Source organism: Saccopteryx bilineata, chromosome 4 (genome assembly GCF_036850765.1).
Source record: "Saccopteryx bilineata isolate mSacBil1 chromosome 4, mSacBil1_pri_phased_curated, whole genome shotgun sequence".
Taxonomy (NCBI): domain Eukaryota; kingdom Metazoa; phylum Chordata; class Mammalia; order Chiroptera; family Emballonuridae; genus Saccopteryx; species Saccopteryx bilineata.
In genome coordinates this window covers 90069381-90206156 of record NC_089493.1, presented here as the reverse complement: position 1 = coordinate 90206156, position 136776 = coordinate 90069381, and the positions used below count along the sequence as shown (strand labels likewise).

General features: G+C 41.4%; 2 protein-coding genes and 1 non-coding gene across 3 annotated transcripts; all 3 read right to left on the bottom strand.

Annotated features, from left to right (window-relative positions):
- Nucleotides 1-34645: 34645 nt before the first annotated feature.
- On the bottom strand, nt 34646-37316 carry LOC136334688 (olfactory receptor 11H4). Its single transcript, XM_066275220.1, has 2 exons — nt 37301-37316; nt 34646-35601 (listed from the first exon to the last, which is right to left on the bottom strand). Exon 2 carries the CDS (start codon nt 35588-35590, stop codon nt 34646-34648), a length of 945 nt encoding a protein of 314 aa, XP_066131317.1. The 5' UTR covers nt 35591-35601; nt 37301-37316.
- A 21765-nt stretch (nt 37317-59081) lies between these two features.
- LOC136334687 (olfactory receptor 11H7-like) lies at nt 59082-67190 on the bottom strand. Its single transcript, XM_066275219.1, has 2 exons — nt 67109-67190; nt 59082-60036 (listed from the first exon to the last, which is right to left on the bottom strand). The coding sequence occupies exon 2, from the start codon at nt 60024-60026 to the stop codon at nt 59082-59084; it is 945 nt and encodes a 314-aa protein (XP_066131316.1). The 5' UTR covers nt 60027-60036; nt 67109-67190.
- A 31407-nt stretch (nt 67191-98597) lies between these two features.
- Nucleotides 98598-98800, bottom strand: LOC136337041 (small nucleolar RNA SNORA73 family). Its single transcript, XR_010731757.1, has one exon. It is a non-coding gene; the product is annotated as a small nucleolar RNA SNORA73 family (small nucleolar RNA).
- Nucleotides 98801-136776: the final 37976 nt, after the last annotated feature.

Below are 136776 nucleotides of genomic sequence, written 5' to 3'. Positions count from 1 at the left end.
TTAAGTGACTGGAAGCAATATACATGCCCTTCCTCTGACTGTTTTTGGATGTTGGTAGATTTCACTAATGCATCCTGTTTTATGCCTTGGGAGAGTTCCTGTCTTAGCCTTGGATGTGCAACTTTGTATCAAGGTCCTTGATTTGCATATGGCTATATAATAAAGCGAACTGGGGCTATGGGGCACTCGGATACTGCCAGGCATTTTGAAGAGTCCTCCCTGTCCCATCATTTTTGTTTTGGTAAGTGTGTTTCCTTAATTCCGCACCGTTATTAGGAGCCGCGCTGGTCTGCGGCTCCCAATCCCTGAATTAGAAACTCTCTAAGGAGGAGTTCATCAATCTTTTTGCTTAACAAACCCTCCTGGTGATTTCTGATGCACACTAATATATAAGAACCATTGTTTCAGAATGTTGGCATAAGTATAGAATTGCAGGGTATAGAGTATCACATGCTCAACCTTTTTAAGAAATGCCAAATATTTCCAAATGCTTCCAATTTATGTCTCTATTATCTGTGAGTGAGTCTTCCCAATGCTACCATCATCTTCTGTTTGGTGTTTTCTTACTTTTAAGGGATTGCAAATAAAGGAGGTTAGAACGATACCTCCTGTGACCTTTGTGACATTCGAATAAAAGCCATCAAATACATTAATGGGCTTGGGAAAATAACTTAAAGGGAACTGGTCCAGTAAGTACAGCTCATTCCTGGAATAGATGAGACCAGACTCCCAGGATGAATAAGACAGATGAGTCCTAGAGATAGGGAAGTCGTTAGACTCCCAGGATGACTAGGAGCTGATGAGTCCTTGAGATAAGGAAGTCGTAAAAACTCCTAAGATAGTTAATGTGACCACATCCTAGGGGATAGATAGGGACATTTCCAGCTGGGGGCTTTCAACTGTATGACTGGTTACTAAGGCACATGACTAAAAATTTAATTTGGAGAAGCCAATTGCTAAACGCCAAATCCGCTTCTGTATGAACTGCTTGCTTGCTACGCTATAAAAACCCCTAGACTGTAGGCGCTAGGTGTGGCTCTTATTACTACCACTTGAGTCCACCCCTGCGCAGGTTTTATTTTCCTTTGTTTTGTTCTCTAATTCTTTTGGCCATAAAGATTTGTCTTAAACTCTCCAAGCGTCTCCAGTGTCTGTTTTACCCGGCGAGTGCTACATTTTATGGGGGCTCGTCCGGGATTGCCCATTACGGGTATCTTGACTGGGGACAGGCGGAACAGCTGTTTGAGCTGGTGAGTATTTTGTTGTAGAATTTCTTGGTTTTGTATTCTGGCTCCGGAGCACTTACAGTCTGTGGTGGCAGACAGGACGCTGTCAGTGACCCGCCCAGACACTCGGGCCAAAGGGCAGGATGCTGCCAGCCGAGGTTTCTGTTTCTGTCTGGAATCGATCGATCGTTTCAAAGTAGTGAGCTCACTCGCGCTGCGCCGCGCTGCTGTCTGGTTGTCTGTTTAGCCTGAATGACTGTGTGGGAAATTTTGTGTATTGCCCTCCTGGGATTTGCTGCACTGTTGTGTTTGGTGTTAATTTGTTTGCCAGTACAGTGTGATCAGCGCTCATCTATTTGGATTACCCTGCTTATAGGGTGGGGAATCCTGTGTGTTGTCTTTGTAGGACTAGAAGCATACCTGGCTGAGAAGAACAAGCACCGCGAGATGGGACAGCAAGAATCTACTCTTAAATCCCCTCTTGATTGCATTTTAAGTAACTTCTCTGATTTTCAGAAGAGAGCTCAGGGTTATGGGGGACCTCCACCCGATCGAGAAACTCTCCGGACCCTAAGCCAAGTGGAGTGGCCATCTCTTAAGGTTGGATGGCCATGTGAAGGAACCTTTGATCTGCCCATAGTTTTTGCAGTAAGAGCCATTATATATCAGGTGCCTCACCCAGACCAATATGTGTATATAAATGTTTGGATAAATATAGCTACAGACAAACCTGGGTACATTAAGAGGTGCATAAAAGCAAATCAAAAGGTTAAGAGAGCTATTTGTGTGAGCGCTGCGGACATTAAGCCTCGCCCTCCCTCCGCTCCACCTGCCTCTGAAAAAGAGCCTCCCAAATCGTATCCGGTCCTTTCTGATGTTACTGAGGATATAATAGACCCTGTAAATTATCCTCCTCCTTATCAGAAGCCCAGGGAGCCAGATTCAACTGTGCCCGAGAATGTCCAGAGTCCTCCCCACACCCGGGGGGGAACCCCTTATGCTCAACCTTCCTTTGCTGGAGGTGCGCCAATGTTACCTCTTAGGGAGGTGCTGCCCCCACTAGATGAGGGACCACATGCACCATCCCGAATGATTTATATTCCTTTTTCTACTAGTGACCTATATAATTGGAAACATCAGACCCCGTCATTTTCAGAGAAACCTCAGGGGTTAATTTCTTTGCTTGAGACTGTTTTCAGGACCCATCAACCAACTTGGGATGATTGTCAGCAGCTTTTGCACACTTTGTTCACAACGGAAGAAAGAACCCGCATCAGCCAAGAAGCTGAAAAAGTATTTAGGGAAGAGGGGGGCACTGAAAGGGAACTAGAGAGGACGCTCCCCAGGAGCCCCCCAGTTGGGATCCAAACAATGACAGGGATAGGGAATCGCTTACCCAATATCGCCAGGCTCTATTAAGGGGAATAAGGGCAGCTGCTAAGAAACCAACCAACTTTAGTAAGGGAGGTGAGGTAACTCAGGGGAAGGATGAGTCCCCTGCTGCATATTTAGAGCGGCTAATGGAGGCCTACCGGGTTTATACCCCTATTGATCTTGAGGCAGAGGAAAATCGGAGGCTAATAAACATAACCTTCGTCATTCAGGCAGCCCCAGACATTAGAAAGAAGCTCCAGAAATTAGAAGGATTTGAGGGAAAGAATAGGAGTAAATTATTAGAAATAGCACAGAGAGTCTGTGTCAATCGTGATGACCCTGAGTTAGGGAGAGCAGCCGTAAAACTACTTTTGGCACAGCAATCAAAAGGACCAAAATGGAAACAGCAGCCCTTTAAGGGAAAGAAGGGAACTTTCCCACAGAAGCAACTAGATAAAGCAGGAAATATTTGCCTTTGAGTAGAATGATCCTGAGAATGGACTTTCAGGCCAATACACTTGGACCAGGCTCCCCCAGGGTTTTAAGAATTCACCAACCATATTTAATGAGGCTTTGTGCAAAGACTTACAGGAGTTTCGAGCCAGCCACTCTTCAATTGTGCTGCTGCAGTATGTGGACGATCTCCTTATCGCAGCCCCAAACCAGGAGAGTTGCCGAGAAGCTACACTGGAACTACTCCAAGAACTGCAACGGATGGGCTATCGAATATCTGCTAAGAAGGCTCAAATTGTCACCCAAACCGTGAGTTACTTAGGGTATGACTTGAGGGGGGAACAACGTGGCTTGTCTAGCCAAAGAATTCAGACTATATTACAGATTCCTGAGCCTGTAAGTAAGAGGCAAGTACAAGAATTTTTTAGGTGCTGTGGGATATTGCAGACTTTGGATACTGGGATTTGCAGAGCTGGCCAAACCTTTGCATGAGTTAACACGGGGAAAAGAGGAACAATTTGTATGGACAAAGGAGGCACGAGAGTCTTTTCGAAAACTTAAGGAGGCCCTAGTTGCAGCCCCGGCATTAACCCTGCCAGACTTGTCTAAGTCTTTTCAACTATTTGTGACTGAGAAAAAGGGCATTGCTCTAGGGGTCCTCTGTCAAGAACTGGGACCTTGGAAGAGACCAATAGCCTATCTGTCCAGAAGACTAGATCCCGTGTCATCAGGATGGCCCAATTGTTTGAGAGCACTTGCTGCTACCTCCATCCTTGTTAAGGAGGCCAGTAAACTGACTCTGGGTCAAGACATTCAGGTCATTGGAGAGCACTATTTAGAACAAGTGCTGCGGGCTCCACCGGATAGGTGGATCTCGAACGCCCGACTAACACAGTATCAGGCACAGTTGCTGAACCCCCCCGCAATACAATTTTTGAAAACAACGGCCTTGAATCCTGCTACATTGCTCCCGTTGCCAGACTCATCGGTGATCCATGACTGTAGACAAGTATTAGATACCATTACAGGAGCCAGACCAGATCTACGGGATCAGGCCTATGAGAAGGCAGATTTAATCCTGTTCACAGATGGAAGTAGCTATGTTCGGGATGGGCAAAGGTATGCTGGAACTGCAGTAACCACTCAAGATACTGTGTTATGGAAAAAGGCACTGCCTAAAGGCACATCTGCACAACGGGCTGAGCTTATCGGACTCACACAGGCCCTTAGAATTGCTGAAGGGAAAAGTGCCAACATCTATACAGACAGTAGATATGCCTTTGCCACTGCCCATGTACATGGCGCCATCTACCGGGAGCGTGGGTTGTTGACTACTGCAGGAAAAGAAATTAAAAATAAAAATGAAATTGTGGCTTTATTAGAAGCCATTTAGTTGCCTAAAAAGGTGGCAATAATACATTGCAAAGGACATCAAAAGGGGGATTCCCCTATAGTAAAAGGAAACCACTTTGCTGATCGAGCGGCACGGAATGCAGCAGAAGAGGAGGAACACGTTAACCAACTGCTACTCATCCCACCCCCTACTTTGCAAATAGAACCGAGGTATGAGCCAAAAGAAGAAGAGAAAGGTGAGCAACTAGGGGGTAAGAAAAGTAAACAGGGATGGGTAGAATTACCAGACAACAGAATATACCTACCACAAGGAGTGTTAAGACAAATAATTCAAGAAATACATAGCAGCTCCCACTTAGGACAACAAAAACTAGAACATCTAGTAAGAAAATATTATGAGGGAGCAGAAATCAGAGATATCATACACTCTGTTGTGTCTAGGTGTCAGGCCTGTGCCAAAGTAAATGCTGTCAATAAGAAATTACCTCCTCTCATCAGGCACCGAGGAAAAGCTCCTGGAGAGCTGTGGGAAGTAGACTTTACCGAAATGACTCCAGGGAAATTAGGCTACAAATATTTGCTTGTTCTAATAGACACCTTTACTGGATGGACTGAGGCTTTTCCTACAAAAGGAGAGACTGCTTCAACAGTTTGTAAAATACTTTTAAGAGAAATCATTCCACGATATGGCATTCCCATTGCTGTAGGGTCAGATAATGGACCTGCTTTTGTGTCCAAAATATCACAGGAATTGGCAAAAAGATTAGGAATCAATTGGAAATTACACTGCATTTATCGGCCTCAAAGTTCAGGGCAAGTCGAGAGGATGAATAGGACCCTTAAAGAGACTATAATCAAGTTAAGAGAGGAGACTGGCGAAAATTGGGTAGAGCTACTCCCTTTTGCATTATATAGGGTTCAAAATACACCTTATACAGGAAAATGGACTCCTTATGAGTTAATGTATGGGCAACCAACTCCTTTGGTTCCACAAATAACAAGGGAAGAAATTGAGGGTTCTAATCAAAGTTTTCTAAAGTCCTTACAGGCATTACAACTGATACGTGCAGAAGTACGGGCGCTTAGAGACCAGCAGAAGGACCAGCTCAAAGGACTTCCACTGCCAACTCCACTGGAGCCAGGACAATGGGTATGGATTCTTAACCACCGTCGCGGGAACCTTGACGCTCGGTGGCAAGGACCATTCCAGGTACTGTTCAGCATGCCCACGGCTGTGAGGATAGCTGAAAAACCTTACTGGATTCATCTATCACATGTAAAGTTAGCTCAAGAACCGAGCTTGAAGGAAGCCAAATGGAGAGTCGAAGCGGATCCCCACAATCTAGATTTAGCAAACTGGGGAAAAGCTTCTTATCAGTTGCCAAGCCATGCATTACGGATTCATACTCCCCATAGCATTATTGTACCCAATGATACTTGTGTTCTTTTTGTTAATTGTAGTAAAAATTGTAATGTCATGATGAAGTACGATTATTATCAGAAGCTGAAGGATATGCCATAATTTTAAGTGTTGTAGGGAATCTAGTATGGGGTGCTTACAATCATAGACAAATCCAGCATTTAGCTTGTAACTTAGCTAAAAGCATCAACGAAATGTCTCAAGCATTGACTCTTTTAAATAATGAACAGCAGCAATTACGTCAAGCTATTTTAGATAATCGGGCAGCTGTTGATTATCTATTATTATTTCACCACCAGGGTTGTGAAAAAGTAAAAGGAATGTGTTGTTTTAATTGAACTGATAACAGCAATGAAATCCAGGATAAAATAGATAAGATAAAACAATTAGCAGAGCATATTCAGCAAAATAATGACAATTTAGATTGGTTCACCTCTATATTCAAACTGTCACCTTGGCTAACTACATTGATAACTACACTAGCAGGACCATTGTTAATACTGTTGTAGGCCCTCACTATTGGACCCGTAATCCTTAACAAGTTATTTGCTTTTATAAGAATCTCCGTTATAGTTAAGGATTTAACTAGGACAAAGAAGAGGAGGAAATGTGACATTCGAATAAAAGCCATCAAATACATTAATGGGCTTGGGAAAATAACTTAAAGGGAACTGGTCCAGTAAGTACAGCTCATTCCCGGAATAGATGAGACCAGACTCCCAGGATGAATAAGACAGATGAGTCCTAGAGATAGGGAAGTCGTTAGACTCCCAGGATGACTAGGAGCTGATGAGTCCTTGAGATAAGGAAGTCGTAAAAACTCCTAAGATAGTTAATGTGACCACATCCTAGGGGATAGATAGGGACATTTCCAGCTGGGGGCTTTCAACTGTATGACTGGTTACTAAGGCACATGACTAAAAATTTAATTTGGAGAAGCCAATTGCTAAACGCCAAATCCGCTTCTGTATGAACTGCTTGCTTGCTACGCTATAAAAACCCCTAGACTGTAGGCGCTCGGTGTGGCTCTTATTACTACCACTTGAGTCCACCCCTGCGCAGGTTTTATTTTCCTTTGTTTTGTTCTCTAATTCTTTTGGCCATAAAGATTTGTCTTAAACTCTCCAAGCGTCTCCAGTGTCTGTTTTACCCGGCGAGTGCTACAACCTTAATCTGCATTTCTCTCACTATTAATGGGCTTAAGCGACTCTTTATTTATTATATTTACAAGCCACTGCTACTTTCTTATGGTAAAAATGACTGCCCACTCTGTATTAGAATTCAAATTGATTTGTAGGATTTACTTATATCTTTTGTGTTACTCTTTTGCCATTTTATGTGCTACAAACATCTAATAGTTTTTAACTTGTCTTACTACTCTCTAAACTAGATCTTTTGTTGAACAGAGCTCTTAATTTCAGTGTTACTGAATTTGAAATGTTTTATTTATGGTTAGTGCTATTTTTATTTTAAGAAGTCTTTCTCTATCCTGAAGTCATAAAGACATTTCCCCTCTAGTATTATGATTTTTTAATCATTTTGTTCTTTTCTTAAATTTCTTTTTTATTTTTTTTAACTTTTTTCTTCTTTTTCCAAGTGAGAGGAGGGGAGATAGACCTCTGCATCCAACCCCACCGGGATCTACCCATCAACCCCTGACTGGGACCAATGCTCTGCCCATCTTGGGTGGTGCTTGCAACCAAGCTATTTTTAGCGCCTGAGGTGTAGGCTCCATGGAGCCATCCTCAGCACCCTGGCTGTGGGACCATTTGAACCATGGCTGCAGGAGGGGAAGAAAAAGAGAAGGGGTAAGGGATGGGGTAGAGAAGCAGATGGTTGCTCCTCCTGTGTGCCCTGGCCAGGAGTTGAACCCAGTACATCCACATGCTGGGTTGATGCTCTACCACTGAGCCAACCAGCCAGGGCCATTTTGTTCTTTCATTATGACTTTTCTTTATGTTACAGTATAGATAAAAATTCTTTTCTTAATGAATAATTAATTGACCCAGCACCTTTTATTAAAATAGCCATTCTTTAATCACTGATCTTTAAAGCCCAATGTGTCTTAGACCATCTTTTCATATCTGTGTAGAGCTGTTTCTGAGTTCTCTATTCTTATCTACTCTGGTCTGTTTATTTCTATGCTAATACCACATTGTCTTAGCGTTTTATAAAAAGTCAGCATCTGACCAGAGAAGTTCTTTCATGTTCCTCACAAGTGACCTATTTAAATTTTAAAATTAGCTTGCAAATATTTATGAAAAACTCCTCTGGGAATTTGATTGGTATTACATTCAATTTATAAGTCAATTTAGGAAGAATGGGCATATTTATAACTTTGAATTTTTATTCATGATTTTCTTTCATTTATTTAGGTTTTTCCTCAGTGTATTTTAATACAATTATATTCTTTTTCAAAAAGTCTTATACACTTTTATTAGATTTATTTACAGATATTTTATAATGTTTGATGCTATTGGAAGTAATACAATATTAAAATTACATTTGATAACTGTACTTGGGTATAAATACAGTTGGTTATTTTATGTATATTTTTATATCTGTGACCTTTTTAGAACTCTCTCATTTTAATAATTTGTTTATTTCTTTGGGTTTTCTGTATACAAAATGACTTGTATCTTCCTTTACAATCTTTTTATGTTTTATTTTGTTTTCTGTACTAGTTAGGACCTCTGCTATGCTGAATACAAGTGATAATTGCAAGTATCCTTTGTCTTGTTCCTTTACTTATTGGAAATATTTTCAATATTTCAATATTAAATAAGATTATTATATGATTTTTACAGACATATACTCTTACATTTCAAGGCTGTTTTGAGTTTTTATTATGAAATGGTATTACATTTTATATAATGCTATTTCTTCTGTATTGATTGAGATGGCAAATGATTTTTCTTCCTTAATTTGATAATGGGGTGAATTAAGTATACTCAAATTTTTAAAAGAAATTATTTATTTATTTATTTTTTTGGAGAAAAATATCAATTTGTGGTTCCACTTATTTGAACATTCATTGGTTTATTCTTATATGTGCTCTGACTGGGGATCAAACCCCCAATCTTAATGTATTGGGAGGCCAGGGTTTCAACTTTCAATTAATAAACCAAACTCGTGTTATTGGTACAAACCTTACTTGGTCAGGATATGTATTTTTATAATACATTGCCTGATTCACTTGTATAATTTTTAGGATTTTGTATCTGTGGGTCATAAGTAATACTAGTTTATGAGTCTGTACTTTTTATTTCTTAATCTATTCTAGTCTTGGTTTGCTATTAAAGTTACACTACCCTTATATAATGAGTAAATAGTATTTTATGTGCTTATTTGAAAAGTTTATATAAAATTATCCTATTTTTTCCTTGGTAGAACTTGCCTATAAAGTCATCAACTCTTGTCATTTCTTATGGAAAGCTTAACTATAAATTTAAATTCTTCAATGTTTATTGGATTGAATTTTGCAAGCTTTCACTTGATTTAGTTTTGATATAGTTTGTATGTTTAGTAATTTATTCATTTAAGTTTTCAAGTTTACTAAATTACTTGTAATATGTTCCTTATTTGTTTATTCTCTGTGGTAGCAGTCATTTTGTTCCCCTTTTCTCTACTGATTATAGTTTATTTGTACCTTAGTTTGTCTCTTAAGTCTTCAAAGAACTTGACTTTGTCCCTTTTGTATATTTTTTTCTGTTTCATTAATTTTTATTTGTTCATTTTAGAGAGGAGAGAGAGAGACTGAGAGAGAGAGAGAGAGAGAGGAGAGACAGAGAGAGGAGAGACAGAGAGAGGGAAGGAGGGAGGAGCTGGAAGCATCAACTCCCATATGTGCCTTGACCAGGCAAGCCCAGGGTTTCGAACCGGCAACCTCAGCATTTCCAGGTCGACGCTTTATCCACTGCGCCACCACAGGTCAGACTGTTTCATTAATTTTTATCCTTAGCTTCATAATATCCTTTTTCTTTTTCTCCTTCCCAGTTGTTGTAAGGACTGACTATTCATGATCTGGGATATAGTTTTATGTCGGGAGCCGATCAACGACTGCTGGTTGACAAAGTCACAGCAGAGAAGACCAACGGCTGCTGGTTGACAAAGTCACCACAGTGAAGACCAATGGCTGCGAGTTGACAAAGTCACCGCAAAGGAAAGGCACAACTTCCTTTGATACTTCCCCCTTTGACCTTTTGAATTAATCTGGCCTTATATCCCCCCTTTTTTGGGTGTGTGCTATTATTTAAGGCACAGGGATAATAGTAACGTGCTTTCCCTGTAGATTCATAGTAATTTCTTTGGAAATGAGACAGAGGGTGTGAGTTCCACAGAAAAGTCTGTAAGCCCCTTGAACTGGGCTCATAAACATAAGAGGCTAGCTATGATATCCCTCGTAAAGGGCTAAATTTTTTTTTTTATATATATTTTAAGCTTGTTTTTATTACTAAAATTTTTTTTTTTTTATAATTTTATTTTTTTAATGGGGTGACATCAATAAATCAGGATACATATATTCAAAGATAACAAGTCCAGGTTATCTTGTCATTCAATTATGTTGCATACCCACCACCCAAAGTCAGATTATCCTCCGTCACCCTCTATCTTGTTCTCTCTGTGCCCCTCCCCCTCCCCCTTTCCCTCCCCCATTCCCCCCTCCCCCCCGTAACCACCACACTCTTATCAATGTCTCTTAGTTTCACTATTATGTCCCACCTACGTATGGAATAATACAGTTCCTGTTTTTTTCTGATTTACTTAGTAAAGGGCTAAATTTGTAGGAGAATTTCTTCTTATTAATCATGTTAGAAAGAATAGATTGTGACTTATGAATAGGTAGGAAACAGTAACTATACACAGAGCACCTTTCAGCCTTCACTTAATTCATCATTTTTCCTCCCTAGCCTTTTCGTGTGATAGAGTAGAGAAACTTTCCTTTCTTCTTGCATACCTGACCTGCAGGTGGTGGAACACTCTGAGAAGAATAAAGTTAGAACTTAACTAGTGTATGAATATAGTATATAAATAGAATTTGACTAGACAATAGAATCTTAGGTAAGGTGTAGTGGAGTGGCCTGTTGCATGGCCTTGGATGGGAGCGCAGCCAGCAAGAAAAGAATGTTTTGTTAAGAGACTTGTTTTGTGACTGAAGGCAGTTGCTGGGCTTTTCTTAGTAAAACATTCTCATGAGATTTTTGTATTTTCCAAGAATAAGGAGAGGAATGTGGTGGGATCCATAGCAGCAATAGCAATTAATGCCTTCTGATATTATGTTGCTACTAAGCTATCTTGCAGGTGCACTCTATGTATCTTTAAGCAAAAGTTACTCTTGATGCTATGCCAATTTCTTAATAAGCAAGCCTTTTGAAGTCTTGTGAGAAAAATTAGGACACTGCATGAACTCAGGGCCATTTGCCTGAGCAAGCAGTGGTCCTTTGCTAGTCCTTGATGATTTCGTCTGCTAATCTCTCTCTCTGCGCCCTTGACTCACAACAACAGTAAGGTAGAGTTATTAATTAGTACTAATCTTTTAGAAGTTTGTACCAATATTGTTATTGCTATTCAAGTTATTGTATAACTGTACTTTGAATGACTTACCACCTGATTTGTAGCTTATAGATATAAATTATTATCTAGAAATCTGTAACCATAGTGAAACTAAAACAATAATGTATTTAAAATACCATGTGATTGTAACTTAGTGTGTGTGCATAAAAAGAAAGCTAGACTAGCATTTGACAGATGCCTGGCAGTAAATGCTAACGAGAGAATAAAGAGAAAATAAAGATTTCAGCTCTCTCACTCGATTCACTGACACCGTCTCTCCCTGTGGGACCCCTGGATTCCCCCCAGGGCTGGACCCCGGCAGTTTTTTATCTGATGCACAACTTGACTTTTTATTATTTTAAATTTATAGTCTTTTATTTGTGATGTGAAGCATTTTTATTTATTTTATTTTTTTATTTTTTATTTTTTTTCATTTTTCTGAAGCTGGAAACAGGGAGAGACAGTCAGACAGACTCCCGCATGCGCCCGACCGGGATCCACCCGGCAGGCCCACCAGGGGCGACGCTCTGCCCACCAGGGGGCGATGCTTTGCCCATCCTGGGCGTCGCCATGTTGCGACCAGAGCCACTCTAGCGCCTGAGGCAGAGGCCACAGAGCCATCCCCAGTGCCCGGGCCATCTTTGCTCCAATGGAGCCTTGGCTGCGGGAAGGGAAGAGAGAGACAGAGAGGAAAGTGCGGCGGAGGGGTGGAGAAGCAAATGGGCGCTTCTCCTGTGTGCCCTGGCCGGGAATCGAACCCGGGTCCTCCGCACGCTAGGCCGACGCTCTACCGCTGAGCCAACCGGCCAGGGCCGATGTGAAGCATTTTTAAATAAAATACTTGTTAGCTACTTATGAATTTTATGTGAGATGTGAAAGAGGGCATCAAGACTGAGGAAACTGACTTAAAAAAATTTAGGGAGACTTGTTTGGACATGATATATCACTCTGCACATTCTATATTATATAACACGTTTTACTATAATATCAATAACTTGATTGTATGGTTTGAACTCTAAGGACAGATACTAATTTATACTCATCTTTCATTTCTAGACATTAGCACACACACCTATGAGTGTCAGACATTGTCTGACTCACTAACAAATGGCTAACTGGCTTGTTAGATAGTGGGTTAGGGAAATAAGATATGTTAGTTTAATGTAGGGGGTCTTGACACCTTGTATGCAGAATAATGATGATTTGGACTGTATTCTGTTTGCTCGAAGAGCCTGTAGAAGAGTGCTTCTGCTCTGGTAGTTGCTCCTCATGTAGGTCAACATGGTTTCTAGCCTTCCAGAGAAACATTGGAAATTGTGCTATTTTTTTATCATAATATGAGGATTGGAGGTTGAATTAGGGGACAAGATGTAATATATCAGTCATGGTTCAATCAGGGGAGCAGAATCTTTATGAGTTATGGGATAAGGGATTTATTATACAAATTAGACTTAATGCAATTATCAGAGGAGCTGAGGGAGTGAAGATCTAGGAGGAAGTACGGAGTCATTAGCCAGTCAATCAGAAACCAAGCATATCCAACCACTGAATGGGACTGCAGAGGGCGAGCTTGTAGGAGCTCTGGGACCCTATGCCCCTGTGTAAACATTTGTGGGTCTGCTGCCAAGTGTCTGGTGGGCCTGCAACCACTGTTGTCAGACAGATGAGCAGTAAAAAAGAGCAGGACAGAGCAGAGGAGAGTAAGGACAAGCTGAAACTTTTTGGCACTTCTGTCACCACCTCTCACCACAATGACCTTAAGATTAATGGCAACTGATTCATTTCCACCTTCCAGGTCTTGTAAAAATCCTTTTTTTGGGCAGCTCTAGACTAGACTCTACAGGGAAGAGGATTATTGGAAATGTAGTTCCAGTAGCAGGTTGACAAAGTAAAAACCCAACACTTTTAGGGACTTTTAGAAGATTACTCCAAGAGTAAAAAAGAAGTTGAGGATTATAACTAGGTTGTACAGGGACAGGAAAAGAGGCCTAATTACAATGATTAGGGGAAGAACTGAAGGGAGAAAAGCTAGAGTGTTGAATCTGATAGGGTAACCATGAACATAGTAAACCCAGGTAAGTACCAAAGCATAAACTTTCTGATCTGTGGATCTGATGAATATAGCGCTAGTGAGGAAGTCAGAATCTTGAGTCCTACTTTCTTTTTCTTTTAAGTCAGAGGAGGGGGATCGAGAGACAGACTCCCGTATGTGCCCTGAGATCCACCTGGCAACCCCCACCTGGGAACCATGCTCAATTACCAAACTAAGTACCAGTTTCCTAAATCTGTATTTTCAGATCTTTTTCCTTAACACTAATAATAAATTAATACCAGTATACTAGGCTGTATGTGCCACAGACTATTTAAACTTAACATGTCTTAAATAGAACTCAGTTATTTCTAGCAACCATCACTGTTGTGCCCATATTAACAGCTATATCAATCAACATGTTTTCAGTTTTCCAAGCCAGAAACCTTGGAATTCACCTCTGACAGTTCTTTATTTTCAGTACCCAGGCTGTCATTGGATATATTGAGCATATCTCCTACATATCTCTTTATTTATTTTCTTTCCATTCATATTGCCTTAGTTTAGTAGTTTAGCATTTCTTGCCTGACTGTTAGAATGTTATTCTTTTTATTTTTTCCTTTCTTCATTATTTTCATTTTTTAATAATAAAGATTGTAATATTAGTATTGTCTAAGTTTATAAGCTAGTAAATAGCAAAGCCAGGATTTGAAATTTGTGTGTGTTGTGTGTGTGTGTGTGTGTGTGACAGAGAGACAGAGAGAGGGACAGACATGAGAGAAATGAGAAACATCAATTCTTCTTTGCAGCACTTTAGTTAATCATTGATTGCTTTCTCATATGTGCCTTGACTGGAAGGCTACAGCAGACCGAGTGACCTCTTGCTCAAGCCAGTGACCTTGGGTCCAAGCTGGTGAGCTTTGCTCAAACCAGATGAGCCTGCGCCCAAGTTGGCGACCTCGGGATTTTGAACCTGTGTCCTCTGCATCCCAGTTTGATGCTCTATCCACTGTGCCACCCCCTGCCCAGGCAGGATTTGAAATCTTAAATGTTACTCTGCTTCAAAGGCTCTGGGAACGTTACTTACTTCTGAAATTCTGTGTTTTCATCTGTAAAATGGAGTTAATAGTACTACTTAGTTTGTAGGATTGTTGTGAGGATTAAATGAACTAACATATATCCTACATGTGGTAAAGGACAAGCAGAGACAACCAGGACAACACTCAATTATGCTCAAATTATTAGAGTTTGGCTCAAGCCAAGCTGGTGACCTCGGGGTCTCGAACCTGGGTCCTCTGCATCCCAGTCCGACGCTCTATCCACTATGCCACCGCCTGGTCAGGTGGACCTCCTCATCTTTGCAGTCTTAGATCCTAGCTTGGTACCAGACACATGTACACTATAAATTTAAATGGAATTAATGAATGAACTTTAAAAGAATATTTATGCTGCTCCCATTGCAGTCCCCTTTTTCAGTCCTCACTAATGACTGCCCTTTGGTGTCAGTATTCTGTTAGCTTTTTATTTACTGATCTACTTACATCTATGATTTGTAGTCATAGAGTGTCAGTGTTGAAAGTGACCTGAGCCTGACCAGGCGGTAGCGCAGTGGATAGAGCGTCGGACTCGGATGCGGAAGACCCAGGTTCGAGACCCCAAGGTTGCTGGCTCGAGCAAGGGGTTGCTCGGTCTGCTGAAGGCCCACGGTCAAGGTACATATGAGAAAGCAATCAATGAACAACTAAGGTGTTGCAATGAAAAACTGATGATTGATGCTTCTCATCTCTCTCCATTCCTGTCTGTCTGTCCCTATCTAAACCTCTCTCTGACTTTCTCTCTCTGTCCCTGTAAAAAAAAAAAAAAAAGAAATCTTATTAAAAAAAAAAAAAGGAAAGTGACCTGAGCCTGACCAGGGGGTGGTGCAGTGGATAGAATGTTGGCTTGGAATGCAGAGGACACAGGTTCAAAACCCTGAGGTTGCTGGCTTTGAGCACGGGCTCATCTGGTTTGATTGTGGGCTCACCAACTTGAGCATAGGGTCACTGGCTTGAGCATGGGATCATAGACATGACCCCATGATTGCTGGCTTGAGCCCAAAGGTCGTTGGCTTGAAGCCCAAGGTCGCTGGCTTGAGCCCAAGATTGCTGGCTTGAGCCCAAGATTGCTGGCTTGAGCAAGGTATCAGTCTCAGCTGGAGCCCCTCCTGCTCCCTCAACCCTCATTACGAATTATTCACAGTTCGGACTTGCAAGGCAAAAGACACACCAGATTTAAATAACTGGGCAGAGGGCTGAGACTCTTAGGCGGAATCAGCCCCTAGAAACTGCGCCACTGCATATTTATTGAGTTCCAAAAGCCACAGCTCAGCAGATAAAACTAGAAAGTTACACAAGCCTTTTCTCCCATTCGTTTCATCACTAACCCTGCACGTCTACTGTTTCTTTCATGAACAGGACACAAGAAGAGTCAGATTCTCAGAGCTTATCAATCATAAAGGACATCTGGTTCTTGGAGGCATTCCTCCAAGAATCCCGTGTACTTGCATTCAAGTAACCCAGGCCAATGTCTCTCCATGGCTAATGTACTCCAAGATCTCTTGTCTCCAAGTAACTCTTGCTCCAGAGTTAACTGCCATTTATATTGGTGCAGGGTCGTCTCCTACTCACTCCCCCTTCTCCGTCAAGGCACATGTGAGAAAGCAATCAAGGAATAATTAAAGTGCTGCAACAAAAAATTGATGCTTCTCATCTTCCTCCTTTCTTGCCTCTCTTGCTTGCTAAAATAAAAATTAAAAAAAAAGTGACCTGAGAGGCAATTTCTTTTAGTACTCTATCAATTTAATTATATATATCCATATTTTATTGATTGATTTTAGAGGGAGAGGAAGTGAGAGAGACAGAGACCTTGATCTGTTCCTGTACGTACCCTGACCAGGGATCAAACCTGTACTTTGTGTATCAGAACAATGCTCTAACCAACTGAGCTATCCAGATAGGGCTAATTTTTTATGTTTTATCTCTAGAGGTATGTAGCTGCATTTCCCATCGTGTCATATATCCTCTGACCTTTCTTTTTGTGGGAGCTTGTCTCTGTTTCAGGCCACGAAATCTGCCTCGAGATCTAGGAAAGGAATATTTTCCCCTTCTGTCAGTGACTTCCATCCTGTTGAGTATTGGGAAACCACAGCCCTGTGGTGCCGCGGACCAGCACAGCTCCAAATAACGGTGCGGAATTAAGGAAACACACTTTGTCAGAACAAAACCGATGGGACCGGGAGGACTCCTCAAACTGCCTGGCAGTATCTGAGTGCCTCACAGCCCCAGTTCGCTTTATTATATGGACCTATGCAAATCAAGGACCCTGATACAAAGTTGCACATCAAAGGCTAAGACAGGAACTCTCCCAAGGCAAAAACAGGATACATTAGTGAAATTTACAAACATCTGAAACAAACAGAGTCAGAGGAAGGGTATGTATATTGCTTCCTGCAACCCAAGGAAGGAAGTGGAGTGGGTGCAAACACAGAGCATCAAAGCCAAATATGGAGATGGAGGGGGGAGAACTTAGCCTTTTGCTAAGCCTTGAATCTATAATGGCTTCCTGCCATTAACAATCCACAACATATCCCCCTTTTCTTTTTAATTTGTGCTGCTGAGATTTGCACTCATCTGATTTTCTAATTTGGAGGCAGATGGAAAAAATACAAAACAAACACAAAATTAGTATAGCCAATGCTAACAGATACCCAAAACAAGTATACCAATACATCACAGTGATCAAAGACTTTAAGCAAACTCTTTAAGCTAATACAACAAGAATCTATAAAAGAGTAATGTCCTTAAAGTGTTCACCAAGTCCAAGTTGGCACCAACACCATTCCAAATCTCTGCAAATGCAACCCAACCCCAGTTCAGTCCATCAAAAACTGTCACAGGAGCAGGAGTCCAAGAAAAGTCCACTTTCAGGAGAAGTCCACATGGCACTGGAATTGCCGTCACACTTCCACACTCTGCAGTTAGCGTCAAAGTCCCAATGACCGCTGCTCCCAGCTGGCAATGACTCAGGTAGACTGGAAAAGCCATCTGCAGCACGCATGAAGACGAAGCTTCCGTTTTCTTTAAACTGGAAAGATGAACCCAGGGGTCCTATACTGGAGCTTTACAGCCATGGAGTGGTGAGGAGAACCTTGGGATACACTAAGCTGGGTGGCAGAGGTAAATTTGTAAATTGGCAAAAAAAGGAAAAAAGGAGCTCTGAATTAGGAGTAGGTCCTAGCCTAAACTATGAGTGGGGCATTGAGGCAGGAGGAATAAAGGAAAGACTATATATTAATCAAAGCAGCAGAAAACAGGACTATCAATACCCACAACAGAGATCTTCGAGGGAAGAATAAAAAACCTGAATATTCAGGCAAGACCTAGTTAAATGACCCTTGTGTAAATGAGACCAGTCTACCGGCTACTTGGAAGAAATACCCCAGGCTCGTCCACAGTGTCGAAGATGAGGCCGATGGCCCTGGGCACCTTTTAGCCTTCAGTGGCAAATCCCAGTATTCTGGGCAAGGTTAGGTCACAGGTGGCTGGAGCAGGGCTGGAAGAGACTGAATCCTCCCTTAGAGGAGTGAGGGGGAAGCCTACCTTCCAGTGTGTCCCTTCTTCCTCACAGCAAAGGCATGTAAGCCTGGCAGGGCTTTGGCTTAAATGACCATCCTTTCCACTATTGAAGCAGGGCCCTGATGAAGTTCCAGTTGGAGCGTTGGAGCCTCTGAGGGCGTATGCCAAGAGCTAGTATTTTACCTGATCTCCTTTGGGCTTTTTCGGCCTCTTGGTACCTTAAAAGCCATGCTCAGAAGATCTCGCTGAGGGGCTTGAGAGTCCCTATCTGCCTATATATCTGGAGCTATTCAGAAAAGAACAAAACAGTGTCATTAGCTGGAATCAAATAAAAGTAAAAAAAGGGTAGTAGTTTGCAGGACAAAAATTTGGGCATCTCTTGTACATCAGCATTCAAGATAAACTGTTTGAAGTAAAAAGCGTAACAGGGTAGACCTGCAGGAGCTCCAGGACATGACTCCCCCCCCCTTTCTTTTTATATTATTTACAATTGAATCACACTTTACAATATTTTGACTTCTATTGCAAGAAATTTTTGACTTTGTTAACTTTTAACAAAAATAGAGTAAAAGCACCTCCAAACAACATTCCCACACTTATCAAAACACCCCCTTAACATTAATTAACAGGCACTTTAGAGAGTACATATCAAAACTGAAAAATCCCATTGTGATCTTCATTATTCTTCTACAGCAAAAAAATCTTTACACCTTTATTATGTAAATCTATGCTGCTTCAAGCCTTTCACTTGCGGCCTGGAGCAGCCTGGCCAAACCAGCAAGTCTTTTGGATTCAAAATGAGCGTGCTCTACTTATTCCAAACAAAATTATATTTATATAGGGAAATGAAATTATTCCCGTTTTGTTTTCAATACTACAGCCGGCACTTCCAAAACTATTATCATCATTACTTTTCATGTAAGGACTTAATTCAGGCCTTATAAACAAAAACATCACGAAATCAAGAGTGAAACCCGGGGTTTTAGAGATTAAACTATGGCCTGCTTGATCTTAAGTAGGGCTACCCTAATAGGAACGTAATAAGGATATATACTAAACAGAGATCTCTCTCGAAAAATCTCAAGACGGCTGTATGAGATTTCTATTCAGCAATACCCAAATCAGGCCCCCCTTTTGCCCTCTTTTCAAGCAATGGATCAGGAAAATAAAATGATCTAAAACATTAAAAAAATTAGATAATAATTGAGAAAGGGAAGAGAGCATAGTAAGTCTTGTGCAATTGCTCTTGTAAAGTGAGTCTCTCATCTAGAATCATGGTGTCTCACCAGTCATTCAGGGATCCACCGAGGAGCTTCAGCAGACCTAGGAAAAACACACACATATCCTCGGCCCCATAAGAGAACAGGGTCTGGCCCTTGCCAGATTCCTGTGAGTGGGTCCCTCCATCGCACTTCAGGGAAGGCTTTCCTTGTAGGGTTCCAGAGTCTCTCTGCTGCTGAATGACCCTGTACATCAGTATTCAAAAATTTAAAGTGAAAAGAGCATGACAAAGAAGATTTGCAGGAGTTTGAGGGTATAATTCCCCTTTTTTAATTTTTTCCAATTGGTTTTTAAGTGTTTGATGTGCACGCTCTACAATGCCTTGACCTTGGGGATTGTAAGGAATTCCCATCCTTAGGTCAAGTCCAAAAGTCTGACAAAATGTAGTAAATGCTTTTCCTATATATGCAGGAGCGTTGTCAGTTTTAATCAGTTTAGGAAGTCCAATAATAGAAAATGCATACAAGCAATGAGCTATAACATGTTTAGCAGCCTCTCCTGTTCTGGCAGAGGCTACTATAAATCCAGAATAAGTATCTACTGTAACGTGGACAAAGGATTGTTTGCCAAATGAAGGTATATGAGTAACATCCATTTGCCAAAGTTGTCCCGGTAGGAGTCCTCGAGGATTAATTCCAAACGAAGGGACAGATTGTAATATAGGGCACCTTGGACAAGATTTAACAATCTGCCGTGCTGCTTCCCGAGAAAGTTGAAACTGTTTACGCAGGGCTGCAGCGTTCTGGTGATGGATAGTATGAGACTGAATTGCTTGATCTGTCATGGTTGCTCCAATAATTTTCTTTTGGGTAGCTTGATCAACAAGGGCATTCCCTTGCGCTAAAGCTCCAGGGAGCATGGAGTGAGCTCGAATATGTCCTATAAAACATGGAGCTGTATGTTGACGTACAAGTCTTTGAAGGAGGAGGAACTGCTGAAATAGTTCCTCATCAGCAGTTGTCCCTAAGACAGCAGTCTCTATAGTGGAAACAACCATAAGTAAATATCTGCTGTCTGTATATAAATTAAAGGAGGAGTATGGCAAATGCTGAAAAGCCATGATAATGGCATGTAATTCTACTCTTTGGGCTGATTTTAAGGTGACTGTTTCAGTATAAAGTTGTCCATTGATTATTAAGCCTGCTATTCCTGAGCTGGTTCTGTCAGTAAAGATTGTAGGTGCTTCAGGAATGGGCTCATTAACAATTGTCTTAGGAAATATAAAGGTAGTAATTAATGAAAATTGAACTATTTTATCAGCTGGGTAGTGAGAATCAATTTGGCCTGTAAAATTTGCAAAAGCGATTTGCCATTTTGTGGAAGTTTCCCAGAGCCATTGTTGTTGATCCTTTGAAAAAGGAACAACAATAGTCTGTGGCTCAAAACCTATAAGCTGCAAGAGTCGCCTACGCCCCTTGATAATCAAGGAGGCAACAAGATCAAAATATGGAGATAAAACTTTCTTAGGAGTAACAGCTAAATGAATCCATTCAATAGGACCTGAAGCTTGCCACAATAGTCCTGTTGGAGCGTAACTTGAGGGACATATTAGTAGGGCAATTGATTCCTCAGGATTTATGCGTTTTAGTTGTGCTTGCTGCAAGGCCTTTTCTACAAGCTTTAAAGCTTGTTGTCCCGCAGGTGTAAGTAGCCGAGGAGAAGCTGGTTCAGCTGAGCCTCTAAGAATATCAAAAAGTGGCTTCAGTTCTCCAGTAGTTAATTTCAAGGAAGGTCTAAGCCAATTAATATCTCCTAACAGTTTCTGGAAATCATTTAAAGTTTGCAAATGATCTGTCCTGATTTCTATTTTCTGTGGGCGAATTTGTTGTCCTTCAATAATTTGTCCTAAATAAGAAAAAGGTAAAGATTGCTGTACCTTTTCAGGAGCTATATAAAGTCCTGATTTTTTCAGAGAATATTCTAGTTGTTGCAAAATGGTCAACACAGTGTCTTTATCTGGATGAGCAATAAGAATATCATCCATATAATGAATTATGTATGCCTTAGGGTGTTGCCTTCATACTGGAGAGATGGCTTGAGCAACATATTTTTGGCACAAGGTAGGACTATTAGCCATACCTTGAGGCAAAACTCTCCACTGGTATCGCTCCATGGGAGCCTGAAAATTAAGTGAAGGAACACTGAATGCAAAACGCTTGCAATCATGAGGGCTTAAAGGAATAGTAAAAAAGCAATCCTTCAAATCAACAACTATAAGGTGATAGTTCCATGGAATGGTAGTAGGAGAAGGAAGTCCTAGCTGGAGAGGACCCATAATTTCCATAGTCTTATTTATTGCTCTCAAATCTTGTAATAGCCTCCAGTCTCCTGATTTCTTTTTAATAACAAATATAGGCGTATTCCATGGACTATTAGATGGTTCAATGTGCCCAAGCTGTAGCTGTTCCTGTACCAATTGAGCAGCTGCCCTAAGTTTCTCCTGAGAAAGGGGCCATTGGTCTACCCATACAGGATTATCTGATTTCCAAGTAATTGGGTCTGCACAGTGCATTATTGGGGTAGCAGGAGCTACCAAGGCCCCTATGCAAAATTTTGATATCCTAATCCATGCCTTCTGGTATTGGGTGCCACTTCTATGGGGGTGAGAATTCCTCGCTGTTCTTTCCCTAGACCCTTAGTGGGCAAAAATCCCTGATCAAGCATTTGAGTGCTAACTAAACTATTAGGACTGACTAGCAATGCCCCCATATTTTTCAAAACATCTCTACCCTACAAATTAACTGGCAATCCAGGGAGCACATAAGGCTGAAAAAATCCAGAATGACCTTCTTTATCTTCCCATTGTAAAAAACTAGAACTTTGTTGAGGGGATTTACTCTGCCCTATACCTTGTAATTCTGTGGCTGCTGCATGAGTGGGCCAGGAAGGAGGCCAATGTAGCTTTGCAATAACAGATACATCAGCCCCAGTATCTAAAAGCCCTTTAAATTTACGCCCTTGTATTGTTAGTTCCATTTCAGGGCGTTCCTGACCTAGTTTTTGAATCCAATAGGCAGTATCAGAGGAACCAAATCTTTGATTCTCTCGGGGTCCCTTTAGCGGGGTTTGGCCTTGTCTTAAAAGAGGTAAAAGGATTAATTGAGCAATTTTCATATCAGGGGAGATAGTGACTATATTCCTCAAAGTGTGAGCCATTATTTTAATTTCCCCTGTATAATCAGAGTCTATCACTCCAGGAAGAACAAAGAATTCCCTCATAGTTAAACTACTTTTGCCTAACAAGATTCCTACTGTGTTACTGGGAAGTGGCCCAAAAATTCCAGTGGGTATGGCTTGAGGTCCCATCTCTGGAGTCAATACGAATTGGGAGGTGGGACTGAGGTCCAGTCCTGTACTGCCTGTTGTTGCCTGGGACAGTTGGGCAATGTTTGGCCTGCTGGAATCTGAATTTGCTGAGGAAACACTGACATTGCCCCTATTGTTTGATGGGGCCGGGGAGGGCCCCATTGTCCATTTCCCTGCCCTGCGGTAGTACATTTAGGCCTCCCCTTATTCTTCCAATGTTTCCCATGTCTACAAAGTGGGCAGAGGTCCGGAGCCTTAAGGGCTGGCTGTCCTTGAGGGAGAGGCCGAGACCAATATCCGGGGAAAGCAGGGCAGTTTTTAGCAAAATGACCCAAACCCCCGCATTGAAAACAGTTTCCACAGGCAAAAGTACTTCCCTGACCTTCCTTCCTTCGCTTGTTCTGTCCTTTATCAAAATTTTGTCCTGGAAATCTTGCCTTATTACCTGTGGTAAAGGCAAGACCTTGCATGTATGAAGGCCCAACATCGGCGCATATTCTAATATAATCCTCTATATCTCCCTTCTTGCGGTGAGGCCGAAGTGCAGCCTGACAAGCAGAATTAGCATTTTCATAGGCTAGTTGTTTTATTAAAACCTTTCCCACATTTTTATCCCCTACTATTCTTTCAACTGCTTGAATTAGCCGTGAGACAAAGTCTTGAAATCGCTCGTCTACACCTTGCCTAATTTTACCAAATTCTTCTGGTTTGGTCCCTGGAATAGGCAGACATTTCCATGCCTGTGTGGCTAGCTGATTAATTATATAATAAATAGTTGGTTGATACTCTAATTGAGTTGCCGTATGGGCATACTGTCCTTCTCCAGTTAACATATCTACAGTAACAGCAACCTCCTCTTGCTGATTTTTCTCATCCAGCTCTATAGCCTTTTCATGAAAGTTTGACTTCCACAACAAATAATCACCCCCAGAGAGACAAGCACGAGCAATCGCCTTCCAGTCATTTGGAGGAAGAGCCTTTGCACTAATGGTATCTAATAAACCAAGTGTAAAAGGAGCAGTAGGCCCATACTGAGCACAAGCAAGTTTAAGCTCTTTCAGAGTTTTAAAAGGTACAGGTTCGTGTTCTCGCACTAGTCTCCCTGTATCATCCTGTCTTTCCACAATAGGAAAACAGGCAAAGCCATCTATTGTTTCCCCTATATTTCGAGCCTGGTCTATAGATTGTTGGAGAGGAGATTTCCCAGATTTTGAGCTATAGACTATGGAATCAGCCTGATAAGGGAACGGAGGAGCAGAGGGTTGAATGTAGGAAGGAGCTGAGGGCAGCGGAGGCCCCGCGGCTAAGGCAGCCATAGCCACGGATTTTTCATCCCCCCTGTCATCCTCAGACTTCAAGTTATCCTCATATTCACATCCCTCTGTTTCCGGCTTACCCTGATACTCTTCAGACAATGATTTGTCTTCATATGGAAACAGTTTTACAAAAAGGTCCCTTATTTTTGACCCTATCTGTCCCATATTCTTTTACTCCCAACTACACTTTCCCCAAAAACTTTCTTTACTCACTGTGCGCACTTCACTTTGGGGAGTTCCGTCACCTTCCTTCAGTTTTAGTTTCCTCATACTCAAGTCGTCTCTTCGGGCACCACTTGCCGTGGACCAGCGCAGCTCCAAATAACGGTGCGGAATTAAGGAAACACACTTTGTCAGAACAAAACCGATGGGACCGGGAGGACTCCTCAAACTGCCTGGCAGTATCTGAGTGCCTCACAGCCCCAGTTCGCTTTATTATATGGACCTATGCAAATCAAGGACCCTGATACAAAGTTGCACATCAAAGGCTAAGACAGGAACTCTCCCAAGGCAAAAACAGGATACATTAGTGAAATTTACAAACATCTGAAACAAACAGAGTCAGAGGAAGGGTATGTATATTGCTTCCTGCAACCCAAGGAAGGAAGTGGAGTGGGTGCAAACACAGAGCATCAAAGCCAAATATGGAGATGGAGGGGGGAGAACTTAGCCTTTTGCTAAGCCTTGAATCTATAATGGCTTCCTGCCATTAACGGTCCACAACACTGTGGTACTGGAGGTTTTGTGCCTTTTTTTTCTAATCCTAACCCTTTATGCTGTAGTGTTAGCTTCATTTTCTATTCTCTTAAAATGTTTGAACAAAAATGCTTTTGTTTTCCATGTGAAGTTTACTAAGATAAATGTATAAAAATCAGAATATGTATAAATCAGAATCACATTTTCAATTTCTCTATTACTTGGTTGGTTTTCAGCACATTTTTTAGCTGTGGCAGATTTGCACAGAGCAAGCAGTCATGGGAAAATTCTCATAAAACGTGCATATGTGGATGGGGATGACGGGATGGAGAATAAGTGGGAAGATACAGGAGAGAGAAAACTGTTCTGGCCTCTTTTCCAACATTATACATTGGGAAGGAGAACTGGATCGTGGTTTTCTGCTTCCTAATTGTAACTTCCTTTTTCATATAATTTCAATAAGTTGTATATACAATTGTGTAAAATCAAAAAGTTACAAAAAAGAACAATGAAAAGAAAGCTTCATTTCCACTCCTGACCCCTTATTCCCTTGTAGTTAGTGTCTACTCCATTTTTTTTCTCCAGAAATATTCTGTATATATACAGTGTGTCTGTAAAGTCATGGTGCACTTTTTTTTTTTTGTATTTTTCTGAAATTGGAAATGGGGAGGCAGTCAGACAGACTCCCGCATGTGCCCGACCGGGATCCACCCAGCATGCCCACCAGGGGGTGATGCTCTGCCCATCTGGGGTGTTGCTCTGCTGCAACCAGAGCTATTCTAGCGCCTGAGGCAGAGGCCATGGAGCCATCCTCAGCGCCCAGGCCAACTTTTTGCTCCAATGGAGCCTTGGCTGTGGGAGGGGAAGAGAGAAACAGAGAGGAAGGAGAGGGGGAGGGGTGGAGAAGCAGATGGGTGCTTCTTCTGTGTGCCCTGGCCGGGAATCGAATCCGGGACTCCTGCACGCCAGGCTGACGCTCTACCACTGAGCCAACCGGCCAGGGCAGTCATGGTGCACTTTTGACTGGTCACAGGAAAGGAACAAAAGATGAGAGAAATGTGAAATCTGCACCAAATAAAAGGAAAACCATCCCAGTTTCTGTAGGATGATGTGGCAGCATGTGCTAATGCACAGATGATGATGTAACATCGTGTATACAGCAGAGCAGCCCATGGCCACGCCAGTCGAGATGTGGACGGTACAGAGGAAAGTTCAGTGTGTTCTGTGGCTCACTAAATTAGAATCCGTGACTAAAGTGCAATGTGAATATCGGCGCGTTTATAACGAAGCACCACCACATAGGAACAACATTATTCAGTGGGATAAGCAATTGAAGGAAACCGGCAGTTTGGCGGAGAAACCCTGTTCTGGTAGGCCATCAGTCAGTGACAAGTCTGTAGAGGCTATACGGTATAGCTACCTAAGGAGCCCTAAAAAATTTGTGTGTGAGCCCACATTGAACTGCACTGAATAGGTATGAAACTGGGAGAGTTTTCCTTTTATGTGGTGCAGATTTCACATTTCTATCGTCTTTTGTTGCTTTCCTATGACCAGTCAAAAGTGCACCATGACTTTACGGACACACTGCATAGTGGCATATCACTAAAAAATAAACAAGTAATACTGCCTATGTGATCTTAAGCATATCTCTTGAACTTTAGCATTAACTTAATTGAAATCCTAGATGGAAATAATACACACCTGACTAAACTCACAGGGATTTTGTGACAACCATTGAAATTGTGCTTGTGAACATTGAAGATCAGCAGATCTTTTACAAGTACAGAATGGAGGGAAGAGTAGTCATGGAAGTAGAATTGTTCTCAAAGGACAATGGGTGATGTGTGATCTGATTTACAAGAGCAATTCTGAATTGGTAGCATTACTGTTGTGTCAGTAGCCTACTGGGTGTGTTTCCCAGCCTACAGGTCCTACCTCTCATGGCTTGTCTTTGGGGTTTTCTAAATGACTAATGAAGAGATACTACTTGCACCTTAATTGTTAGGTGCGTATACACTATGGATAAGAAGTGGAAGCTTGCCAGAATGTGGGACCTCTGTCTCCCTCCCTCACCCTTTTCTTGGCTGCCTCTTAATATTCAGGGGATTGGAATTGGAGCTTGGCTGATGCAACAGTTTGAGTCATGGTCCCTTGGTGCTGTAGGATCCATTCACTTTTAATTGGTAGTTGGTGGAATCGTTTCTCCCTCCCTCATCCTGACTTTGTCTTCTAATTTGATCTCAGGGGCCTCTAACACTTGCTTTAATCAACCAAGGCAGAACTGGCATCTGGGGACTCCAGGTTCTCCCGCTGCAACTCTGCTTCTTCAACTTTCTTTTCTGATCTGTTAAAACAACTTTGCCTTTGGATTAGGCCTGGGGGATAGGGATCCTTCGGGATTCGCTTTAACATGGCCAACTTCCAGGCTTTGCCAACTACTGTTTGGTCTGAAACATTTTGTTCCTGCTAGCAGAGAGGGGTGAAGAAGATATCTGGTCGAGGTGTCCAAAATGGGCCTAGTAAATGTGTAGTTAAAAATCTTATTATTTGAGGAATGTGAGCCTCAATATTTTGGTACGTAGACTGCTTCTCAATTAGCAAAGATCCTTGTGGTAAACTTACCTTGCTTTTATTTGTCACTGCCCAAAGAAGAGTAAACATTAATTGTGCAGCTTTGGCCAATAATCATTATTAGGTTATATTAATGAGATATTCCTTAAATAGACTTTTTTTTCAGAGCAGTTTTAGGTTCACTGCAAAACTGAATGGAAAGTATAAAGAGTTCCTATATACACATTCTGCCTTCACACAAGTACTCCTCCCTTACTGTCAACATCCTGCATCAGTTGTGCATTTGTTACAATCAGCAAACTCACAGTGACACATCATTACCCAAGGTCCATAGTTTACATTAGGGTTCACTTTTGATGTTGTACATTCTGTGGGTTTTGACAAACATAAAAGTTAGAATCCACAATTATACTTTTGTACAGAGTTTTGTCACTGCCCTAAAAATCCTCTGTGCTTCACTTATTAATCCTCCCCTTTTCCTCCAGCCCCTGGCAACTTGACATTTTTATTATTTATTCATTCATTATATTCATCTGTAGATTCTTTTTAAAAAAATTTTATTTTTCAATTACAGTTTACAATCAATATTACATATTTTATGTTAGTTTCAGGTGTACAGCATAGTGGTTAGACAATCATAAACTTTACCAAGTGATTCCTCTGATATTTCAAGTACCTACTTGGCACCATAGTTATTACAATATTATCGATTATATCCCCTATGCTATACTTTATACCCCTGTGCTTATTCTGTAACTTCTGATTTATAGTTCTTAATTCCTTCACATTTTCCACCCAGCCCCTTAACCCCCTTCCTCTGGCTATTATCAGGTCATTCTCTGTATCTATGAGTCTCTTTGTTCTTTTATTTTGTTCTTTAGTTTCCACATATAAGTGAAATCGTATGGTATCTGTCTTTCTCTGACTGACTTATTTCACTGAGCATAATACCCTCTAGGTCCATCTCTGGTGTTGCAAATTAACTACTGATGTTTTTATTGTCTCCATGTTTTTCCTTTTCCAGAAGGTTCTATAGTTGGCATCATATAGTATGTGGTCTTTTCAGGTTGGCTTCTTGGGTCTCATTTTTAAATGACTTTCAGAAATAATTTTTAGTATGATTTTAAAGCTACAATAGAGAGTAAACATACCTCCTTCTAGCATACAAAAGCACACTTGCATGACTTATTTTGGGGCATATGAATACTGCTAAAGGATATTGCCCTGGTACTGTTCAGCCTTGGAGAAGCAATGTGGTATGCTTGATTTGAGTGCCTTCTGAACAGCACTCTTTGGCCAGGCCCTGTCAAGGACAGAAAACACTTGTTTGAGGATTGAATTGTTACCTTTTTACTAAATAAGAAGATAGCCATTAGCCTATAGATAAACTTGCTTACAGGGCTTTGTTTTGGGCCAAGACCAAGACAGAAAAATCTCTGCTTTCTATGTTCACAGAGAACTTCATTCTAGATAAAGCAACCATATATTATTATTATTATTATTATTATTATTACTATGTGATATATAATTGATTTGTTAATTATTACAAATATCCCTCAAAAGATCATGATCTCTTGTAGGTAGGAAATATATCTTTCTAAAATGTGTCCTAACTCTAGCATGGGATCTATTTATAGTACACAATAAATGTTGAATGAATAAACATTATTCTGTTGTTGATTACAATTCTTGGAACATGTGTTTTTTTATTTGCTTAATGTAGATTTAGAAGCTCAGGCTTTCACATTTTTTTCATGTGTTTTACATGTTTATATTGATAGAGAAAGTAAATAAAACAGTTACATGGTCCTTTTTATCTTTGCTCAGAGCAGGATGTTTGTCAAAAAGATTATATCAGAATCGCACAGATGAATGTATCAGTAGATCCAAGGTATTGGGATGTTAGGGCATGGCCCCACTAGGTGGGAGTGTGTATGGTTTACTAGTGTGGTCAGGAAAACTATGCTTTTCTGGAAAGAAGGTATTCCAGTGAGGGCCTAAAGCCTACCAATCTTTTAACCCTGTCTAGCCTTGTATTTCTTTGGGCTCTTTCGTGTCCCTCACATTTCCACTTTGTCTGCCAAGTGGTTCAATAATTGGGAGGGAGGACTATATCCTTTTTCAAAAATTTACTTACCTGTTGCTATAGCCCAATTCATAAGATGACAAGCAAAGAAGAGATCTCTTTCATTTTTTCACTGGTTCTTCCAAGATTCGGTTCCTGATAAAATTTATAAATGTTGATTAAGTACCTACTTTAGTATTAGATATAGCAGTGTAAGAGTTTTAAGATGAATAAGTAATACAGCTAGTTAGTGTTAAGTTTGGACTTAAATCTGGGTCTCCAACTATAGTGCTTTTGACATTTAGACTGAGCTGTTTTGTGGCGTTCTTATGTCAAAGTAAGAAAGTGAAAGAAATTACGTGTTGTTGGGCAGATAGAATATATTATGCTCATTTTGTTAAAGATGGTGCTACCCACGTGGAAGACCATTGCCCAGGTGATAATATTAATTGCCCTTCTTGCTTGGGATGGGCGTGATTATGTTAATATGTGTTGGGGGAGGGCTTTTGTGCCAAAAGATTTTCTTTTTTTTAAATTTTTTTTCTTTTTTTTTATTAGAGACAGAGAGAGGGACAGACAGGGACAGACAGACAGGAACAGAGAGAGATGAGAAGCATCAATCATCAATTTCTCATTGTGGCACCTTAGTTGTTGATTGCTTTCTCATATGTGCCTTGACCATTGGCCTTCAGCAGATTGAGTAACCCCTTGCTCGAGCCAGCGACCTTGGGTCCAAGCTGGTGAGCTTTACTCAAACCAGATGAGCCCGCGCTCAAGCTGGCGACCTCGGGTCTCGAACCAGGGTCCTCCGCATCCCAGTCCGACGCTCTATCCACTGGTCAGGCATGCCAAAAGGTTTTAAAAGGAAGAGAGATCACGTTCTGGGAGAAGAGCGATTACATTCTAGGAGGAGCCCATGCTGTGGGAGAGCAGAGAAAGGCCACGTGGAGGAGGCCAGGAGAAGCAGCCAAGATGGCGGAGTGTTGAAGGAGAAGCCAGTTAATATAGAGTTTGTTCAGGGAGAAGGAAGGAGATGGGAACAGAGGTGAATAAGTCTGGTGAGCTAGAAACCTTAAATTCTAGGAAACTTGGAAAAGTCAGTAGCTTTGTGAGCACTGAATGAGTGGGTTTTGGAGCCCAGTTGTGTTTTTACTTGCCCACCGGGTGCAAGCTAGGATTAAAGCTAATGGCCCACCAGTTCTTGGCTTCATTGTTTCATTACCCACTGTCCAAATCAAATGTGAACCTGCATGGGCCAGGTGGCTGTGATGGTGGCCGTGGCTACTGGCTTTACACGTAGCCATTGAAACCCACAGATGAGATAATGCAGGAAGGACTAAAATTCTAATAGTTAAGATTAGTATGTACAGTGCCCAATTCTCCTTAGATATTTAGATTTAATTTTTAAATGTAGTTTTTAAAATATATTTAATGTTTAGACTTGCCTGTTTTAGAGAAAACTGTATAATTGAAGTTGAAATCACGTTAATCCAGCCTGTCAATCTGTTGGGTATCTGGTTGCTCATATACAAGGACGTAACCAGTGTGACAGTATATCTTAATATTAATTTTCTTCTAAGCATCTAGGAAGAAATAAGCAGCCAAAGTCAAACCTCAAAATGCTAGCAAATGTTATTTAAAAAAATATGAGAAGAACAGCTTATTAAATCAAACAAACACTTCAATTAAGGCAGTGGTTCTCAACCTTTCTAATGCCGTGACCCTGCAATACAGTTCCTCATGTTGTGGTGACTCCAAACCAAAAAATAATTTTGGTGGCTACTTCATAACTGTAATTTTGCTGCAGTTATGATTTGGAATGTAAATACCTGATATGCATTATGTATTTTCTGATGGCTTTAGGCGACCCCGCTGGGGTCACGACCCACAGGTTGAGAACCCACAGGTTAAGAATTGTATAGGTAACTAATTAAGGCATTAGTTACCTATACAAATGTGTATGTATTATTTGGCAACAAAGGTTTGCATGAGCACAGTGAAAATGCAGTAGAATAACAGGATAACTGACAAGTATCCATGGTCTGATTTGAAGGAGGCAGGAAAAAATATGCTGAGAATTTCCTATGTCTCTTTTACTGTGCATTAATTCTTGCATAAATGATTTCATTTAATCCTTTGACATTGTTACGAGATACAAATTATATACTCATTTTACAAAATAAGGCCCTGAGTGTTAATTATCTTTCTCAAGTTGCATAGCAATAGAGGAAGTGAGGTGCTCTCCAGGTTTAAGGAGCAGTCTAAGCAAAAGTGGGGAGATGATAGAGTGGAGTACTAAGTTACTGGCCTGACGAGAGTAGAGAGTTCATATTGGGAAGTGATAAAAAACAAAGTAGGTTTAATAGGGCCATTTAATGAAGGGTGTTGAATGCCAGACAGAAATGTACATACAGTGACTCTTGGGAGCAGAGTGAATGATTGGTGGGAATGTGAGTGCAGATGGGAAATACATCATCTTTTTAAAAATTTTTTTTAGAAAGAAAGAGAGATAAGAGATGAGAAACATCAACTCATATTTATGTCACTTTAGTTCATTGATTGCTTCTTGTATGTACCTTGACTGGGGGGCTCAAGCTGAGCCAGTGACCCCTTGCTGAAACCAGCGACCTTGGCTTCAAGCCAGAGACCTTTGAGATCAAGCCAGTGACTATGATTGTGTCAATGATCCCACATTCAAGCTGGCAACCTCAGAGTTTCAAACCTGGGATCTCCCCAGGTTGATGCTCTATCCACTGTACCACCACTGGTCAGGCCAGGAAATTTATTATCTTTATACACTTCTTAATTGCTTGACTTAGTTACAACAAATACACATTATTTTTGTATGTAAAAGAATTGAGATAAAAGTATTTAACAAACATATTGAGATCTCACTATATATTAAGTATGATACTACTGTTGATTCCTAATCATGCAAAGACTATCAGGAACACATCCATAGTTAGATTAAGATGAGTTTATTGGCTTCTTATAGTGAGGGAGAACATATACCAGAGAAACATGGGGCAACTCAGTAAGAAGATGTTAGAAAAGATTTATTACATGACTTGAGCTTGTGTTAGTTGACTCTGGGGAGAATTAAAAATTTTTATTTATTGATTTTAGAGAGAGAGGAAGGAAGAGAGACAGAGACAAAAACATCAATCTGTTCCTGTGTGTGCCCTGACTGGGGATTGAACCTGCAATCTCTGTGCATTGGGACAAACGATGCTCTAACACAGTGGTCCCCAACCTTTTTTGGGCCATGGACCGGTTTAATGTCAGAAAATATTTTCACGGACGGCCTTCAGGGTGGGATGGATAAATGTGTCACTTGACCGAGACGAGCGTCAGGAGTGAGTCTTAGACGGATGCAAAAGAGGGAATCTGGTCATTTAAAAAAAAATAAAACATCGTTCAGACTTAAACATAAATAAAACGGAAATAATGTAAGTTATTTATTCTTTCTCTGCTGACTGGTACCAAATGGCCCACGAACCGGTACTGGTCTGCTGCCTGGGGGTTGGGGACCACTGCTCTAACCAACAAAGCTATGGCAAGGGAGAAGAATTTAAAGAAGTATAGATTTTCTCTGGATGCTGTCAGAAAGTGGAGGAAAGTTCTATGTTTGAGTATTTTAATTTTTATGTAGGAGGCAGTTGGGCTAAAGCTATATTTGGTAAAGAGCCTAAAGAGGGAGATGTTTGGTCATTTTTTGTGGTTGAGATATTGTTCTTGATTTTATCTTTACTCAGACATGATGATAGAGTGGTCTTGTTTTGTCTTGATCCATCGTGGTCACAGAGTGACCTTGTCTGATGTGAGCATTCTGTGAAATTATTGATGTTCAATAGGATTACACCATGGCCTGGCTGTGCCAGGAGCTGCTGGGCAACACCCAGACCAGGTAATGTCAGGTCGGTTCCCAGCTGCCAGGGCTGTTCTCCTCTCTTTCATGGTTGTGTTGGGGATCTAGAACTGAAAAAGGCAATTCCCTCTCTGGGGAAGTACATGTAAATAAGTAAATTACACTCCAATGTGGTACCTGTAATAATAGAAGTGTTAAAAACAACTTGGACAAATTATTATTTAGCAAGTATTCAAGTTTTCTTTCTTCTTTCTTTTTTATTTTACTGAGAGCAGGGGAGGCAGGGAGACAGACTCTTGCATGTGCCTAGATTGGTATCCACCCAGCAACCCACTAGGGGGTGATGCTCTGCCCATCTGGGGCTGCTGCTCCGTTGCTCAGCAACAGAGCCATTTTAGTGCCTGAGGCAGGCCATGGAGCCATCCTCAGTGCTCAGGGCCAACTTGTTTGAACCAATCAAGCAATGGTTGTGGGAGGGGAAGAAGAGAGAGAGAGAGAGAGAGAGAGAGAGAGAGAGAGAGAGAGAGAGGAAGGAAGGGTGGAGAAGCAGACGGTTGCTTCTCCTGTGTGCCCTGACCAGGAATTGAACCTGGTACAATCACATGCCAGGCAGATGCTCTACCACTGAGCCAAATAGTGAGGGCCCAAGTTTTATTTTAAACTTACCACAAAGGAACTATGTCTCTAAGAAAATTTGTTGAAAGAGTTCCTTTTGGTCAAAAGAATGTTTTTGTTTTTTGATCTTTCTCTCTCTTAATAGAAAGTGTGTTTAGATAAGATTGCTAGACAAGGTATAAGAAAGGAGTGTCTGTTAAAGATTATAGAAAGTTTTCATGGCTAGTTAAAAGTCACTTCACCTTCAATATACATTAAACATGTACCATCATTTTGTATATCAATTATACCTAAATAAAACTGTTTTTAAAAAGTCACCACACCTTCAACCACAGGTATCCTTCACTTTTTGGAAGTTTGTATTATGCCACTGCTTTTATGAAAGACCTACATTAGTACCTGTTTTTGCCAACTAAAAGAAATCCAAAGAATATTTTTACTTTTAAATTAATGCTAATTGCTTCTCCCCTTTATAATATCATACCACCTGAAGAAAGGTTTCATAGGACTGCTCTACTTTTATATAGTCAGGGATACCTACACTTGGTGAAGGTCATTAGACTTGTCCTAAAACTGATGATTCATCTTTCAGGTGAGTCTAGGATCCCTCATATAAGAATCCCACTTTATCATGCCAATAATGATAGCCTTTAAAAAAATTTTACTGCATGTCACAGTCCAATGAATTAAGACTGTTGTAGTCAGTACAGGAATTTAAGCTGGGTAGAGTTCCAGGAAAATATATGTGGTCTTCAATATACATTAAACATGTACCATCTTTTTGTATATCAATTATACTTAAATAAAACTGTTTTATGCAGAGTGAGGACGGAAAGACCATAGAAAGGACTTATACATCTCCACCTTATTATTTACTAGAACTTGGAAGTATAGCACATTTTTGGCTCATGAATTTTGACTAATTCTCATTCTGGACAAGACATTTCTCAGAGCAAGTTTCATGTCCTTATTACGAAGACTATAGACCAGAGGATTAAAGAGAGGAGTCATTACTGAATATACCAGTGTGAGGATTTTCTGCATCAAAGTTGGGATGCCATATTTAGGGCTAACATACATTACAATGACTGTCCCATAGAAAAGAGACACCACAACTAAATGAGAACTACAGGTGGAAAAGGCCTTTCTCCGGCCAGCTGCAGAAGGGACCTGAAAAACAGCTCTGAGCAACAGAGTATAGGATCGAAAAATATACATACTAGTTAAAAAGAGGACAAGGGAGTTCTGAGTATAGAAAAGAAATTTGATAATGGGGGCTGGAGCACAGGACAGAGCCATCAATGGGTCCATGTCACATAAGAAGTGATCAATGATATTGGATGCACAGAAGGGAAGTTGAGACATCAAGAAAATGGGGATTGAGTACCCAAGGAATCCAAGGAGCCAGCATAGAGACACCAGCATTCCATAGAACCTTCCAGTCATGATGGTGGGGTAGTGCAGTGGGTGGCAAATGGCCAGGTACCGATCGTAAGCCATTATTGCCAGGAAGAGACATTCTGTTGTGCCAAGGGAAAAGAAGAAATAGAACTGGAGGAAGCAGCCAGAAAATGAGATGATCTTGGTTTTGGAAAGAATGTTGGCTAGCATGTTGGGAACAGTGGAGGAAGCATACCAGATCTCAAGAAAGGCAAAGTTTCCCAGCAAAAAGTACATGGGGGTGTGCAGCTGTGGGTCCCATCTCACTGCGCAGATAATAGCTCCATTCCCCAGCAAAGTTAAGACATAAATCACCAAAAACAGTGAGAAGAGGAAAATCTGTATCTCCCAGCTACCAGGGAATCCGAGGAGAACAAACTCAGTCACAATGTGTGTTGCTGATCTGTTCATGGATCTTAAATCTACAAAGAAAAAAGATATGAGTGTAAACCTAAGTTGCTTTGCTTCCTACATGTCTCAATGACTTTATTGAGAAGGGAACTTAAACTCTACAGGTAATTATAAGGGATACTTTGAGTCCAGGTGGGAATAAATCCCACCTTATTTTGAATTGACCGTGGTACTAAATCTCAGTATTATTTTGCTAGAATGCAAATGCTGCAAGAATTTTCCACACCAGTGGTATAACCAAACAAATTTGTTTTTTTGCTTTGATCCTTAAGAAGACTTTTCTGATTTTTTCCCTTAGAATTTATTAAGGGTCTTTATGCACAAACATTTACTTTCTCTTATTCAGCTTATATTGTTAAAAAAAAAGCAACAACATATATTTTGAGGACATCTGGTATAATATTGGGTTAAACCTTTGGCAACCAGAGTTAGTTGAATTACACATGAATATAAAACTTACTCCAGGACACTGGCTTTTACTTATTTATTTTCTTACTGTTTATTTTATTGATGTTAGAGAGAGGAAGGGAGAGAGACGAAGAGGCAAGAACATCAATCTGTTCCTGTATGTGCTTTGACTGGGGATCGAACTGGCAACCTCTGCACTTCAGGATGGTGTTCTAACCAACCAAGCTATCTGGCCAGGGTAACACTGGCTTTTAGAATTGTCTAATCAACCAAATTAATTGTCACAGATGTCCTCATACTCAGGACTCAAGGCTGTTCTTAAATTTTTCCTTAAAGATTTTTTTTAAATTACTCTAACAGGTTGAGTGACATCTAAAAATATATACAAAAGACACAGCATATTGAATATCTTTGCTCCAAAGGATAAGAGAGAACATTATTTTTTAATATCTATTTGCAAGTGTTTATCTTCATGTTTTTTACACATACTATGAAAAACAAACTCTTACTAACCATGTTCAGATCTAGGTAAAATAAAGAAAATGATGTTTTTAATACAAAGGTATTGCTCATTTAAAAAATATTATTATTATTTTTTTTAAGATTGGACTGTCCTGAAGAAGACAAAGTAGCCTACCCCCATGGGGCTTTAGAAGTATCAGAACTTACTTTTATTTATTTATTTATTTATTTATTTATTTATTTATTTATTTATTTATTTATTTTTCGAGGAGGAGATAGAGATAGAGAGAGAAGAAGCAAGAGAGAGGGAAAAGAGATGATTTACTTTAGTTCTTCATTGATTGCTTCTCAATATGTGCTTTGACGGGGGGGGGGGCTCAAATCAAGCCAGTGACCCCGTGCAACCTTGGGCTTCTAGCCAGAGACTTTTGGGCTCAAGCTGGTGACCCCACGCTCAAGTTGGCAATTCTGTGCTCAAGCTGGTGAGCCAGGTTTAGGGTCAATGCTCTATTCACTGCACCATCACTGGTTAGGCATGGTTTAGCTCATTTAGTAATTATTTTTATTTTTATTTTATTTTATTTTTTAATTTAATTTTTTTTTTTTTTTGTATTTTTCTGAAGCTGGAAACGGGGAGAGACAGTCAGACAGACTCCCACATGCGCCCGACCGGGATCCACCTGGCACGCCCACGAGGGGCGACGCTCTGCCCACCAGGGAGCGATGCTCTGACCCTCCGGGTGTCGCTCTGCCGCGACCAGAGCCACTCTAGCGCCTGGGGCAGAGGCCAAGGAGCCATCCCCAGCGCCCGGGCCATCTTTGCTCCAATGGAGCCTTGGCTGCGGGAGGGGAAGAGAGAGACAGAGAGGAAGGGGGGGGGATGGGGGTGGAGAAGCAAATGGGCAATTCTCCTATGTGCCCTGGCCGGGAATTGAACCCGGGTCCCCCACACGCCAGGCCGACGCTCTACCGCTGAGTCAACCGGCCAGGGCCTAGTAATTATTTTTAGGTGATAAAAATAAAGGGATCTGATATCAAATGAGGTTTTATAATTTTGTTCTCTGAAAGAAAAAAGAGGACATTTTCAAATGTTTGAACAAACAGGTACTTTTCATCAGTGTTTAATAATTTATATTTAAGAATGGAACAAAAATATACAAATATTTGTGTTTAAACAACAGAGTAACCTTGCAATCAATTAATTAAAAAAAACACATAAAAGCAGCCCAAGTGCCCATCTGCCCATCAATAGATGAGTGAATAAAAAAACTGTGGTAAAAAAAACAAAAACAACAACAACAACAAAAAAACTGTGGTACATTTATTCAATTGGTTACTACTTGGCCATAAAAAAGAGCATCTTACATTTTGCCACAGCATGGATGGACCTGGAAATTATTATGCTAAGTGAAATAAGCCAGACAGACAAATACCACATGATTTCACTTATAAGTGGATTCTAATGAACAAAATAAACTGATGAACAAAATAAAAACAGAGGCATGGATACATGGAAGAGACTGACAGCTGTCAGAGGGCAGGAGGATTAGGGGCTGGATGAAAGAAGGTGAAAGAATTAAGCAATAAAACATATACACACATATACATATACACACACACACAGGTCCACACACAGAGTAACCTGTGTGTATATATACACACAGACATGTATGTGATACAGACACAGCAGCAGTGTGATGATAGCCAGAAGGAAAGGGAGTGGGGATAGGTGGAGGTGGGCGAAGGGGGGAAATGGGGATGGAAAAAGACTTTGGGATGATGGGTACATGATACAATGTATAGATGATGTTTTTCTGAGTTGTACACTTGAAACCTCTATGGTTCTGCAGTCAGCCCAATAGGTTCAATTAAAAGAATCTTAAAACATTCTTATAAAAAAACTCTAAAAACTGAATTGACGTTAACCAAATGATCCAACTTAACATCACCTATCATGAGGGACAGTGACATAATGGACCCTCTGGTGTGATTATCAGTGTAGCTCTCCTGCCGAATATTAACCTGATTCAAACAAGAAAGAATTAGACAAATCCCAACTGAGGAGTGGTCTGCAGAGTTGAAGTGGAATTCGCAGAAATGCCAATGTCAGGAAAGATGAGAAAATCTGGGACCATTAGAATGAAGGAGACAAAGAGACAAGATGCCTGACCAGGCGGTGGTGCAGTGAATAGAGCGTTGGACTGGGATGCAGAAGACCCAGGTTCGAAACCTCAAGGTCGCTGGCTTGAGTGTGGGCTCGTCAGGTTTGAGCAAGTCTCACCAGCTTGAGCTCAATGTTGCTGGCTGGCTTGAGCAAGGGGTCACTCGGTCTGCTGTAGCCCCTCCCCCCCATCAAGGTAGATGTGAGAAAGCAATCAATGAACAACTAAGGTGCCGCAACAAGGAATTGATGCTTCTTATCTCTCTTCTTTCTGTCTGTCTGTCCCTGTCTCTGTCTCTGTCACAAACAAAAAAACAAAAAACAAACAAAAAAAACATGACAAGTAAACATAGTACATGCCCCTTGATTTGATTATTGACTAGGGTGGTGAAGGTGTTGTAAATTAAAAATATTATTAAGAAAATAAAGCATTGATTAAGAGTCTTAAAAAATGGTATATTGAGTTTCTTGTTAAATTCAGATTCTTACCTTCAATTTTGGAGGTCACCGGTCATACTTTGTCAGGAATTTAAGATAAAGAAATTTGAAAGGCAAAGAAGAACAGAGAAAAAAACAGAATAAAACTAGTCCCCTCTTGGTGGTTTCTAAAGAAGCATAAAAAGAGGAGGTTTGAGCATTCAAATTCTAACGTACAGTTTTCCAATTAACATTGAATTCAAAAGACATTTATTTTTAGCACCATCACTGAATAAGGTGCTCAATAAATGATTCCAAGACTGTTATTTATGAAGTATAAGTAAATCTGTTTCCTTGATGTGGGTCAGGAACTATGTCCAGGAAGCAGATTCATGAGAGTTGTACTACCCTTCTCCTTTCTGAAAAATGGACCATGCCTGCCTAATGGGAATAACAGTTCAGAACACTCTCCAATATACACTGACAACTTCAAACTTTATTTTATTTTTTTTCTACCGCCTAACCTGTGAGATTTATTAGCAACATTATTTTTTTTCCTGTATCCTTTGGTAAAAGTATAAATAATGAGATGATAAAAGGGTGAGGAGCTTAATGAAAAAGCCAGAATAATCAATATTCACTTGAACCATGGATAGAATCAACTGACTTCAAGTTTTGCATAACTTCACCCTCCAAAGCTTTCAAAATTACTTGCTGGGAATAGCTAGGAATAGTAGAATGGAAATACCCACCATTTTATGCCATAAGCATATGGTTTCTTATGCATTTCAGATTCATAAATTATCATATGAGCTACAATCCATATGGGAGCTATTTCTTTCATACATTCCTTTCCAATATAAGAAACCAACCAAACAATCAATCAACCAACCAATTCACCAATCTATCCACTTCAAGAACAATAGCTTGATTAAATAGTTTTTTTTCCAAATGTTCCTCACTTGATACACTGTCTTCTCAGGTAGTCTGAGAACCACTTGATTACTCCTGGAAAGTGAGTTTGTTTTCAGAACGATAGTCTCTCTGATAATCAAAATCATAGAATTTGGGGGGAAATGGTGAAGATGATCTATTTTAACTATTCATTTCATAGACAGGTTTTGCAGAGTGTGTGCAACTTTTCACTCAATGAACATTAAGTGTCCTATATTTACATATGAAATGTTTACACTTACTGCAGAGAAACAACAACTAATTAGATTTATCAAGTAAAAGGAACTTCAGTATAGCACAGCAGTGGTTGTAATGTGGACAATTAGTCCTTTTTCTCTTACATACAATGATGGATTTCCTGGTTCAGCTTGGAGAGAAGGATGGGCACGGTGGTGTTAACATAAGGCATCTCCTGCTCATTGGCTTTGATGAGAAAACTCGAGGTGAAGGCACTTATGTAGTTCTTTGGACTTCCTTTATTTCTAGAGGCTCCAGGTATTTGTTTTCTAGGAGTTTGCTCAGACATTTAACATGTGAAGCAGCATTTAATCTATGTTTTCTCTAAAGGATTACTCTAAAACTCCATGTCTCCCAGTGGCTTCTTTAAGGGTCCCTGGAGTGCATTATCTTTCCAACTTTTAGGGCTCTTTTAGTTCCTAGGGGGGGTGGCCAAAGTTAAGAAAACAAAATCCAGGGGAAATGCTGGGTAAATTTTGAGAGGCTTTTTATCACAGAGATTGCATTACATTGAGGAATCACCTTCCGTGGGGATCAGTACAATAAATGAAAATTTCACATTCTAATTCTGAGACTGAAATATGTTTGTGAACATTTCCTCTCTAACTTAAATGAAATGATACAACAGAGAGAAACAGGAAACTATATTCTGTCAATCACTTTAAAATTAAATTCGCTAATTTTTCCTTAGAGTTTTTCACTGTAATGACCATGTGGTTGGTACTAGGTAGGAACTGCTTTGTGTGATCTTATCATGATGTGCAATGACATTAATTGATGTGGAAAGAAATCCAAGATGGCAGAAGCCATTTAATTGCCTTTGCTAGTCAAATTGTTTCCATTCTGATTTCACTTTCAATGAGTGAGGAATTTGAAACCAGTACAATGTGAGAAGAAATTTTTTATCATTGGTCTTTTGTTTTAATTCTAAAAAAATTGGAGTTGCTTCCTAGAGTCTTCTTAAACCACTTTAAAAAAAATATGACTCCTAGTTTTCCCTAGGAGTAAAGTGACAGTCAGGATCAATAAGAAAATCTTCATTGGTGCTTATTAGTCCAGCTTGTAAGTGAACTTGTAATTCAGTGACACTCTATGCTGTTTTCCCATTGGCTTTCTTGTCAAATATTAGTTGACTATATATGGGAGGATTTATTTCTGGGCCCTCAATTCTATTTCATTCATTTATGCATTTATTTTTATACTATGCTAGTACCATATTGTTTTGATGACTGTAGTTTGTAATATAGTTTACAACCAGGAAGTGTAATGCCTCCAGCTTTGTTCTGTCTCAGGATTGGTTTGGCTAGTTGAGGCCTTTTGTGGTTTCATACAAATTTTAAGTTGTTGTTTATATTTCTGTAAAAAATATCATTTGAATCTTGATAAGAATTGCATTGAACCTATTGATGGCTTTGGGTAGTATGAACAGTTTTTGCAATATTAGTTCTGCCAATCCATGAATATAAACTCTTTCCATTTATTAGTGTCTTCTTCAATTTGTTTCATTAAAATCTTATAGTTTCACCTCCTTGGTTAAATTTATTCTTAAGTATTTTATTTTTTTTTAATGCTACTGTGAATGGGTTGTTTTCTTAATTTCTTTTTCAGATATTTTATACTGTATATAAATGCAAATGATTTATGCATATTGATTTTATATCCTGAAACTACTAAATTTGTTGACATTTCTAACAGTTTTTTGGTGACATCTTTAAGATTTCCTATATAAAAGATCATGTCACCTGCAAACAAAGACCATTTATCTTCTCTTTTTCTAATTTGATTCTTTTAATTAATTTTTTTGATTGATTGCTGTGGCTAAGACTTCCAATACTATGCTGAACAGAATGGTGAGTGCTGACACCCTTGTTTTGTTTCTGATCTTAGAGGAAAAGCTTTTGACATTTGAGCATTGAGTATGATTTCAACTATGGGCTTGTTATATTTGGCCTTTATTTTGTTGAGGTATGTTTATTCTAATTCAATTTAAGAGTTACACAGTACATCAAGTAGTATAACATTATTTGAAGTTAGACTCTGATTAAATAAACATTATAAACCCTAGGACAACCATTTAAAATAATAAAAAAGGAGATACAAATAATAAGGCAATAATAGAGAAAAAATGGATTAATAAAAAAATAACCCAAAAGAAGAGAGAAAAAAAGGAAAAAAGAACTGAATAGATAGGAAAATAGGATGCAGTTAACAAAATGGTAGATTTTAATTCAGTCATATAAAAAATTAGATTAAATGGTCTAAAGAAACCAGTTAGAAGACTGAGATTGTAAACACTGCCATTTGCAACAACATGGATAGATCTGAGTGAAATAAGTCAGATGGAAGAAGTCAAGTACCATATAATTTCACTCATATACGAGATATAAAACTGAAAACAACAAATGAACAAATAAACAAAGAAACAAAAACTCATAATACAGATAACAATATGGTGGTTGTCAGAGGAAAAGTGGGGTTTAGGGGTAGCAGTAAAGGATAAAGGGGGTCAAATATAGGTGACAAAAAAAGATTTGACTTTGGGTGGTAAAAAAATAATGTAATATACAAATGATGTATTATAGAATTGTACACTTGAAACCTATAAAAGTTTATTAACCAATGTCACCCCAATAAATTTAATTTAAAAAATTAAAAAGACCAGAAATAAACCCATGCCTGTATGGTCAATTAATATTTGATAAAAGAGGCATAAACATACAATGCGGCAAAAACAGCCTACTCGATAAATAGTGTTGGGACAATTGTACAAATACATGCAAAAACAAGCAAGCAAGCAAACAGAAACTAGACCACCTTTTTATATCAGACACAAGGATAAACTCAAAATGGATTAAAGACTTAAATATTAGGCTTGAAACCATAAGAATCCTAGAAGAAAACATGGGAAGTAAAACCTTGGACATTTCTCATAGCAATATTTTTTCTGCTATATCTCCTTGGGCAAGGAAAATGAAAGAAAAAATAAATTAATGGGACTACCTCTAACTAAAGAGGTTTTACTCGGCAAAAGAAACCATCAACAAAATGAGAAGATAACCCACTGAATGGGAGAACTTATTTGCTGATACATCTGATAAGGGATTAATATCTAAAATTTATAAATAACTTATAAAACTCAACACCAATGAAATTAAAATCACAATTAAGGTAACACCTCACACCTGTCAGAATGGGTATCATCAATAAATCAACAAATAAGTGCTGGCAGGGGTGTGGAGAAATGGAAACCCTGTATACTCTTTGTGGGAATGCAGATTGGTATAGCAACCATGGAAAGCAGTATGGAGTTAGCTCAAAAACTTGAAAATGGAACTGCCTTTTGACCCAACAATCCCACTTCTGGTAATAGACCCTAAGCAGAAGTGGATTTAATAGCGGGCACACTAGGCATGTGCCCTGGGCCCTGACTTCTGAAGGGCCCTGACTTCTGAAGGGCCCTGCAAAACCCCAATTTCACACTTTTTTCTAATGACACCAAGTTTGGTTTCATATGTGTAATTTTATTTTATTTTATTTTATTTATTTATTTATTTTATTTTTTTTTGCATTTTTCTAAAGCTGGAAACAGGGAGAGACAGTCAGACAGACTCCTGCATGCGCCCGACCGGGATCCACCCGGCACGCCCACCAGGGGCGATGCTCTGCCCATCCTGGGTGTTGCCATGTTGCGACCAGAGCCACTCTAGCGCCTGAGGCAGAGGCCACAGAGCCATCCCCAGCGCCCGGGCCATCTTTGCTCCAATGGAGCCTTGGCTGCGGGAGGGGAAGAGAGAGACAGAGAGGAAGGCGCGGCGGAGGGGTGGAGAAGCAAATGGGCGCTTCTCCTGTGTGCCCTGGCCGGAATCGAACCCGGGTCCTCCGCACACTAGGCCAACGCTCTACCGCTGAGCCAACCGGCCAGGGCCCATATGTGTAATTTTAATTATGTACAAGTTTACAATTGGTGGTAAAACCTGATTGTTTATATTTGCTTATTTTTATTATTTCTTTACTATGCTACATACTATACACATACTATGCTGCATAGGCCCCGTGTGGCTGTGCTACCACTATTGCTACCACTCATCAGAGCAATAGAATCGTATTTGTTACTTTGTACTTACAAAGGTTCTCCTGCAGTGCAGACTCACAATATACGCAAATACGCAGGGATGTAAATTAGTTTGTGGATATGTACAGTGGTACCTTGACACACGAGTTTAATTCGTTTCACGGCCGAGCTCGTCACTCAGTTTGCTTGTGTGTCAAATCGAATTTGCCCATTTAAATTAGTAGGAATGCAATTAACCCATTCTGGCTCCCAAAACCACATGAATTTTTTGTTTTATATAGTACTTGTTTCATTTATGATTTAAAAAATAGTTTTCTGTGCATATAAATAAATATTCAGGTAAGTTGAAATTATATTAAAATATAATTAATTTCTATTGTTGAAATTATATTGATAAAATTAATTCCTGTTGTTACATCGGCACCTAGATTTTTATAGTTTGTGAATAATTTTTGAATTTTAATTAATCATTAATTTATTGCATTATAACAAACAATTTCTTCTCTAGTATTCTAATCATTCAGACTATTAAATTTATATTTTTCTTTTCATTGGTAGCTAGAAAAATGAAACGACATCTTTAGGGGCTGAAAAAAGTCCTATTAAAAAAAGATGGGAGCAACTTGACAACCAACAGAAAGGAGCATTGGACAAATTTATAACTGGCCCTGGCCTTTCAGGCCACCATAATTTGAGCAGCAATGAAGATGAAGAACAAGGAGCTTCCGGTCCTGGCCAGTTGGCTCAGTGGTAGAGTGTTGGTCCAGCATGTGGTAATAGTCCCCGTTCGATTCCCAGCCAAGGTACTGTACACAGGAGAAGTGCCCATCTGCTTCTCCCACCCTTCCCCCTCTCCTTTCTTCCTTTCCCGCAGCCAAGGCTCCATTGAAGCAAAGTTGGCCTGGGTACTGAGGATGGCTCCATAGCCTCACCTCAGGCACTAGAATGGTTTCTGTTGCAACCGAGCAATGTCTCAGATGGGCAGAGTATCACCCCTTAGTGGGCATGCTAGGTGGATCCTGGTTGGGCGCATGCGGGATCTGTCTCTCCGTCTCCCTGCTTCTTACTTCAGAAAACTACAAAAATAAGTAAGTAAGTAAGTAAGTAACTAAGTAAGTAAGTAAGTAAGTAAATAAATAAATAAATAAAAAGAACAAGGAGCTTTCCATCAGTCCACAAAAAGAGTTAGTTGAAGTTGAAAACCAAGGTATAGAAGAAAGCAACAATGATGAAAAAGATGAAGAACCAGTCAACAGTAAACCAGGTGAAAAACCAATAGGAAAAAATATAGAAGAAAGTCCATTAAAAAATGTTGAAATGCAAATGGAAAATATTCCATTGCAAGTTACACTAAAAGATACTGCTCTCTGGCCTAATGTTTTATCTAGTAAAATTGTTGAAATTCTAATTTCAAGTAAACCAAAAAATATAGGCGATATAACTATACTTAAATCAGTCTATAAACACTGTGATAGCATTTACTACAGAGGCTGATTTCTCTCTGCACCCTTGACTCACAACAACAAGAAGTCTTTAATCTCCTTGGTTAAATTTACTCTTAGGTACTTTATTTTTTTTTGTTGCAATAGTGAAGGGGATTGTTTTATTAATTTCTCTTTCAGACAATTCATTGTTGGTATATAAAAATACCTCTGATTTCTGAATATTAATTTTATATCCAGCCACCTTGCTGAATTCATTTATCAGGTCCAGTAGTTTTACACTGATACTTTAGGGTTTTCTATGTACAGTATCATATCAGCAAATAATGATAGTTTTACCCTTCTTTTCCAATTTGTATTCCTTTTATTTCTTCTTCTTGTCTGATTGCTGTGGCTAGGACTTCCAGACCATATTGAATAAGAGTCGTAAACAAGGCACCCCTGCCTTGTTTCTGATCTTAAGGGGATTGCTTTTAATTTTTGCCCGTTGAGTATGATGTTGGCTGTAGGTTTGTCATAGATGGCCTTTATCATGTTGAGGTATGTTCCCTGTATTTCCACTTTGCTGAGAGTTGTGATCATAAATGGGTGCTGGATTTTATCAAATGCTTTTTCTGCATCTATTGATATTATCATGTGGTTTTTCTCCTTTTGTTTATGTGATGAATCACATTGATTGATTTGCAAATATTGTACCAGCCTTGCCTCCCCAAAATAAATCCCACTTGATCATGATGTATGATTTTTTTCATGTATTGCTGAATCCGGGTTTGTTAATATTTTGTTGAGAATTTTAGCATCTAAATTCATCAGGAACATTGGCCTATAGTTTTCTTTCTTTGTAGTGTCTTTGCTTGGTTTTGGAATCAGAATAATGCTTGCCTCATAAAAGGAGCTTAGAAATCTTCCCTCCTCTTGAATATTTTGAAATAGCTTGAGAACGATAGGAGTTAGTTCTTCTTTGAATATTTGTTAGAATTTTCCTGTGAAGCCATCTGGTTCAAGGCTTTTGTTCGTTGGCAGTTTTTTGATAATTGTTTCTATTTCATTCATTGTAATTGGTCTGTTTAGAATCTTTGATTCTTCCAGATTGATTTTTGAGAGATTATATATTTCAAGGAGTTTGTCCATTTCATCTAGGTTGCCTAATTTTTTGGCATACAGTTCTTCATAGTATTTTCTTACACTCCTTTGTATTTGTGCTGTGTCAGTTGTTACTTCTCCACTCTCATTTCTAATTTTATTTATTTGAGTCCTCTCTTTTTTTTTTTTGGTGAGTCTGGTTAAATGTTCATCTACCTTGTTTACCTTTCTTTTTTTTTTTTTTTTTTTTTTTTTTACAGAGGCAGAGATAGACAGGGACAGACAGACAGGAACAGAGAGAGATGAGAAGCATCAATCATAAGTTTCTCGTTGCGCGTTGCGACTTCTTAGTTGTTCATTGATTGCTTTCTCACACGTGCCTTGACCGCGGGCCTTCAGCAGACCGAGTAACCCCCTGCTGGAGCCAGCGACCTTGGGTCCAAGCTGGCGAGCTCTTTGCTCAAGCCAGATGAGCCCGCGCGCGACCTCTGGGGTCTCGAACCTGGGTACTTCCGCATCCCAGTCCGACACTCTATCCACTGCGCCACCGCCTGGTCAGGCTTTTTTTTTTTTGTTTACCTTTCAATGAAACCTTGGTTTCATTGATCCTCTGTATTTTGTTTTAGCCTTTACGTCATTTATTTCCACTCTGATCCAATATTTCCTTCCTTCTACTTCTTCTGGGCTTTACTTGCTGTTCTTTTTCTAGTTCTTTTAGATGCAAGGTTAAATTGTTTATTTGAGCTTTTTCTATCCTCTTAAGGTATGCCTATAATGCTATGAACTTCCCTCTCAGGACTGCTTTTGCTGTGTCCCATAAATTTTGAGTTGTTGTATGCTCATTTTCATTTGTTTCAAGGAAATTTTTGATTTCTTCCTTGAGCTCATTCTTAACCCATTCATTATTTAATAACATGCTATTTAATTTCCAAGTGTTTGAGTGTTTTTTAGTTTTTCTATTGTAGTTGATTTCTAGTTTCATGCCATTGTGATCAGAGAAGATGATTGATATTATTTCAATCTTTTAAAATTTATTGAGATTCCTTTTGTGCCCTTACATGTGGTCTATCCTAGAGAATGTACCATGAGCACTTGAAAAGAATGTATATTCTGCTGCTTTAGGGTGAAAGTTTCTGGAGATATCTATTAAATTGAGTTGATCTAGTGTGTCCTTTAAGTCTGCTGTTTCTTTGTTAATTTTCTTTCTTGAGTATCTATTCAGTGATGTTAGTGGGTTATTGAAATCTCCTACTATTATAGTATTGCTGTTGATCTCACCCTTTATATCCATCAAAGTCTGATTTAGATATTTAGGTGCTCCTATATTAGGTACATAGATATTTATAATGATATCTCTTCCTGTTGGATTGCTCCTTTAATCATTATATAGTGACCTTCTTTATCTTTTACTATAGCCTTTGTTTTAAAGTCTATTTTGTCATATGTAAGTATTGCTGCCCCAGCTTTTTTTTTTCATTTCCCTTTGCATAAAACGTTTTTTTCCAACCTTTTACTTTTAGTCTATGTATATCTTTTGTTTTGAGGTGGGTCTCTTGTAAACAGCATATGTATGGGTCCTGTTTTCTTATCCACACAGCTACCTTATGTCTTTTGATTGGAGCATTTAATTTATTTACATTTAAGGTTATTATTGATATGTAGTTGTTTATTGCCATTTTATTCTTTAAATCTACATTTCTCTTTTACTAGATTCCCCCCCCCCCCCTTTGTTCTGTTTACAACAGGCCCCTTAACATTTCTTGCAGCACTGGTTTGGTTGTAATGAATTCCTTTAGTATTTTTTTTTTGTCTGGGAAGCTTTTTATTTCTCCTTCAATTTTAAATGATAACCTTGCTGGATAGAGAAGTCTTGGTTGTAGGCTCTTGTTTTGCATTACTTTCAATATTTCTCGCCACTCCCTTCTGGCCTCTAATGTTTCTGTTGAGAAGTCAGATGTCATCCTTATGGGGGCTTTTCTGTAAGTAATTGACTGCTTTTCTCTTACAGCTTTTAGTATTCTTCTTTATCTCTTAATTTTTGTATTTTTATTATGATGTGTCTTGGTGTGGGCCTCTTTGGGTACATCCTAATGGGACTTTCTGTGCTTCTTAAACTTGTGTGACTTTTTCCTTCATTAATTTAGGGTAGTTTTCAGCTATGATTTTTTTTTTTTTAAATCAGATTCTCTATCTGTTGATCTTTCTCTTCTCCTTCAGGAACTCCTTTGAAGCTGATGTTGTTTCTCTTCATGTTGTCATAGAACTCTCTTAGAGTTTCCTCAGTGTTTTTGAGCCTCTTTTCTTTTTCCTGCTCTGCTTTTATGTTTCTGTTTATCTTGTCTTCTAAATCACTGATTCGATCCTCAGCTTTATCCATTCTGCTTTTAATTCCTTCTAGTGTGGTCTTCATTTCTGATATTGCATTTGTTATTTCTGACTGGTTCTTTTTTTATTATTTCAGTGTCCTATTTTATACTTGCTATCTCTTTATTTAGGTGCTCATTATGCCCATCCAGTGTTGATATAAGATCTTTGAGCATCCTAACAAATATTATTTTAAACTCTGCATTTGGTAATTTGGTTATTTTCATCTCATTCAGATCTTTTTCTGGAAATTTCTCTTGTTGATTTATTTGGGTTGCATTTCTCTGCCTTTCCATTTTGTCTGTGTATAAGAAGGGTGTGCCACAGGAGGCCAATGGGTGTGGCCTTTGTGTTCCCTAGGTATGGCTTGTCTTTAGGCTGACCACTCTCTCCACCGCTGCCTTTGGTGTTTGGGCCAGGTGTTGCTGGTGCTGGCCCACCGCCATGGTCGCTGCAGCTTCTGCCTTGCCTCCACAGGTGGGACTGCATTTGCTGCCCAGGCTGCAAGCCTTGGCCAGCTCCCAACCTCTGCACCACCTCTGTGGGTGGGACTGTGCTTGCGCTCCTGAGCTGCAAGCCCTGGCTGGTCCCAGGCCTCCACCCTGTCCCTGTGGGCAGGACTGCACTCCCATGTCCTGGCTGCAAGTCTTGGCTGCCCCCGGCTTCTGCCCTGTCCCACCCCCATGAGCTGGAGTGTATTCACACACCAGAGCTGCAAACCTCAGCCCTAAGGGCTGGGGCTGTACTCTTGCACCCAGCTGCAAGCGTCAGTTTCCTGGCTTCTGCCTTGCCCCTGCAGGCGGGACTGCAGGTGGGATTGCTCTTGTGTGCTCGACCTGCAGCCACAGGTCAGACTGCTTTCGTGTGCCCTGTCTACAGCTGCAGCCAGACCCCGGCTTTCGCCCTTGCTGATGGGACTGAGCTCCTGTGTCCTGATGTTGCCTGTCCTCTAGCGAGCACTCAGCAGTGTGGGGGTGGTGATGTATTTCTTACCTCAGCACTCAACATTGTATCCCTGATGGCTCCCTGCTTCTAAGAGATTCTTTGCTCTGACTGTAGCAGGAGAGCTTCTGTTTGGCTGGTGACCTGCTTCCCTTTGCTGGTATTTCTGGTTCCAGGAAAAATATTCACTTTAGATTTGAGGAGTGACTCAGCCCAAGGGTTAGGGTGGCTGTGTTTCTTCCTGTGCCTTCTAGATTACATTCTCTTCCTGCTACTCTGGTCCTCTCATCTCTCCCCATCCCCTGGAGCCCCGGGTGAGTGGTTGTGAAAGGGGTTTTCTGCGTGGTCCCTTTAAGACCAATCCTGGGTTTGAAAAATCTGTTTCTTTCTTGCCAACAGTATCCTGGCTTGTTTCACAGCTAAATCCTGTTCATACTATGCCTCTGCTAGGCTCTGGGTCTGTAGGCTGGGACTTTGGTCCTAGGGCTCAGGATTCTCCCTTCTCCGGGAAACTCCCCTCCCACCATATGAGTCCTTCTGGGCTGCCACTCACTCCTGGGAGCTGGGAAGCCCTCTCTGTGTTTCTGCTTTTCTTACCAGTCTCAGTGTGGCTTCTTCAGTGATACTTGGTTATAGATTCCTCTTGGTTTAGCCCAAAGTTGGTTTTTCCAGATGATTGTTCTTAAAATTAATTTGTAATTCACTTTGGTCCTGGGAGGTGAAAGTTGGAATATCTGCCTGCTCCATTGCCATCTTGTCACCCCTCTACCAATTCTTCTTTGAATGTTTGATAGAATTCACTAGTGTAGCCCTCTGGTCCTATACTTTTATTTTTGGGAAGGTTTTTGATAGTTGCTTCTATTTCCTCTCTGCTTATAGGTCTATTTAGGTTTTCCATTTCTTTGTGACTTAGTCTAGGAAGATTGTATAGTTCCAGAAACTTATCCATTTCCTCTAGGTTGTTGAATTTGGTAGCATATAATCTTTCATAGTTTTCTAGTATAATCCTTTGAATATCTATGATGTTTGTGGTAATTTCTCCTCTTCATTTCGGATTTTTTATTTACATGAGTCCTCTTTCTTTCTTTCTTTCTTTCTTTCTTTCTTTCTTCTGAGGCTAGCCAGGGGTTTGTCAGTTTTATTAATCTTTTTAAATAACCAGTTCTTTGTTATATTAATTTTTTTTTGTATTTTTCTGAAACGGGGAGACACAGTCAGACAGACTCCCACATGCGCCCGACCGGGATCCACCCAGCACGCCCACCAGGGGGCGACGCTCTGCCCACCAGGCAGCAATGCTCTGCCCCTCCGGGGCATTGCTCTGTTGCAACCAGAGCCACTCTCGCCTGGGGCAGAGGCCAAGGAGCCATCCCCAGTGCCTGGGCCATCTTTGCTCCAATGGAGCCTCGGCTGCGGGAGGGGAAGAGAGAGACAGAGAGGAAGAAGAGGGGGAGGGGTAGAGAAGCAGATGGGTGCCTCTCCTGTGTGCCCTGGCCAGGAATCGAACCCGGGACTTCCGCATGCCAGGCTGACGCTCTACTACTGAGCCAACCGGCCAGAGCCTGTTATATTAATTTTTTTTTTTTGTATTTTTCTGAAGCTGGAAACGGGGAGAGACAGTCAGACAGACTCCCGCATGTGCCCGACTGGGATCCACCCGGTACGCCCACCAGGGGCGACACTTTGCCCACCGGGGGGCGATGCTCTGCCCCTCCGGGGCGTCGCTCTGCCGCGACCAGAGCCACTCTAGCGCCTGGGACAGAGGCCAAGGAGCCATCCCAGCGCCCAGGCCATCTCTGCTCCAATGGAGCCTTGGCTGCGGGAGGGAAGAGAGAGACAGAGAGGAAGGGGGGGGTGGAGAAGCAAATGGGCGCTTCTCCTATGTGCCCTGGCCGGGAATCGAACCTGGGTCCCCCGCATGCCAGGACGACACTCTACCGCTGAGCCAACCGGCCAGGGCCTGTTATATTAATTTTTATAGTGTTTTTGTTCCATTTCACTTAGTTCAGCTCTAATTTTTACTATTTTCTTTCTTCTGCTGACTTTTGGTTGCCTTGGTTCTTCTTTTTCTAGTTTGTTCAAATGTCGTGTTAGGTTGTTTACTTGGAGTCTCTCTTGTTTCTTGATATAAGCCTGTAATTATATAAAATTCCCTCTTATTACTGCTTTTGCTGTATCCCAAATGTTTTGATGTGTCATGTTGTCAGTCTCATTTGTATGTATATATCTTTTTAGCTATGCTTTATCCTTTTTTTGACTCATTCATTTTTTAGAAGTATATTGTTCTATTTCCACATTTAGGTCAGTTTCCTTCTGTTTTGCAGTTGAATTCTTTTTTTGTTTGTTTGTTTTTTTTGTGTGTGGCAGAGACAGAGAGAGAGAGTCAGAGAAAGGGACAGACAGACAGGAAGGGAGGGAGATGAGAAACATCAATTCTTCATTGTGGTTCCTTAGTTGTTCATTAATTGCTTTCTCATATGTGCCTCGACTGGGGGGCTACAGCAGACCGAGTGACCCCTTGCTCGAGCCAGCGATCTTGGGCTCAGGCTGGTGAGCTTGCTCAAACCTGATGAGCCTGCGCTCAAGCTGGTGACCTCAGGATCTCGAACCTGGGTCTTCCTCATCCCAGTCCGATGCTCTATCCACTGCGCCACCACTTGGTCAGGCTGCAGTTGAATTCTAATTTCAAAGCCTTATGGTTGGAGAATATGCTTGTTATAATTTTAATCTTCTTAAATTTGTTGAGGTTAGTTTTTTGGGCCAACATCTGGTCTATCCTTGAGAATGTTCCATGCACATTGGAAAGGAATGTATAACTTGATGTTCTGGCAGAAAATGTTCTGTAAATTTCTAGTGTGTCCATTTGGACTAGTGTGTCATTTAAGGTCAATATTTCTTTATTGATTTTCTGCTTGGATGATCAGTCTGAACTGTCAATGATATGTCTCAATGCCAACTATGATTGCATTTTTGTCTGTCTCTATTTTTAAATCTGTTAGTAGATGCCATATATATATATATATATATATATGCTTCCTGATTCATTGCATATATATTAAGAAGTCTTGATATAGTGTCTCCTTTATCATTATGAAATGTTCATCTTTGTCTCTTGTTACCTTTGTTGTCTTGAAGTCGGTATTGTCAGATATTAGTATGGCTACACTTGCTTTTCTCTGGGTATTATTTATTTGGAGAATCATTTTTCAACATTTTACTTTGAATCTACTTTTATCCCTGCAGCTTAGATGTGTCTCTTGAAGGCAATATATGGTTGGGTTTGCTTTTTGATCCAATCTGCAACTGTGTGCCTCTTTATTGGTGAGTTCAGTCCATTTACATTTAGGATAATTATTGACATATGATGATTTTCTATAGCTATTTTGTGTTTTGTTTTCTGGTAGATCTGTGTCTCCTTTGGTTCTTTTCCTTTGTGTGTCTGTCAGGTTTGTGTGTGTGTGTGTGTGTGTGTGTGTGTGTGTGTGAGAGAGAGAGAGAGAGAGAGAGAGAGAGAGAGAGATATTCCATACTTCTTTCTTCTATTTCTTCTTTTTTAAAGCTATGTATTTTAGGTTTTTTTCATGTGTGGTTACTGTTAGGTTGTTGAGAAACAAATATTTCATATATCCCAGAATCCTTTGTTTTGTGAGTGTTTCTGTATTCTCCTCTTTGCTACTTCAGACCTTTATCCTCTTCCTTTTTATGTTTGTCACAGATTATCTTTGTTTATATTGTGACCTTGTTGGAACTTTTACTTGTAGTTTTGTTCTTTGTATTCAGTGGAATAACCCCCTTGAGTATTTCCTGCTGTGGGGTTTTCTGGTGATAAATTCCTTCAGTTTTTGTGTGTCTGGAAAGGTTTTTATTTCTATTTCATATTTGAAGGACAACTTTGATGGATATAGTATTCTTGGCTGGTAATTCCTCTCTTTTAGTACTTTGAATATTTGGGTTCACTCTCTTCTGGCTTGTAGAATTTCTGCTGAAAAGTCTGATGATCACCTGGTGGGCCTTTCTTTATATGTTATGTTCTTCTTTTCCCTAGTTGCCTTGAGGATTTTTTTTTGTCATTGATTTTTGACATTTTTATTATGACATTCCTTGGAGAAGGCCTGTTTGGGTTGAAGTAACTCTGTATTCTGTTTGCTTCTTAGATTCAAGGATCTAACTTTTTTTATTGGCTTGGGAAGTACTCATCAACTATTTATTTGAACAGGCTCTCCATTCTCTTCCCCCTCTCCTCTTTTTCTGAAATTACTTTCTCTTACATTGTTTTTTTCTGATGGAGTCAGACAATTCTTGTAAAGTTCTCTCATTTTTTATAATTCTTGAATCTCTCTCTTCCTCCTTCTGTATCATCTCTATCTTTGATGTCACTGATTCTCTCCTTTATCTGGCCTGTTCTATTAGCTAAACTTGCTAGCTCTTTTTTCAATTCATGTATTGAGTTTTTCATCTCTTTGTTTACAGTTTCAATCACTTTGGTGAGGTATTTGCTTTGTTTTCTGAGCTCATTATGTTGTCTATCAGTGTTTTCTTACATCTCATTGAATATTTTCAGAACTTCAATTTTGAATTCTTTATCATTTAACTCCAAGCTTACCATGTGATTGAGATTGCTTTTGGAGATTTTTCATTTTCTTTTTGAACTGTGTCATTCTTGGGTAATCATGGTATTCTCTTTTATTCTGCCTTGATACCATTTTAAAGTGGTATTGTTTAGAAATCAAGCAAAACAACAACAACAACAAGTAAAAGTAAAAATAAATTAAAAAATAAAAAATCAAGGAAGCCCTGGCCAGTTGGCTCAATGGTATAGTGTCAGCTGGGTGTGTGGATGTCCCAGGTTTGATTCCCAGTGAAGGCATACAGATGAAGTGACCCTCTGCTTCTCCACCCCTACCAACCTTCTTTCTTTCTTTCCCTCTCTCTCTCTCTTCCCCTCCTGAAGCCATGGCTTTATTGACTCAAGTGCATTGGCCCCAGGCACTGAGGATGCCTCTGTGGAGCCTCTACCTTAGTTGCTAAAAATAGCTCGGTATGAGCATGGCTCCAGATGGGCAAAACATTGGCCCTAGATGGGGGTTGCTTAGTGGATCCCGGTTGGGATAAATTTTCAAAGAGAAAAATTACAAAAAACAAAAACAAACAAAATAAAAAAGAATTAACAAAAAATTAGATGAAAAAAATTTTGAGGAGATTTCTATCTTTTACACATAGGTGATACTGTATTATAAGATTTAGCTCTGTAAAATCCCAGGCTAAACTCTGATGAGAATCTGCTGTCACAAAGGTGGATGTTGGGCTGCATAGCGGTGATGGGTTTGACTTGTGAGGGCTTTATGGCTTTAGCAGTGGTGATCTCAGGCCTCCAGGTATTTCTCCCTGCATCTGAACAGAGCAAGGGACCAGACATAGAGCAACTTTGTTCTTCAACTGTGGGATATATCTCTGCCACTCTCTGTACCTGTGGAGAGAGGGAGGCAATATCTGGGAGGCAGGGATCCCACTCTTTGTATTTTTATGTCTCTGTCCAAGTGTGGGCTACAAGCTGACCATGGGAACACTGGCAATGACCCCACACTCCAGAGGGCCAGCAGATAAAAGCTCACACAGTCTGCACCTCTCCCTTCTCCCCAGCTACTGTGAGTGCTTCTTATCTTCCACCCCAGTTTCTACCCTTCCCACCTTTAGTTGATTGAGTGTGTGGATCTTTCAGGCAGGACTGGGAGCCCAGCTGGGGTTCCTTCATTGAGTTATAACTGTTTAATTTGTTGAAATTTCAAGGGGAGAGATTAAGGATATCTCTCATGCTGTCATTACTCTGATGTTATCTTCCTTTTTTTTTCAAAAAATATTTTATTTTTTAGCAGTTTTAGGTTTATAACAAAATTGAGAGGAAGGCACAGAGATTTCCAAAATACCATCCTCTCCCAGCGGGCCCCTCCCTCCCATAGCTTTCCTCATTATGGAGGTTACTTACCAGAAGGGTACATTTTTTTTTCAGATCATAATGGTATCACAATTTATTGCCTACATTTACAATTAAACCTTTTGAAAGATCATAATTATATCTATTTTTGGGGGTTTTGTTTTTTTTTTGCATTTTTCTGAAGCTGGAGACAGGGAGGTAGTCAGACAGACTCCCGCATGCGCCCGACCGGGATCCACCTGGCATCCCCACCAGGGGGCGATGCTCTGCCCCTCTGGGGTGTCACTCTGTTGCATCCAGAGCCATTCTAGCACCTGAGGCAGAGGCCACAGAGCCATCCTCAGTGCCCGGGCCATCTTCACTCCAATGGAGCCTTGGCTGCAGGAGGGGAAGAGAGAGACAGAGAGGAAGGAGAGTGGGAGGGGTGGCGAAGCAGATGGGCACTTCTCCTGTGTGCCTTGGCCAGGAATCGAACCCGGGACTTCTGCACGTCAGGCTGACGCTCTACCACTGAGCCAACCGGTCAGGGCCTTATATCTATTTTTAATTTGAAATTATGATAACTTTTCAAGTAACTTTCTTAAAAATAAAAAGTATAATCATAAAGAATATTTCTTTCTTTTTTTTTTTTACAGAGACAGAGAGTCGGAGAGAGGGACATAGAATGGGACAGACAGGACAAGAGAGAGATGAGAAGCATCAATTTTTAAATAATTTTATTTATTTATTTATTCATTTTAGAAAGGAGAGAGAGAGGGAGAGAAGAGAGAGACAGAGAGAGAGAGAAGGGGAAGGAGCAGGAAGCATCAACTCCCATATGTGCCTTGACCAGGCAAGCCCAGGGTTTTGAACCGGCAACCTCAGCATTTCCAGGTCGACGCTTTATCCACTGCGCCACCACAGGTCAGGCGAGAAGCATCAATTTTTTGTTGCAGTTTCTTAGTCTCTTTAGTTGTTCATTGATTGCTTTCTCATACGTGCCTTGACTGGGGGGCTACAGCAGAGTGAGTGAAGCCTTGCTCAAGCCAGTGAACTTGGACTCAAGCCAGTGATTATGGGGTCATGTCTATGATCCCACAGTCAAGCCAGAAACCCTGTGCTCAAGCTGTTGAGCCCACACTCAAACTGGCAACCTCGGGATTTCAAATCTGGGTTTCTATGTCTCAGTAGAATGTTCTACTGTTCTATCTACTACGCCACTGCCTGGTCAGGCTTCATTTCCATTCTTAAAACATTTTTTTTAAAAGCATAGGCTAAAAGGTATTGATTAGGTATTAATTTCAAGAATGGTTTTTGCGTAGGCAAAACTGACAATATTATGAAAAGCACAAAGTGATTTTTCCATACAAATTACAAGCTCCTATAAAGTACAGCAGTGCATTCTTAAGATGTTAAGGCATCTGGGGATAAGAGATGTTATCTTTTTTCTTAGTTTGTGCTTTTTTCTTTGTGCTTTGACCAGGTATCCAAGTGGCAACCTGTGAGCTCTGGGATGACCCTCTAACCAGCCCACCATCCGGCCAGGGTGGGATTACTTTTTACTGTACGAAAAAATTCTTCCCTTCAGGGTAATCAATCACAATGCAAATGCAGCAAACAAGGAAGCAGTGCAGCTGTTTGGCAGCCTCCTCAGACCCAAGTACAGCCCTGCAAGATCCATTGCTCCAGCGCTCCTGTGCCAACACCCACACTCCCCAGCAGAGCTCAAGACATCACTGCGCCCAAGCTGGACTACTGCATTACTTGCACAAGATCGCACCAAGACATTTCCGGTTGCAGAACCAGGTTAAGCTGCATTTGTGTGAGAGCAGATGTACTTCCATGAGAGACACAGATGTGCCTGAAGTGTGAGTAGGACCACCCACATAACTTAGTGTTTCCATTTTTGATATGTAGCTTGAGAACTTTTAACATTTCCTTCTCTCTCTGCCTCTAATGTTGTCCTGAGAGTGATGTGGCAAACCCTGCCTGGGTGGAAAAGCTTGAATATTTGAAAACCTTGTGGAAATGCCCCTGCTCTGGTGGCTCTGTGTCTTTCCCTCATTTATTTGGGGGACAAGGAGCTCCCTAAACTGCAGTTCTTTCATGTGGGCATTGATTGCTTCATTGGCTGAATACTTATGAATTCTTTCATCCCTGATTCTGGTGATTTACCCCATATAGACTCACTTTTGGGGTGATCTTAATTCACCAAGAAGTATTTTTGGGTGGAATCCCTTTCAAGATGGTCCAAATTGAGTATATTCCTTGAGCTCTAACTAGGCCAAAAGCGGGTATTTTATATTTGCTTCAATTCTGGTGAGAATTTAGTTTTCTCCTGTTATAGTCCATTTCTTTTTTCTCTGCTTTCAAGGCCAGCTCTTTTATAGTAGTCACATGATTTTTTCAGGTATGAATCAAGGACAATGCAAGTGTCCTTCAAACTCCAGGGGACATAGTTATGCCTTCTGAGTGACTCGTTTGATGCAATACTCATTTACATTATGGGTATTACAAACTAACAACTCACCAAAGACATTTTTACTCATGGCTTCCCCTTGTACACTGCTGATGAAGATGATGAGCTAAGGATTGTAAAACTGGTTTCATAGGCTCTGACTGTATCCAACAATGATGTGTGGGGGTTTTGCTGAAAATTCAGGTCAAAGGACATTTTATGTGTTAGGTGTCATTTTAACGGAGTGTTAGATAGCCATGTAAGCAGATAAACAATTTGATTTATATGTCCTAACAAAGTTGTGTAGACATATATTGAACATTGAAAAAGTCAAAACCTTTCTGGAAATAAATATTGAGATTTAAAAAAAATATTTTTATCATGTGCGTGGTGGCTATCTTTTCCCATGGAAATACATTTATGAAACTAAAAGCATATCAGAATGATTAAAAACATCATGAATTTTGCTTTGCAGAAAAGAACTGTGATGATTATAAATAAAGCTAAGTCAATTGAGGTAGAAGAAGAGGATTATTCTTCCACTTGCAGAAAGAGAGTCATTGGTTTTCACAAAACCTATTCATGAAGTTTGGATAATTCTCATTCCACAAAGAATCTGATAGAGGGCGAATTTCATGTCCCTGTTGCGTAGGCTGTAGATGAAAGGGTTTAAGACTGGTGTCACTACCGAGTACATCAGTGTGATGATCTTATGCATAACAACTGAGTTGCCAGATGTGGGACTTACATACATCACCATTACAGTTCCATAGAACAGAGAAACCACAATCAAGTGGGATCCACAGGTAGAGAAGGCCTTTTGCCGCCCACCTGAAGAAGGAACCTGAAGCACAGTTTTGAGCACCAAGATGTAAGATCCTAGGGTATACAACATACTGGAAATGATGATAAAAGAGCTCACAGAATGTAGTACATGCTCTATGATGTGTGTAGGGGCACAAGATAATGCCATCAGTGGGTCCATATCGCAGAAAAAGTGATCAATGATGTTGGAGCCACAAAAGGGTAGTTGGGAAAAGAAGAAAATAGGAATTGAATGTACTAGAAAACCAATGAGCCAACAAAGAGACACTAGAATGGCACAGAGCTGTCCAGTCATGAGGGAGAAATAGTGCAATGGATGGCAGATGGCCAAGTACCGATCGTAAGCCATGATACTGAGGAAGAAGCATTCTGTTGTACCCAGGGAAAAGAAGAAGTAAAATTGAATGAAGCAACCAGAGAAGGATATGGTGTTGGTTTTGGAAATAGAATTGATCAGCATGTTGGGGACTGTAGAGGTCACATACCAGATTTCTAGGAAGGAGAAATTGGCCAAGAGCACATACATAGGGGTATGGAGTCTGCTGTTCCACCTCACTGCACAAATGATGGCTATATTCCCAGTCAGAGTTAAGATGTAGATCAACATAATCGTTGAGTAGAAGATGATTTGCATTTTCCAAGGGCCAGGAAAGCCCAACAAGACAAAGTGTGTCACGGTAGATATCTCTGATTTATTCATTGTCCCCAGACTGTGGAGAGAAGACATATAGATAATTCCAAGTCAATTTGCTGCTGAGACAATGGAAACTTTGATTTATGAAAGCAAATGTATTAAATAAATCTTTTTTTAAATTTTATTTATTCATTTTAGAGAGGAGAGAGAAAGGGAGAGAGAGAGACAGAGAGGGAGAGAGAGGGGAGAGAGAGACAGAGAGAGAAGTTGGGGAGGAGCTGGAAGCATCAACTCCCATATGTGCCTTGACCAGGCAAGCCCAGGATTTCGAACCGGCGACCTCAGCATTTCCAGGTTGACGCTTTATCCACTGTGCCACCACAGGTCAGGCGATTATTAAATAAATCTTGAATAAATCTTGCCCTATTCTGAACGAGCTCTTTGATCCTGATTCTTTGTTATTATATAATTTAAGGCTGCTTGAACTATTTTTGTTAGTGAACATCAGTTAAATTTCATCTTATTTTTATATAAGGAAATCTTGGAGTGATATCAGAGGAATGTGGGTATGAGAAATCTCACTTTGGTCTCTTCCCTTGAAGTTTCAACAATTTGAACAGCTATAATTCAACAAAAGATTCCCTGATCAAAACAGAAACATGTCTAAGACATCATGCATTGAAATATCTAAAGGCAGGCAAGTGGGAGAAAACCAAGAAAGCAAGAAGAGATCAAAGAGGCCATGGATACAGCCCTGCAGCTTGAAGCTCACTGTGGGGCTCAGCCTGGAGAAGACAGGAACGAGGAATGGATGGCACTTCCTTCAGCTGGGGGGAGCAAAGAGATTTAGTGAGCATTCCTGCAGAAGTGGGCAGTATGAGCTGCTGATGAGCCCAGTGACCTGGGCAGGGATGAAGCACAGAGGTGCAGCCATGGCTGTCTGGCAATTGGCATTCAGAAAAGAAACAAAGCAATGGATCCTGGCTGCCTTCCCTTAACCTCCAAGAACTTGCCTCCCCTCACTCTTACTGTTGGGTTGCAGAGCACATTGTTTGTAAACTGGAAAACTGGTACTGTAGAAACACTTTTTCCCCAAGTGAAGGTTGCTCTTTGTGACTAATCCCAGGGTGGGGTAAAGGTGCAGGGTGTACACTGTAAAGGTCTGCTGGTTGCCATTGCTGGGAGGGCAAAGCAATAGAAGAGGTGGCCAGGTTCCCCCAGCTCACCTTAACCCCACACATCGAGGCTGAACTGCTGGAAGATTTTGGCTGTGGAGGACAGCACTGGGATTTCACAAATTGGGAGCCCCTTTGCTCACCATGTTCCCCTGTGGGGTTGGTCCCTTGGAATTGGAACAACTGAATCACAGGGGAGGTGCATACCTTACAAGGGAACACAGGCCATTTTCCACCACCACACAGGAATCTGAAAAGCCAGCGATACGTGAGAGATAAAACAAAACAAAAAATCCCTTATGATTCAGTGCCACCTATTGGAAAATAATAGAAAGACTTCTCATCAATCTACTAGAAAAGTACTTACCATGAATAACCAAGGTAAAAAGCTCAGAAAGAAAATAAAAAATCTCTAGAAAACAAACTTAAATATATGAAAATATTTGATTTAAATGACCAAGAATTCAAGATGGCAGTTTTGAAAATACTCAATGAGATTCAAGAAAACTCAGGCAGTTTAATAAACTCAGAAACAAAGCAACCAACAAAATAAGTACTTTACCAAAAAGATTGAAACTTTAAAAAGATCAAAATAAAAATTCTGGAGATAAATAACAATAAAAGAGATCAAGAAGCCCTGGCCGGTTGGCTCAGCGGTAGAGCGTCGGCCTGGCGTGCGGGGGACCCGGGTTCGATTCCCGGCCAGGGCACATAGGAGAATTGCCCATTTGCTTCTCTACCCCCACCCCCTCCTTCCTCTCTGTCTCTCTCTTCCCCTCCTGCAGCCAAGGCTCCATTGGAGCAAAGATGGCCCGGGCGCTGGGGATGGCTCCTTGGCCTCTGCCCCAGGCGCTAGAGTGGCTCTGGTCGCGGCAGAGCGAGGCCCCGGAGGGGCAGAGCATCGCCCCCTGGTGGGCAGAGCATCGCCCCTGGTGGGCGTGCCGGGTGGATCCCGGTCGGGCGCATGCGGGAGTCTATCTGACTGTCTCTCCCCATTTCCAGCTTCAGAAAAAATACAAAAAAAAAAAAAAAAAAAAGAAAAAAAAAAAGAGATCAAGAATGAACTAGTGAGCAGAGGAAATAGAGCTGATCAGATTGAGGAAAGAGTAGTGATTCAAAGATAGAAATCTAGAAATAATGGAAAGGGAAGAAGAGGAGACTTGGACATAAGAAAATGAAAGACTCTGTGAGAACTATATGAGTCCATCATAGAAAGCAATATGAGAATAATAGGCATACCAGAAAGAAGGGAGGGAGAAAGGAATGGAAAGTCTTTTCAATTAATTAGTTTATGAGAACTTCCCAAATCTATAGAAAGAGATAGATCCTCAAATCCAAGAAGCAAACAGAATACCTAATCACCTCAACTCAAAAATGATTTTTCCAAGGCATATTATATTAAAACTGCAAAAAATTAATGACAAAGAAAGAATTCTCAAGGCAGTCCGGGAAAAGAAAAAAGGAACCTACAAAAGAAAGCCCATTAAGTTGTTATTGGTTTGATCTCAGAGCTGCACTGATTAATGACCCCTTACCCTGGCACTGACCAATCAGTGGAGAGCACAACATTGAAAGGACATACCTGGAAATCTTATTCTATTGAGATAATTCACTGGTACCTTTCCCAAAATTTATTCCTAAAAAGGTACCATAAAAATGGAATCAGAATTGACAGTGGGGAGTTGTATTGAGGAATTGATATGCCACTTATATTAGTCTGACTAGCCAAAGAATAAACTAAAATAAGCATGTACTAACAAAGTAACCTAATAAGAGTATTTATATAAAGCTACCCATGTTACATCTTCATAAATGTTAAACCCAGCTTGTCACTCTTATTAACTATGATTTGACATTACTAAGCTAATGATCAAAGTTATGTATTTTGTAGCAAATCAAAGTACATAATCAACCCTGCTAGTTCACTTCACTTCTGGCCAAGTTTTCATTACAGTTGAACAGCCTGTTCCAGGAATAAGAAATAATGATGCTGGCAACAAAACCACAGATGTCTGGATGAAGCAGAGTGAAAGATAACATCAGAATGAAAGAAGGAACTTGAGCAGGAATGGCACATTGCCAGAAATTCCAGTTTCCCTTTTCCCTATGATCCCCCTGTATAATCTTGCCAAGGTATCTAAAATGTTAAGATGGGTTTTGAGGACAAGAGTCCCCCATCTTTTCAAGTAACTGACACTTGAATAAACATTTCCCATATTACACACACACACACACACACACACACACACACCGCCTAAAAAATAAAAGTCCAGGACCAGATGGCTTCATGAATAAATTCCACCAAACATTCAAAGAAGATTTGATACCTGTTCTTCTCAAACTCTTCCAAAAGATTAAATAAGAGGCAATATTTCCTAACACATTTTATGAGGCCAACATAACCCTGATACAAAAACCTGGTAAAGATATCACACAAAAAAGAAAACTACAAACCAATATCTCTGATGAATACAAATGCAAAAATTTTTAACAAAATACTAGCAAATCGAATACAACAATACTTTAAAAATATAATCCATCATGATCAAGTGGGATTCATTCCAGGGGTACAAGGATGGTTTCACATATGCAAATCATCAATGTAATACAATACATTAACAAAAAAGGATAAGAATCATATCATCTTATCAATAGATGCAGAAAAAAACATTTGATAAGACACAACATCCATTTATGATTCAAACACTAGGTATAGAAAGAAAGTATCTCAACATAATATAGGACATATATGGCAAACTCTCAGCTAATATCATTCTTAGCGATGAAAAACAAAGTTTCCTTTAAAATCAGGAACAAACAAGGTTTTCCACTCTCACCACTTATTCAGCATAGTACTGGAAGTACTTGCCAGAACAATTAGGAAAGAGAAAGAAATAATTAAGGCATCTAAATGGGAAATGAAGAAGTAAAAGTGTCAATTTTTGCAGATGATATGATTTTTTATATAGAAACCCTAAAGACTCTATCAAAAACTATTAAAAATGAGAAACAGCCTGACCAGGCAGTGGTGCAGTGGATAGAGCGTTGGACTGGGATGCAGAGGACCCAGGTTCGAGACCTTGAGGTTGCCAGCTTGTGCGCGGGCTCATCTGGTTTGAGCAAAAGCCCACCAGCTTGAACCCAAGGTCGCTGGCTCCAGCAAAGGGTTGCTCGGTCTGCTGAAGGCCTGCGGTCAAGGCACATATAAGAAAGCAATCAGGCCCTGGCCGGTTGGCTCAGTGGTAGAGAGTCGGCCTGGTGTGCAGAAGTCCCGGGTTTGATTCCCAGCCAGGGCATACAGGAGAAGAGCCCATCTGCTTCTCCACCCCTCCCCATTTCCTTCCTCTCTGTCTCTCTCTTCTCCTCCCGCAGCGAGGCTCCATTGGAGCAAAGATGGCTCGGCGCTGGGAATGGCTCCTTGGCCTCTGCCCCAGGCACTAGAGTGGCTCTGGCCGCAACAGAGCGACGCCCCGGAGAGGCAGAGCATCGCCCCCTGGTGGGCGTGCCGGGTGGATCCCGGTCAGGCGCATGCGGGAGTCTGACTGTCTCTCCCCGTTTCCAGCTTCAGAAAAAAAATACAAAAAAAGAAAGCAATCAATGAACAACTAAGGTGTTGCAATGCGCAATGAAAAACTAATGATTGATGCTTCTCATCTCTCTCCGTTCCTGTCTGTCTGTCCCTGTCTATCCCTCTCTCTGACTCACTCTCTGTCTCTCTAAAAAAAAAAAAAAAAAAAAAGAGAAACAAATACAGTCAAGTTGTAGGATACAAAATCAATGTACAAAAATTTACTGTATTCTTATATACTTACAATAAAATTTCAGAAAAAAATGAAGAAAAATTTATTTTGCAATTGCAACAAAAAGAATAAAATACCTAGGAATAAACTTAACAAAGGATGTGAAGGATGCATTTACTAAAAACTACAAAGCATTATCAAAAGAAATTGAAAAAGACACAATAAAATGGGAAGATAATCTGTGTTCATGGATTGGAAGAATCAACATAGTTAAAATGTCCATAATACTCAAAGCAATATACAGATTTAATGCAATATCCATTAAAATGTCAATGACATACATATTTTAAAGAAATAGAACAAAAAATTATCAGATTTGTATGGAACCACAAAAGATCCCAAATAACGAAAGCAATCCTGAGAAAAAAGAATGAAGCTGGAGTAATCTCAATACCTGATTTCAAATTACTTCAGAGCACCAAGTAATAAAAACAGCGTGGTATTGGCAGAAAAACAGACACACAGACCAATAGAACAGAATCGAGAGCCCAGAAATAAAACTACATGTATATGGGCGAATAATTTTTGACAAAAGAGCCAAAAACATGCAATGGAGAAAATGAAAGCCTCTTCAATAAATGGTGCTGGGCCCTGGCCGGATGGCTCAGCGGTAGAGCGTCGGCCTGGCGTGCGGGGGACCAGGGTTCGATTTCCGGCCAGGGCACATAGGAGAAGCGCCCATTTGCTTCTCCACTCCCCCTCCTTCCTCCCTGTCTCTCTCTTCCCCTCCCGCAGCCAAGGCTCCATTGGAGCAAAGATGGCCTGGGCGTTGGGGATGGCTCCTTGGCCTCTGCCCCAGGTGCTAGAGTGGCTCTGGTCGAGGCAGAGCGACGCCCCGGAGGGGCAGAGCATTGCCCCCTGGTGGGCAGAGCATCACCCCTGGTGGGCGTGCCGGGTGGATCCCGGTCGGGCGCATGCGGGAGTCTATCTGACTGTCTCTCCCCGTTTCCAGCTTCAGAAAAAAAAAAAAAAATGGTGCTGGGAAAACAAGGATTAAAACGAAAAAGAAAAAAAAACCCCCAAAAATAAAAAAATAAAAAAGAGTAAATGGTGCTGGGAAAATGAAAATGCCGTATGCAAAAGAATAAAACTAAAGTACAGTTTGTCCTTATGCACAAAAATTAATTCAAAGTGGATCAAAGACCTAAATATAATATCCCAAACAGTAAATTACAGAGAAGAAAATATAGGTAGGATCACTAAATTAATAGTGCATAAAGCGAACTGTGAACCTACTCATCTAGAAGCAAACACAACCTTCCTATTGAGCTGGTTATATCAAAGCAGGTTGTGGTCTTTTGAATAAGAAACCAATAAGAGGAAGAAACTGAAAGATGAGGATAAGTTCTGTGAATTTTAAAAACTGGGTTGGTTATGAAACCTCAACTAACCTGCATTATGATCATTTTGGCGAGATGTAATAAAAAAATGATTCCCTACTGTGGAGACTCTGTGCTTTGAAAACAAGAGATTTCTTTCTTTTTTTTTTAAAAGATTTTATTTATTCATTTTAGAGAGAAGAGAGAGAGAGAGAGAGAGAGAGAGAGAGAGAGGAGAGAAGGGGGGAGGAACAGGAAGCATCAACTCCCATATGTGCCTTGACCAGGCAAGCCCAGGGTTTTGAACTGGCAATCTCAGTGTTCCAGATCAACACTTTATCCACTGCGCCACCATGCAACCAGAGAGTTCTTGTCAAGAAGACAAGAAAGCAGTGATGCAGAGAGTAGCCACTTACCCCTGGGACACCAGCAACAATGACTCGAACTCAGATTCACAGACTTTGACTCAATATCAAAATGCACAAGACTTAACTTGATGCATTTGAGCTGTAGACTACTTGACAGTAAAAAACGAACAAAATACCTCAGAGAAGAACTACTAGTCAGCTAATAGTGGAAGCATGCTAAATGAATTTCACAGATAGTTTTCAACATAATTACAAGAAACGCTTCCTAAAATACTCACCACTAAACCTATGTGAATCTTAGTTCTCATACACATGATTTCATCCTTAATTTTTAAAATTCTGTATCTCCTGAGGGTGTGAATGAGTAATGGAATGGACAAGAGGAGGCCAAAAAAAAAAAAAAATCCTTATTCTCTTCTGGTTTCAGTCCCAGTGGACAGAGCTAGTTTCATACTGCTTTATTCAAAATATCTTTAAAAGTCATACCATTCCTGGTGCCCCAGCCACTTTCTGAGAAGGGGAAGGCCTGTTGATGACTTTAGTATCAATTAGTGCACTTGTATTGGACAGCATGAGTTCCACGGTAATCTAAATACCCTGAGAGATTTTTGTTGTTGTTGTTCCTGAGCTGAAAGAGAAACCAAATTTTTGATACTGAATCTCTTGAACAGACTAAATGAACAAAAGTATAGGGGAACAAACCCACCTGTGATGTATAATAGCAGTCATGCCCACCAGAGAAGATGCCTCCTATCTACCATGAAGCTTTATAGGGTGGCCATGATGATTCTCTTTCACTGTGGAAACCCTGTATGAGAGAGCTTCATGCACGGCTTCTTTTGCTTCTCTTGCATTACAAGATTCTAGTGACCTATTTCAGGGTATGTTGAAATTATGTGCTAGTCCTTATATATATGTCATTTTAGCCTCTGTTGAGAAGTCTCAGATATCTCTTCATGTGATCCTATAACTTTCTATGCTTTCCCTAGGTACCTTCTTACTTTTGTCTGGGGATTTCATTAATGTTTATGATAAGTTGTCCCACAGGGGTTATTAAAAATAATGTGCTACATTCAGTATGGAGGGATGACCTCATCTCCTTAAGTTTGTGTTTCTCAAACAGGATATGTGATTGTGTGACTCCTATTACACAAAAGTCTTAATTAAATGCCTTCCTGAAGGACTGGTTTTACTGAGAGAATTATCTTCAAATATCATACAAATAGGTGTGGATTATGGAGGAGAAACTACAATTCATAATAACTTTCAAGATAAAACTGATTTTCTAAAGAAATATTGTCCCCACATGCCCCATGTTTTTGACCACCATTATCAAACATGCTTTAGTATTGGAACGCTTTGAAATATGCTGTATTTTATCATCTACCACCAGCAGGACTATCTTCCTGGCACACCTAATTTCATTCTCAGTATGACCATAATTAAAAGGGTCTACTCTCATTTTAAGTAGATTATTCTCTCACCTGATGGTTTTTCTGTTTCAGCATGGGATTTGGTCACAAAAAATGGAATTTGTTCTTGAGATAATTCTCTCAAAATAATTTTCTCAGACTTTTCCCTACAGCTTTCTGAGAGACATAAAAATATGTTTAGGGCATTGTCATTCCATATTACAAGTAGTATTGGGGTTGTCACAGTTGATTTGGTGAGAAAGCAGTATGAGTTAAGGTACCTAATTGGGAGAGAATGTATTTAAAATAACATAACAAGATTGATCATTGTGAAGTGCAAGGCGGAAGCAGTGGATCAGCAGGAAAGAAGACTGCATGGAACAGTCTATGCAGTGAAGGCTTTGAATGCCAGGAAGAAATGTTTGTACTTTATCTCAAGATGACAGAGATGTGAAACATACTCTATTTTTGTTGTGAAAGACTCAAACAATAAAAAATAAATTTAAAGATTCTAAAGTCCATTATGGGGTGCTTTGTTTTGCTTGGTGGCCCCTTGACCCACTTTTTTCCCTTTCTTTGAATGTATATATTGAGGTGACACTGGTTAACAAAATCATACAGGTTTCAGGTGCACAATTCTATAAGACATCTCCTGTACATGGTATTGTGCATGTTCACCCCCCCAAGTCAAGTCTCTGCTCACCATTTATTCCCCCTATGCCCTACTCCACCTCCCCAAACCCTAAGAATATTTATTTTTTGAATTTAAAAGATTACATTCTCTCTTGAAGGGTTCTAGGTACACCTGAATTTCCTTCCACAAGCTAGGATTAAACCAGAAAATATACATCACAAGAAAAGATCACACACACACACACACACACACACACACACACACTAACACCATATAATTACTCAGTGAGGTCATGCATGTTTAAAATGTTTTATTGAATATTTATCATCAATAAACTGAACTTGAACTGCCAAAGTACTGTGAAAAATAAATATCTTTCTCTACTTAAATGTGAACCAGAACACAACTTTCTGAAGCCATTCTCTATTTTTGTTATAAATAACTAAGATCAGAAGTGACAAATTCTCCTTCTCTTTCAAAGATGTCTCAGGTTTTGTTAATCCCAGGACTTGCTTTAGGGCATGTATCATTTATGTCTTTGTTTTGGAGACTATAGATAAAGAGATTTTAAGAGGAGAGTTACATGATAATTCTATTCTTAATATTTTGAGAAGCCTCCATACTGTTTTCCAGAGTGGCTATACCAGAATATACAGCTCATGTATCATAGAAATGTATACTTGAAACCTACATAATATTATTGACCAATGCCACCCCAATAAATTACAAAAAAAGAGTGGAGTCACTGATCAGTATACCAAAGTGATGAACTTCTGCATTTTTGCTGGGTGTTGTGAACCAGGTCCAGTCCTGAGTGAGAACAGTGGGAGATTAAGAAATAAAGATAGAGAGAAAAAGGATGGGATTGGCAGGCCTCCTGTAGGCTGATGGCATGCAGGAACAAGGGAAAAACCCCTGACCAGCTTTATTATATGGTGCAGAGAACAAAAGCCATTTGTAAAACAAGGAAATTTCTGATACAAAGTCACATTTCAAAAGTATAAATGGGAATCCTTTTACGAGTGAACCCCCCCACCCCCATGAAAAAGCCAAGGGAGTGGGAAAGAGCTTAGTCTTAAAAGGGTGTGGGGAAGAATTTAGTTTTAAGAGGGTGTGGGGAAGAGCTTAGTTTTAAGAGGGTGTGGGGAAGAGTTTAGTCTTAAAAGGGTGTGGGGAAGAGCTTAGTTTTAGGCTAAGCCCTAGACTGTAAGAACTTTGTCAGTTTACAGCCTGTCTCCCACAGTTCCCCCCTTTTTACTTATTTATTTATTTTTGTATTTTTCTGAAGTGAGAAGAGAGACAGACTCCCATATGCACCCGACTGGATCCATCCAGTATGCCCACTAGGGGGCGATGCTCTGCTCATCTGTAACCAGAGCCATTCTAGTGCTTGAGGCAGAGGCCATGGAGCCATCCTCATTGCCCGGGTTAACTTTGCTCCAATGGAGCCTTGGCTGCGGGAGGAGAAGAGAGAGGTAAAAAAAAGGAGAGGGGGAATGGTGGAGAAGCAGGTGGGTGCTTCTCCTGTGTATCCTTACTGGGAATCGAATCTGGGACACTCACATGCAGGGCCAACAACTCTACCACTGAGCCAACCGGCCTGGGCATTCCCCCCCTTTTTATTTTTCAATTTTAACTCATGTGCTGAGATTTGTATTTGTCTGATTTCCGGGATTCCAATTCAGAGGCAGACTGGAAAAAATACAGAATAAACACAAAATTAATACAGCCAATGCTAACAGATACCAAACGAGTGTCTTAATACGTTGAAGGGATTAAAGACTTTCAGATCATCAAGCAAATTCTTAGCCAATACAGCAGAATCTATAATAGAGTCTTTGCTGTTCTGAATGTCCTGAATATGTTGATGTAATTTCACCAAGTCCATGCTGACGCTATTATTGTTCCATACTTTTTGCAGATGCAGTTTAACCTCATTCCAGTCCCACTGAGAACTGTTATAAGGAGGAGGAGTCACACATATCTAGGAAAAGTCCTCATGGCACTGGAGCTGCTGTCGCACTTTCATACTCTGTAGCTGGGTTCCAAGCCCTATGACCACTGCTTCCAGTGAATTAAGTTTTTGCCTCAAGCTTAATGTCAGTGACTTCTTGATCTCTGGAACTGGGTTGCTTTCTAGAGGTGATGCCAAAATATGATGAGGCTTCATATTTTTTGTTCCTCGCTGGCATTGAAAGAGGACCCGTTGATGACAAAATTGAAACATACCCTCATCCCCAAGTTAGAAATTTGATTGAATTTGGCCACTCAGGGCTAGCCAATATATCCCAGTACCACATGAGAGGCTTAGGCTGTTGCTCAGCTGGTATAAAATACCTCTTGGCTGTAGTAAGTCCTGAGGAGAAAATGTTTAAAAATAAAAATTAAGAGTAAAAAAGTCTTATACAATTGCTCTTGTGGGGTGAGTCTCTCCTCCTGACTCATGGTGTCTCACCAGATGTTCAGAAACCCACTGAGGAGCCTCAGCAGACCTAAGAAAAACACACACATGTCCTCGGCCCCATAGGAGAACAGGGTCTGGCCCTTGCCAGATTCCTGTGAGCGAGTCCTTCCACTGTACTTCAGGGAAGGCTTTCCTTGCCCTGTACATCAGTATTCAAAAAATTTAAAGTAAAAAGAGTGTGATAAAGATTTGCAGAAGTTCAGGGGCATAACTCCCCCCCCCCTTTTTAATTGACCTCTAAGTATTTGATGGGCATGCTCTACAATGCCTTGGCCCTGAGGATTCTAAGGAATACCTGTCCTCAGAGAGATTCCAAAAGACTAACAAAAAGTAATAAATGCTTCTCCTACATACGCAGGAACACTGTCAGTTTTAACCATCTTAAGAAATCCTAAAATAGAAAACATATACAAACAGTGAGCTATGACATGCTTATCAGCCTCACCTGTTCTGGCAGAGGCTACCATACATCCAGAATAAGTATCTACTGTAACATGGACAAAGGCTTGTTTGCCAAATGAGGTTATATGAGTGACATTCATTTGCCAAAGTTGTCCTGGGAGGAGTGTTTGAAGGTTAATTCCAAATGAAGGGACAGACTGTAGCATAGGACACTCTGGGTAGGATTTAACAATCTGCCATGCTGCCTCCTGAGAGAGCTGAAACTGTTTATACAGGGCTGCAGCATTCTGGTGATGAATAGAATGAGACTGAACTGCTTGATCTACCATGGTTGCTCTAATAATCTGCTTTTGGGTGGCTTGATCAGCAAGGGCATTCCCTTGTGCTAAAGCTCCAGGGAGCATAGAATGAGCTTGAGGATGTCCTACAAAACATGGAGCTTTATGCTGACATACAAGTTTTCGAAGAAGGAGAAATTGTTGAAATAGGTCCTCATCTGAAATTGTCCCCAAGACAGCAGTCTTTATAGTGAAAACAACCATAAGCATATACTTGCTGTCTGTATACAGATTAAAGGAGGAATGAGGCAAATGCTGAAAAACCATGATAATGGCATGTAATTCTATCCTTTGAGCTGATTTTAAGGTGATTGTTTTAGTATAAGTTTGTCCATTAATTACTAACCCTGCTATTCCTGAGCTGGACCAATCAGTAAAGACTGTAGGTGCTTCAGGAATGAGTCCATTAACAATTGTTTTAGGAAAAACAAATGTAGTAACTAATGAAAATTGAACTACTTTATCAGCTGGATAATGGAAATCAATTTGATCTGTAAAATTTGCAAAAGCAACTTGCCGTTTTGTAGAAGTTTTGCAGAGCCACTGTTGTTAGTCTTTTGAAAAAGGAACAATAATGAGTTTAGGTTCAAAACCTATAAGCTGTAAAAGTTGTGGAGGCCCTTGACAATGAATGAGGGGACAAATTCAAAATATGGAGATAAGACTTTCTTAAGAGTAGTAGCTAAATGAATCCATTCAATAGGACCTGAGGCTTGCCATAATAGTCCCATTGAAGTGTAGCACAAGGGACAAATTCGTAAAGCAAAGCGATTGATTCTTTAGGATTCATGCACTTTACTTGTGCCTTCTGTAAAGCCTGTTCTACAAGCTTTAAAGCTTGCTGCCCTGCAACTGTAAACTGCCTAGGGGAAGTTGGTTCAGGGAACCTCTAAGGATGTCAAAAAGTAGTTTCAGTTCTCTTGTTGTTAATTTTAAGGAAAGTCTAAGCCAATTAATGTCTCCTAACAATTTCTGGAAGTCATTTAAAATCTGCAAGTGATCTGTCCTGATTTCTAATTCTGTGGACGAATTTGCCATCCCTCAATGATTTGTCCTAGATAAGAAAAAGGCAAGGACTGTTATACTTTCTCAGGGGTTATACAAAGTCCTGATTCCTTCAGAGAATGTTCTAATTGTGCAAAATGGTCAGCACAATGTCTTTATCTGAATGAGCAATAAGAATATCATCCATATAATAAATTATGTATGGCTTAGGGTGCTGCTGCCTTTGTACCAGAAAAATGGCTTGAGCAACATATTTCTAGCACAAGGTAGGACTATTAGCCATACCTTGAGGTAAAAATCTCCAATGATATCTCTCCATGAGAACCTGAAAATTAAGTGAAAGAACACTGAATGCAAAATGTTTGTAATCATGAGGGCCTAAAGGAATAGTAAAAAAGCAATCCTTCAAATCAATAATAATAAGGTGAAAATCCTATGGAATGGCAGTAGGAGAGGGGAGTTCTGGCTGGAGAGGACCCATGATTTCCATAGTCTTATTAATTGCTCTTTAATCTTGTAATAGCCTCCAGTTTCCTGATTTCTTTTTAATGACAAATATAAGTGTATTTCATGGGCAATTAGAAGGTTCCATGTGCCCAAGCTGTAACTGCTCTTGTACCAATTGAGCAGCTTCCTCAAGTTTCTCCTGAGAGAGGGACCATTGGTCTACCCAAACAGGATCATTTGATTTCCAAGTAATTGAGTCTGCACAATGCATTATTGGGGTAGCAGGATCTACCCAGACTCCTATGTTAAATTTTGATACCCTAATCCATTTGGATGTCACTTTTTTTTTTTTTTTACAGAGACAGAGAGAGAGAGTCAGAGAGAGGGATAAATAGAAACAGACAGACAGGAATGGAGAGAGATGAGAAGCATCAATCATCAGTTTTTTATTGCAACACCTTAGTTGTTCATTGATTGCTTTCTCATATGTGCCTTGACCGTGGGGCTACAGCAGACCGAGTAACCCCTTGCTCGAGCCAGCGACCTTGGGTCCAAGCTAGTGAGCTTTGCTCAAACCAGGTGAGCCTGCGCTCAAGCTGGCGACCTCGGGGTCTTGAACCTGGATCCTCTGCATCCCAGTCCGATGCTCTATCCACTGCGCCCCTGCCTGGTCAGGTGGGTGTCCCTTGCAAATCCCCTGCTATTCTTTCCCTAATCCCTTAGTTGGCAAAAATCCCTGATCAATCATTTGAATATTGACTCATTAGGACTGACAAGTAAAACTTTCATATCTTTCAAAACATCCCTACCCCACAGATTAATGGGTAATTCAGGGTGCACATAAGGCTGAAAAAGTCCAGTATGACCTTCCTTATCTTCCCATTGTAAAAACTAGAGCTTTATTGGGGGATTTGCTTTGCCCTATGCCTGGCAGCTCAATGACTTCTTCATAAGTGGGCCAGAAAGAAGGCCAATGTTGCTCAGCAATAACAGATATATCAGCTCCTGTATCTAAGAGTTTATTGAATTTATGCCCTTATATTGTTAGCTTCATTTCAGAGTATTTTTGACCTATCACTTGAATCCAGTAGGCAATATGAGAGGAGCCAAACTCCCAGTCTCCTTGGGTCCCCCTCTGCAGGGTGTGGTCTTGTCTTAAAAGAGGTAAAAGGAGGATTAATTGAGCAATCTTCATGTCAGGTAAGATAGTGACTATATTCCTTGGAGTGTGAGCCATGACCTTAATTTCCCCTGTATAATCAGAATCTATTACTCCAGGGAGAAAAAAATTCTTCTATAGTTAAACTGCTTCTGCCTAATAAGAATCCTACTGTATTTCTGGGAAGTGCTGTTGCTTGGGATAATTGGGTGATGTTTGGCCTGCTGGAATCAGAATTTGCTGAGGAAACATGGACATTTCCCTGAAATACCTGCCCTTTGGCAGTGTTCTTAGATTTACATTCATTCTCCCAATGTTTTCCTTTCCTAAAGCATGGACAGAGGCTGGGAGCTTTAGGAGCTGGCTGCCCCTCAGGGGGAGGTTGAGGTTGATTTCCAGAGGAAGTAGGGAAATTTATAGCAAAATGCCCTGAACCCCCACATTGGAAACAAGATCCGCTGGCAGAAGTACTTCTCTGGCCTCCCTTCCTTTGTTTTTTTCTGCCATTTATCAAAATGCTGTCCTGGAGGTCTCCCTGAAGCACTTTGGCAATAGCCAGACCTTGCATGTATGAAGGCCCAATATCAGTGCATATTCTGATGTAATCCTCTATAGCTCCCTTCTTGTGGTGAGGTCAGAGTGCAGCCTGACAAACAGAATTAGCATTTTCATATGCTAGCTTTTTTACTAAAATTGTTCCTGCTTCTCTATCCACCACTATTCTTTCAACTGCCTGAAGCAACCATGAGACATATTCCTGAAATGGCTCATCAGGGCCCTGCCTAATTTGGCTCAATTCTTTTGTTTCATGGACCTGGGTACAGTTTTCACATAAACAAGACAATTTACAGTACAAAAACACAAATATAACACAGAAATCTGATTAATCCTAATACTGAAGTTGCTATGTGGCTCCCAGCTCCAGAGACAAAGAACACAGAACACACCTCACAAAGCACCAACTAAATTAGCAAGTCTTTAGGATCCAAAATTCCACTTGATTTAATTTTAATGAGTGCTTCTTATATGTTTTAATTTTAAAACAAAAATGCAGGGATGAAACTATTTTATTTAGTTCAATATTAGAGCTGGCATTTCCAATTTTTGCATGCAAGAACTTAATTCAGGCCTTAATCAAGTCACATTTTGGACAACATCAGACATAACCTAAATAGAAACTAGAATCAGACAAATCAGAGAGAAACCCGGGATTTCAGTGAGCAACCAGACCAGAAAGATGCCTGTCTGATCTCAGTCAGGGCATTTTCTGACAGAAGCACTGAAGAAGGGAACTAGTAGAATCTCCCCAAGAAAATAAACTCATGGCAGCTGCTTGGGAAATTTCATAGTCAGATCCTCCAGGGGTCCCCTCACCTGGGACTAATTTCAAGGCAAAGAATAGGAAAGAAACAAAATGATAGTTCAGATGATTGTAGCAGAAACATTAAAGAAAATCAGACTGTTGGGCAGATAAAATATGTTATGCTCACTTTGTTAAAGATGGCGCTGCCCACATGGAAGCCCGTTGCCCAGTTGATAATATTAGTTGCCCTTGCTTGCTTGGGATGGGCATGATTATGTTAATATGTGTTGGGGGAGGGCTTTCACGCCAAAAGGTTTTAAAAGGAAGAGAGATCATGTTGTTCTGGGGGAAGAGTGATTATGTTCTAGGAAGAGCCCATGCTAGAGGAGAGCAGAGAAAGGCCATGTGGAGGAGAGGAGAAGCAGCCAAGATGGCAGAGTGCTGAAGGAGAAGCCAGTTTGTGCAGAGTTTGTGCAGAGACAAGGAAATAGGGAACAGAAGTGAATAAGGCTGGTGAGCTAGAAACCTTTGATTCTAGGAAACTTGGATAAGTCAGTGGCTTTGGGAGCCCTGAATGGAAAGGGAAATGTTTTCCCACTGTGTGTATTTCTTGCCCACTGGGTGCAAGCTAGAATTAAAGCTAATGGCCCACAAGTTCTTGGCTCTGTTGTTTCATTACCATCTGTCCGAATAAAATGTGAACCTGCATGGGCCAGGCGGCTGTGATGGTGGCCGTGACTACTGGCTTTATACAGACAATAACAGGGAAAGGTGTAACTTTAATAGTACCTGAGTCTCCTAACTAGTCTCAAATTCCATAGTTGCTGTAACTGGCAGTTAACGTTGACTATGCTGAGATTTCTCTTTTACTTTCTGAACAGAAACCTTTAATCCTTGTTTAAACCACCTTTTCAGAACTTTACCTACTTGCTCCCATGTAGCCAGAGGCGGATTTAACAGCAGGTGCACTGGGTATGTGCCCTGGGTCCTGGCCTCTAAAGGGCCCCACAAAACCTCAACTTTACTCTTATTTTTAATGACACCAAGTTTTTTAGGGGGTCCAACATTTTCTTCTGTGCTCGGGGCCTCAACTGACCCCAAACTGCTTCTGCATGTAGCAGAATTAACTGTTCTCTCCTCTGGGAACCAGGGGCACACATCTTAAACATATTGCAAAAAGCATTCTAGCTGCACAAACATTTTTACAAAAAGGTCCCTTTCTTTTGACCCTAACTATCCCATAATTTATTACTCCTGACTGTACTCTCCTCAAAAACCTTTTACTTATACACGCACCTCAGGGAGTCCTCTCACCTGCCTTCTTCAGTTTTATTTTTCTGTACCTGAGCCCCACGTTGGGCACCACTTGTTGCGAACCAGGTCCAGTCCTGAGTGAGAATGGTGAGAGATTAAGAAATAAAGACAGAGAGAAAATGGATGGGATTGGGAGGCCTCCTGTAGGCTGATGGCATATAGAAACAGGGTGGGGAACCTCAGCCAGCTTTATTATATAGTGCAGAGAACAAAAGCCATTTGTAAAACAAGAAAATTTCTGATACAAAGTCACATATCTAAGGTATAAATGGGAATCTTCTTAAGAGTGAACCACCCCCAATCATGCAGCAGCCAAAGGAGTGGGAAAAGCTTAGTCTTAAGAAGGTGTGGAGAAGAGCTTAGTTTTAAGAGTGTGGAGAAAAGCTTAGTTTTAGGCTAAGCGCTAGACTGTAAGGATTTTTCAGCTTACAGCCTGTCTCCCACACTGTATGTTGGGCTCACATACATCACCAGAAGTGTTTCCTAGAATAGAAAAACTACCATTAAGTGGAACCCACATGTGGAGAATGTTTTATTTATTTATTTATTTATTTATTTATTTATTTTTTTTTTACAGAGACAGAGAGTGAGTCAGAGAGAGGGATAGACAGGGACAGACAGACAGGAATGGAGAGAGATGAGAAGCATCAATTATTAGTTCTTCATTGCGCGTTGCAACACCTTAGTTGTTCATTGACTGCTCTCTCACATGTGCCTTGACCGCGGGCCTTTAGCAGACCGAGTAACCCCTTGCTGGAGCCAGTGACCTTGGGTCCGAGCTGGTGAGCCTTGCTCAAACCAGATGAGCCCGCACTCAAGCTGGCGACCTCGAGGTCTCGAACCTGGGTCCTTCCGCATCCCAGTCCGACGCTCTATCCACTGCGCCACCGCCTGGTCAGGCGAGAATGTTTTAATTTGACCAGTACCACAGGGAACATGAAACACAGCTCTGAATACCAGAGTGTAAGATCCCCAAAATAGAAAGAAGTGGTGCAAAGATAATCATTAGGTTGAAGGTATAGCAGAAAAACTCAGTAGAAAGATCATGGATGCAGGACAGTGTGAACAATGGCCTTGGGTTACACAAGAACTTATCAAGGATGTTGGGTTCACAGAGGGAGGTTGAGAGACAAGGAAAATGGGGACTGGATAGCAGAGAAATCAACTCCCTCAACAAAAAGCAGGATCACAGAACTTCCCAGTAATTAATAAGGGGTAATGTAGTGGGTGAATGATACATGGCCAGTTACTGATTATAACTATTTTGTTCCTCAGTTTATTGTGTTCATTAAGTGAGATCATATGGTATTTGTCTTTCTCTGCTGTCACTTAACATAATAATCTACAGGTCCAACCATGCCATTGCAAAAGGTAAGATTTGCTTCTTTTTCATGGCTACATAGTTATTCCACTGTGTAAAAAGTTATTCCACAGCTTTTTTATTCACTCTTCCACTGCTGGACACTTGGGCTGTTTCAAGCTACTGGCTAATGTAAACAATGCTGCAATGAACATAGGGGTGCATGTCTTCTTTTGAATTAGTGGTTTGAGATTCTTAGGATATATTCCTAGAAGTGGGATAGCTGGGTCATAAGGCAGTTCCATTTAAAAAAATTTTTTTTTTTTTTTTTTCATTTTTCTGAAGCTGGAAACAGGGAGAGACAGTCAGACAGACTCCCGCATGCGCCCGACCGGGATCCACCCGGCACGCCCACCATGGGGCGATGCTCTGCCCACCAGGGGGCGATGTTCTGCCCATCCTGGGCGTCGCCATGTTGCGACCAGAGCCACTCTAGCGCCTGAGGCAGAGGCCACAGAGCCATCCCCAGCGCCGGGGCCATCTTTGCTCCAATGGAGCCTTGGCTGCGGGAGGGGAAGAGAGAGACAGAGAGGAAAGTGCGGCGGAGGGGTGGAGAAGCAAATGGGCGCTTCTCCTGTGTGCCCTGGCCGGGAATCGAACCCGGGTCCTCCACACGCTAGGCCGACGCTCTACCGCTGAGCAAACCGGCCAGGGCCAAAAAAATTTTTTTTTTAAATTTTTTATTTTTTTTAATTTTTAATTTTTTAATTTTTATTTATTTATTTATTTTTTACAGAGACAGAGAGTGAGTCAGAGAGAGGGATAGACAGGGACAGACAGACAGGAACGGAGATGAGAAGCATCAATCATTAGTTTTTCATTGCACATTGCAACACCTTAGTTGTTCATTGATTGCTCTCATATGTGCCTTGACCGCGGGCCTTCAGCAGACCGAGTAACCCCTTGCTGGAGCCAGCGACCTTGGGTTCAAGCTGGTGGGCTTTTCCTCAAACCAGATGAGCCCGCATTCAAGCTGGCGACCTCGGGGTCTTGAACCCTGGTCCTCTGCATCCCAGTCTGATGCTCCATCCAGTGCGCCACGCCTGGTCAGGCTAAAAAATTTTTATTAATTTTAATTTACTGTGTTAACATGGATTCAAGTTTCCCACTTAATATAACTACCTCACCCCACTCCTTTGTCCCCCATTTTACCCCCTTTTCCCCCTCCCCCTAACTCCCTTCTCCCTTCCCTTTGGGATTTGCTGTCCTGTTATCTGTGTTATGTATATATAATTTTACTAATCCCTTCACCTTCTCTGATCCCATTCCCTCATCCCCCTTCCCTCTGATAGCCGTCCCTCTGCTCTCTGTGATCATGCCTTTGCCTCTATTCCATTCCTCAGTTTACTTTGTTCATTAGATTCCATATATTGTACAAGTGAGATCATATGATATTTGTCTTTCTCTGCCTAGTTTATTTCACTTACATAATAATTTCCAGGTCCATCCATTGCCATCGCAGAAGGTAAGATTTCCTTCTTTTTCATGGCTATATAGTATTCTATTGTGTATATGTACCACTGCTTTTTAATCCAATCACCTACTGATGGACGGTTAGGCTGTTTCCAGATTTTGGCTGTTGTAAACAATGCTGCAACAAACATGGGAATGCATATCTTCTTTTGAATCAGTGATTTGGTATTAGGATATATTCATAAAAGTGGAATAGCTGGGTCAAAAGGCAATTCCATTTTTAATTTTTTGAGGAAACTCCATACTATTTTCCACAATGGCTGCACAAGTCTGCATTCCCACCAGCAGTGCAGAAGGATTCCTTTTTCTCCACATCCTCACCAGCACTTATTGTGTGTTGATTTGTTAATGAAAGCCATTCTGACTGGTGTGAGGTGGTAGCACATTGTAGTTTTAATTTGCATTTCTCTGATGATTAGTGATGTTGAACCTTTTTTCATATGCCTATTGGCCATCTGTATGTGCTGTTTGGAAGACAGTGTCTATTCAGTTTCTTTGCCTATATTTTAATTAGATTGTTTACTTTCCTGGTGTTGAGTTTTAGAAGTTCTTTATAAATTTTGGTAATCAACCCCTTATTAGATGTATTGGTGAATATGTTCCCCCATTGTGTGGGTTGTCTTATATTGTTAATGGTGTCTTTTGCTGTGCAAAAGCATTTTAGTTTGATATAATTTTATTTGTTTATCTTGTCCTTTATTTCTCTTTCTGTGGAGATAAATCGGCAAAAATATTGCTACGAGATATTGGAGAATTTACTGCCTATGTTTTCTTCCAAGATATTTATGATTTTGTGACTTACATTTAAGTCTTTTATCCATTTTGAGTTTACTTTTGTGAATGCTGTAAGTTTGTGGTCTAGTATTTTTTTTGCATATACCTGTCCAATTTTCCCAACACCATTTATTAAAGAGACTGTCTTTACTCCATTGTATGTTCTTACCTCCTTTGTCAAATATGAATTGATTATAAAGGTGTGGGTTTATTTCTGGGTTCTGTTCAGTTCCATTGATCTATATGCCTGTTTTTATGCCAGTATGAAGCTGTTTTGATTACAATGGACTTGTAGTGTAACTTGATATCAGAAAGTGTGATACCTCCTACTTTATTCTTTATTTTCAAGATTGCTGAGGCTATTAGTGTTCTTTTTTGGTTCCATATACATTTTTGCAATATATGTTCTATATTTTTGAAGTATAAAATTGGTATTTTAATAGGAATTGCATTGAATTTATAGATTGCTTTGGGTAGTTTAGACAGTTTTATAATGTTTATTCTTCCTATCCATAAACACGGTATATACATCCACTTGTTTGATTCTTCCTTGATTTCCTTTTTCAATGTCTTATAATTTTCTGAGTACAAGTCTTTAACTTCCTTGGTTAAATTTAATCCTAGGTACTTTACTCATTTTGTTGCAATAGTGAAAGGGATTGTTGGTGGATAAAAACCCCCACTGATTTCTGAATATTAGTTTTATATCCTGCCACCTTGCCGAATTTATCAGGTCTAGTAGTTTTTTGTCTGAGACTTTAGGGTTTTCTATGTACAGTGTCATGTCATCAGCAAATAATGATACCTTGATTTCTTCTTTTCTAATTTAGATGCTTTTTATTTCTTATTCTTATCTGATTGCTGTGGCTAGGATTTCCAGAACTATGTTGAATAAGGGTGGTGAAAGGAAGCAGCCCCGTCTCGTTCCTGATCTTAATGGAATTGCCTTTAATTTTTGCCCATTGAGTATGATGTTGGCTGTGGGTTTGTCATAGATGGCTTTTATCATGTTGAGGTATGTTCCCCGTATTCCCACTTTGCCGAGAGTTTTGATCACAAATGGGTGCTGGATTTTATCAAATGTTTTTTCTGCATCTGTTGATATAATCATGTGATTTTTATCCTTCCTTTTGTTCGTGTGATGAATCACATTTACGAATTAGTGAATGTTGTACTGCCTTGCCTCTCCAGAATAAATCCCACTAGATCACAATGTATAATCTTTTGAATGTATTGCTGAATCTGGTTTGCCAATATTTTGTTGAGAATTTTAGCATCTATGTTCATCAGAGATATTGGTCTATAGTTTTTTTGTTTTGTTTTGTTTTTTTGTATTTTTCTGAAGCTGGAAACGGGGAGAGACAGTCCAGACAGACTCCCGCATGCGCCCGACCAGGATCCACCCGGCACGCCCACCAGGGGCGACGCTCTGCCCACCAGGGGGCGATGCTCTGCCCCTCCGGGGCGTCGCTCTGCCGTGACCAGAGCCACTCTAGCGCCTGGGGCAGAGGCCAAGGAGCCATCCCCAGCGCCCGGGCCATCTTTGTTCCAATGGAGCCTTGGCTGTGGGAGGGGAAGAGAGAGACAGAGAGGAAGGGGGGTGTGGAGAAACAAATGGGCGCTTCTCCTATGTGCCCTGGCCGGAATCGAACCCGGGTCCCCCGCACGCCAGGCCGACGTTCTACCACTGAGCCAACTGGCCAGGGCCTGGTCTATAGTTTTTTTTGTAGTGTCTTTACCTAGTTTTGGAATGAGGATAGTGCTTGTCTCAGAAAAGGAGTTTGGAAGTTTTCCCTCCTCTTGAATTTTTTTTTTTTTGTATTTTTCTGAAGCTGGAAACAGGGAGAGACAGTTAGACAGACTCCTGCATATGCCCAACCAGGATCCACCTGGCACGCCTACTAGGGGGCGATGCTCTGCCCCTCCGGGGCGTCGCTCTGTTGCGACCAGAGCCACTCTAGCGCCTGGGGCAGAGGCCAAGGAGCCATCTCCAGCGCCCGGGCCATTTTTGCTCCAGTGGAGCCTCGGCTGCGGGAGGGGAAGAGAGAGACAGAGAGGAAGGAGAGGGGGAGGGGTGGAGAAGCAGATGGGTGCTTCTGCTATGTGCCCTGTCCAGGAATCAAACCCGGGACTTCTGCACGCCAGGCCGTCGCTCTACCACTGAGCCAACTGGCCAGGGCCTCCTCTTGAATTTTTTGAAATAGCTTGAGAAAGATATGTGTTAGTTCTTCTTTAAATGGTTAGTAAAATTTAGCTGTGAAGGCATCCAGTCCAGGACTTTCGTTTGCTGAGAGTTTTTTGATAACTATTTCAATTTCATTTGTTGTAATCAGTCTGTTTAGGTTTTCTGATTCTTTCTAGATTGAGTTTTGGAAGATTGTATGTTTCTAGGAATTTATCCACTTCACCTAGGTTGTCCAATTTTTTGGCATATAGATCATCATAGTATTTTCTTAAAATCCTTTCTATTTCTGCAGTGTCAGTTGTTACCTGTCCACTTTCATTTCTAATTTTATTTATTTGAGCCTTCTCTCTCTTTTTTTTTGATGAGTCTAGTTAAAGGTTCTGTACTCTTGTTTACCTTTTCAAAGAACCAGCTCTTGATTTCATTGATCTTTTGTATTATTTTTATTTAGCCTCTATGTCATTTATTTCTGCTCTGATCTTTATTATTTCCTTCCTTCTACTTCCTCTGTGCTTTATTTGTTGTTCTTTTCTTTGTTCTTTTAGATGCCAGGTTAAATTGTTTATTTGAGATTTTTCTTGCCTTTTAAGGTATGCCTGTAATGCTATGAACTTCCCTTTCAGGACTATTTTTGCTGTCCCATAAATTTTGAGTTGTTGTATGTCATTATTATTTATTTCAAGAAAATTTTTGATTTCTTCCTTGATCTCATTATTAACCCATTTGTTATTTAATAGCATGCTATTTAGCCTCCAAGTGTTTGAATGTATTTCAGTTTTTTTTATTGTAGTTGATTTCTAGTTTCATGCCATTGTGATCAGAGAAAATGCTGGATATGATTTTAATCTCAAATTTATTAATATTTGTTTTGTGTTTTAACATGTGATCTATTTTGGAGAATGTGCTATGAGAACTTGAAAAAAATGTATATCTGCTATTTTGATGTGAAAGGTTTTGAAGATATCAATTAAATTCAGTTGATCTAGTGTGTCATTTAAGGTCACTTTTTCTTTATTAATATTCTGTCTGGAGGATCTGTCCAATTTTGTTAGTGGGGTATTAAATTACCCTACTATTATAGTATTGCTGTCAATCTTGTCCTTTATCTTCATCAACATCTGCTTTATATATTTAGGTGCTTCTCTATTAGGTGCATAAAATAAATATTTACAATGGTTATATCCTCCTGTTGGATTACTCCCTTTATCATTACATAGTTACCTTCTCTATCCTTTACAAAATAGCCTTTGTTTTAAAGGCTATTTTCACAGATAGAAGTATTGCTACCTCAGCTCTTTTTTTGTTTTCATTTGCATGAAATACTTTTTTCATCCCTTTACTTTCAGTCTATGTGTATCTTTTGTTCTGAGGTGGATTTCTTGTAAACAACATATGTATGGGTTCTGTTTTCTTATCCATGCAGCTACCATATGTTATTTGATTGGAGCATTTAATTCATTTACATTTAAAATTGTTAATGATATGTAATTATTTATTGCCATTTTATTCTTTAAATCTACAATTATTTTTTCAATTTCTTTTTTCTTTGTTCTTTTTACAGCAGGCACCTGAATATTTTTTGCAGAACTTGTTGGTTATAATAAATTCCTTGAGGTATTTTTTTTTGTCTGGGAAGCTTTTTATTTCTCTTTCAATTTTAAATGATAGCCTTCCTGGATAAAGTAATCTTGGTGGTAGATTCTTGTTTTGCATCACTTTGAATATTTCTTGCCAATCCCTTCTGGCCTCAAGTGTTTCTGTTGAGAAGTCAGATGTCATCCTTATGGGGGCTCCTCTGTAGGTAATTAACTGCCTTTCTCTTGCAGCTTAAAGTATTCTCTCTTTTTAACTTTGGAATTATAATTATGATGTGTCTTGGTGTAGGCCTCCTTGAGTTCCTATTTAATGGGACTCTGTGCTTCTTGAAATTGTATGACATTTTCTTCATCATTTTAGAGTTTCCAGCTATGATTTCTACAAACAGGTTCTCTATCCCTTGTTCATTATCTTCTCCTTCAGAAACCCCTGTGATGCGGATGTTGTTTCTCTTCATGTTGTCGCAGAGCTCTCTTAGCGTTTCATCAGTCTTTTTGCACTTCTTTTTGTTTTGCTGCTCTGCTTCTGTGGTTTTGCTTCTCTTGTTTTCTAAATTGCTGATTCTATCCTCTAACTCATCCAGCCTGCTGTTGATTCCTCTAGTTCCGTCTTCATTTCTGATATTGTATTTGTCATTTCTGATTGATTCTTTTTTATGATTTCAATTTTCTTTTTGATGCTTGCTGTCTCTTTATTGAGGTTCTCATTATGACCATCCATTGTTGCTCTAAGATCATTGAGCTTCCTAAAAATCATTATTTTAAACTTTGTATCTGGTAGTTTGGTTACTTCCATTTCATTTAGTTATTTTTCTGGGGGTTTGTCTTGTTGATTCATTTGGGTTGCATTTCTTTGACTGCCCATTTTGTCTTGTATTAGGTAGTGCTGTCTGACTTTGAAACTTTGGTTGTGTCTTTATGAGGAAGATGAGCTCAGTGGTGCTGACCTCCAGGTCACCTGTTTTTCTTGTTATAGGAATGCTTCTTGAGGATACACTTTTCCCTTCTATTGTATGTGAGTATTGAATGCAGTTGGTCCTTTCATGGGTATGGTTATTCCTTAGGCTGGCTGGCTCTAAGGGTCAACATTGATTATGTGTATTACACACTGTGCAATATCTGTCCTGTTGGGTGTATTTATTCTCTATAGTGTCTGGTGCTTGTTAGATTCCTCCTTTGGTCGTGCTGCTTATGTAGCTAGCTAAGTGTAAGGTTGGTGCTCTCTGCCACCTATTACCAGTTGTGCTTGTTCTAGATCTTTTTGGGCTGGCATCAGCCATTGTTTGTAACCTGCTGTGGGCTACGTGTTTGCAGCTACTGTTTTTTTTTTTGTTTTTGTTTTTTGCTATTTGTGTTTGCAGTTTTGTGCCTATGTAGTGTGGCAGGTGCCAACTTGTTTATGAGGATTTACTTCCTCCTGCTTAGAGATGATAGTGGCTTTATGAAAGCCCCAAGCTTTGTAAGATTTTCCTTCACTTTTCAGCTGCTCTACATTCTTTTGGAGCTACCTTGTCTGCGTATAAGAGTCTTCTGTAGAAAGACTGTAGTGTGGACTTGACTGACCTCACCTAACCAACCCCTGTACTGGTTGAAAACTTGTTGGATTAGGGCAGCTGAGGTTGGGAATACATTAGTGGTACCCCCTACTTCAGGGTTTTTTTGGTCAGGATCTCAGCATGGGGATTATGGCTCCTAATCCAGGGCTTAATTCCTTGGCCACTGCTGGATATTCAAATTTTACTTCTCCCCAACAAGGTGAGCAGCAGATTCAGATGCTCACCATCCATTCTATAGAAGTTCTTACCGATGGTGAGATCCTGGTCTCAGGGAGGAAGACTAGCAGAGTCATCTCCTGGGGCTTATTGTGCCCCCCAAGAAAGTGGCCAAGCCCTTCAACCTGACCCAACAATAGGCTCACATGACCCACAGTTTAAATGTCCATGCTCCAAGCTTCTCTCCTGTAAAGCCAGTAGCCACGGCCACCATCACACACCCTGGCCCACGCAGGTTCACATTTGATTTGGACAGATGGTAATGAAACAAAGGAGCCAAGAACTGGTGGGCCATTGCCTTTAATCCTAGCTTATACCCGGCAGGCAAGAAATACACACAATGGGAAAACACTTCCCTTTATATTCAGGGCCCCCAAAGCCGCTGACTCATCCAAGTTTTCCTAGAATCAAAGGTTTCTACCTCACCAGCCTTATGTTCCCCATGTCCCTCTCTCTGCACACACTGGCTTTTCCTTCAGCACTCTGCCATTCTGGCTGCTTTTCCTCTCCAATGCTAATTTCAGGAACCAAGAGAGTGATCCCCCAGTCTGCCCCATTTTATAGTGTAGAAATCAAAACCTTTAAGCCAATATAAAAATAAAGAAGTCTCTGATATAAAGTCACTTATCTGAGATATAAATGGGATTCCTTATAAGAGTGCACTACCCCACATCATGCAACTAGCAAGTGTGTGGGGAAAAGATTAGTTTTGAAAAGATCTTAGTGTTAAAAGGGTGAGAAAGGCTTAGTCTTAAAACTAAGCCTTAGGCTATAGTGACTTTGTCGGCTTACAGCCTGTCCCCTACACCCAATGCAAACGATAAGCGAGCAAACATATGTATCATATTTACAAACTTATTTGACCAACATCTTCCTTCCCCCTGTGGAATCTAGCCCTGTGGGGAAGTATATCTAGCACCCAGGTTGGCTGACACTGAAGCTCCACCTTATCCAGTGCAAAAGAGCTACCATGTCGGTGCTGGTCACAGAGAGTGTAACTCACCTCAGCTGGCCAGCTGTGAGGAGCCCTTCCTTAGGATACCACTTGTATGGCCAGTGGCCACGGCCACCATCACAGCCACCCGACCAATGCAGGTTCACATTGGATTCGGACAGACGGTAATGAAACAATGGAGACAAGAATTGGTGGGCCATTAGCTTTAATCTTAGCTTGCACCTGGCGGGAAGTAAAAACACACATTGGGCTCCAAAACTCACTCATTCAGTGCTCACAAAGCTACTGACTTATCCGACTTTCCTAGAATCAAAAGTTTCTAGCTCACCAGACTTATTCACCTCTGTTCCCCATCTCCTTCTCTCTGCACAAACTAGCTTCTTCTTCAACACTCTGTCATTTTGGCTGCTTCTTCTGGCCTCCTCCACATGGCCCCTCTCTGCTCTCTCCTCTAATGCTAATCTCAGGAACCGAGGGAGTGTAAAGCCAGTAGCCATGGTCACCATCACAGCAGCCTGGCCCATGCAAGTTTCCATTGGATTCAGACAGGTGGTAACAAAACAATGGAGCCAAGAACCAGTGGGCCATTACTTTTAATCCTAGCTTGCACCCAGCGGATGTAAAGCCAGAAGCCATGGCCACTATCACAGCCACCTGGCCCATGCAGGTTCGCACTGGATTCCGACAGTCGGTAAAGAAACAGCAGAGCCAAAAGCTGGTGGGCCATCATCTTTAATTCTAGCTTGCACCCGGCAGGCAAGTAAAAACACACACTGGGCTCCAAAACCCACTCACATTCAGTGCTCACAAAGCTACTGACTTATCTGAGTTTCCTAGAATCAAAGGTTTCTAGCTCACCAGATTTATTTACCTCTGTTCCCTATCTCCTTCCTTCACTCTGCACAAACTCTGCACTAACTGGCTTCTCACTCAACACTCCTCCATCTTGGCTGCTTCCCCTGGCCTCCTCCACATGGCCTCTCTATGCTCTCTCCTCTCTCCTCTAATGATAATCTCAGGAACCAAGAGAGCAAGCTCCCGTTCTGCCCCCATTTTATAGTGTAGAAATCAAAACCTTTAATCCAATATACAAAATAGGGAAGTCTCTAATACAAAGTCACTTATCATAGACATGATGGGGTTGTACCACCGCAAATCAAAAAGGGTGGGAAAGGCTTAATCCCAAAACCAAGCCCCAGGCTACAAGGATTCTGCCTGCCCACAGCCCTGCCCCAACACACATTAATATCACCTGGGTGATGGCCTCCACATGGGCAGCGCCATCTTTAACAAAGTGAGCATAATATATTTTATCTGCCCAACAGCAGGCAAGTAAAAATACACACTGGGCTCCAAAACCCACTCATTCAAAGGCTACTGACTTATCCGAGTTTTCTAGAAGCAAAGGTTTCTAGCTCACTAGCCTTATTCACCTCTGTTCCCCATCTCCTTCTCTCTGCACAAACTCTGCACAAACTGCCTTCTCCTTCACCATTCTGCCATCTTGGCTACCTCTCCTCTCCTCCACGTGGCCTTTCTCTGCTCTTCTTTCTCTGCTCTCTCCTCTAATGCTAATCTCAGAAACTGAGAGAGAGCAAGCTCTCGGTCTGCCCCACTTTATAGTGTAGAAATCAAAGCCTTTAATCCAGGGGTCCCCAAACTTTTTACACAGGGTGCCAGTTCACTGTCCCTCAGACTGTTGGAGGGCTGGACTATAAAAAAAACTGAACAAATCCCTATGCACACTGCACATATTTTAAAGTAAAAAAACAAAATGGGAACAAATACAATATTTAAAATAAAGAACAAATAAATTTAAATAAACAAACTGACCAGTATTTCAATGGGAACTATGCTCCTCTCGCTGACCACCAATGAAAGAGGTGCCCCTTCCGGAAGTGCGGCAGGGGCGAGATAAATAGCCTCAGGGCCACATGCAGCCCACAGCCCGCTGTAGTCTGAAGACCCCTGCTTTAATCCAATACACAAAATAAGGAAGTCTCTAATACAAAGTCACTTATCTGAAGCATGATGGGATTGCACCACCCCACATCAAAAGGGTGGGAAAGGCTTAGTCCTAAAACCAAGCCCCAGGCTACAAGGATCCTGCCTGCCCACAGCCCGCCCCCAGCACGTATTAATATAATCATGCCCATTCCAAGCATAAGGGCAACTAATATCATCACCTGGGAGATGGGTCTCCATGTGGGCAGCACCATCTTTAACAAAGTGAGCATAATATATTTTATCTGCCCAACACCACTCTAGCAAGAGTTGTCAGGTTCTGAACCGATGCTCTCTGCAGCTGACCACTGGATATGCCAGCCCTGGCCTTTGCTGTCAGGAACTCAGTGCTGACCAGTGGGAGACACTGCTCATGACTGGATCTCAGTGACCTTCTTGAAGATACAAGCAATCTAGAGTTTGGGGCTGTCTCTGCTGGGCCCAGGTGCACATGGAAATTCCAGGCTGCACACCTAGGCTGACTTTTATCCACACTGGGCCTGGGGGAAGTTTCACTTAAAAGTTCAAGGTTCCCTATACATCGAAAACCCCAAAGAATCCACTAAAAGGCTACTAGAAACAATAAGCCAATACAGTAAGGTCGCAGGATACAAAATTAACATACAGAAGTCAATAGCCTTTCTATATGCCAACAATGAAACAAACCACCAAATACTGTCTGGGTGCCTCTTCTAGGCTGTGGGGCTCAAGGTTGGGGCTCCAGGCCTGGGGCTGAGGACCCACACCTCTCAAGGCGACCCTGCCCACAGTGAGAGTCCCTTTGGACCCTCAGCCAATGCTTGCTCCTAGGAATGGGGCAGCCCTTTCCGCATCTCTGCACTTCCTACCCATCTCAGTGTGGATTCTTCTGTGATATTTGGTTGTAGACTCCTCTTCATCTAGTCCAGAATTGGTTTTTGAAGATGATTGTTCTTCAATTAAGTTGTAATCCAATTTGGTCCTGAGAGGTGGCAGTTGGAATGTCCACCTACTCTGTCAATAGCTAGGACTCTCACCCTTTGCCAATTTTACAATTGGATTGCTTACCTTCCTGCTGTTGAGTTTTAGAAGTCTTTATAAATTTTAGTTTTTAATCTCTTATCAGATGTATTGGTGAATATGTTCTCCCATTGAGTGGATTGTCTTTTTGTTTTGTTAATGTGTATTTTGCACTGCAAAACCTTTTTAGTTTGATATAGTCCCATTTGTTTATTTTGTCCTTTCTCACTTGCCCAAAGAGATATATAGGCAAAAATATTGCTGCAAGAGATGTCTGAGATCTACTATGTTTTCTTCCAAGAGTTTTATGGTTTCACAACTTACATTTAAGTCTTTTATCCATTCTGAGTTTATTTTTGTGAATGGTGTAAGGCAGGGGTCAGGAACCTATGGCTCACGAGCCAGATATGGCTCTTTAATGGCTGCATCTGGCTCACAGACAAATCTTTAGTAAAAAAATAATGTTAAAAATATAAAACATTCTCATGTATTACAATCCATTTATTTCCTACCTCTCATGTTCATGGTTGCGGATGGCTGGAGCCAATCACAGCTGTCCTCTGGGACAACACCAAATTTTTATTGGATAATGCGTAATGTACATGGGTCATTGTATGGCTTTCACGAAATTACATTTTAAAATATGTGGCATTCATGGCTCTCTCAGACAAAAAGTTTCCCAACCCCTGCCTTACGCAATGAAACACTGTATGGACCGAGGGCAATTCGGGGGCGTGAAGTAATTGTGAATCTGAACTTGATCCTCAGAATTCCAAATACCCATCAGAAGAACATCAAAATGAAATGCTGAATTTGGAGGGATCAAATCCACTGAAAACAAACTTGCAATCAACGAGTATGTCCCCACATAATGGTAGTCTGGAAGTCTCCGCTGCTCAAGGTGAGTGGGCACTCATCACACACGAAGCGCCATTACATCTGCAGGTCCAGGTGGGCTCCTAGGCCCATGCCAGCTATGGGCACCCCGCCAGGTCACCCTGAGCAGCAGCAGGAGCAGCAGCAGCCAGTCAGAAGCCCTGAAGGCCACCAGGGGCTGCAAGAAGAGGAGCACAGGGATGGGAGTGAAGCCTGCGAGGGCGCCTGGAGCTCCAGCTCCAGCAGCTCACGCCTGGGGCCTGGGAGCAGCAGCATTTGCAAATGGAAAAGCGTAATACTGTACCATTTTAATTTAAGAGATAGGTCTGGAAAGATATTTACCAAACTCCTTATAGCAATTATATCTCTGGTTGATGACATAATAGGAAATTCTTGTTGTCTTCTGTGTGCTTACCTATATTCTTTACTTTAAAATTGTTCATGTAATAAAAACTTACTTTTGAATTAAATTTCATAAAAACATAAATATTGACCATAAATGCAAACCTCAATTCTTATTCCCAAATTCAGTTCAAGAAAGTAGAAAGGAGGTAATGTAATTATTAAGAAAAAATTATCACAAGAACATGCACGGGAAAAATGATGACCAGTGTTTGTTGAATGCCAACACTCATGATAGAACAAGCAAGAATTCAGTTGTTCATGTTTTTTGGATAGGGGAACCTAATAATATTTTTGAAAAGTTTTGTGTCATTAAGGTCATCAGTTTTTATTATAAAATTATGTAAGGAGAAGTTATATTCCCTTATAAATATAAAGCACAGTGGAGAAAGCCTTGGAAGTCTTTAAAATAAAGAAGACCTGGGTTCAAATACTGACTCAATCTTTTATACTTCTGTGAACTTGGATGAACCACTTAACATCACCTCTCCAAACTGTGAAATGAGGAAAATGGGGTCAATGCATGCCTGAACACACCAGTACACAATGCATGGCAGCTGTTCCTGTTTTTCTGATTACTTTTGGACTTCACCTAACTGTGGGAACAGCAATGTTCCACATTAAAGCAGGAAGACATATGGATAAACACATTAAATGCTGCAAGAGACATCCTTTAAGTATAACCTGCTTTATTTGTATTAAATGGAAACGGATTCTTTCAGTCACTTAGTAAATATCACCAGATCAGGCCAAGGCTCCATGTGGGCTCCTCAGAAATTTTCACACCTGACTGGAGAAGGCTGGCAGCTAACGCGGCCATGGAGAAAGTGTACCTGACTTCAAGCCTCACAGAGAAGCCAAGAAGGCCCAGAGGACGGCGGCCACATCTAAGCAGGGTCGGGGTGGCTCCGACACAGGGTTTGAGCAGTCACTGGTCTCTTGCAGCGCAGGGAAGGCTCCAAAGTGCCCGCTGAGCTGGCAGCCATACAGAGTGAGGTCTGGCGGAAGAGGCCAGGACAGTCAGAAAGAGACTCGCTGGAGGGCCATTAGGCACCAAACATCTGCTACCCACCGCTGGAGGTCCCAGGTGCTAAGAGGCCATGAAGAGGTTGCCAAGTGGTGAGGCCCCGCCCCTTGCCCTTTGATCACTCTGTTCCCCATTGCTAGACTTGGGCACGTGCCTTTCACCGCGCTAGACTTGGGCAAGCGCCTTTCACCGCGCGCTAGACTTGGGCACGCACCGTTCACCGCGCTAGACTTGGGCAAGCGCCTTTCACCGCGCGCTAGACTTGGGCACGCACCGTTCCCCGCGCGCTAGATGTGGGCACGCACCGTTCACCGCGCGCTAGACTTGGGCACGCACCGTTCACCGTTGTCGTTTCCAGGGAGACATCAGAAGCTCCTGGCTGATGTACTTCAGTGCGTGCTAGAGCTCCAGAGGAGTAGGAAGGAAAGGAGAATCTCTCCCAGCTTCCTCTCTATTCGTGGGTTCGCTTGGCGCACAACTGGTTCGAGATGGGCCTTTGGCTTTCGAAGGTTTTTCTGTCCTTCCGCCGCCGCCGCCGCCGTCCCTTGCGTCCCTTGCATCCCTTGCCTGGTGGCCATCGCCCAGTGGCTTTCCGCCGCCACAGTGATGATGCTCCACCTGGCCGGGTTCACCCTGCTGTTCCTGCACAGGCTGTGAGCCCTCGTCCCAGGCTCTTCCACCAGCGTCGTGCACCTCTACCATGTGGCTTTTACATCAAGCCTAGAAGACACTATCCTCTCTCGCAGACTTCGCGCTTCCCTCAGGGAGTCCTACCCTTGATGAACTGGGAAGACCCTTCAAAGAAGCCTGTGAGGCCTCCTCGCATTACCCTGAAGTTTCCACAGTCAACAACCGTCTTTATCCCTCCTCCAGCGCGGGCATGTTCTCTGCCGAGTCTACCTCTTCAGCCGGTAGTCAAGGATGTAAAGCTGGTCCCATCCGGTCCCCCCTCACAGCCTTGCCCAAAGCAGATGGAAGTGAAGGTTCCAGAAGAGCTCCCCAAAGTGATGGCAAAGAATGAAGAGGATCGGGAAGAGAGTAACGGACATCAGGATCAGAACACCCTGCCTCGCAGTGATCTGCCACGGACATCGAAGACAGAGGGAGTCGTCACCTCCCCCAAGGGCAGCCCTGGGCCTCTGGACCTGAATCACCCACAAGACAGCTTGAGTGGGAACGCCCAGCTGTCTCCTGTGTGCTCCTCGCCCGAAGGCCAGGCCGGCACAAGCTCATACAGCCCTTCGGGAGACGTCCTGCCTCCGCTGAGGCCGGCTTCAGAAACAGCGGTGCCCTCAGACCCAGCCCCTTGCTGCTCGCAGCTGCCGGAGAAAGCCACGCAAGAAGTGCTGCGTGAAGACCAGCCGCCCAGCTCTCCAGGCTCACTAACGTTGTCCAAGGAGATGGATGCTGAAAAGCCATCTGGGAGCATTACTGTCCTGGCCTCTGCCTGCAAATGCAAGACGCCCAGGCCACCACTGCCGGGGGATCGAGGTGAGCAGCCCCCACCTCCTAAGCGGCCTTTGCTTGCTGATGACATAAACCTGGGCACCTTAGAGGACACAGGGGTTCAGAGCAAAAAGACCCAGGAAGACAAAGCAGAGGCCCTGGCTGCCTGCACTGCCGCTCAGCCTGCCGTTTCTTTCTCTCCACCTGGCTGGGCCAGGGCAGATGCGCTGCCCCCGGCCTCTCAAACTGGGCGGGGCCCTGCTCCCATTACAGCCACGGTAGCTACACACTTGAGTTCTCAGCCTACTTTAGACACTGAAGATGCTGAAATGGACACTACTCCCCCTTGCTATGCTATCAAAATCCAGTTTTTTCCAGACTGTGATGCAAGATTCCTGCCAGTTTACCAAATCCAATACAGTGTGCAGCACAGGAGCCCTGCGGTCCCCCCATGGGACCAGCAGCATTGGAGGACCACTGCCCTACCTCAAACCTTTCCTCAGCTCACCTTAGGGACCGCTCCCTGATGGCCAGCAGAAGGGAACCTCTCTTTCCAGTGCTCCTGTTAGCACCTAACACCGGGGACAATAGTTCAATTGTGGTTATGAGCCTTGCAGCTTCCATGGATGGTGGGAGCTATGGGGTCAGTATGTCCACCTCAGACCCCACTCATTCATAGGAATCCAGAGCATCAACTTTAGAGATGGACGCTGGAAGACACACAGAGCTGCTTCTATATCTCACTTTGGCCATATGGCTGGGGATCTATCTGGCTGCAGCCCAGCTGCTGCAGGAGGAGAAGCATGCTCTCCCAGTGCTTGGATACACCACTGGTTCCATCCTAAATCCCATCACCTGGAGCCCTCCTGTCCATAGTACAGGTGTGTGGTGATGGGAGAGTATAGCACCATTCCCATGATTGGAGGTGCTAGCGCTCACACCTGTCATCAGTGCACCTGCAACCCACCTGGACCTGAACCTTCTACACTTCCAACAGCCACCACCATGGAGAATAACGGTATGTCACAAGACAAGTCTGTCTCCCTCTTTTGTCACCACTGGGGGCTCTCCTGGCTACAGCACATTAGTGATAGATGCAAGTCCCAGCACCATCACGATTTCCTTTTCCTGAGAATTTATGTAATTAGTGTTTGATCTTGTCTTTCCTGCCTCATACTATATTCAATATTTGGATATTTTTAAAAAGCAATTAACTATAACTAAATATTAAGAAAGAAATACCAGCTCTTTTTGTAAAAGTTTAAAATGATATATAATTCTTAAGAAACACTGTCTAAGTGCTTTTTCTTGAGACTATCTTTTTAAAAAACATGCAAAATATAATACCATAAAAATTCCAGTAAATGATAAATAGGCAGAATAGTTTTTAAAAATGAGCACCTTTCCTTTTCTAATATATTTTTTAAAAAATTGTCAAGAATTTAGGTAAAAACAAATATACTCATGTGGAAAATATCATAATAATATCATAATAATAGCTATGTTGAGGTGGTTTATTACTAGTGAATTATTTTCTGTATATTCCATATCATAGTAATATAATTATTTCAATGTAGCAATTTCATCTTAAAACTCATTAGGGTGAGTTTTTTGTTTCTACATTAGTCCCTAAGACATAGTAAATAATAAATATGTGTTGAGTGAAAAATTAAGAAAATTATTATGGTATAAAATATTATTAATTATATGCATACAAGTGTATTGTCCCAAATCTTGCATTTCAGCAGCAGCTCTGAAGGCTGTTGCACGGCAGGGAGGCCTGTCATCTCTGCTGCATGGTCTCAGTGGGTGCAGGTGGCTCTCAGTCTGCAGAGACTCCCTCTGAGCTCACTGCTGGCTGTTAGAGTGCAGGGTGAGACCTTGGGCAGGTAACTCTATGGGCCCGTTGGCTTATCTGTAAAATAAGAATAGTAACAATGTCTTCTTCCTAGGATTGTGTGAGAATCAAATGTTTAATACCTCAAATTACTTAGTGTGATTTATGGCTCATTTTAAGTGATGAGTGAATGTTGACCACTATTGTTGTTTTTATTTTTATTATTCATGAAAGTTTATATCACAAGTTGTCTGGCCTGTATGTTGGATTCAGTCCCTAGTTCCAACAGTGGTTGCTGCCTCATGGAACAAAAACTATTTAATTCTTATTGAGAGACATTAAAATCTTGTATTAGACTCTCAACAGAATTGCTAACCTCCAGAAGACTTTTAAAATACTGTCAGAGAGTATCTCAAATTAGGAGAATTTAAGATTCTGAAAGCTGTCACTCAGGGTTCAAACATGAGATGGCTAAAACCCCTTGAATGCAGTGGGTTTTCACCTTCCTTGCCACAGCCAGGACAGAGGCCGTGGAGCTCGCTGAAGCCTGGTTGAGATGTGTGGGGATGAGGAGGTGGGACAACAGCCTCAGCTTGAGATCGAGTAGAATTGAGCTGAAAATGAGAAGGTGGGGAGCACTCCCAAGAGAAGACTTTTCTTCTCTCCCCTCTCTGCTCCTTCTCCCTTCACTCTGTCCCTTTGCTATCCGCATGTGCTTTAGGGAAGCAGAGCCTTGTGGCAACGGCCGTCCCAGGACACCAAACAAACAGCGCAGGTGGCCAGCCAGGCTGTCTTCTGCTGTAAGGTCCCACAGTGCTTGGGGTCTCAGGGTTAGTTTACATCTGTGGCAGCAAGATTACATTAAGTGCATGGTGCAGTTACAAGTTCTGCTTCCAATATGTCAACTTATTTTTTTAAATTTATCAAATAAATGATTTTCTTAGTGTACATTTAATAAAAGAAAATTTAGTTAAAATTTGTAATTCTGACTTTTAGAAACTTAGCTACAATTGATTATGTGTGTGTGTTTATAATGGAGATTAATTTCACTAGTCAATACCTTCTCATTGGAGGAGTTGCAGAAATGGTGTTCAAAGCAAGCAAGAGAACGCTTCGCTGGAGGAAATGCAGTCTGTCACCTGATGGATCAGAACATACTTCACAAGGACAAAGGACAAAATTTCCACTTGAGATAAGTCACTGGTTCCCTTGGTTACTACCTCACTTTATAAATCATTGAGATTGTTTTTAGCATATGATTTTATTAATTTCTTATCAAATTTCATAATTTATATAGTTATATTTTATTTACTTTATTAATGTCTGTCTTTCTCAATAGACTAAGCTCAATAACACCCAAATGTGATTTTCCTCTTCCTGGTCACCCAGACCGCCGCACTAGTGATGGTCCACACATGCTGATGAGAAAATGAGCCAACGAGAATCTTTCCATATCCCAGTTGAAAAAAGGGAAAAATTATATCCATATACTAGAGAATCAAGAAATACAAAATAAAATGAGAAAAAAGTTCAACTTGAAAATTTTCAAAATAAATATAACTATAATAAATAATGAGTGTGAGGCGAAATGAACACTCTCATACATGTCTGGAGAGAGTATAAATTGGTAGACTTTCTGCGAAGCAGTTTGTTTGTTTTTATCAAGAACTTTAAGTATTTCATTTTCAATTCCCATCCTTTTCATTTGTAGCAATTTAGTCTAGAGAATAATTAAAGACATGCTCAAAAATGTAGGATTTATTTACAATAATACAAAGTTGAAACAAAAGGAGATGATTAAATACATTAAGGTGGAATATTATATATCTTGTAAAAATCATGTTTTTGAATAATTTACATAAAACGTTCATCATCAGATAGTCATGACTTTTACTTTTTAAATGTTATTGATGCTTTTAAAAATGATTTAAATAGTATAGGTGGTATTATTATTTCAACTTTATAAGACATGAAAACGAGTTAGTGACTGAGAGTTCAGAGTGTGAGTCATATGGACGAGGCCTGAAGGCTGGTTCTGCCCCATATCCTCCTAGTCACTAAACCATGACACTGGAAAAATCACTTGCCACCCGGGAACATCAGTCTTTTCAGCTGTGTAATATGCTACCTGCACTTAAAGAAGGGGTATAGTGATCAAGACAATTCATAAGGGGATATTGCTTTGTTACACATGGAAAAATGAAAAATCACATATTATCATTTCTGTGTCTAACCTGCTATGCATAGAATGTACTAACCCCTGTTATACTACCTCTAAATAATATCTTTATGTGGTTTATCATGGACCTAAGGATTTTTTTTTTTTTTTTTTGTATTTTTCTGAAGCTGGAAACGGGAGAGACAGCCAGACAGACTCCCGCATGCACCCGACCGGGATCCACCCGGCATGCCCACTAGGGGCCATGCTCTTCCCACCAGTGGGCGATGCTCTGCCCCTCCGGGGCGTCGCTCTGCCGCAACCAGAGCCACTCTAGCACCTGGGGCAGAGGCCAAGGAGCCATCCCCAGCGCCCGGGCCATCCCTGCTCCAATGGAGCCTCGGCTGCGGGAGGGGAAGAGAGAGACAGAGAGGAAGGAGGGGGGGGGGTGGAGAAGCAAATGGGCGCTTCTCCTGTGTGCCCTGGCCGGCATCGAACCTGGGTCCCCCGCACGCCAGGCTGACGCTCTACCGCTGAGCCAACCGGCCAGGGCCTGGACCTAAGGATTTTTAAAGTTAATATGGACAAAATTTAGTATAGCAGTTTTCACAGGTATTATCATATTTTTATTTCTAGATGTTTCCTACATGGGTTGTCTCTTCAGTCTTTGTCCACAGGACCCTAGAAGCTGTAGGGATGTGTGGACACCGACTCAAGGCCTGCCTCCCTCTCCAACGTTGTGGACAGGGACTCTACATCCCCAGGCAGAGCCCTGTGCTCCCCTACGTCACCTGGACAGAACGTGGGGAGAGGGACCTCCCAGGGTATCTACATTGGTCAGGTAGTATCATAATGGTCTCCAACTGTAACAGTTTGTAATATATTTTTGTTGTTTCTCACTATGCCCATAAAAAAGTTGGTGCATTGTCTTATATGTGTATCAAAACTGTGCTGTGCTTATTTTTGTTCAGCAGCAGTAAGCACTTATCATCCAGTCATTCAAAGTGTTTCTCTTACTGTATAGTAAAAGACTAGTCCCTGCACATAAGTTTGATTTAAAGGCACAATGCCCTTTTATTTATATATATATATATATTTTACTTTTAATAAGTGTGTTGAATAATCCAATGGGGAAGGGATTTTCCTTGACAGATATTTATCATAGTAAAAAAAATGCTGAGACTAAACTCTCTTGAACTGATACCACATGACCATTATTTCAGTGCATCTATTTCCGTGTAATGGCATTTGCCATCTGGTACTCTAACAAAGATGAATTTCTTTCACACTATACAATTTCACTTGTCTTTCTCAGTTTATGTCTAGTCATAATTAATCTCTAGATTCACACAGTAGGCCTCTTCTGATAGTTAAGGAAGCAAGTACTAAAAAGAGCAACATCATGGGGAGGGAACAAAGTAGCCACATACCACTTTCTGTGTTAGAGAGCACTGATGCGATGAATTCTAAGGATTCACACTGCCTTGCAATGAAACGAAGGATTTGGGGCAGAAGATGCACAGTGTAGTATGTAGATGGTGTTATATTGAGTTATACACTTAAAACCTGGCCCTGGCCAGTTGGTTCAGCAGTAGAGCATTGGCCCTGCTTGTGGAAGTCCTGGGTTTGATTCCCTGTCGGGTTCACAAGAAAAGCAACCATCTGCTTCTCCACCCTTCCCCCTCTCTTACTTCTCTATCTCTCTCTTCTCCTCCCACAGCCAAGGCTGCACTGGAGCAGAGTTGGCTGGTGTGCTAAGGACGGCTCCATGGCCTCCACCCTGGATACTAGAATGGCTCAGGCCAAAACAGAGCAAGGGACCAGATGGCCAGAGCATCGCCCCCTGGGGGGCTAGCTGGGTGGATCCCTGTCGGGTGAATGCGGGAGTTTGTCTGAATGCCTCCCCACTTCTAACTTCAGAAAAATACAAAAAACAAAAACAAAAAATAAAACCTGTATAAATTACGAAACCATGTCAGTGCAATAAATTAAAAAATAATTAATTAGTTTAAGAATTATAAAATAGATAAAGCATAACAAGAGGCAGTTGTTACACTCTATACATTCCTTAACCTCCCTCCTGGGACATGATGTTTGTCTTTGGGTGGCAGCTTCAGCTTTGGAGCAGTCAGCCCAGCAGAGCTGCAGAGTCAGCACTTCCCAGACGCCTCTGTGACTGGAGCCATAGTGCACCTCTAGGGTGAGTCTCCTACGCTATTCTTCTGTATTTATTTTTGCTTCTTACACTCAGTGAGTTGTATTTTTAAGGAATAGTCAGAGCAGCTACATGAAGAAGGCTTAGATACATTTCTAAACATTGATTTGAGGCATTTATTCTAGGTTTTAGAAATTGAATGAGAAAAAAACAAAGTACTGATAAGGAATCCCAAATGTTAGTAATTTGTCTACAGTAATATTAGCTTCTAGTTATAATCAATAAGAGATTATGTAAGGGGTTAAATTACAATAATGTTTTGTAAGGTCTCAGTCACTTAATTTCCTATGAGGGGTTAAGGCACCGTAGATAACAAGAAGCTTAGTTTACAAACCTTAACCTCTATTCTGTTGTCTAAGAAATACAGGGAGTTTTCCTGCAGAAAGTTCTCGGAGACACAGATGCCTCCAGAGGCACCATACCCCAGCCATCCCAAAGCTACATCAAGGACGCCAGATAGACCTGTGCCAGCATCAGAAGGACATTCCAGGATGACACTTCAGCAAACTGGACCCCCATCTCCTGCACACTGCTTTGTGACTAACTGCACGCACTAGCCCACTACTAACAAACTCCCCTCACCCTAAAAACCACAGACAGATCTGAGACTGTAAGGCAGTTTTGTGGACGGATGTCCCCTGTCTTCTGAGGCTGCTGGCTTTTCTGATTAAAGACTCTCTTACACCACTCAGTCCCTGGTCTGTGTTGGATTGGCTAAGTGCGACAGGCTTCCCTGTACCCGGCTAGTTCTGGTATCAGAACCTTGTTCTTTGAACATTTTAGGACATTATCTGTGTTGTATTTATTGTTATATTCAAGTGTGAACAAATGTTTCCTCTTCTTGTCTGTTTCCTCTTTCAGTCTGCTGATAATTGAGTCTCTCTAGTTAGTCATCTGAAAAATATCATCCTTTTTCATTCCCAGACCTTTCTGAAGACTGTGAAACAAGGTCCTCCTGAAACCTTGGAGAGTGAAGGCTGCTTCCTAGGAAAATCCAGATTCCTCTCAAGAAAAGGAAACAGATCCTAAGGGCCCTGTAGGCCAGCAGTTGTGGCCCTCACAGCCATGCACATGCAGGTTCACACTGAACTTGGACAGACGGTAAAGAAACAGTGGAGTGAAAAAATGGTGGGCCATTCCTTTATTCAAGTCTCACACTCGCTGATGAGCAACAGACAGGGTGATACTTCCTTTTCAGTCATTCAGAGCTCACATTGCCCTGACACATTCTCTGGTTCCACAACCAGGAGAATCTTCTCTGGTTTCTCCTAAAATCAAAGGCCTCACCAGTCTCAACGGAGCTCGCAAAGCTTCTCACCTCTGTTTCCCCATCTGCACACCTTCTCTTTCCCTGCCAACATGGCTTCTCTGCACAAACTGGCTGCTTCTTCAGCACTCTGCACTCTCTCTCTCTCTCTCTCACTCTGCAAACATGGCTTCTTTCTCCTTTTCCTTCTGCTCTCTCAAAACTTTCTGGTATGAAAACCTCTCCTCCAGCAAACTTCAGCAAAACAATATCCCCTTCTAAGCAGGAAGACAATTTGCAATTTCACAAACCACATATACCTGGTGGTGCCCAGCCCCCAATGAGAACTATAAGCGAGCAAACATAAAAATCATATTTTACTAACTTATTTGACCAACAAGTCCCCTAAGGACTCTAAGCTTAACACATATAAACATAACATCAATGTAAGAAATGTCCAAACCTGTAAGAATTTTTATGAGTTTATTGGAGCAGACTGGTGACAATTTCCAGGAAGCCAAGTCTCAACAGATTGAGACAGTGCTCCGGAAAATAGCAGCTTTGTCACCTATTTTATAATAAGAATTAAAGGAGAAGACATCAAGGGTTTACATGCAATTAATTGGTGATAGATTGGGAGGTGAAGAAAGGATAGTTAGGAAATCAGTGGTATTGGATAAAAAGTAAAAATGTACAGAGGAACACATCTTTTACACATAGGCAGGCATAAGATAGTTAAGTTAATTAAAAATAACAACGAGGGGATGGATTTCTTGGTTTCTACTCTGGTGGGATACCTGCCCTGAGAGGAGAGGAAATAATTACCCTGACATTTCAAAGGCATGTTATCAGGTATGTTATTGTAGATGGAAAAGACAATAGGCTAAATTAAGGTAAGTGTGGGTCAAATAAGTTTGCAAATAATGTATATGTTTGCTTGGTTATAGTTTGCATTGGGTGTGGGGGACAGGCTGTAAGCAGGCGGGGTCATTATAGCCTAAGGCTTAGTTTTAAGACTAGACCTTTCCCACCCTTCTAATCCTAAAATCTTTTCAATACTAAGCTTTTCCTCACACCCTTGACTGTTGCATGATGTGGGGTGGTGCACCCTTATGAGGAATCCCATTTCTGCCTCAGATAAGTGACTTTGTATCAGAGACTTCCTCATTTGTATACTGGCATAAAGGTTTTGATTTCTACACTATAAAATAGGGGCATACTGGGGGCTCACTCTCTCTAGGTTCCTGTAATTAGCATTGCAAGGAGAAGCAGCCAAGATGGCGGAGTGCTGAAGAAGAAGCCAGTTTGTGCAGTGTTTGTGTAGGGAGAAGGAGATGGGGAACAGAGGTTGTTGGGCAGATAAAATATATTATGCTCACTTTGTTAAAGATGGCGCTGCCCAGGTGGAAACCCGTTGCCCAGGTGATTGCTTGGGATGGGCGTGATTATGTTAATATGTGTTGGGGGAGGGCTTTCACACCAAAAGGTTTTAAAAGGGAGAAGAATGATTTCGTTCTAGGAGAAGCCCATGCTGTAGGAGAGCAGATAAAGGCCATGTGGAGGAGAGGAGAGGCAGCCAGGACGGCGGAGTGCTGAAGGAGAAGCCAGTTTGTGCAGAGTTTCTGCAGAGAGAAGTAAATGGGGAACAGAGATGAATAAGGCTGATGAGGTAGAAACATTTGATTCTAGGAAAACTCGAATGAGTCAGTGGCTTTGGGAGCCCTGAATGAAAAGGGAAGTGTTTTCCCACTATGGGTATATCTTACATGTTGGGTGCAAGCTAGAATGAAAAAGGTAATGGCCCAGCAGTTCTTGGCTCTATTGTTTTATTACCATCTGTCTGAATCAAATGCAAACCTGCACAGGCTGGGCGGCTGTGATGGTGGCCGCAGCTACTGACTTTAAAGTAAGCTTTGATCTTTGTTAGAGAAAAATGAAAAATACCTCCCTAGGATTTGACTATTTACCATGAACTTTTTTAGTTAGACAATTTTAATTTCAGATCATCCTTTGTTGGTCAATGAGTTTTTAAATACGACATATGTTTGCTCGCTTTTGGTGTAGGGGACAGGCTTACAAGCTGGCAAAGTTGTTATAGCCTAAGGCTTAGTTTTAAGGCTAATCCTTTCCCACCATGGGTTGGTACACTCTCATAAGGAACCTCATTATGCCTCAGATAAGTGACTTTGTATCAGAGACTTCCTTGTTTGTATATTGGATTAAAGGTTTTGATTTCTACACTATCAAGTGGTCAGACCAGGAGCTTGCTCTCTCTCAGTTCCTGAGATTAGTATTAGAGAGGAGAGTAGATAAAGGCCACGTGGAGGATAGGAGAAGCAGCCAAGATGGCAGAATGCTGAAGGAGAAGCCAGTTTTTGCAGAGTTTGTGCTGAGAGCAGGAGATGGGGAACAGAGGTGAATAAGGCTAGTGAGCTAGAAACCTTTGATTCTAGGAAACTTGAATACGTCAGTAGCTTTGTGAGCACTGAATGAGTGCATTTTGGAGCCCAGTGTGTGTTTTTGCTCTCTCTCAGTTCCGGGTGTAAGCTAGGACTAAAGCAAATGGCCCACCAGTTCCTGGCTCTGTTGTTTCATTATCGTCTGTCTGAATCCAATGCGAACCTGCACTGGCCAGGCGCTGTGATGGTGGCTGTTGCTACTGGCTTTATATTCTTCATGATTAGTTTAGATCTCTGCGTTTGCAGGGTCACCATGCAGGTCTCCCCTGAGCTTGTCAGATTCAGCATGTGGTCCCTTTATTGTCTACACATCATATAATTTATCTTTAAGAACAATATGTACCGCCTGACCTGTCATGGCGCAGTGGGTAAAGCGTGGACCTGGAACACTGAGGTTGCCAGTTTGAAACTCCAGGCTTCCCTGGTCAAGGCATATATGGGATGTGATGCTTTCTGCTTGTAAAGCCAGAAGCCAAGGCCAGGGCCACCATCAGAGCAGCCCGGCCTATGCAGGTTCGCATTGGATTTGGACAGTCGGTAAAGAAACAATGGAGCCAAAAAGTGGGGGCCCTAGTCTCTAATTCCAGCTTGTACCCGGCGGGCAAGTAAAAATACACACTGGGCTCCAAAACCCGCTCACATTCAGTGCTCACAAAGCCACTGACTTATCCGAGTTTCCTAGAATCAAAGGTTTCTAGCTCACAAGCCTTGTTCTCCTCAGTTCCCCATTGTTGGGCAGATAAAATGTATTATGCTCACTTTGTTAAAGATTACGCTGCCCACGAGGAGGCCATCACCCAGGTGATATTATTGTGTGTTGAGAATCCTTGTAGCCTGGGGCTTGTTTTGGGATTAAGCCTTTTCCATCCTTTTTGATGTGGGGCGGTACAATCCAATCATGCCTCAGAGAAGTGACTTTGTATTAGGGACTTCCCTACTTTGTATATTGGATTAGAGGTTGTGAAGCTACAATATAAAATAGGGGCGGAACGGGAGCTTGGGCTCTTGGTTCCTGAGATTATCATTAGAAGAGAGAGCAGAGGAGAGCAGAGAAAGGCCACGTGGAGGAGGCCAGGAGAAGCAGCCAAGATGATGGAGTGCTGAGTGAGATGCCAGTTTGTGTAGTGTTTGTATTTGGGATAAGGAAGGATATGGGGAACAGAGATGAATAAGTCTGGTGAGCTAGAAACCTTTGATTCTAGGAAACTCGGATAAGTTAGTGGCTTTGTGAGCACTGAATGTGACTGGGTTTTGGAGCCCAGTGTGTATTTTTACTTGCCTGCCGGGTGCAAGCTAGAATTAAAGACTATGGCCCATCAGTTTTTGGCTCCGCTGTTTCTTTACCGACTGTCCGAATCCAATGCGAACCTGCATGGGCCAGGACGAGGCTGCTGTGATAGTGGCCTTGGCCGTGGCCGCTGGCTTTACACCCATCTCCTTCCTTATCCCAGATACAAACTGCACTAACTGGCATCTCAGCACTCCGCCATCTTGGCTGCTTCTCCTGGCCACATGGCCTTTTTCTGCTCTCTGCTGTCTCCTCTGATGCTAATCTCAGGAACCAAGAGCGCAAGCTCCGCTCCATACCCATTTTATAGTGTAGAAATCCAAACCCTTAATCCAATATACAAAATAGGGAAGTCTCTAATACAAAGTCACTTTCTGAGGCATGATTGGATTGTACCACCCCACATCAAAAAGGGTAGGAAAGGCTTAATCCCAAAACCAAGCCCCAGGCTACAAGGATTCTGCCTGCCTTTAACCCACCCCAACACACATTAATATCACCTGGGCGACGACCTCCTCGTGTTATCTTTAACAAAGTGAGCATAATACATTTTATCTGCCCAACACTGCTCCTCCCCCCTTCTCTGTCTCTGTCTCCCTTTTACGCTCTCTGTCCCTTCTCTCTAAAATGAATAAATAAATTAAAAAAATAACATGTTGTAAGGCCAATAGCCACGGCCACCATCACAGCCGCCTGGCCCATGCAGATTCGAATTAGATTCAGACAGACAGTAATGAAACAACAGAGCCAAAAACTGGTGGGCCATTACCTTTAATCCTAGCTTGCACCCGGCAGGCAAGAAATACACACAGTGGGAAAACACTTCCCCTTTCATTTATGGCTCTCAAAGCCACTGACTCATCCAAGTATTCCTAAAATCAAAGCTTTCTACCTCACCAGCCTTATTCACTTCTGTCCCCCATCTCCTTCTCTCTGCACAAACTAGCTTCTTCTTCAGCATTTCACCATCTTGGCTGCTTCTCCTTGCAATGCTAATTTCAGGAACAGAGAGAGAGTGAGCCCTTAATATGCCCCCATTTTATAGTGTACAATAAAATCCTTTAAGCCAGTATACAAATAAGGAAGTCTCTGATACAAAGCCACTTATCTGAGGCATAAATGGGATTCCTCATAAGAGTGCACCACCCCACATCATGCAACAGTCAAGGGTGTGGGATAAAGCTTAGTATTTAGAAGATATTAGGATTAAAAGGGTGAGAAAGGATTAGTCTTAAAACTAAGCCATAGGCTATAATGCCTTTGCCAGTTTACAGCCTGTCTCCCACACCCAATGCAAACTATAAGTCAGCAAACATATATATTATATTTACAAATTTATTGGACTGACACATGTATTGAAGACAAATTATATTTTTTCCATTGTCCATAAAACCACTAAAATTATTTTTTTAACTCTTAGCAAAGTGTTTAATAAATGTAAACAAAACATGGTTTTTATCTTGGCAAAAAACACAAACAAAGAACTCCATGAGTGTGGGTCAAATAAGTTTACAAATTGATGTATATGCTTGCTCTCTTATAGTTTGCATTGGGTGTGGGGACAGGGTGTAAGCAAGCAGGGTCCTTACAGCATAAAGCTTAGTTTTAAGACTAAGCGTTTCCCACTCTTTTGATACTAAGATCTTCTTAACACTAAGCTTTTCCTCACACCCTTGATTGTTGCATGATGTGGGGTGCTGCACTCTTATGAGGAATTTCATTTATGCCTCAGATAAGAAGCTTTGTATCATACTTTCTTATTTCTACACTGCCTTAAAGTCTTTAATTTCTACAGTATAAAATAAGGGAGATCAGTGTTGCACACACACTCTCTCAATCTCTATCTGTACCTGAAAGTAGCATTGCAGAGGAGAAGCAGCCAAGATGGTAGAGTGTGAAGGAGAAGCCAGTTTGTGCAGAGTTTGTGCAGAGAGAAGGAGATGGGAAACAGAGGTGAATAAGGCTAGTGAGGTAGAATCCTTTGATTCTAGAAATACTCAGATAAGTCAGTGGCTTTGGGAGCCCTGAATGGAAAGGGAAGTATTTTCCCCCTGTGTGTGTTTCTCACCTGTTGGGTGCGAGCTAGAATAAAAGGTAATGACCCACCAGTTCTTGGCTTCATTATTGCATTACCATCTGTCCAAATCAATTGAGAACCCGCATGGGCCAGGTGGCTGTCATGGTGGCCGTGGCTACTGGCTTTACAATGAGCAAATTAGTTTATTGTGTAAGAATGGGATGTTGGCCCTGGCTAGTTGGCTCAGCAGTAGAGCATCGGCCTAGTATGTGTGTTGGGCAGATAAAATATATTATGCTCATTTTGTTAACGATGTGCTGCCCATGTGGAAGCCCATCACCCAGGTAATATTAGTTGCCCTTCTTGCTTGGAATGGGCATGATTATATTAATGTGTGTTGGGGGTTGGCTGTGGGCAGGCAGGATCATTGTTGCCAGGGGCTTGGTTTTAAGACTAAGCCTTTCCCACCCTTTTTGATGTAGGGTGGTGCACTCTCATGAGGAATCCCATTATGCCTCAGATAAGTGACTTTGTATCAGAGACTTTCTTATTTGTATATTGGATTAAAGGTTATGATTTCTACACTATAAAATGTTGGCAGACTGAGAGCTTGCTCTCTTGGTTCCTGAGATTAGCATTTTAGAGAGAGGAGACAGAGAGACAGAGAGAGAGAGACAGCAGGTTTGAGAGCAGAGAAGGGCTACGTGAAGGAGGTCAGGAGAAGCAGCCATGATTGTGGAATGCTGAGTGAGAAGCCAGTTTGTTCAAAGTTTGTGCAGGGAAGGGAAGGACATGAGGAACAGAGGTGAATAAGACTGATGAGCTAGAAACCTTTGATTCTAGGAAACTCAGATAAGTCAGTAGCTTTCTGAGCACTGAATGAGTGTCTTTTTGAGCCCAGTGTCTGTTTTTACTTGTCCGCCAGGTGCAAGCTAGGATTAACCATTATGGCCCACCAGTTCTTGGCTCCATTGTTTCATTACCGTCTGTCCAAATTCAATGTTAACCTGCATGGGCCAGGCGACTGTGATGGTGGCCATGGCCACTGGCTTTACAATGTGGAAGTCCCTGGTTAGATTCTCAGCCAGGGCACACAGGAGAAGCACCTATTTGCTTCTCCACTCTTCCCACTCTTCTTTCTCTCTCTATCTCTCTTCCCCTCCTGCAGCCAAGGCTCCATGGGAGCAAAGTTGGTCCTGGTGCTGAGGATGGCTCCATGGCCTTCACCTCAGGCACTAGAATGGCTTCAGTTGCAGCAGAGCAATTCCCCAGATGGCCCGGGCATCACTCCCCACCCCTTGTGGGCATGGCAGGTGAATTCCAGTTGGGTGCATATGGGAGTCTGCCTGCCTGCCACCCCCCACTTCTCACTTGTGGAAAAAAAAGAGTGGAATGTCAAGTTTATTTGTGCCAAACTGACCATAATTATTGGGAAGCAATATCTTAGCTGATTGAGAAAAATGGCCCAGGAAATGGTAGTTTTACTACTTACTTTATACATCAGAATCAAGGGGGAACATATAAGGAGGTTACATGAAATTCATTGGTGATAGATTAAGAAAGGGGAAGAAAGCAAAGTGGGGAAATCTCTGGTCTTAGATTACAAGTAAAATGAATAGATAGGACCTTGCCAGTTGGCTCAGCGGTAGAGCATCACCCAGCATGTGGAAGTCCCGGGTTTTATTCCAAGTCAAGGCATACAGGAGAAGCGACCATCTGCTTCACCGACCTCCCCTCAACTCTCTCTCTCCCCTCCCATAGCCATGGCTCAAATGGCTCCAGCATCGGTGGCCCTAGGCACTGAGGATGACTGCATGGCCTAGGCCACAAGTGCTAAAATAGCTTGGTTCCCAAGCAACAGAGCTACAGCCCCAGAGGGGCAGAGCTTACCAGGTAGATCCCAGTCAGACAGAGCACATGCAGGAGTCAGTCTTTGCCTCCCTACCTCATGCTTAATAATAATAATAATAATAATAATAATAATAATAATAATAATAATAATTAGACACCATTGGGCAAAACAAGTGTTTTTTAAGTTTGCTCACTTGCATTGGGGCAGCACCATGTGTGTATAGTCTCTGGAAGGCTGTGGGTGCTTGCCCTCAGTGCGGCAGATTGCAAATTGTGAATTGCCTTCCTGCTTGGGAAGGCCAATGGTTTGCTATTGTTTGCTGGAGAAGGGGATTTTTTCCACAGCCAGTTTTGGCTGGAGAGTCTAGAGAGGAAGATTGAATGCTGAGGGGCTTGGGAGCCCCATCGGCCTGGTCTGTTGGCTGGGGAGCCCTGTGGAGGCTTGTGGGGGGCCTCTGTGTCCAGTTGAGTATGGAGAGAGAAAGGGGAGAGCCTTCCCTGCCTGTTTGCTCGTCCGCCATTACGAGACTTGAATTAATGGAATGGCTCACCGTATTCTGGTTCCACTGTTTCTTTACCATCTGCCCGAATCCAGTGAGAACCTGCATGGCCACAGTGATGGCCACTGGCTTTACAGACACATACTTCTTTACATTTGTGGGTGTATGACACTTAAGAGTCAGCAATTAACAGGATAACAATAACAATGTGGGGATTTATGGTCTCTACTCTGGTGTGGCAGTTGTGTCCTGAATGGTCTGAAGAAAAAAAATTACCCTGACATTCCAACACTTTGTTATCCTAGATGCAAAAAGACAATAGAATGTCTCAGTTAAGGTAAAGATCGACCCTTGTCAGGGAAAACACCATACTGGCCTAAGACAGTCAGACAGACTCCCGCATGCGCCCGACTGGGATCCACCCGGCATGCCCAGCAGGGAGTGATGCTCTGCCCCTCTGGGGCATTGCTCTGTTGCATCCTGAGCCATCCTAGCACCTGAGGCAGAGGCCACAGAGGATGGCCTCAGTGCCCGGGCCATCTTTGCTCCAATGGAGACTTGGCTGCGGGAGGGGAAGAGAGAGACAGAGAGGAAGGAGAAGGGGAGGGGTGGAGAAGCAGATGGGCACGTCTTCTGTGTGTCCTGGCCAGGAATCAAACCCAGGACTCCTGCACGCCAGGCTGACGCTCTACCACTGAGCCAACTGGCCTAAGCCATCACTACCTACCGTGACCTGCTTTTAGTTAGAAAGTTTTAATTTCAGAACATCCTATTGTTACTAGTCAGCTAGTTATTAATAAAGGGATAAGAGAGAGTCAGATGAAGGTGTTAAGTATTAAGGTTTAAGAAAGCTGAAAGGACTGCTTTAGTAGGAAGTAGCAGCATTACATTGAGTTGAATGTGCCAGGAGGCTGTGGCATTCAGAGGCTTGTTCGCACATTCCAGGAGAGTACTGCTTCCTCAGGGATTTCATCCCCAATCCAGGGAAAGGAGTCCCCTCAAGGCACCGCTGGCCCCAGTGCCAGTGCCAGACTGTGGGATTGTAAGGACGGGGAAGCAAGGGGGAAATTCTACTAGATATATGTGCAGTAGAAACTAGATGATGTAGCAGAACTTTTGTACATGCACTCTAGAAGTCAACATGACACAGGGGTAGGAGTTTATACTTTGAGATAGGCACAGTAAAAGCCAAAATGGTGACACGAAGGGGTAGAATCTAGCCTGGGAAAAGAATTAGATTTGACAGGGTATGTGAAACCTGGAAAAGTCCAGAAACAAGATTGGTTAAGGGCAAGGTCCAACTCAGGCCCAGGATGAACCAAAGAGTAGGTTGGAGGATTTTGAATGGCAACTTGATTGTTACTGAGAACCAAGAAAATGTATGGCATCTCAAGGCACTTGGTGCTAGAGCCAGCCCTGCCCTCTTTGTCTCCAAAGGTGTATTAATTTCCCCTAATAAAATCTTGCCACTACATTTGAACTTAACCACATGTTGTGATAAGGTGCTGAAGAATTGCAAAAATTGTTAACATTAGTATTTTAAAAGGAAGAGTCAGGCCCCTTTACCCCTCCTTTCTGAAGAGAAAAAATCCCAGAGAAAGAGATTAAAGGGGCAAAAGTTAGTAACTAATCCTAGTTTAACTATAGTTCTCTGGAAGGACTAAGGCCACTTGCTAGACAGCAAAGAAGATAAAAAGTTATCTGAAAACTTCCTCTTCCCCTTCCTTAAGATCTTTTAGGAGACAGTGTTTACATATCTTTTTATTATTATTATTTTTGCATTTTTCTGAAGATGGAAACGGGGAGGCAGTAAGACAGACTTTTGCATGCGCCCGATCGGGATCCATCCGGTATGCCCAGCAGGGAGCGATGCTCTGCCCCTCTGGGGCATCGCTCTGTTGCATCCAGAGCCATCCTAGCACCTGAGGCAGAGGCCACAGAGGATGGCCTCAGTGCCCGGGCCATCTTTGCTCCAATGCAGACTTGGCTGCGGGAGGGGAAGAGAGACAGAGAGGAAGGAGAGGGGGAGGGGTGGAGAAGCAGATGGGCGCTTCTTCTGTGTGCCTTGGCCGGGAATTAAACCCGGGACTCCTGCACGCCAGGCTGACGCTCTACCACTGAGCCACCTGGCCAGGGCCTGTTTACATATCTTAATTAAGAATTTCTACACTTATTCTAACTCTTCCTCCCCTCCTGGAGTCCTGAGAGTGACAACGAATACCTCTAGACCACGGGTCCCCAAACTATGGCCTCTGGGCTACGTGTGGCCCCCTGAGGCCATTTATCCAGCCCCTGCCACACTTCTGGAAGGGGCACCTCTTTCTTTGGTGGTCAGTAAGAGGAGCATAGTTCCCATGCTCCTCTGAAATACTGGTCAGTTTGTTGATTTAAATGTACTTGTTCTTTATTTTAAATATTGTATTTTTTTTGTTTTGTTTTTACTTTAAAATATGTGCAGTGTGCATAGAGATTTGTTCATAGTTTGTTTTATAGTCTGTCCCTCCAATGGTCTGAGGGACAGTGAACCAGCCTCCTGTGTAAAAAGTTTGGGGACCCCTGATGCTCTAGACAAATGGATCACGAGCCCACTCCCCTTGCTTGAAAAACCTGCATTCTGTAACATTTTATATGCTTTCTAATAATTACCCCTTTCGAAATTTTTTATATATATGAAACTTATCCCCAGCACTTTTAGCAAAGGTAATTTCAGTTAGCTTCTCTCCTTGTCCTAAGCTAAAACTTTTCTTTTCCCATTGTGGTGGCAACAAGGATAAGTGTAAACCTTGGAAGATTTGGGAAGGTCTTTAATATGTAAAACGACAATTATGCTACTGTATTGGGTATGTAAAACATTTATCACTACTGTGTTATCTTGTAGTCTTAATGTGTAGGAATGTATTTCCTTTTAATAGATCCTATAGATAAATGTTGTAAGCTTATCAGTAAATGACTTCTGTATCATGCTCCCCCTTCTTTCCCCCCAACCAAGATGTGATCATGTCTATATAACCAACCTCAGGACTATAATCAAGGCTGCAAGATTTGAGTTAGCTATACCCCGTGTAAGTCATACATAGCCAGCATAATAAATCTTTTAAAACTTCTTCTGTATCCTGCCTCATGTCTCTATGTAACCCAGGGATTAAAATAACATACTATATAACAATGTGTGCCTTTGAAGTTACTTTCTGTCAACATTGAAAAAGGATTTGTTTTACCAGCAACGCTATGAGGTTACATTCAGTCTCTGGGTGTGTAAGGCCCTCTGTGCAGGCCTCTGTGCAGGCCTGTGTGAGCTTGTCAGGTTTTAGAATGGGGTCCTTTCTTTCCCACATGGAAATGGCCAGGAATTTTGCTCTCCTCTAATATAATACCCACCTTCAAGCTCCCTTAGATAAGCATCCATGAGAGGGCTTAGAGCTGTTGGCTCAGCTTTCATAAGAGGGCCTCTGACTCCTGATTTCTCTTTGGAAGTAAGCACTACAGAGACTGATGCTGGTGCTGCAGTCACTTGTCAACATCAAATAAGGTCCCTGCCACCTACATGGTACCTGCCTTATGTTACTTCTTGTCTGCTGAGTCCTTTAAGACATGTGTTTCAAATTGTCAAAGCACTTGCTGCAGGCTGACTGTGGAGTGCACTCAGAATGAGCATACACAGTGCTTCCAAAATTGCCACTGAGAACCTCTTTTAAAAGACTTAGTCTGGCCCTGACCAGTGTCTCAGTGGATAGAGCATCAGCCCAGCATGCAGACATCCCAGGTTTGATTCTCAGTCAGGGCACACAAGAGACATGACCAACTGCTTCTCTTTCCCTCCCTCTCGTCCTTCTCTCTCTCTTCTACTTTCTCAGCCAGTGGCTCAATAGGTTCAAGCGTTGGCTCCAGGTACTGAGGATAGCTCAGTAGTATCAATCATTGGCCTCAGTCAAGAATTGTCAGATGGATTTCAGCATACAGCAGTCTATCTCACTAGCTCCCCTCCTCTCACTTTAAATAAATAAAGAAATAAATAAACAAATGCACACATACATACATAAATAACTCACCAAGAAATAGCCCCAGCACTAGCTCCCAACATTGCTCAAGGGAGAAGTCCATAATCACTTTATTTCCCTTTTCCAAGTGTTGTCAGGGGGACCTTCTGGTCTTCTGCATGCTGGGAGGTGGCACAGATGGAAGACTGGAAGAACACAGAGTGAATTCTTCTACTGAAATGATGGTCTGCCAATGCTGATCCTTGGAGTCCGATACCCTCTGAACAGAAAGAAGAGACTCCAGGAAGAAACGAGCCTGGTACTCCTGAGCGGAAACAAGAATTCAGTGAAATCTGGCAAGCCTACCTGTTCTCAAATGATTCACAGAGAATGGTAAATTGGGAAATTGGTCAGTGTTGAGTGGAGACAGGTGGTCTTGGCTGCAAAGCACAATTCCTCTCTTTACAACGTGTGAAAGTGAAATACACGGAGTTGGGGGGAAATAGGATTCACCCAATTCCATAAAGACCAATTAACGTCCCTTATCCCAGACAGGATACTGCAGTGCTTTGTTCTATGTATGCCAGAAATCCCATATTCAAATCCAGCTCTGCCACGCACTGGTCAGGTGAACTGTTCAGTTACTCAATTTCCTCATGTGTAAAATGAAGAAAATAATAATAATAGTGTTGGAATCCATGGGAGTCCGAAAAGACCAGAGTAACAGGCTTTATTGAAAGGAAGAAAGGAACCCTGCTGGGCAGTTCTCTGGGAAGAAGGGCACTGGTTACAGATTAGGTTTGAATTTATGGGGTTTGGTACAGCCTGAGGGGGCACTGAATCAGAAGTTCTAGTATGTTCCCTTTTACAGTATTACAGTTTCAGCTTTCTGTATCATTTCTCCGTGAGGCAGTTGACCAGCTTCTTGGAACTCCTCTGCCTCGGGGGCGATTATCCAGTAAGTAAGGGTGAGGTCAGGCAGTCAGGTGGGACAACAAAAGGGAAGTTGGAAATCCTGGTAAATTCATAGATCTACCATTTTCAACTTTGTGGTATGATAATAAGGAAAAGAAGTGGGGGGGGGAAGGAAAGGGTACGGGGTTCAGGAAGGAAGTTTGTCTCAGATCAGGCATCTTCTGGAGCTACTTCCTGCTGTTATCCCTACTGGGGCCTCCTTTGTGAACCCCCCCCCCCCCGGGGTAGTAAAACCATTTGATTTTAGGTAATCCTGGAGATTTCCCTCATCTGAACCTGCAGAAAATTGATAAAGAAAGAGGCAAGTATTAATATTAGGCACAAAATTAGGATTGGTCCTATAATTGGTGCTAGCATCGAGAACAAGGAGTTTTACCAATTTTCTGATTGACGATGGTCTGCATGCAGTTCTGTAAGAAACTAGTGAACAAACGTAAGAGGCAGGGTCCAAAAGTTAGAAAAATAAATAGGAGAGTGAGTGGACCAATGAAAGGCAATAGTCAAGATATCCAGTTTGTGCCAAACCACTGATTCCATGTTTACAAATTTGCTGGGCTTGAGAGAGAGAGAGAGAGAGAGAGAGAGAGAGAGAGAGAGAGAGAGAGAAAGAATAGGAATAAGACAGGGAAGTATCCAGTTCCCCTGTCCCTAGACCTACTTCTGTAGAGATTCCTAAAGCAAGAAGAAGAGGAATGACCTGTGCAGCTTGTTTGGTGTTTAGATTGACGGGCAGTGTACTAGAAACTGAAAGAGGCTCATGGGTGGGATTAGGTTGATATTTGGGGTGAGATAGATTAGGGTACAGGTTTTTGTCTAATTAGTAGGGAGACACATATAAGTGTTGGTCCCACATGAGTAGAAAACTCCTGATTGGGTAAGTCAGGCTGAGAGGTGAATAGAGAATAGAAGGACAAGGGGTTGGTTTCGTTTCTCTGTTTCTGAGCTCCAGATGGTCAGGGTAGAGGAAAGAGTTGCCCCAATAAGTGTGGAGAGTAGATGATTGTTAGCTAGGGTGACTAATTAAACATTTTTTGAAAACCAGTTTTCTGACTGTTCAAATTCTTTTTTCTCAGTACAAACCTCCTACAACCTGCACAAACCTTCTACAATTTTCATAAACCCTCAGCTTTCATGCACTTTCTTTCCAGAAATAACTGCCTTCATAACATCTTGCTTTCCCTTTTTCTTTCAAAAGTATTTTCATATCTTATACCTTTTATAATCAAAACCATACAATTCCTTTCTAATCAGAACTTTTGATTTAAAAATTTTTAAATTTTAGTGACAGTTAAGTTGACTTTCTTGTACCCTAGTTTCCCTTTTCCCAAAGTTTGATGAAAAGAGTCTTTAGTTTTTCATATATTTGCCATATGTAGACCAACCAACTTCCCGTTTGTGGTTGGAGTAAAGCATGCCATTTTTCTACTTTAGCAGCAGTGCAAGTTGTCAGGATCGCTATGTGTGGACCTGTCTACGTGAAAGTCAGTCCTTGGGTGATGTAATGCTATAAGTGCCTCTTGGACAGTCTTTGAACAGTTTGCTGTGTAGCCTGTAAATCTTGCATGTACTTAGGGAAAAGGTGGTTATATTTCTACACTTTGCAGCTAGAGTTTAAGTCCTAGTGACCACTGCTTCTAGTTGAAATTAGCAGCAGGTCCCAGCCTATAATAGCCATGGGGCATTGAGATAAGAGGAATAAAGGAGATACTATACATGAAATAAAGTAACAAAATTAGACTGTCAATACCCACAGTAGAGATCTTCAAGGGATAAATAAAACTTAAATATATAGGCAAGGCATAGTAGATGGCCCTTGTATTTACAAGAAATGAGATCAGCTTATCTGCTACTAGGAAGAAATACCTGAGACTCATGAACGATGTCCTTGGGCCTTCAGTGGCAATTCCCAGCATTCTGGGGAAGGTCGGGTCACAGGTAGCTGGAACAGGGCTAGAGAGACTGAACCCTCCCTCCATGGAGCAAGAGGGCAGCTTAACTTCTCCTGTCCCTCTTTCCACAGCAAAGGTGTGTCCCTTGATGGGGCCGGGAAGCTTGGCAGGCTTCAGTTCAATGACCTTTCTTTCTACTCTTGAACAGGACCCTGATGGAATCCTATGAAGCCCTTTAGGGTGCTGGAGCCTTTAAGAGCATATGCCAAAAGCTGGCATTTCCTGACTTCTCTTGGACCTTATTTGCCTTTTCTGTTACTTCCTTGGCCATTATAGACCTTAAAAGCCATGCTCAGAAGATCTCACTGAGGGACTTGATTAAGAGAGCAAAATTGGGAATCCAGTGTCTAAAGAAGCCTATTAGACTGAGGAAAGAAAGGATTTGATCTGCTGTGGTAGGTGATTGGAGACTGTGGAGGGTCTGAGTTCAATCTAGGGTGAGATTTCAGGTGGTGGGGGTTTGGGTGATACCCAGATAGACTATGGACTAAGAGTGAAACTGAGCCTTCGCAGAGAATACACGATATCCCTTCACAGCAAGGAAGTTAGAAGGGTGGCAGTGTGTCTCCTTGAGGCAGGCAGGAAGGGGCTGCAGAGGATTAGGTTATTTACATATTGTAAGAGAGTACTAGTTTTGAGATTGCATGCTACTAAATCCTGAGCTAGTGCCTTCCCAAACAGGTGAGGGCTGTTTCTGAACCCCTGGGGTAGGACAGTCCATGTAAGTTGCTGGGCTGCATTAGTGTCCAGGTCAGTCCAAATAAAGGTAAACAGAAAGTAAGAGTCAGGGTGTAGAGGAACGGTAAAGAAGGTGTTCTTGAGGTCTAGGATTGTGTAGTGAGTGTTGTTTAAGGGAATGTGTGACAGTAACCTGTAGAGATTAAGGATTACTGGATGGAGGGGAATTACTGCCTCATTGATTAGGTGTAAGTCTTGTATGAGGTGATAAGCCCCTGAAGGTTTTTGAACAGGAAGGATGGGGGTATTGCAGGGAGAATCTGTGGGAATGAGTAAGCCTGGTTTAAGAGGTGGGTAATTATTGGTTTAAGGCCTTTGAAACAGACACAGTTATACATTAGACAAAGATTTTACAAACTGTGAATTAAGGAATTTAAATGAGCGTGCTTTACTTCTTTCAATTAAAATTATACTAGAAGTATTTTCTGATAAACAAAGAGACAAAACAGATTACTCACTCACACAGTTTCATAGACAACTCTGCATTATAAAGCTTCTTGAGATGGCAGGGAGTTGTCAGTATAGAGAGGAGGAAGTGAGAAAGCAGACAGATGGAAAGTGTGAACAGCTGGATGGAAAGAAGGAGGGTCAGAATCTTCAGGAGAAGGAAGAGGTTCAAGTGCTGGTGGTGGCACCATATGGTCAGAGGAGTCAAAAAGATTTAGAGCTCTGAAGTGAGCGGGGAGGATGAGGGGAGAAAGGCATAGCTGTAGCTGAAGCTGGTGTGGTGGGAGAATGGGTAAGATACAGCTGAAGCCGGTGGGGAGGGTTGGAGAAGAGTGACAGGCATCGCGGCCAGAGCCACAGCTTCTAAGGAGAGAGGAGGGATTTAAGAACAGTGGAGAAGGGAGGGGCCCCTGGCCAGCAAGTAAGGAGAAAGAGAGAATGGTATTTGCAGGTGAATGAGAAACAGGATTCTGCAAAGAGAGGGTAGGGGGATTTCTGGAGGGAAGAGACTCAAGTGGGAGAGATTTGCAGAGGTACCAGAGAGGGGTCCCAATAGAAGTGCATCCCCCAGGGTAAGGCTGGAGTGGGAGAGAGTTGGGAGTCTACAGAGAAGGAAAGATTAGGAGCGGAGGTTTTAGGTGAGGTTTCTCTGGCCAAAAAACAGCCTGCATGTCGAACAGGCGGCACAGAAATTAAAGACAGGAGCGAAAGTAAAAGAAAGTCTGCATGTAAGGAATTTCTGAGACCTTGCACGTAAGGAATTTCTGAGACCTATCCAGTACAGTGGCAAAAATTATCTAGGTCCCTCAGAATATTGTAATCTAATGTCCTGTTTTCAGGCCAATGGGAGTCATTGTCTAATTTGTATTGGGGCCACACCATGTTACAGAAGAAAATGAATTTGTTTGGCTTAAGGTTAGAGAAGCTCAACTTAGTGATGTTTTTTATGAGACAACCTAGAGGGGTCTGGTTGGAAGGCTTAGACTCTGAAGAGCCTATAGTGGAGACAGGTGAGCAAGAGGTGGCGTCCCCGTCTTTTGTCACTGTCCCAAGAGCAGAAAAATCTTCCTGTGGGGGAATTGGCCCTGACAGAGTTCATCTCTTCCTGTCAGGGAGCTCTGAGGATGAGAAGTCTGAGAGAGTGGAGAAGTTTGGCGAGGCACCTAGTCTTCCGTGCAGTCTATTGAAACTGAAAGTCAAATCCCTCAAAATGTGAGGCATGTCAGAGAAAACCGTCCGATCAGAGAAAATTTTTTGGAAAAGAGAACCCGACAGGGGTAGGGGAAGGGAGAAAACTCCTTCCCTTTCTGGTCTGGCAGGGGTTCTGGACAGGAATAGATCGCTGGCCAATCGACCTACAATTGCTTGTCCAGGCTTCGTTTGGACAGCAAAGAGAGATCATCCAGTCAACCGGTTCCCCGTCCTGGGTTTCGGCACCAAATGTTGGAATCCATGGGAGTCTGAAAAGACCAGAATAACAGGCTTTATTGAAAGGAAGAAAGAAACCCTGCTGGGCACTTCTCCAGGGAGAAGGGCACCAGTTATAGATTAGGGTAAATTTATAGGGTTTGGGAGAGCCTGAGGGGGTACTGAGTCAGAAGTTCTGGTATGTTCCCTTTTATGGTATTACAGTTTCAGCTTTCTGGAACATTTCTTTTTGAGGCAGTTGACCAGCTTCTTGGAACTCTTCTGCCTCAGGGGCGATTACCCAGTAAGTAAGGGTGAGGTCAGGCAGCCAGGTGGGACAACAAAAGGGCAGTTGGAAGTTCTGGTAAATTCATATATCTATCAAATAGTGTATACTTCCTAACTGATTATGAGGATTTACCAACCTCAGGACATATCCCCTGACACATATTCCCTGACACATTTACATATCTCCTGATCCATTATTAGTGCTCAATAAATGTTAGCTATTATCCAGTGCTAGTGGTGATGAGTATAAAAATCTTAAAAACCAAAGCTTTTCTTCCCTGTTTCATGAGCCAATCCAATATCTTCGGACCTTTATTTTGAGGAAATTCTTAATTTAAAGCTCCTCAAAAAGTCATGCCAGGATTAGTACATTGTGAAAACCCCTATATCACACAGCTGAAAGTTATTTCTAAAATCTGCTCCAGGCTATACAAGATAAGGTACATTTCTTTTCTCACATAAACTGCTGGTTGCAGAAGTTCTTCCCTAAAGTCAAATTCACCAGGATTTGAAGATATACATTGTCTACACTTTTGTAAGTTGTTCCAACAATAGTTGAAATTCTAAGTAATGCCCTTTAATTAATATATGCTAAGACAAACACTTATAATAAGATTAATTAGTGTAGCTCATGGTATTTTCCAAAGATGGTCACAACAGCATTTTCTATTTCATAGGGAACAAAAGAATAGTCAGAGTGTTTTTGCTGTTTCTTTTTAAAATTATTATTATTATTATTTTTTAATAATTTTATTTTTTTAATGGGGTGACATCAATAAATCAGGATACATATATTCAAAGATAACATATCCAGGTTATCTTGTCGTTCATTATGTTGCATACCCATCACCCAAAGTCAGATTGTCCTCTGTCACCTTCTATCTAGTTTTCTTTGTGCCCCTCCCCCTCCCCCTTTTCCTCTCCCTTTCCCCCCTTCCCCCGTAACCACCACACTCTTATTAATGTCTCTTAGTCTCACTTTTATATCCCACCTATGTATGGTATAATGCAGTTCCTGTTTTTTTCTGATTTACTTATTTCACTTCGTATAATGTTATCAAGATCCCACCATTTTGCTGTAAATGATCTGATGTCATCATTTCTTATGGCTGAGTAGTATTCCATAGTGTATATGTGCCACATCTTCTTTATCCAGTCACCTATTGATGGGCTTTTTGGTTGTTTCCATGTCTTGGCCACTGTGAACAATGCTGCACTGAACATGGGGCTGCATGTGTCTTTACGTATCAATGTTTCTGAGTTTTTGGGGTATATATCCAGTAGAGGGATTGCTGGGTCATAGGGTAGTTCTATTTTCAGTTTTTTGAGGAACCACCATACTTTCTTCCATAATGGTTGTACTACTTTACATTCCCACCAACAGTGTATGAGGGTTTCTTTTTCTCCACAGCCTCTCCAACATTTGCTATTACCTGTCTTGTTAATAATAGCTAATCTAACAGGTGCGAGGTGGTATCTCATTGCAGTTTTGATTTGCATTTCTCTAATAACTAAAGAAGATGAGCATCTTTTCATATATCTGTTGGCCATTTGTATTTCTTCCTGGGAGAAGTGTCTGTTCATGTCATCTTCCCATTTTTTTATTGCATTGTTTTTTTGCTTGTTGTTGAGTTTTATGAGTTCTTTGTAAATTTTGAATATTAGGCCCTTATCTGAGCTATTGTTTGAAAATATCATTTCTCATTTAGTTGGCTGTCTGTTTATTTTGTTATCAGTTTCTCTTGCTGAGCAAAAACTTCTTAGTCCAATGTAGTCCCACTCATTAATTTTTGCCTTCACTTCTCTTGCCTGTGGAGTCAAATTCATAAAATGCTCTTTAAAACCCAGGTCCATGAGTTTAGTACCTATGTCTTCTTCTATGTACTTTATTGTTTCAGGTCTTATGTTTAGATCTTTGATCCATTTTGAGTTAATTTTAGTACAGGGGGACAAACTGTAATCCAGTTTCATTCTTTTGCATGTGGCTTTCCAGTTTTCCCAGCACCATTTATTGAAGAGGTTTTTTTTTCTCCATTGTGTGTTGTTGGCCCCTTTATCAAAAATTATTTGGCTATATATATGTGGTTTTATTTCTGGGCTTTCTATTCTGTTCTATTGGTCTGAGTGTCTATTTTTCTGCCAATACCATGCTGTTTTGATTGTCGTGGCCCTATAATATAGTTTGAAGTCAGGTATTGTAATGCCCCCAGCTTCATTCTTTTTCTTTAGGATTGCTTTGGCTATTTGGGGTTTTTTATAGTTCCATATAAATCTGATGATTTTTTGCTCTATTTCTTTAAAAAATGTCATTGGAATTTTGATGGGAATTGCATTAAATTTGTATATTGCTTTGGGTAATATAGCCATCTTGATTATATTTATTTTTCCTAACCAAGAACAAGGAATATTCTTCCATCTCATTATATCTTTCTCGATTTCTCTTAACAATGGTTTATAGTTTTCATTATATAAGTCCTTTACATTCTTTGTTATGTTTATTCCTAAGTATTTTATTTTTTTGTTGCAATTGTGAAGGGGATAATTTTTTTGAGTTCGTTCTCAGTTGTTTCATTGTTGGCATATAGAAAGGCTATGGACTTTTTAATGTTAATTTTGTATCATGCGACCTTACTGTATTGGCTTATTGTTTCTAGTAGTCTTTTTGTGGATTCTTTGGGGTTTTCGATGTATAGGATCATATCATCTGCAAAAAGTGATACCTTTACTTCTTCTTTTCTGATATGGATGCCTTTTATTTCTTTGTCTTGTCTGATTGCTCTGGCTAGAACCTCTAGTACCACATTAAATAGGAATGGATAGAGTGGACAACCCTGTCTTGTTCCTGATTTCAGGGGGAAAGCCTTCAGTTTAGTGCCATTTAATATGATGTTAGCTGATGGTTTATCATATATGGCTTTTATCATGTTGAGATATTTTCCTTCTATACCCATTTTGTTGAGAGTCTTAAACATAAAATTGTGTTGTATTTTATCGAAAGCTTTTTCTTCATCTATTGATAAGATCATGTGGTTTTTGTTCTTTGTTTTGTTGATATGGTGTATTACGTTAACTGTTTTACGTATGTTGAACCATCCTTGAGATTCTGGGATGAATCCCACTTGATCATGATGTATTATTTTTTTAATATGTTGTTGTATTCGATTTGCTAGTATTTTGTTTAGTATTTTAGCATCTGTATTCATTAGAGATACTGGTCTGTAGTTTTCTTTTTTTGTGCCATCCTTGCCTGGTTTTGGTATGAGGGTTATGTTGGCCTCATAAAATGTGTTTGGAAGTATTGCTTCTTCTTCAATTTTTTGGAAGACTTTCAGTAGAATAGGAACCAAGTCTTCTTTGAATGTTTGATAAAATTTGCTGGTATAGCCGTCAGGGCCTGGACTTTTATATTTGGGGAGCTTTTTAATGGTTTTTTCTATTTCTTCTCTACTAATAGGTCTGTTTAGGCTTTCTGCTTCTTCTTGACTCAGTCTAGGAAGGTTGTATTGTTCTAGGAATTTATCCATTTCTTCTAGGTTGTTGAATTTAGTGGCATAAAGTTTTTCATAGTATTCTACAATAATTCTTTGTATATCTACGGTGTTCGTGGTGATTTCTCCTCTTTCATTTTGGATTTTGTTTATATGAGTTCTTTCTCTTTTTTCCTTGGTAAGTCTTGCCAAGGGTTTGTCAATTTTATTGATCTTTTCAAAGAACCAGCTCTTTGTTCTATTAATTTTTTCTATAGTTTTACTCTTCTCTATTTCATTTATTTCTGCTGTGATTTTTATTATCTCCTTTCTTCGGCTGGTTTTGGGTTGTCTTTGTTCTTCTTTTTCTAGTTCCTTAAGGTGTGAAGTTAAGTGGTTCACTTGGGCTCTCTCTTGTTTGTTCATATATGGCTGAAATGATATGAACTTCCCTCTTATCACTGCTTTTGCTGCATCCCATAGATTCTGATATGTCGTATTGTCATTTTCATTAGTCTGTATATATCTTTTGATCTCTGCACTTATTTCTTCTTTGACCCATTCATTTTTTAAAAGTATGTTGTTTAGTTTCCACATTTTTGTGGGATTTTTTTCCTCCTTTTTGCAATTGAATTCTAGTTTCAAGGCTTTATGATCAGAAAATATGCTTGGTACAACTTTAATTTTTCTGAATTTGCTGATGTTGTTTTTGTGGCCCAACATATGGTCAATTCTTGAGAATGATCCATGTACACTGGAGAAAAATGTATACTCAGTCACTTTGGGATGAAATGTCCTGTAGATATCTATCATATCCAGGTGTTCTAGTGTTTTGTTTAAGGCCACTATATCTTTGTTGATTCTCTGTTTGGATGACCGATCTAGAGCCGTCAGCGGTGTATTGAGGTCTTCAAGTATGATTGTATATTTGTCAGTTTTTGTTTTAAGGTCAATAAGTAGCTGTCTTATATATTTTGGTGCTCCTTGGTTTGGTGCATATATATTAAGAATTGTTATGTCTTCTTGATTCAGTGTCCCCTTAGCCATTATGAAATGGCCATTTTTGTCTCTGAGTACTTTTGTTGTCTTGTAGTCAGCATTATCAGATATGAGTATTGCTACACCTGCTTTTTTTTGGATGTTATTTGCTGGGAGTATTGTTTTCCAGCCTTTCACTTTGAATTTGTTTTTATCTTTGTTACTTAGATGAGTTTCCTGTAGGCAGCATACAGTTGGATTTTCTTTTTTAATCCATTCTGCTACTCTGTGTCTTTTTATTGGTGAGTTTAATCCATTTACATTTAGTGTAATTATTGACACTTGTGAGTTCCCTATTGCCATTTTATAGATTGCTTTCTGTTAATTTTGTGTCTTGTTTGATCCTTCTCTTTCGTTTTTCTATCTTTTGTTTTTATTTGGTTGTATTCCATACATCTTTCCTCTGTTGCTATCTTTTTTATCTCATGTGCTTCTGTGGTGGTTTTTTCAATGGTGGTTACCTTTAGGGAATGAAAAGGGTTCCTACCCTGTTCATTGTAGCACACTATTTTGTGAGTACTTTTGCACTCCATCATCCTTTGCTACTGTTAATCTCCATCTTCTCCCCCCCTTTCTTTTTGTTGTTGTCACAGTTTAAATTTGGTTTTATTGTGTTCTTCTTGGAGCTTTTACTTGTGGCTCTGTTTTTTTTTGTTCTTTGTATCTGATTGGAGAACCCCCTTTAGTAATTTCTGGAGTGGGGGTTTTCTGATGATAAATTCCCTCATCTTTTCTGTATCTGTGAATGTTTTTATTTCTCCTTCATATTTGAAGGATAGCTTTGATGGGTATAGTATTTGTGGCTGAAAGTTCCTCTCTTTCAGGACTTTAAATATTGGGGTCCACTCTCTTCTAGCTTGTAGAGTTTCTGCTGAGAAATCTGATGATAATCTAATGGGCCTTCCTTTATATGTTGTATTCTTCTTTTCCCTGGCTGCCTTGAGAATTTTTTCTTTGCCGTTGGTTTGTGCCAATTTCATTATGATGTGCCTTGGAGTAGGTTTTTTGGGGTTAAGAAAACTCGGAGTTCTGTTTGCTTTATGAATTTGAGGCTTTAGTTCTTTCCACAGGCTTGGGAAGTTCTCATCTATTATTTGTTTGAGTATGTTCTCCATTCCATTTTCTCTCTCTTCTCCCTCTGATATACCTATTATTCTTATGTTATTCTTTCTGATGGAGTCAGATAATTCTTGTAGGGCTATCTCATTTTTTTAATTTTTGAGTCTCTTTCTTCCTCTCTCTGTTGTGCCTCAAGTTGCTTGTCTTCTATTTCACTAATCCTTTCTTCTATCTGGCTTGTTCTATTAGCCAAGCTTGTTACCTTGTTTTTCAGCTTGTGAATGGAGGTTTTCATGTTTGTTTGATTTGTTTTTATAGTGTCAATTTCCTTGGACATATATTCTTTGTGTTCATTGAGTTGTTTTCTGAGCTCCCTAAATTGCCTTTCTCTGTTTTCTTGTATATCTCTGAGTATTTTTAGGATTTCTATCTTGAATTCTCTGTCATTTAACTCCAAGGTTTCCAATATATTAAATTTTTTCTCTATAGATTTTTCCTCATCTATCTGTGTTACCTCTCTTTCTTTTGTATCCATGGTATTCGATTTTCTCTTCCTTAATGGCATCTGAGGGTGGTTTTGTTGATAGTATTAATGAGATTTAATAAAAAATAAAAAATTAAAAAAATAAAAAATCGAAAAAAGTTTTTTAAAAAAAATTAATAATGAAATAAAGAAAAATAAAATAAAATAAAAATTTTAAAAAAGGAAATTATTCCTCCCCTTCTTTTTTCCTTTCCTCTCCTCTCCTCTCTCCTCTTTCTTGACAAAATCTTGTGGTGAACTGTGAATTATATTGTATTTAATAGAACAAACAATGCCTGTAATGGGGGGCCTGAATTGGGGAAAAGTAATAAAGGGGCAAGATAAAAAATAATAAAAAAAGAATAAAATAAAAAAAGGGTGGGATATGGACCCACAATAAGCAAATAATGAAAAAATTTGGATCAAGAATTAAATGTTTTGCATTTAGGTGTTGGTTGACTAAGAGTTATGATGAGAGGAGTAAGAGGGAAACAGGAAAATGGGTGGACAAATTAAAAAATTACTATTGTATTTAGTGGAACAAGAGCTTGATAAAATGGAGAGCCAGGGATGGGAGCACTGCTAGTGAGTCAAAAAGGTGAAGTAAACCCCCCCCCCCCAAATGCCACAAACATAAGTTTGAGTCCCAGATAAAATAATTTGTTCATTATTGAGGTTTGAATGAGAGGGGATGTAAAGGAGAAAGGAAGAAACTAATATAGAGGGAGAAAAGAAAGAGAGAGAGAGAGAAAAAAAGAGGAAACCACTAAAAGAAGAAAAAAGGAAAAAGAGGAGAGAGAGAGAGAGAGAGTTAAGGGTTTTGGAGTGCAACCCTCATAGAGAGAAAGGAATAGGAAAGAAAAGATAATGGGAGATGTAACACTTATGGGTAGTGTAGTTCAAGGAGAGGAGAGAGTAAGACCAGTAGAGAGTTAAACAACCAAATTGGAGGAGGAAAAAAAAGAAGAAAAAAAAATCAAGGATGAAGATAAGAGAAACAAACGAACAAATATAATAAAATGGGATAGGTTATAAAGTCTGCAGATTATTCTGATTTTGAGAGGTTATCTTCTTGCTTTTTCTTTTCTCTCCCTCTTCCTGGTTGGTGACTCTGTACCCCGGGTTCTGCCCCTTTGGCACGCTCAGGGAGAGGTTTGCAGTTGATAAGTCTCTATGGCGATGTCATGTATTGTGCTTCAGTCTCGTTGGCAGTCAAGGCTCATTAGCATTTATAGGCTCCGACAGTGAGAGAGTCCATGTTCCTGGAGCCTCTCTCTAGTCTTTTCTTCCTCAATTAGTAGCCTGATAATCCAGCTATGGGGTTGCTGCTGCCTCTGCCTGGATAGTAAGAGGCTCAAAGAGTTGGCAACTCCCCACTCTATTCCCACTCAGCACAGGGCTCTGGGTAAGGCTCAGTCAGTCAGAGCCGCTAGCATAATCAGGCGGGGTTTCCGTCCACTCAAAGACCTCTGGCTCTGACACTCTGTCCAGTAACATGGGCGGGCACCCAATCCAGGGGCGCTTGGAGGAAACTCTCGTTCAGTATCTGCGTGTGCAGACCAGGATGTTAGATCGGAAGTCTCGCCCTCTGAGTGAAATCCCCTGCCTGCACTGAAAAGTTCCAGTGTTGGAATTGGCTCTCACTCCGTCCCCGTGTGCAGCTTTTTCAAGGTGCTGGGGCAGCCTGAGACTCCGCCCTCGGCCCACACAAAGGCCCCCGACTCTGCCCCTCCATGGGACAACACGGGCTCCCACTCCCGAGGTGCTAGGAGGAGTCTCCTGCCCACTCTCTGTGCGTGCAAACTAGGATGTGAGGCCAGAGTCTTGCCCTCTGAGTGAAACCTCCCACCCACACTGAAAAGTACCAGTGTTGGAATTAGCTCTCGCTCCCTCCCCGTGTGCGGCTCTCCCAGGGTGCTGGGGCGGCCCGGAGGCTTTCGGCCCACACAAAAGCCTCTGACTCTGCTTCTCTGTGGAGCAACACGGGCGCACCCTCCCGGGGCTTTGGAAGGAATCTCTCGCCCACTATGCGCCAACAAGGGGATCAGGTAAAATGGCTGCCCCGCTTGTCTTTCTTTGTCTGGGTTTGGTGCGAGTGTTAGCTGTATTGCCCGGGTTGTCACAGGAACAGTTTTTCCTCGGCTTGGATCTCTGTGCCACAGTCTGGTTCGGCCGCCTGTGCCGCGGCCTGTATCTATTCACCCCCTTTGCCCGCCTTAGTTTCTATATTCTCAGTTTCTCGTGAAAACCGCCCTGTTTAGGTTAGTGAGGAAGGCGGAGCATTTCTTACTCCCTATTTCCTTCGGGGTTTGGTTATATATTTAGCCAATTTTTTGCTCGATCATACCTTTGGGTGTACTGTGAAACATCTGGAGGCTCCAAGAATAGGTTCTTCTGTTTCTGGTTGAAGATCTTGTTGAGGTTTGGGGGAGATTTATCGGTATCGCTTCCTACTCCGCCATTACTCCGACCTCAGGGTTTTTTATAGTTCCATATAAATCTGATGATTTTTTGCTCAATTTCTTTAAAAAATGTCATTGGAATTTTGATGGGAATTGCATTAAATTTGTATATTGCTTTGGGTAATATGGCCATCTTGATTATATTTATTCTTCCTAACCAAGAACAAGAAATATTCTTCCATCTCATTATATCTTTTTCGATTTCCCTTAACAATGGTTTATAGTTTTCATTATATAAGTCCTTTACATTCTTTGTTATGTTTATTCCTAAGTATTTTTTTTTGTTGTTGTTGCAATCGTGAAGGGGATTATTCTTTTGAGTTCGTTCTCAAATGTTTCATTGTTGGCATATAGAAAGGCTATTGACCTCTGTATGTTAATTTTGTATTCTGTGACCTTACTGTATTGGCTTATTGTTTCTAGTAGTCTTTTTGTGGATTCTTTGGGGTTTTCGATGTATAGGATCATATCATCTGCAAAAAGTGATACCTTTACTTCTTCTTTTCTGATATGGATGCCTTTTATTTCTTTGTCTTGTCTGATTGCTCTGGCTAGAACCTCTAGTACCACATTAAATAAGAGTGGAGAGAGTGGACAACCCTGTCTTGTTCCTGATTTCAGGGGGAAAGCCTTCAGTTTAGCGCCATTTAATATGATGTTAGCTGATGGTTTATCATATATGGCCTTTATCATGTTGATATATTTTCCTTCTATACCCATTTTGTTGAGAGTCTTAAACATAAAATTGTGATGTATTTTATCAAAAGCCTTTTCTGTGACTATTGATAAGATCATGTGGTTTTTATTCTTTGTTTTGTTGATATGGTATATTATGTTAACCGTTTTATGTATGTTGAACCATCCTTGAGATTCTGGGTTGAATCCCACTTGATCATGATGTGTTATTTTTTTAATATGTTGTTGTATTCGATTTGCTAGTATTTTGTTTAGTATTTTAGCATCTGTATTTATTAGAGATATTGGTCTGTAGTTTTCTTTTTTTGTGCCATCCTTGCTTGGTTTTGGTATGAAAATTTTTATTTTTATTATTATTGATTTTAATTTATTGTGTTTACATAGATTCAAGTGTCCCATTGAATAATATCTCCCTCTCCCCCCACCCCCATGTTCCTCTTGATACCCACTTGCCTCCTACCCAAATGCCCTCCTTGCTTCCCTCCAGGATTTGCTGTCCTGTTCTCTTTGTCTCTGTTATATATACATGATTTCACTAATCCCTTTCCCCTCTCTGATCCCATCCTCTCTTCCCCTTTCCCTCTGGTCCCTTTGACCCTGCCTCTGCCTCTATTCCATTCCTTAGTTCACATTGTTCATTATATTCCTCATATGAGTGAGATCATATGGTATTTTTCTTTCTCTGCCTGGCTTATTTCACTTAGTGTAATAAGCTCCATGTCCATTTATGTTGTTGCAAAAGATAAGAATTCCTTCTTTTTCATGGCTGTGTAGTATTCCATTGTGCATATGTATGACAGCTTTTTTTTTTTTTTTTGCTTTTGCTGTTTCTTAAGTAACTTTAATTCAAAATAAGCAATAAGCCAAAGTGACATATTTTGGGGCAGCCTGTCCTGAATCACATTTTTAGCCTTATAGAATAAGCTAAATTGAGTGTTGTATGAGTAAACTAGCTTTGTCTGCTCTGGGAATTTTTAATGCCAGCCTCCTGTCCTTGATTTTAAGATGAGCAAAATAGCACAAAATTTGTATTCTGGGTGCTGTATCTGTGTCAATGCCCTCCAGCTTTGGGGGTGATGGGTGACAGTCTGCTCCTTGGTCCTCTGTGGCCCGTGCAGAACTTGGTGACTGGAATGATGCTGGACAGTCCCTCAGACACCTGGACTATCTGAAGCTGGTATTCTGCTTGAGGTAGTTGGTGTAATGGTCAGGAGTAGCTTCTTGAATGCATCACTGTAGAAGATGCACGATGGGATCAGGCTCAGAAAGCTCGCCTTAAATAGAAAATAATGTGAATGTTGGGGTGAACAAAAGACCAAGAAAGTTACTACTAAAAGAAGGAAGTTTCTACTAAAATGATAATCATCATTTAAAAAAATATTTTTTCTGACTATTGAAGTTCCAAAATTTTTTAGCACAGTCATGTGTCACTTAATGAGGAGGATAGTTTTAAGATATGCATCATTAAATGACTTTGTCATTGTATGCACATGCTAGAGTGCACGTACACACACCTAGATGCTGTCTCTTGCTACACCCTACACTGTGTGGGACAGGCTGTTGCTCCTAGCCAACAAGCCTGCACAGCATGTTACTGCACTGAACACTGTAGGCTTTTAAACACAGTGGTAAGTATTTGTGTATCTAAATATATCTGAATATAGTAAAAGTACATTTAAAAATTTTAAAGCCCTGGCCCCGTAGCTCAATGGATAAAACATTGTCCTGGTGTGCCAAGGTCACAAGTTCAAGCCCTGGTCAGGGCACATACAAGATGCAATCGATGAGTGCACCACTAGAGGAAACGACTAAGTTAAACAGCAAGTTAATGCTTCTCTCTCTTTCTCTCTCTCTCCCTCCTTGTTCCTGTCTCCTCTCCCTTTCTCTCTTTCTCAAATCAATGCGGAAAAATTTAATTTAAAGATGGTTACAGTACGATATAAAAGATAAAAAATGGTACATGTGTATAGTGCAGTTACCATGAATGGAACTTGCCAGACTAGAAGTTGCTCTGGGTGAGTCAGTGAGTGAGAGGGTGGGGAATAGTCAGCCTAGAACAATGATGGATGCTACTGTAATCTTTATAAACACGGTTTTTTTTTTTTTTTAAGACTTTATTTATTTTAGAGAGGGGATAGAGAGAGAGGAAGAGAGAAAGAAGGTGGGAGAGGAGGAGCAGGAAGCATCACCTCCCATATATGCCATGAACAGGCAAGTCCAGGATTTTGAACTGGTGACATCAGCATTCCAGTTCGACGCTTTATCCACTGTGACACCACAGGCCAGGCATAAACACAGTATTCTAAAGCAACACTGAATTTATTTTAAAATATTTTATTTTTCAATAATAAATTGAACAGGTTACTATAACTTTACTTTGTAAACTTTTTAGTTTTTTAACTTTTAATTTTTTGGAACAACAATTTAAAACAAACATTATACTTGTACAAAAAATTTCTTTCTATTCTTATTCTATAAGCGTTTTCTTATTATTATTTTATTTTTCACTTTTTAAACTTGTTTTTTAAAATCTAAGACACAAACACACACATTAGCCTAAGCATTCATGGGGTCAGGATCACTAATATCACTGTCTCCACTCCAACTCGGTTCCCTGTGGAAGGTCTTCAAGGGCAATAACAGGCACCATGTGGTCACCTCCTGCGACAGCAGTGCCCTCTCCTAGAACACCTGCTGGAGGACCTGCCAGAGGCTCTTTTTGGGAAGTGTCACCCCTTTGGGGAAGATGTCCATAGTGGTTTGTTTAACTTGTTTCTTTTCTTTTCTTTTCTTTTTTTAATCATAGATCTGCTTGTAAGCTGATAATGCAACATGAACATTCCTCTTTTTAAATGAAAACCTTTGGTGTTTTTAATAATGAAAACCTTTATAAGGAGCTGCAAAACTTCTGCTAGACCCTTCTCTGAATCTTCTTAAAGGTTATTTTCCTTCTTCTGCAGTTTCCTTTCCTCCATCTCCTCCTTAGCTGTGCATTCCAATTTCAGTTCAAACAACTCCCCTTTAGTCAATTCCTCAGGAACCACCTCAAGGAGCTCACTGTCACCTCACCCACACCCGGGGACCACAGTCTTGTTGACTTTTGCAGCCTTGTCATTTTTGGCAAACCCTTTGAAGTCTTTGATGAACTTCTTCCAGATGCCATTCATGACTCCATGGTGATCTCACCGCAAGCCCGAACGAGGTTCCTGACGCAGTCACAGCTGTAATTTCTCCAGGATGGCAGTAGTGTTGCCCTGGGTGCAGCGGCAGCCTGGGCACAGGTGCCCCGCAGGCAGTGGGCCTTAAGCGCTGTTACAACTCCTTGATCCCGTGGTTGTATCAAAGAGGTGGTATTTGGAGGGAGAAACAGCACTTTAATATTAGGATGCAGATTGTCAATAAAATCCGATGGTCTGAGGACACTGTCAACAATAATCAAAATCTTGATGTGATCCAGGCTCTCCAAAGAGTCCTTCTCCATGGTGTTGGCACAGCCACTGAGGAGGACAACCTGGAAGAGGAGCTGAGTCACCCAGGACTTTCTGTGGCCCCTGGGCCCCGGCAGTGTGTGCTCACTGACATGCCTGAAGGCCCTGCAGTCCTCACTGTGCCAGGTCGCAGTGTTTCCACCCACAGCCTGAGACATTGCCTCCAAACCCGACTGCTGTTCTGTCCCTAAACGCCTTAGCCTCCTCGTGGACGGAAGGCCTTTCAGGCATTCATTCCAGAATGAAGACGTTTCAGCCACACTGAACAGTTGCTCGGGTGAGTAACTTTCCTCCACAACCAGCTTCTCTGGAGGTTCCGCAAGTTCCTCAACTGCCTTCACGTCAGCACTGGCTGAATCACCACTCACTTTCTCATTATGGAATGAATAACTCTTCTTGAACTGCTTAACGTACCCAGAGCTAGCAAGAAATTCAACATCACATACAGGCGCAGGCTTTTCTTTCAATAACGCAAACCTTCTGCTATGGACGGGGTCATCACGGCTCTGAGAGGGATATGCTTCCATGTCTGGTCTTCAACCCAGGTCATTGGAAATGTCCCATGTCTGATACAGGCTTTTCTCAGATTGTTGTCTTGTCACCTTCAATAAACAGACTGTTTAAAAGCTCCCATCAGTTTGTTCTCGTTCTTTATGACTGTAGCTGAGGAGGAAGGGGACCTGCCTGTCAAGCAATACCCATTGCTGATCTTCCACCTCTGAGGTCCTTAATCACTTCTCACTCATGTCCGGGTCAATCTCTCAACGTGGCTTCCTACTGGCACCATTAACAGTGGGCTTTGTACCCTTAGGGGCCATGGTGAACAAGACAACACATGATTCAGTCAAGCACAAGAGAAAACGACTCACTCAGAGACAAGATGTAGGAGGCTGTCGCCACTCTCACGCGGCACACTGTTTATGGCAGACTTTCCATAAGTAGAAAGAGTACAGTACAGTAAATACATAAACCAGTAACACAGTCACTTATTATCATCTCAAGTGATACACACTACAGATATCTGCACGTGCTGTGCTTGTATACAACCGGCAGCGCAGTAGCTCTGCGCACACCTGCGTCTCCACAAACACTGATACGGGGCACTGCAACGCCATATGGCGATGAGTCACCAGGCGATAGGAACTTTGTTCCATGGTCGTCTATGGGGCCACCATTCTATGTGCAGTCAGTTGTTGACAGAAGTGTAGTAATATGTGGGTGACTGTCATTGCTAGAATGATTTTAAAGGTTTAAGGGTTTTGTGACCCTTTCCCAGTAAACAAGTCACTTATAGGATCAGCCCTGAGGAACTTCAAATTGGAGAGAAGTGTCCGTGGACAAGCGCCACCCTTGCCCTCCCTCCTGGTGAGCACATCCTCTTCCTGGTGTCCCTCTCCCACTGTCTCCGTGTTCTTTCTACCAGGTCCCGTGAAAATGAGACGGCAGCAAAAATCAGATCTGCCTAAAATTCCAGGTGATGGTAGAAACAGAACCACACTGAAACTGTGTTTGTTTTCACTAGTAGCAAGCAGTATTCACATCTGCCCTGTTTCATTGCTTCATGTTTCTGTTTGTGTCCAAAGCAGCCTGGGCATGGTAAGAACTCCTGGTGCCATTGAACCTTATTTCCATATTTGATGGAGTCTGTGGTGAACAGGAACCAGCTGGCACTGCTCATAAGAGCCACCTGTGCTCACTTCTAGGTTCATGCTCTGTGACAACATGCGGGAAGCTTAAAACCAATCATGGGGGAGGACTTAAATAATGGGAGTCAGAAATGTTGCCAATCAAGGTGAAATTTGCCACTTGGGGGTTGCCTATGGGCCGAGCACCCAGGCCACCAACAGTCTGCACCCCTGTCCTCACTTGCTCCTACAAAGGCGAAGTTATCAATTACCCAGATTTCATGGAGAAGGCAGCCACAGGATTCCTTTCTGATCCTGACATAATGTAGCTACTCTTTCGCAAAGTATCTGCAGTCTTGGTTATCAGGCTGGAACTGAAATGCTTTGACATGGGGGTGGAGACCGCATATGGGGTCAGCACCTACAAAGGGAGATAGATAAAGGCGTAACACAGCAAGTCCGCTTGGCCGAAGAAGTGAGCCCCCACCTCAATACCCCTTCATTCCCCAGCTTTGTTCTTCCTGTGGGAACCTTCAGGGTCCGCAATGATAAGGGGGCGCTGATAAGGTGGAGAACTGGTCCAGAGTCGGGACCAGGCTCTGCATTTCACGTTGCCACTGACTCAGGACGAGGCCTTAGCCACATGCCACCAGGTGGGCCAAGCGCACACAGGGTGACAAGGACATGAGCCATCTCTCCGAACATGGCTGCCAGCCTTTGAACATAAAAATGCAGGACACTCAGTTAAATTGAATCCAGAAAAACAACACCTACGAATTCATTATAATTATGTCCCAAGTAGTCCACAGGATATACACACGTTGAAAAATGTATTTATTTATTTGAAAGGCAAATTTAATTGGCTGTCCTGTATTTTATCTGGCAACCTTATCTCAGAATTTTTTTGTATTTTTTTTCTGAAGTTGAAAACGGGGTGGCAGTCAGACAGACTCCCGCATGCGCCGGACCGCGATCCACCCGGCACGCCCATGGGGGGGGGTGCTCTGCCCTTCTGGGGCGTGGCTCTGCCACAACCAGAGCCATTCTAGAGCCTGAGGCAGAGGCCACAGAGCCATCCCCAGTGCCCGGGGAAACTTTGCTCCAATGGAGCCTTGGCTGTGGGAGGGGAAGAGAGAGACAGAGAGGAAGGACAGGGGGAGGGGTGGAGAAGCAGATGGGCGCTTCCCCTGGGTGCCCTGGCTGGGAATCGAACCTGGGACTTCTGCACGCCAGGCCTACACTCTACCACTGAGCCAACTGGCCAGGGCCCCTATCTCAGAATTTTATTTCTAACATATATAGCCAAAGTTGGGGCAATTTAACACACCTGGGTCCCCACTTTCACACTTCAGTTAGGAGCCAGGAGTGGCACAAAGCTCATGATCTTTCCTGTTGTGGTAAGAATATAAACAACCACACATTGCATCCCCCAGTCCCACACCATGTTCCCACTCATGGTATCACCAGCTGGGGTCCTGGCATGAGGCTCCAAGATGGAGCTCCTTACTTGATTCCCAGACACAGAGACTCTGGCATCTTCAGAGAGGAAAAAGGTCTACACTTGTTTTCTTGGTTTTATTTTTTTTCCACAGCATATTTGCAATTTTCGTCATATCATATTTCCTTCACATAACATTTGAAATGAGGTTTTTCATGATTGAGTCTAATTATCCAATTGAATGCTGTCATTCATTTGTGTAACACTTTTCTACAAAGATCTCAAAGTGATACTCTTAGAGAGATATAGGAACATCTATTTCCAACCCCAGTTTCCAAGTTGGGAAATAGTAAGTATTTTCATTTCTACAGTGCAATTTGGTTAACAAAACACCTTATTGTAGAACATAGAAACTCAGTAAATAGTGGTGAAACTTGTTTATTCATAGATCTTTATAATAACCTAGAGAAGTGAGCAGGTACTGTAAACCCCTTTCTACAGACTGGGGAACTGGGGCTCAGAGAGTTTAAACAGGTTTTCCAGGATCACACAGGTGGTAAGTGGCAGAGCTGAGATTTGACAATGAAACTCAAGTCAATAGGACATACGTCCTTGTCCATTTAACAGATACTTATTGAGCACCAATTACATAAGTGTTGGGAGAGGGCAGTGGTGTTGAAAGGTCACGGAGTCTTCTCAAAGTTGCTGGGAGAGCAGGTCTATGACTTTGACATCAGGAAGGATTCACTTCCACACCCACCTCCTCCCAATCCTGCTGCCCCTCACAGCCACTAACTTGGCAGCCACGAAACCTCTGGAGCACAAGTACCAAGATCAAGAGATGCTTACACGGCAAGTAACCAAGTAGCTCTGGTAATCATTAGTGTTGCCCACCAAATATTTCTAGTTTCTGTTTCCTCTAGACATGTGACAGAATCGCACTTCCTGGACCCTTGTCTTTGGGTGGGACCATGTGACCAGATCTGGCCAGTGAGCATGAGCAAAGGTGCCATGTGTCTTTTCTGAGCCACAGCCCTTAATTAGCTAAGCAAGATCCTCTAGATCTCCTACCACTTTTTCTCTGGTACGTCACCTGACAGTACCCGAGATGGCAGCTGCTCCATCAGCCTGGGTCCCTGTGTCACTACAGCGAGCGAGTCCCCCCTGGCAGCTCATAGTGAACATGCATCAGGAGTGAGAAATAAATCTCCATGGTGTTACTTCAGTGAGATTTTTTTTTAATAAATAAATTTTTATTATAGTGGGGTGACATCAATAAATAAGGGTACATATATTCAAAGAAAACATTTCCAGGTTATCTTGTCATTTAGTTCTGTTGCATACCCATCACCCAAAGAGAGATTGTCCTCCGTCACCCTCTATCCAGTTTTCTTTGTACCCTTCCCCCTCCCCCTCCCCCCTCCCTCCTTCCCTCACCCCACCCCCTGTAACCACCCCACTCCTGTCCATGTCTCTTAGTCTCATTTTTATGTCCACCAATGTATGGAGTTCTGCAGTTCTTGTTTTTTTCTGATTCACTTATTTCACTCTGCATACTGTTATCAAGATTCCTCCATTCTGCTGTAAGTGATCCGATGTCATCATTTCTTCTAGCTGAATAGTATACCATGGTGTATATGTGCCCCATCTTCTTTATCCA

Bases quoted from the DNA above. Each gene is read 5' to 3' on its own strand.
- LOC136334687 (XM_066275219.1), bottom strand. From the start codon at position 60,026: ATGAATAAATCAGAGATATCTACCGTGACACACTTTGTCTTGTTGGGC.
- LOC136334688 (XM_066275220.1), bottom strand. From the start codon at position 35,590: ATGAACAGATCAGCAACACACATTGTGACTGAGTTTGTTCTCCTCGGA.